At 46.5% G+C, this 143,038-nt stretch overlaps 4 protein-coding genes across 13 annotated transcripts in view; 1 reads left to right on the plus strand and 3 right to left on the minus strand.

Annotated features, from left to right (window-relative positions):
* Positions 1-31,698, minus strand: part of Colq (collagen like tail subunit of asymmetric acetylcholinesterase) — a 51,457-nt gene extending 19,759 nt beyond the window's left edge. Inside the window, exons 1-9 of one of the 2 annotated variants that reach the window (XM_055612211.1) lie at positions 31,549-31,698; positions 6,748-6,860; positions 6,044-6,142; positions 4,700-4,744; positions 4,346-4,372; positions 2,765-2,836; positions 1,164-1,226; positions 733-759; positions 64-108 (exon numbers count right to left, since the gene is read on the minus strand). In XM_055612211.1, the coding sequence (XP_055468186.1) occupies positions 64-108; positions 733-759; positions 1,164-1,226; positions 2,765-2,836; positions 4,346-4,372; positions 4,700-4,744; positions 6,044-6,142; positions 6,748-6,860; positions 31,549-31,654 (597 nt within the window). In that variant the 5' untranslated portion in view covers positions 31,655-31,698. The remainder of the gene's footprint in view (positions 1-63; positions 109-732; positions 760-1,163; positions 1,227-2,764; positions 2,837-4,345; positions 4,373-4,699; positions 4,745-6,043; positions 6,143-6,747; positions 6,861-31,548) is intronic. The other variant, XM_055612212.1, reaches the window with a different exon arrangement.
* Positions 31,699-38,658: 6,960 nt separating this feature from the next.
* Hacl1 (2-hydroxyacyl-CoA lyase 1) lies at positions 38,659-82,068 on the minus strand. Of its 6 annotated transcripts, none has more exons than XR_008720714.1 (18): positions 81,798-82,068; positions 81,501-81,605; positions 77,224-77,264; positions 75,610-75,690; positions 73,472-73,544; positions 69,876-69,953; positions 68,970-69,064; positions 65,706-65,818; positions 65,079-65,214; positions 63,184-63,289; positions 61,851-61,934; positions 60,546-60,647; positions 58,200-58,354; positions 57,104-57,262; positions 55,994-56,101; positions 54,889-55,075; positions 43,816-44,221; positions 38,659-40,585 (listed from the first exon to the last, which is right to left on the minus strand). XR_008720714.1 is itself a non-coding variant. In XM_055612218.1 (17 exons), exons 1-17 carry the CDS (start codon positions 81,885-81,887, stop codon positions 44,204-44,206), a joined length of 1,731 nt encoding a protein of 576 aa, XP_055468193.1. In that variant the 5' UTR covers positions 81,888-82,068; the 3' UTR covers positions 43,798-44,203. The 6 variants fall into 6 exon arrangements, 4 of the variants coding, with proteins under 4 accessions (XP_055468193.1, XP_055468194.1, XP_055468192.1 ...); XR_008720713.1 differs by lacking the exon at positions 38,659-40,585 and adding an exon at positions 43,080-43,185; XM_055612218.1 differs by lacking the exon at positions 38,659-40,585 and having other exon boundaries at positions 43,798-44,221.
* Positions 82,055-113,675, plus strand: Btd (biotinidase). 2 transcript variants are annotated; one of them, XM_055612222.1, is made up of 4 exons: positions 82,055-82,134; positions 107,211-107,472; positions 110,889-111,038; positions 112,098-113,675. In XM_055612222.1, the coding sequence occupies exons 2-4, from the start codon at positions 107,227-107,229 to the stop codon at positions 113,262-113,264; spliced, it is 1,563 nt and encodes a 520-aa protein (XP_055468197.1). In that variant the 5' UTR covers positions 82,055-82,134; positions 107,211-107,226; the 3' UTR covers positions 113,265-113,675. The 2 variants fall into 2 exon arrangements, with proteins under 2 accessions (XP_055468197.1, XP_055468198.1); XM_055612223.1 differs by lacking the exon at positions 82,055-82,134 and having other exon boundaries at positions 107,200-107,472.
* Positions 113,676-137,432: 23,757 nt separating this feature from the next.
* The window catches only part of Ankrd28 (ankyrin repeat domain 28), a 90,938-nt gene continuing 85,332 nt past the window's right edge, over positions 137,433-143,038 (minus strand). For all 3 annotated transcript variants that reach the window (XM_055612215.1, XM_055612214.1, XM_055612216.1), the window contains one exon: positions 137,433-140,989. In XM_055612215.1, coding sequence (XP_055468190.1) covers positions 140,703-140,989 — 287 coding nt within the window. In that variant the 3' untranslated portion in view covers positions 137,433-140,702. The remainder of the gene's footprint in view (positions 140,990-143,038) is intronic.

The raw sequence follows: 143,038 nt of genomic DNA on the forward strand, positions 1-143,038 counted from the left end.
TGGGGGAGGGGAAGGAGCTGCCACTTCTATTGCAGCATTCCCCTTGCACATATTTGCCGTTACCTTTTCTCCTTTGGGACCCAAGTCACCCTTTTCACCTCTGGATCCCTAGGAGGAAACCAGAAGACAGAGTCAATGCTCTACCACTGCCCTTGTGTTGGGGGTTGCTATTGGAGCATTTCAAATGGAAAAAGTCCTTAGGCCAACTTCCTCACTTTTGCAACGCTCTGGGCTCAGCTAACGGGCAGCGTGTAAAGCAAAGAAATGCTCTCTGTTTAGACCCTTGAAACCTCGTAATGTTAGTCAATAAAAGGAAATTCAATAGGAAGTTCAGGGCTTCAGAGCCTCTCCTCACGCAGGACCTGTATTGCAGGTGCTGGCTGGTATTTGTTTTGACAGGTGAGAACGCTTGGCTAGAAAGAGGACAAATCCTCTTCTTCAGCACCCCTGTGCTGGCTGACCAAACCCCTCCCCTCCCTGCCAGCTAGCTTTTGCTCTCCTTCTTGGGTGGAGCATGGGCCTCACTAGAGTCCCTCCTTACCAGAACTGTCCTACCTCAGGAGGCTCCTCACTTCTCCCTCAGCCCCCACCCCATGAAGGACAGAGGAATAGCTAGGAATGATAGCCTCAGCTGATGACTGAAGAGAGGGCTGAGTCTGTCTTCCACCCACCACCAACTCCAGAGCTGTGTCCAGAGCAGGATCTGGGATGCCACAAGAGACGAGCACTGACCTTTTCCCCTCTGGATCCAGGGAAGCCCTAAAAGAAAGCAGGCAGATGTTTATAATTGGGCCCTAAGACAGCTAGGGGTGCGGTAAGAATGGGGACCCCCTGAATGCGGTGCTGAGGCTCAGCACTGCAGTGCATTGTGAGTTCTATGGGAACATGAAGATGTCTGAGAGCTTGTGTTTAAACCAGGTCTAAAAAGCAACATGGCCTTCCTCAGCCCCCAAATGCCTAATCGAGAGGTATAACCTTGATAGCCAAAGAGAACAGGAACAAAATTCCCATGTCCCCACAGCCCAGGGCGTGGTGTTTCCCCCAAGGGCTGGCTCACCAGCAGGCCCAGTGCCCCAGCGCTGCCCTCCCCATCTGTGTAGACAGCTCAGCTCCTTAGTGTTAGCGAGGAGGACTGGAAACGTCCGTCTGGACCACAAACTGACCTTAGAGCCCATCGGTCCTCTTGACCCTGGCAAGCCCATCATACCCAGGTCACCCTTTTCTCCCTGTGGCAATTAGAAGATGGAAAAGAAGACCCTTATCGACATTTCTTGGTGGAATAGAAACGGGAGTTGTGAGCAAAACTAGGGTGAAACCAGGGTATTGGGACTGGATTGCAGACTTGAGGTTCCATAGGCCCCTCTTCCCAGAGCCCTACTGTCCACCTTTCCCTGTGGTCACTGAGCTCCAACAGAACAAGAATGCCCAAGGTGGAACAGATCGCCAAACTAAATACTCACTAAGTTGCTGTAAACGGTGATGTTTGCTCTTTTCCTGGAAAGGGTTGTGAGAGGCCAGGGGAGACAGCGTGAGGGCCTCAGAAGACTATAACACCTATAGATTCTTTGCCTGCTTTGTTCTTGCACAGGGAGGGCCTCAGACATCTCATTACACTCTCACCCTCAATCTGAAGCCAAGTAGAGGGAAGGTCAGCCTCTGGGCATAGACACCAGAGGAAGGTGGTTAACGCTAGGGTGGACTCCATTGTTCCTCAGAATAAGTGTAAGTGTTCTCTGTATTACACAACTGCATGCCACCTCTAATTAGCAAAATATAAAGTAAACTATATGTTGGTTGGGGGCATCAATTTGTGGGGCTTTGTTGTTGGTGTTTGTGGCAGAATCTCACTGTAGCTCAGGCTCACCTGGAACTTCCTTTGTAGCCCAGGCTGGCCTCTAACTCAGTGATCCTATCTCAGCCTTGCAAGTACTAGTTTTGTAAGTATGAGCCACCACGCCTGGCCATGCAGTGAACTGAAAATAGCCTGCCTGTATTTATGTGCCCCATGCACATGCCCAGTAAGCACAGGGGCCAGAGGAGGGCATTGTGTGCCCTGGAACTGGGGTTACAGGTGGTTTTAAGCCACAATGAGGGTGTTGGGAACTGAACACAAGTCCTCTGCAAGAGCAACAAGTGCTCTCAACTGTGGGCCATCTCTCCAGCCCGGGATACAGTGGGTTAGGAGAAATCTTGGGACTTTTGTGTTACCAACACAGCCAGTAAGGCGGAGCAGAGAGGATATTCGCTTGCCTTGCCCTGGCTTCTGCTGGCCAAATTCCCAAGTCATTACTGTGCTACCCTGTGGTGGGCAGCAAGAACACAAACCAAAGAAAGATGGGCTGTGTTTGCTTTGCACACTCTCTCTGAGGAGGAGGTGATCCCTGCTCAGTGTAGCATCTGCCAATACGCCTCCACTTTCCACCTGCCAGATCAGCATGACTGGGGAGGACTCCCCAGACCCGAGGTCCCTTTGGGTCATCTCAGAGAAGCCAAAGTTGAGCACACTGAGTCTCAGGACGAAGGGGAAGCAGGGGCTCCAGGAAAAGAAAGGGACAGCTCCCACTTCTCCACAGGAGCAGAGCCACAGTGCTGACCAGGGTCCACAGGCCACATGAAGGAGAAGCACATGGGGTCTGGGAGCCACCTTCCAGCTATTTCCCTCCTAAGCAAGTGACGCGCCTGACTGCTGGCCCAGGACCCGGGGTGGTCATACTCCCCCTCATTTTCTGATACTACATGAGCCCCAGACACATTCAGTACTTACCCTGGGACCTTCAGGGCCTGGCCAGCCAACGGGCCCGGGCATGCCAGGAACACCTGGGGGTCCAGGTCTGCCCTTCAAAGACCAAGAACAAAAGTCAAGACACCTCGCTATGCTTTGCTCCAGCCAAGAATTTCTGGGGTTGTGATAAAAGTATGAAGCCACCAAACATAGGTCCCTGTGCCTTCATTCTTACCCTACAAAGAATGAGGGCTTTAAAAACCATGTCAAACAAATATAAGTAAGACTTTTTTTACTAACTATATTACCAAACAAGGTTTTATTTTACTTTAAAAAAAAATAGAGGACAGTGGACAGAGGGATTCTAAACTTCTTGGTTTTTCAATTTTCAGTACCTCTATTCAGTGTACCCACCAGCCCTTGCTTCCTGTGCATTCTCCACAAGGTTGTTCTGGCTATGAGCTGGGACTGTGTAGGGAGCAGCAGCAGATGCTATTGGAACTCCCTCACGGGCATTTTGCCTGCTTGCTGCACCATCCCTCAGGGGCTACACTGTCGGCTTCTATAAAAGCCTGTAATCGTGAAGTTCACTGTGGGGCACAAAAGCCTCCCAGTCACTTATGAACCTCCCAGCCAACATCCTCCATCTCTTGCCATCAAGAAGTCAAGGAAGAACAGGTTATCCTCACACCTAAGTTCATGCTGCTAGAGTTGGACTTGCCCTTATGCACACTTCTCTTCTCTTTACAGCTTCCTCCTGACAGTGTTCCTTCATAATTCATCCACTCTACATATCTCTGCTCCTGAGAACCCCATCTCAACTAAGGGTTATAGACGAGGGGATGTGTCGTGAGCTCCACACTCAGTGGCTCACCTCACAGTTAGCACGGGACTCAAACGGCCCAGCCGAGAGCTCAGAGGTGCCAGATGCTGGCTGCTGGCGTGTACACTCCACGTCTGCCTTCCATGCTCATGGCAGACATTACTAATCAACAGAGACCCTGATGCTTCTCAGTGTGGGGCCACAACGGGATTCTGTCCAGGCCAGCATTCAACACAGTCACTGAGTTGTGGCTGGCCTCCTTATTTGTACTTTGCTAAAGTCTGTGTATGGTTTCTGTTAATAATACAGCCCCTGGCATCTTTTAGGCTGGGTTTGTTCTTCCTTCATCACACTCAAAACCTAGAACTTCAGTACCAGCACCCACTGACTACAGCAATATTGCCTGCTGGGTTGTTTTTTTTTTTTTTTTTTCTCTCTCTGACATTAATGATGGCATACGGCTGGTTCACTAAGAGCCACTGTAATTTCCAAAGCAAAGGCATTTGTTCCTGTCTGTGCAAGAACTTTATTCCAGTTTAATCAAGTAGGTGATGAAGGTCATGTTGTGTCACTGGTTGGGGGGCTTGGAGAGTTCCCTGCTGGGTGTCAGGATGAGGCTGGAGAAGTGTGGTCAGGCCCAGCAGCCTCTGGAAGATGTTGGCCAGACACCTAGCAGCCGCAGGCTACAGCTCTTAACCAAAGGCAAGCATGCTGATGTCATCAGCGGGGTGCTAGTGGCCACCGAACACACTCACACGTGCGTGCAGCACACGTGCCTGACAGAACAGCATGGGTCATACCTTCCTTCCTGGGCGGCCAAGATCCCCCTGCGCATAGAGAAGACAGATAGACAAAGGTTGTTTGAAAGAGAAGTTCTCGAATCAGAAAACTTGGTAGGGCTGAGGACTGGGCATGGCTGTGGCTTGGTCAGTCAGCTGGTCAGCTGACCAGTTACAGCATCCTTGCCTTGCCAGTGGTCCAAAGCAGGACACACCAATAGCACCCCCTGCTACAGCTGCAGCCATTCATGGGGGAGCCCTCCTCATCTGCTAAGACAGAATGAGCACATGTTTTGCCATATTCTCAGTGGCACTCCCAGAAAGCAAGCTGTCACTACCAAGGCCCGGTGGTACTGAGAAAGCAGTGGCTCATACCTTTTCTCCCTTTGGTCCTGTCTTGCCAGGAAGTCCAGGTGGACCCTACACAATGGAGATAAGAGGTGAAGAAAGCATATACCCAACCAAGGGGAGACTGCGGGGGAGGGCCTGTGGTGGAGGCCTGCAGCACTGGCTCTTTGCAGAGCAGGTGGACTCTCGGTGTGGGGGCTCCAGGGACCCTCCCTCTGGGACCTCTCAGCCCTGCAGCCCCTTCTCCCCACTGTTCCTCTTCCTCCCGCACTTTTTTGTTTCTCCGCAGTTTCAGGCATGGCAGTTGCCACTCTCTGCTCCTTCCCAGAAGCCTTCCGTGTTTGACAAGTGAAGAAACCCCAGTGCTGAGCCCAAGCAATCTTGGAGCTCATTATGTAGTGAGTTACAGTCCAGTCTCAAACTCGTAGTAATCCTCCTTTCTCAGCATCCTCTGAGTGCTGGAATTTGAGCACCTGTCGGTGAATATCTGTCACCGTGCTTGGCTGAGAAAAGCATCTCTAGGGAGGCGGCATGAAAACCAACCTCTGAGCCATTAGGAGGAGCTAGAAAGAACTTCATCAGAGGGGCCCTAGAGTGCACCAGCCAAGCCTGAGGCAAGTTTGGTGTGTGTGAGGAAGAGAGGCAGACATTGTAGCTAAAATGAAGGCAGAGGGTATGCGAGCTGACGGAGCAGTCCAAGCCAGAGTCCGCTCATGGGACTTTGTCTTCCAAGTCAGAGAGTTTGGCCTTTTTAACACTAGGAAACCACAAGAGGCTCACATAGCTGAGTGGTGATGGCTGTGCCTTCTGCCTAGGCCTCAGGGCCTATGTGTTCCTTGTCTCCTCTTTCTCCTCCACACGGAGAACCCAGAGTCTCCGAGCAGTTGGAAAAGCCCTCATGGCAGCACCCAAGCCTGGCATGGGGGTCTCTGGAAACCCCCATGAAAGAACTAGGAAGTTCTTTCCAATGGCTTGCTCCTTCCTCACTCTTTTCTTTTACCTTGGGTGGGGGCTGCTTGTGTTCCAGAGCCCAGGACAGCGGGTAACTGGTCTCTCTGACCGCCACTTTCCTGAACTGAGCACAAGCCCTTCTAGGTCACAGGTGGGGTGAATGGTCACGTTTGTAGTTGGTGACAGTGACAACAGCCATTACCATAAGCACCCTGTGGGACCCTCAAATCTATCATGGCAGGGGCTGCATGGTTCAGGCAAGATTCAGCCAGAGTCTCCTGGGGCTCTGCAGCTGGAGAGAAGCTACAGGAGGAAAACCAGACACACAGCACACCTCAGGGCCAGGCACTGTGAGGCTCTGCCCATTGTGCATCTTTGTCTACAGGAAGGCACAGGAGGAGCCTGGAAGGGTGCACCTACCTGGGGCCCGGGGGGCCCAGGAGAGCCGAGGGAGCCTTGAATGCAAGGGGATGGCGAGGCCTCTAGTTCCAGAAGATTCTTCATGTCTGGGGAGAGAAGCTTCAGAGAAAAGCAGCAATGGGTTAGAGGCCTCTCTCTGGATTCGGCTAGGCTCTATCTCTACGCAATGGGACCCTTTGGGCTCTTTTATTGTTATAGTTGTTGTTTTTTTGTTTTTTTTTTTTAAACAGACAATAAGTTATTAGAGACTGTAGTCACCCTAACGTCTCATATCTAACCGACTTTTGAAACCTGTCATCTAACCTCTCTCTACCCTGCTTCTTCGTTTCTGTCCTCCACATTCCATTTTTGTCTTCCCTTCTTCCATCCTTGTCCCCACCCCAGGGATTTCAAGAATACTTAATTTAAGAAAGGAAATGGGGATTTCTGTATCTGATCAGCTGGTGGGAGCTCGGAAACTACGAATGCACCTTAGTCTTTTCCTAAAGATAAAGTGTTTTGCTACATCCAGACAAGAAAAAACTTCCACCTCCACCGACTGAAGAAGGCAGGGGAACATAACTGTGGCGAAATTGGCAGAATTGGCACAATGCCCAATCTAGGCCTCTCTCCAATGACATTCTGAGGTGGCCATGCTGAACCGGGTACGGGGCTGACGTGGAGGAGTCTGGAGATTTTTATTCACCCAAGTCCAGGGTACTCACCGGGCTCCGGCTGCCCCTGGAGAATGGCGGCGGAAACAGCGGGGGTGGCGGGGGCATCAGAAGGCAGCATGCTTTGTGGCCGCCCCGCTTCTTCTGATCCAGGCCAGGGAGGGCTGTTCAGAGAAAACTGCTACTCCTTAGCACGGGGCTAGGGTGATGGCCGGCGTCGTGCCCACCACGCCCAAGGAACACTCACATGGTCACCTGAGATCTGAGCAGGCCCCGCCTGTTGCTTCAGGGCAACAGAGACACACACAGACCCTCTCTTGCCTCTGCTGAGTGGAGATGGCACAGACACTGAGGTGTGCATCCTTTTCTCCTTCAGAGACTACCTCTGTAGGCCTGGCAAGGAATGCAAAGTTTAGACAGACCCACCATGGCCCCACGGCTAGGCAGAAGGTGGTGATGGTGAAGCAGGGGGAAGCTATTTACACAGAGAGGTGACCAGGGCCGGAAGTAGCGTTGACGCCAAGGTACTCAGAGCCAAGGTTTGAAACAGACTCTATCCTTTCACGCTTGCATGCTCCATCTCACTAGAGAGTTCCACTTAAATGTCCCAGTGTGCAGGTGTGAGGCCGTGAACGGCCACTGGGCTTCTCTTTGCACGGAGTCTTTTCTAAGTTTGGCTTTAGTCTGCAGTCCGGGTGAAAGCAGGCACAGAGACTCAGATCCCACATTACAGCACAGGGTGAGCAGACTCCAGACAACAGTGCCTAGAGCTGGTAAAACCTGCCGGCAGCAGAGGCCATCAAACGCCAGCGTCTGTGTGCTCACACACCACTGGGTCTCGTGCCAGGGATGCATCGGGAGGATGTCTGTATTTTATGCAAATTGAACCTCGAAATGTGAATTCCTACGTTTGTCTTCTCTTACTCAACACAGCGCTGGAGGGAGTGGGACAGGCTGCCGTTTACAGTCCTCACAGAGTTCTGCTGTGTGGCTAGGACCATACTACTTATCCATGCGCACTGGGCTCACGTCAAGGCTCACACACCAGAGCGGCTACAACGAAAAGGACAGGTGACAAACGTGGCAAGGCGGTAGGACAGCCAAAACTGTCATCATATACTCGCAGGTGGGAACGGAGGCCGCTACCTTCCTTCAAAAATTGCTTTGTGTTTTCTTTCCTTCTTCTCCCCCCCCCCCCCCCCGACAAGAGAGGGATTCTCTGTGTAGCCTTGGCTCCTTGGCCTCGAACTCACAGAGACCTGCCTCCCTGAGCGCTGGGATTAAAGGCATGTGCCACCATGCCTGGCTGCTTGGTGTTTTCCTTTAAAGCTAAACATAGACACACACTACAGCTCAGCAATTCCGCTTCTAGGAATTTACCAGTAGAAAGGGCAGGTGCACGAGAATGTTTGTAGCGGCGACAGCCATTAAAGCCAGATTTTTTGGTTCCTAGTTTGGGCCTCAGATTTCTGGTACCTCTACCTTCCTCTCTTCCTGGAATCTCTGACCTCACAGAGCAAGCTTTGGTGGCCTCCCTGTGCCTCTCAGCCCCGAGCTCCATGTTGAATGTCATCACCAGGAAGCTTTCCTTCACCTCCAGGCCAAGCTTTGGGGACCTTGCTATGCTTTTCTCTCTGTTTGTCCCTGTGTTCGTGCTTCTCCATGGGCTCAAACTGTTTCCTTCTTCCTGTGCTTCCTTGGAGTTGGGGGAAGGGACCAGATTTCCTCCCCAGGGTCTAACAGTATGTGTTAGACACTAGACCTCTAGAAATGGTTTTTGAATTAACAATTTAGTGACAAATGCTGACTATAATCAAGGCACCGTTTGTGTGGTTCATATATATGAGCATGCCAAGTCTTTGTGGGAACCTGGGCCAAGCACCACGACCACTACCATCATTGGGCCACTAAGATGGCCCAGTGGGTAAAGGCATTTGCTGCCAAGCCTGATGATCTGAGTTCAATCCCTATAACCCCCAGGGTGGAAGGGGAGACCTGACTGCCGACACTACCATTGTCCTTTCCACTTCACTCAGCTAACCAAGCCAGTAAGTTGAACAATTTGCTTAAGGTCACACAGCTACAGTGGAACCTATACTTACACTCAGGCAGGCTGGTTCCAGAGCTTTCTCTTTGAACACTGACTCCTGATGGGTAAAAATGAAACTAGGACCCACGAAGGAGGCAGGGGCCTCCACAGCACTATTTGAGACCATTGTACCAATGCCTTCCAACCAAAGACTATCCAGATCACATCCAAAGAAGAACTAAATTGGGTTTGTTGGCTCATGGCAAGAAGGGAAAACACACACAAGAAGAACCAGGGGCACAAAGAGAAACTTATTGTAGGATTCCAGGTCCTTGCAGATTTGTGGAGGAGACTGTGAGAGGCAAAGTCCAGCTTCGCCTTGGAGCAACCACCCAGAAGAACAGGCTGTTCTATGGTCAGTTGGCTCAAGTCTTCGGCGGAAGAGGAATGGAGCAACCCAAAAGCTGATTGGCTAAGAAGCAGTCACGGTCAAGGATGAGAATAGTCATTTCGTGGCGGGGTAGCCTTGGCTTTTGCCTGTGTTTAGTTCTGACTGGGGGATGTTCTTGCTTTTGTCCTGATCCATCAGGGTCACAGAGCCTGCTGTCTGAGGCTGAAGTCTGCGGACTTATACGCGGTAGGGGATACCCCCCACACTGGGCCGGGCAGCTCCAGCATGGTGGTCACTGTTCTCCCTTCCTTCCCTGTAAGTTTTAATTTATGTGTGTGCATGTTTTGCTTGCATGCATGTTTCTGCATGGTGTGCATGAAGTGTCGGAGACAGCCAGAAGGGGGCACCTCCGGGAGCTGAGGTAACAGCCTCCATGTGAGTGCTGGGATTTGAAGCCTAGTCTTCTGGAAGAGCAGCCAGTGCCATCTCCCTAGGCCCTACCATCCTCTTTCTTGGTGGAAAGTGATTGTTATGTTTTCAAACTTTACTCTATCACCATCTCTTTGCCAGTAATTGAGAAGCCAGGAGTGAACAACTTCAGCTTTTCCACCTTGGGCTAGCGGAGAGGGTGGCAGGTATGCCCAGCCACAGAGCCTGTTTGGGGTCTCTCCAGATTCAGTTGCCCATTGTCTCTCCCGTGCCTCACTAGACGGCAAATATCCAAAGCTACAGCTCTTTAAAGGGCCCCTCCCTGAAAGACCACCTGGGGCCGAGTGGGTCACATGGCTAATCTGCACCATCACCATTGTTTTTCCAGTCCGTATATGGCCTCCAGTGTGGCCTGCCCGGCACCCTGAGAGCTACCCTGAAGAAAGCTGTTGGGTCTCCCAAGGCAATCACTCCTCTCACTTCTTCCTGGAAACTAGAGCAGCCATCATCTTTGGTGAACATAAATTACCAGCTGCTTTTGCTGCCGAAGCGTCTTTTACCCATCCCTCCCTCTCTCCCCCTTGACCTACTTCATCCCAGCAGGTGGAGGCCTTCCTTTTCTGCCTCTCCCCCAACCCCAGGAGCTGTTTGTTTTTAGCATAGTCTGGTTTATTTACAGCTCATGCCAGCACTGAGTATTTCCATCAGGTGGATGAGTTTGGGAGCAGCTTCCCCCTCCCCCCTTCACTCTTTCTGTGGGCTAAGCCAGGGCTTCGCACGTCTATTTTGGTGCTGTGCGTCCTGTGAGTCTCTTCCAGGCCTGTGCTGTCTTGCTGGAAGAGTACCTAAGCTCAGGGTCCAACCTGGAAGAGCCCCAGAAGGCTCCATTATAATGGAGACTGGTGTGTGTGTGCAGTCCGTGGCGCCCGTTGTGGCCAGGTGCACCACGTGCATGGCTCAGCCCCAGGCAGCTGCCCTGGCAATGTCAGCTATCAAGGTGCTCCAGGACCACCCGTCCTCACTTAAACATACCAGTGTCATGTTATCTGTGTTTATTGTGCTGCTAGACCATAGCCATTGCCTAATGAAGGTTTGGGCAAGGGTTTGGGGTTTTCCCCCTCATTGCAAAGGAGCTTTTTCTCTGCCTCGATTTGAGAAACTGAGGTATGCTCTTGGAAAGCGAGCCACACCTGGAAATACGGGACCTTGCAGCTAAGAGTGTGAGTCTGGAATACCTGTGGCCACTCGATACACCACACTCGCTTTCTCAACCCAAGGACTCAGTTTCCTCATCTGTACCACGAAGAGTTTGGCCCATAGCGCCTCCAAAGACAGTTTTAAAGATAAGTATGACACCAGGATCATCAGTGGGTCTGTCTTCATTTCCCTACATGTAAGAGAAGCCTTCCAACAGGTCACAAGACAGCCGTTCCTATGCCAACCTCCTATGCCAAGCAGCACCCCTCCTGGAAAACCAGTGTGGCATTAAAAGCCAGCAAAAGAAGCAGCCATGGAAGATGGCATCCTGCCTTGGCAGATTAAAAAATGCCATATGCTGGTGGTGCTGCACCTGCCTGTGCATAGAATTCAAGTTTCTGTCTCTCTCCCACCTGCTGGACTAGTGCTAGACGGAAACCCCAGAGGAAGTGAGAAGGTGAAAGGCGCATGTTTCAGTGTCACCGGGTGCATCCACACTGGGCTGGAAGGCACAAGAGTGGGAACCACACACCAGCTGACCGCAGTTTCCCCAAAGTTGTCCACAATTCACAGTTCACGAGAAGCCCGCCTTCTAGGACTTTTCCTCAACCCCAGGCACACACCATATAGCCTACAAAAAGCAAGTTCTGATCCTAAAGGGGAAAGCATTTAGAAAGTCTTTGAAAGGCCATGGTGGAAGTTTTCACCCGAGCAGGCGTAGGCACCAAGTGAGGACACAGCTGCAAAGAAAGTGGGTGGCTGCTGTCTTTGAGCCACATCACCTAAGCCAGTTGGCCTGGGATGATGGCGAACATCCCAGCCACTGAATGCCAGGGGGAGTCGTGGACCACAGAGCATGGTTCTACTTCAAAGTCAGGGGACAGCAGCTGCCAGCCACCCTAGAGTCAAGGTCACAAGAGGGACAGCAAACAAATTCACACACATGGGCTTGTATGCAAGGCCCCTCCTGACTCCATCACACCCCTTCACATAGCAATCTTAACACTGGCTAAAGAATTTCAAATTTAAATACTGCTGATGCTCCCAGGACAAGCCTGCTTTCCAAGTCTTCTTTAAAAAAAAAAATAATGCATGCATATTCTCTCCTCTCTCTCTCTCTCACTCGCTCTCTCTCTAACACACACATACACACACACACACACACACACACACACACACACACACACACACTTACCCAAGTAGCCAGCTGAGTGACAGAGAAGCCCTGAAATGGTGAGAAGTAGGTGAGTGAAGCTGAATGATGGGCCCGTCATCGTGTGGCAAAGCCCAAGGCAGACTGGCCTGGGAACACAAGCTGGAGACAGGCTGAGATTTGTCACGCCCCCAAGTGCTGCCGGCGCCTGGCCTGCTTGGCATTTGTGGTGGGAGTTGGCCAATCCCTGCTTTGATATTGCTTCTGTCCCAGATGCCCGGCTTTCAGGGGCCAGTCCTGAGCACCAGGGTGCAGGGATGGGGGGGTAGCCCTGCTCTAGCTGCTCACCGATGCTTCTGTAGAGCAGAGCAGTCTGTCCAAGCAGAAGACATAGTGTCCTCTGCTTGGGAGAGGATGTGAGGTTGGGAGCTCCAGGCAATGATCATCATACACCACAAGAAGGAAACAGAACAGTCTGTCAAGCAGGTGGCTTTTCGTTTGCCTCAAAACTGCCTCATCAGTACTGCTCTGGCATGCTTCAGCGTTGCAGCCCACAGACACTCTGCCCTCCTCCGCTTCAGGGATGACCTGCGTGGCTCAGTGTTTGCTGTATCTGGCAAGGTGCACTCAAGTCACACTCAAAATCACAAAACACAAACTCTACATATATGTATTCTATATATGTGGGTGTGTACGTATGTATCCATGTATGCATGTATGTATGTGTGTAGCTATGTAGTCTTCTACACACACACACACACACACACACACACACACACACACCATATACATGTATATGTATTTCCGAAGACCATGAGGGTTGAACCCAGACCTCATGCATGTTCAGCATTCGGTCTACCATTGAACTACATCCCCAATCTCGAACCTTTTTTTACAGGAACCTTGTCCATAAAATAATAAAGTGGACTGACACTTTCGTGTGTACCGGAGCTCGAACATATATAATAATCTCAGTCACGAAAGATAAAGTTACTGGTGCTTAGTGATCAGCACTCATTTGAGCAGCTTCGTGACAAGCTTTGTAACCAGAGCAGCAAACTTCCTCTACAAAGGGCTGGTAATTAAATGTTCCAGGATTTATGGGTGGCACGGTCTCTGCGGCAAAGAACTTTGCCGTTGTACATAAAAGCAGTCATGGACAATCTCCAAAGATGAACGAGACCAGGTTCTGATAAAACTCTATGGAAATGGGAGGCACGCTGGATTTGGCCCTCAGGCGTAGTCCGCCAACTCCAGCACTCATGCCATCAAAGGAAAGGATGGCGACTGCATCCGTTCGTCGTATGCTCCGTTCGCTAGCAGCATGGAGAGAGGGCCATGGATGTAGCTGTACGTTGACTAGACTTGGTTTCTGAGCTCAGGAACGTGCTGCTTAATACCACAGAAACAGTACTGATCCCAGCATCAAGGGGACATCGCTGAAGTTCGGGGATTGCCACTTACTAGCCTCTGAGCAAGATTCTCCAAGTCTCAGCCTTCTCACCTGTGAAATGGGTGTTGTAGCATAAGCCACTTTGCTACTCAGCTGGGAGGATTAGAGCCAAGGCTTTTGGCATTTCTGGCACACAAGAGAGCTCTTTTTCAACCTATTTTATTGGGTAACTTGGTCAGGGTGAAAGAGAGGAGTCTAAGGAGGGAATTACAGGAGGGATAGATGGAGAGAGAATGAAATGAGCAGTCAGAATAGGCTTCCTGGAAGAGGTGGCATTCGAGATGAGCCTTAAAAGCACAGTTTTCTTGAACAAAGTGGGGAGGAGGAAAAGAGGGAAGGCTTGGGCTCGGCTCCTCTGGGGACTAGGTCTAAGACATCAGAGCAAGGAGCATCAAGAACAGGGAACATTCCGTTCAGAGGCCCAACAGTTGAATAGCATCATCTGCTTCCTCTTCCCCAGCTCCCCTATGTGGTCATGGCGCCCGTGATGTTTTGAAAGAGCAAGGCCCTTTAGGCTCATCTGTTTGAATATTCGGTCCCCAATTGATGGACTGGTTTGGGAAGGACTAGGGTCATTTTTGTTGGAGGGGTTTGTCACTGGGAGTCTGGGGGAGAGGCTTTGAGGTTTCAAAAGACTTTCACGATTCCCAGTGTGTTCTCTTCTGCCTCTCTCTGCTGTTCCTTGCTACCTTTGTTCTACCATCATGGATCTAACCCTCTGTAGCCACAGACAATGAAATGCTTTCTTCTATAAGTTGCCTTGGTCATGGCGTTTCGTCCGTCGCAGTAATAGAAAACTAACTAACACAGTTCCACTGTTGCCCCTCTTCCTCCTCCTCCCCAAGCCTCCTCTTCCTCTTTTTTGGAGAGTTCCCATTCTCTATCCTGTCCTACACTAGGACTCACTGCAGTTTAGGATATCAGTTTAGAGTAGTCCTTTGTCCTGTGCTCCCTGGTGCTGGGGTTACAGGCATGTGACACCACATCTGATCAGAGCTTCATTCTTTTCCCAGCATCATGTCACAAGTCCTTGGATAATTTGCCATTTTCACAGTAAAACCATTATTTTTTCTTTATTTTTTTTAACCATGTAGCATCAAAATTTTATTTAAAAAAGGCTTTATTCATTTTTATTTTATGTACGAGTGTTTTGCCTGCATATAATTATGTGCGCCACGTGTGAGCTTGGTACACTCAGAGGTAAGAAGAGGCCTCAGACCGCCTAGAATTGGAGCCACAGAGGGTTGTGAGCCACCATGTGGGTGCGGGGAATAGAACCTGGGTCCTCTGGAAGAGCAACGTGTGCTTTTGACTGCTGAGCTGTTAACATCAACATCAAACTTTCCTTTAAAAGGTTTACACCTGTAACCAGGGCTACCGGCTCCCACCATCCCTGGGTCCTGGCCAACTCTGAGTTTCTGTCTGCTCCTAATGACAGGCTGCGAGTCTGTGGTCTGCATCTTTCTGCGTACATGTCCTCTGCCTCTCTTTTCTGTCTTATTCTACCCTACCCTGCTCTCTGTCCTCTGTCCTCCCAGGCACCAACAGTTGCATTTTCTTCAGTCAGACGCCTATGCAAATTCTCTACCTTTCAGCTGCTCCCCCATCTCCCAGGCACCTGGGACCTGGGATCCCCAGTCCACCTCCCTGGCAGGAAATAGCTGTTTGCATGTGGGTGACTTATCGCCCCTGCCCTCCCCCCACATGAAAGGGCATCTGCCCTCTGCCCGGTAAGCTCTGAGCTCTCTCCAGCTTCGCTCTACAGAGGCTGTGCTTTCTGGATGTGGAGACCCTCCCTAGGGCCCTGGATAGCTAGAGGCACACCCCTGCTCCCTGGCATTGTCTTGTCCTTAGTGTCACTCCAATGCCTAGGCCCAGGCCCAGCTTACTGCTGAGGAGCTGCCTGTGAAGCCACACTCATAATCAGTTTCTGGACCATCCTGCCGCTGTCAACAGGTGTCACATTCACAGTGCTCTGTCTGAATTGTGGCTCTGCGACTTATCAACCAGGCCAGAAGACCACTTCTGGATCATTGCCTCCCTGGGCACCGTGCCAGGCCTTCCAGGCCCCACTGCAGCACAGGGGCCTGTAATTGCAGATCACAGCCCAAATGGATTCTGTTGCAGCTCCAGTCTCCCCTGGCTCACCTACCACTGCTGCACAGATAGACGTCTGTGTGGCCAAGCTAGTTCCAGCACCCAACCCTGGGACTCAGAGTTCTCCTAGGAGGCAAAGGTGAACAACTATGATCCTGCAATCCCAGGGCTCCAGGGTATCCAGGTCAGTATGGGCTACATAATGAAACTCTGTTTCAAAAATTCAAGGAAAAGAGTCACAAAGTGGTTCTATGAGTTAAGGCACTTGTCACCAACCCTGACAACTTAAGTTTAGTCCCAGGGCCCCAAATGGTGGAAAGAGGAAAGCAATCCCTGCAAGCTGACCTTTGCTCTCTAGATGCATGAGCATGCATCTGTGCACAGACACACACACACACACACACACACACACACACACACACACACATCTTCAGAAGTCTCCAAGTTTGGGAGCAGAGCTCAGGATCCCACCAGTCCTGTTGTCCCATCTCCAGACCTCAGTGGGTAGCTTCAAGAAGCCTATTGGCAAAGACTTCCCCTTCCCCTTGACCACACTTTGGACAGAGCTCGCTGACTCCTTCTCTTGACAATACTCCAGCTTTGAGTCTGGGCTTCGGCATTCATTGCTACAGTTGTAGCTGCCTTCCTCATCCCCAGCTAATCAGTCTAAAGGAATTTCTCATTCTTCAGCAGATCAAGTCCTCATTTCCACCCTTGACATTGAATGGCTCTGGGCTGCTTTTGACAAGATCCTGTGAGTTGGTGTTACCAGAATCCCCGTACCCTGGTCTCTCTTTAGTACTTTTCCATCCACTTTCCCGACTGGCTCCTTGGCTGTGAGTCCCTGCTTGTCCTCGTACTCGAGCTGCTCTAGACCTTTACTCACCTCTGGGCTAGCCTTAACTTCAATGGCAACGGTCCTGAGTTCTATTAAATATTGTCTCCAGATCCACTGCTTCGTTGTCTCGGGACAGTCCTACTGAGCATTCTCCTGGTGTCCACAAACATTCCTTAAACGCCTATGCATGCTAGGCCTTTTGCACACTAAAATAATTGTGACGCTGGGTTAACACTTTGCACATGTTCAGACATTAGTCCTCTTGGCTAACCACCTTCATTTTGTGAGGGAGAAAATGACTTTTGGTGAACCCGTGTTAACAGGTCGGGGCTACACAGCTAGAATTGACTTGGAAACGAAGTCCATAAGGAATTTTACATAGCCCTGTGACCGAGCTGGCCTTCCACAGCCACCTCAGCCAGGCTCGGGGGCAGCTCAAGTGCCTCCAGCCATCTGCACTCTCCCTGTTCTCGCTGCTTCAGTGGAGCCGGCAGCTTCTCTCCATTCTGATCACTCTGTAACCAGCTGGCCACCCCCCCTCCCAGCTTCTGTCTATCCATCTCAGAACTGTCTGGGAGCTGGAGCTGAACAGAGAAGGTTGACCTGAAGGTTGACGTTTCTCTCGAGGATGTGCTCACCAGAGCTGCCCCTGGGAACTGGGTGTGTGACTTTTCTTGCCAATAGTTCTGAGCGCGGGGGATTCCACCCCGGAGTCAGGATGACGGAAACACAGTGAGGAAAGGACCCCCAGCCTGAGTGCCAGCCTGGAGATGAGTCATCCCCTACCAGGGGTACTGAACTCTAAGTGGAATTCTTTTTTCTTTAGACAAGGTCTATGTAGCAGCGGCTGATCTGGAACTCACTGTGTAGAACAGACTGATAACACAGTGCCCGGTACCAACCAGAGAATGGGCACCCAGAGAAGCCAGAACTGGGCTGGAGTCAAAACTGGGCTGGAGGTATGGCTATTTGCCAATATTAGGGACCTGTCTGCTTTTACTTTACTTTTAGTTAGTGCATAAAATATAGGCGTTATTTGATCACATTTTCACTCAATGTCACTATTCCTTGCTCTGACTTGCCCCTTCTTCCTCCATTCTGTCACTGCCCCCAAAACCCCCTTTTGCATTCACACCATGTAATTATGTATGTACATTTAAATCTACATTCTACATACAAAAAAAACATGAATATATTCTTTTTCTCCCCTCATGAACTTCTATTGTTTCCCTCTCCCTAGTCTCTTTCAATTCCTTTCTTTCCCTTCATAGATCACCTTCTACTTTTATGATATATATATATATACATACATATATATGTGTGTGTACATTATATATAATTATGTTATATATAATTATATATAACATATGTAATTATATATGTAAGTATATAATTATATATAACATATGTTATATATAATTGTATATATAACATAATTATATATAATCATATACATGATTATTATATTTATATTTAGATAATAAAAAATCCCACCTTTCTTTTTTTGGAAGTTTTTACTATTTATCTTATTTATGTGCATATGTGTGCCCATGTGCCATGGCATGTATATGGAGGTCAGAGACAACTCATAGGAACCGGTTCTCTCCTTCTACCATGTGGGCCACAGGCACTGAACTCGGGAAATCACACTTGGTAGCACCTTCCTTTACCTGCTGAGTCCATCTCCCCGTCCCCAAGCCTCTCTTTGTAATGAAGCCTTACGGTTACTCACCTTTGGGCAGACATCTAGGCTGCCTTCCTGACTCTCTAGTCACAGCCAGAGCTCAACTCAATGTGCCAGCTGGTAAGCTTTATCAAATACATACACCTTCTCGGGGCTACCCTTTAAAGTGGTCAGGGTTTTCAGGTCACTTTACAATCTGCCAAAATAATTAACAAGAAGACAGATGGAAGCCAGGCACAGTGGCACACTCCTGTAATCCTAGAACTCTGGGAGGCAGAGGAAAGTGGATCTCTGTGAGTTTGAGTCCAGCCTGATCTACAAAGTTGAGTCCAGGACAGCCAAGACTACAGAGAGAAAAACCCTGCCTCAAAAACAAGCAAACAAACAAAGATGGATGGAAGAACAGACATGGCCAAGCGCTGCCTGAGGAATCAGGGAAGTGGTTTCCTATTGAGCTATGTACGGAGACATCTCAGACCAGGTGGCTTCATTAACACGCACTCATTCATCAGAGTTCTGATCAGCAGAAATCCAAAGTCAACATGTTGAAGGCTTAGATTCCCCTGTGCCCTCCCTCACTGGCTCATGGGCAACTGGGTGCCATCTTGCTATGTCCCTTCATACCTCTCCTCTGTGCCTGTGTCCCTGGTCTCTTTTGTACGTCCAAACCTATTTTTTTTTTAATAAGGCCAGAAGGAATTAGGATTTACCCCAAGGCCTTGTTTAACTCAGTTGCTTCTTTAAAGACCCTCCTTGCCCTCAGCAGTCCCATTCTGAGGTTCTGGGGGCTGTGCAGAATCTCGAGGGGGGCACCATTTAGCCCAGAGCAGTGAGCTGAATATTGATGGCTCCTGAACAATTCTTTTCACAATTCCTTTTGAATTTTTTGAAATAATTTATAATAATAAAATGAGAAATTGAAAATCTTTAAGCAAGCAACTTAGAACTACAAGATATGGGTTGAGGCAGGTCAGCCCTGTGCTTCTGTTGACCAGTCTGGATGTCAGTACTTTTGGGAGTTTGCAGCCACTCATCATGAAGACAAGACACCCACCCCCTGTAGAGACATAGAGACACCTTGAGAGAGAGCCACCTCCTGGTTGTCATGATTTTATCCAAGCCACGTATCAATAGTGCCTCTTTCAGCCACAAGAACAAAAGAAAACAAACCCATCCCCCTTTCCTTCCGCAAGGGAATTGCTTTGTATCTTATCTAAAGGAGGGCATCTGCTTCTTTGAGTTCATGTTCTAATTTGACCAAATGGCCTGTGGTGGACGCAGAGGGAGGAGGAGACAATGTCATTAGGAGACCAGGGAGCATCAGGAAGCCTCCTCGAGGCTGGATGAGCCTCAGCTCAGAATTGGATTACAGCAGCCAGCATCAATCAGCAGGCACTATTAAATCTTCTGTTGGGCTTGACAGTGAAGGCCAAGTTTGTGGAATTATTCAGGAAATCTGGCCACAGGTCAGCTGCCCTGGGCCTGCAGGGTGAGTTATTTCCAACACCTGCTGACAGCTGTGGCTGGGTGGAAAGACCCTGAGTTTCCATGCCTTCATTTTTCCACAATGATACTTCGCTACGGAAAAAAAAAAAAAATGAAATACAAAACTCTGTGTCTCACTTAATGCCTTCCCCTAAATGACCTTTCTATATCACTTGTTGTGTGAGTTGTCCAGGGTCCCATGACAAATGGGAAGGAGAGAAGCTGGGTTCCTGGGAGTCCTTGGCTGCTCAAGGAACAGACAAGTATCTGCCAGCTCACATGAATCCCTGTGTTCCAGAATTTGGGGGACCCAGGGTTGCCCCTTTGGACTCTATTGAACAACAAAGCTTCAAGGCAGCCGAGTTGCCAAGCTAAGCCTGAAGCTCTTTCTAACGTTGTAATTGCAGAACTCTTCCTGCTTAGCTTCCTAAGGGCTGAGATCACTGCTGTGTGTCACCATGTCCAGCCCTCTCAGCTCCTGCACACATATCCAAGAGGTTATTCTGTGTCCGTCTTCTGTAGGAGGCCCGGGGGTCTTTGTGCTCACAGTAAGCACTAGGAGGACCTGGAACGTTGAACACACAAGGCTGTGCCTCCAGAAGAAGAAATGTATAGCCTGTTATCTCTCCAGGAAGCCACGAGCAGACGTGTCTGCTAGCCTGGTGACCTGTGCACTATCTGTGTGGCTGAGGCCACACTGGATCCTCCCCCAGACCCTTAGCATAAGCCAGTTTTTTTCAGTCAACGTACAGCACCCATCTTTACGCACCTTACAAGGAGCTTCGATGTAGCCACGTCCAATCTGTATTTAGCTGATTTTGTTCCTCTAAGAGATTTATGTCTGCTTTGTGGTGCACTCGGGACTGAGTCAGTTAACACCGGGATACGTTTTCATTAAATTGTGCTGTGCTTAAATATATCTAAATATATCTAAATATATTAAATATATCTAAAGCACTCAGGGTCAGACTCCAGAAGTTTGAGCCGACGCAGCTACTGAGTGATGTCGAAGTGAACCTGCCCCCTTTCCTCCCACGGATTGTCGCTCTGCTGCCGGGGTGGTGGTAGAGAGCCTATGCTCTACCACTATGCACCTGCATTCTTTTATACAGCTTCATGGTCCTTCTTCACTTGGAAAAAGCAGAATTTTGCTCACCCTGATCCTTTTGATGTACAATCAGATGACTTGCAGACATTCAGCACTCACCCCATGCTTCTTTATATGTAGTGTGTGACAGAGAATTTCCAGAAACAGAAGTGCCGGGCAGGGGGAGTGTTCTCCGTGTGCCACCTGTTTTACTCCACGGAGCCGACTCTCCCCCCCAGGAGCAGGGGGTGCTGTAGCTGTGAGAGGTGAGACGGAGATCTGGTGTGGTCTTCATTTGCATTTCCCATATAGTAGATGACACCAAGGACAGCACGCACTGCAGAGCCCTAATACTTTCTTCAGGGGCTGCTGGGGTTAATTCTTTTTTCTCATCGGTAAGGAGAGTAGTGCCCATTATGAATACTCTTCCTCCTCCTCTTCTTCCGTTCTTTTCTCCCAGCTTGTTTAGGCCTCAAACATATTTTTTTAGTGGAGTAGAATTTAATGTAGAACTCTTTTCTGGATTTTGCTCTACCCTACCACCACTTAAGGAAAAAGAATCTCCAGGAACTATCTCTGACATGATCTCAGTGGCTGGCTCTTTGTCTTCCCCTGACCCCCGCCCCCCACCAAGGGAGGAGCAGCCTGACTAGGCCACAGAGGACATTTCAGCCAGTCCTGATTAGACCTGATAAACTAGGGTCAGATGGAAGGGGAGAAGGACCTCCCTATCAGTGGTCTTAGAGAGAGGCAGGGAAGGTGGGGTTGGGAGGGAATGAGGGAGGGAGCTACAGCTGGGATACAAAGTAAATAAACTGTAATTAATATAAAAATTAAAACTAAAAAAGAATCTAAGACAAAAAAGAAAAAAGAATCTCCCTTTGTTTTAATAATCTTATAGTTCCTATTTTATATTTAAAATATATTTATACTTGTATTTTATATTTAACTAGTTTGCAATTATAGTCTAAGATGTAAGTCTGTTTACTTTTTTCACAGGGCATTTTTTTCTTTTTATTAATTTTTAACTTAGTATACAAAACAATAGGTTTTGTTATATTTGGTTTATTTTATCATATGTGCCTCCCATTAGCATTTTATGTCCCCCTTCTTCTCACTGGTCTTTCTTCTCCCAGATAGGCCTCCTGCTTAGTCTCATGTGTGCATGTGTGTGTGTGTTCCATACACAAGAGAACAGAAGACACATTTTGTACCCTAAAACAGAAAACAGAAGCCTGTTTCTAAAAGCTTGGTCAAAGCCCGTGGCTGGGAGGGCTCTCTTAGTGGGGAGGCTTGTACTGCTGGTGTTCTGCTAACTGCTCGCAGCAAACTGCTTTAAATGTTTGTGTTAACCTCCACAGAACTGGTGACGCTGCCTTCTGTAGTGGTTAATGAAGAGACTCAAAACTTGTCAAAGTGCTGAGAATAAGTGACTATGGCTGTTCAGCCATAAATGGGCCGTTCACACCCACACTCAGCCACAAGCCTCAGGGAAAATCATGGGAGAGGGGGGCAGAAACCAGGTAAGAGGGGGTGGATGGGATGCTGTGAAACCGACCTCGCTGTGGCCCTCATGAACTCACTGTGGTTGTGGTATCCTGCACAAAATCAAACCACATCCACATAGAGACTGCATGAGAGACAGAGGATGTTCTGTCTTTCTTCCTTATTTCCCTCGTGTTCCCCTCTCCGTTTAGGTATTTCCTCCCTCCATGTAGGTTCCTTCCTGTTTTCACATATACAAACATACATGTATAATAAGTGTTTTTACGATTATACATATTCTAACGGGTATTAGCACTGTGTTATGAGCAGGGTCTAGAGTCCTTGTGTGAGAGAAACATGATAATTACCTGAATCTAGTTTATTTTGTTCAACATGATCTCCAGTTGCAGGCACTTTCCTGAAAAATGGCCTGGTTTCATCCTTTACAACTAAAGAAAACTGCAGTGTGCTTACATGCCACCTTTTCCTTATTCTTTTGTCTGTGATGGACACATAGCCAGCTTCCGTATTTTGGCTTCTGTGACTACTGCTATAATAAACACAGGCGTGTGGGTGTCTCTAAAGAGTGCTGATGTGGAGTCCTTTCGGGTGGGCTCAGGAATGCAGGGTGCAACTGGGCCATATAGCGTCTCTCTCTCCAGTTTTCTCAGGAACCTCCACACTGGGTTCCACAATGGCTTCACTAGGTTTGCATTCCCATCATCAGTGTGGAGGGCTCCTCCCCTTCCGAATCCGGGACGGCATTTACTGTTGCTTGCTTCCTCTTCCTTTTTGGTTTTTTTGAAGTAAGGTCTCAGTGTATAGCCCAAACTGGCCTCAAACTCATGGTAGTCCTCCTGTCTCAGCCTTCCAGGGATGGCCGCCACACCCAGCTTCTTATATTGATGACAGCCAATCTGACTGGGGTGAAAGAATCAAAGTAGCTTTGACTTTCGTGTCCCTGATGATTAAGAATGTTGATCAGGCTTTCATATATTCATTGGCCATTCTTGCTTTTTCTGAGAACTGTGTCAGTTCATTCATGGGGCCTGACTTTCTTCTTGAGCCTATAGACACCCCAGTAGTGAGGGAGCTTGTCACCCAGACCAGTGTGCCTCCCTCAATGTCTCCCTAGCCTCTTCGTCTCTTCAAACACTAACTCTCCATGTTGAGAATTTGGTTTCTGTCTGACCATGGAGAATTTGGAAGCTTCCAGGAACCACCATGAGGTCTATCTCAGTAAAGATGGTGGTGAACAGGAAGTTGGCCCTGTGTGGGCACAAAGTGGCAAACCAACCAAATTCAACCTCTCTGGACAATGAGACCCTGCAGTCCCCTCGTCTACGCGGCAGGTTCTCAGGGAGGGTCACAGCAGCAGCGCGCTCCAGTTGAGGGCAGGGCTCTGTAAGCAGGACGGCTGCTGTCACCGCCCCCCGCCCCGCCTCCCCGTGTCACTGAAGTTAGAAAGGCCATCCTGAAGCAAGAGTCCGAGAGGTAAGTCCCTGAAGCAGGAGGACAGCTGCTGGGGTTTTCCCAACCCCTTCAGAGGAGAGCAGCTGGACGGTGAGCAGAGGAGGGCCGGAAGGGGAGGGGCCTGGACGGCTCATTCACGCTTCCCTCCTTCCTCTTTTCAGTCCTTGCCCCAGATGGTTGGCTGGGTGACCACACCAGCTTCCCTCAGCTGTCCCAAGCTCTCAAGTGTGCAACACCCCCATGTTTTCATTGGTTGCCATGGGGAGATAAGTATGGGTTTGAATGGAGAGTTCCTTGGGGCTCAGAGATGGAAGGGTGCCAGGTATATTTTTAAAGGCGTCAGGGGAAGCCCGTCACCAGGGCAGGAGATCCTTTTCCCTGAGTGGCCCAGCATCTTCCTTCTTTAGGGCCTGGTTTACAAATGAAAAGCGCTACACAGAAAGCTGAATTTCCTCCTTGAATTCACTAAGTGCTTTAAGCAAAAAGTTATTTAGGTTTTTGGGGTTCAGTGCAATGAACTGTAGGGTAAATAACTTTGCTGTGTGTATACACACAGTGAGATCTGGAAACAATGTCAAAAATGTGTGTATCTATATCACAGGTTATGTGACAGGCACCCTTCAAAGCTCTGTAGTGTTTAGAATGAGCCCCCCCCCCCCAATCCTGACAGTGTATTTGTGGGTTAGGTACCTTTAGCCTGATGGATGGCAATTTGCCTAAGGTCCCAAAGCTATGCGAAACAGAAATCTTGATCCCAGGGAGCAGAGTGCTAGAAGTGTTCCTCTTGATGCCACTGGAGAGGCTTCTGCGGCAATTTGGGGAGAAAGATTGGCCCCAAGACTTGGCTCGTAACGATCTCAGATCCCTGTCTTCCTGGGGTTCCCAGTAGTGTTGAAATCCAGCCACCCATGTGGTGAGCAGTTCAGGAAAACACCCCATGTGGACTAACCCAGAGTTTCCCTTTCTCCATTGCAACCACATTTCTGTTGCTTCGTTTAATCGGATAGCATTTAAACAAAGCAGAAGAGAAACGGGGCTCACTGAACGGCCCCTGTCACTGTCTGGGCTGTGGTAAACGCTACCTTCTGGGGGAAAGGAGGCCTTGTGGGTACAGCTGAGATATTTAAAGTGAGGAGACACTCCTGGGCTATCTGATGGTCCCTAAATGTAATCGCAACTGTTCTTTCGAGAGAGAGGCAGGGGCTGGAGGGGGATGCTGGGACTCCACATTAGGGGGCTTGCCTACCATGTACGAGCCCCTGGGTTTACACCGCAGCACCACAAACAAGCACAGCGTCCCGAGAAAGGCGATTTGAGAAGGAAGGCAGCATGAAGCAGCCAGTAGCATGGCTTCACGTGATTATGGAAAAGAAGGCTGGAACCAAAGCATCTGAGAAACACAGCTTAGATCTAGAAAAGGTGAGGGAACTAAGACTTCCTTGGGCGCTTGGCCTCCACCCAGTGAAAATTATTTTAGTCTTGGGACCTCTAGAACTGTAAGAGAATAGAGGTGTCCTATGCCAGTGTTGGAGATGATTCATGTCCACAGGAAGCTAATGGAGTGACCCCGCAGTGAGCTGGAGCAGGGGTTTTCAAAATGGGGACCATGAGCCTGCCGCGAGGCAGCACAAGAGGCGTGGCGGTGATGCGGAAGCTCGGGCGCATGCTCGCACCCTCAGGGTCAGGGCCTCCTGGGTGGGTCCCAGGGACCTGTATTTTAGCGAGTCCCTCACTGACTCTGACGCTGGCTATAGTGCAATGGTTGGCTAAGGCTAACCCTTCCAATCACCAGGAGAACTCGAAATGCTGCCCGAGCTAGGTGGTTCTTGCTGGACTGGAACCCACGCTGTGGTACGGGGTTATGCGGCTGTGGAGTGCTGCCCTCCAGTTCAGTTCTGCAGAACTTTGGAAACTAGAAAGACATGCTGAGACTGCAAAGGGAGGGAAAGCCAGCAGGGCTTTTGAGTCACATGCCCAGGGGAGCCCGAAGAGGCAGATATAATTAGAAGAGTGAAGCAGGTGTGAGGCAGGAGGATATGGAGACACTGGATGAGGGGGAGCAGGCCCCAAGCACAGTCAACATGTCATCCCCAAAGGAGGGATCAGGACAATCACAACAGTCGGCAGTCCAAGGAATGTGTTTTTAAGAAATGCCAGAAATAGATTCAAATATAAAACCATCTACTTTTTAAGCGTTGGCAATTAAAGCAATTTAACCTTCAACCCCCTGCTCTTTCCATGGTCCAAAGCATGCAGGCAGTGACCATCAGGACAGCTAGGACAAGTTCTCACAGTCACCTGTGGGTCGGATAACTGTGTCTGTGTGCTGCAACCCGCTTGCAGGCACATGGCTGGCTCTTATTAAAACTTAGCTGAATGAATGAATTCTCCCAGAGTGCCTCTGTAAGACAGAGACCGCTCTGCCCCTTTTAAAGACAAGAACTTGGGGCTCACCCCAGTGACATGAACTCCCATTACCATCCAGTTCATAACCATGACAGTCAGAGCTCAAACACAGGACCCCTTACTGCGGGGGGGGGGGGGGGGGGGGGGGGGATGCTGTAAAGATCACGAGCTTCCGTAGCTGTCAAGGGCTCTATAATAGAGAGGTTCAGGGGACATTGGTAACAGTCATAGGTAGTACCCATGCGCATCAGGAGCACTTAAGGAAGGCCAGTCACCAGCATCTCGTGTGTCACATGGAAGCCAGAGGCACTCTGTCTCCAAAAAGAGCCATGCTGCTTTTGTGTGATTATGCATTGGAGGAAGGCAGGCCTGGGTATGCTGAAAGGTAGCGAGATGGGGTGGAGAGGTAGGTCAGGACAGCCCACTCCCATACCACCTCTCCTTTTAGAGAGAAGGGGAGTGGGGAGGCCCCTGCTGCTATAAAGACTTGGGATGGCAGATGCCTGAGACCCCCTACAGAGCCCTGGATCTTAAGAACCCTCTCTGATTTTATTATACAGAGGAAATATGGGGAGCTAAATGAGAGGAGATGGCTTGCAAGTGCATTATGGGACATTAAACAATAGCTGATCAGCATCAGACACAAATAAATGACCCATGATCTAGTGCCAAGAATCTGGATGTTCCCCAAATGGTGGTCTGGCTGGCTTCCAGGCAGCAGAGTAGGTAGCTGGGCATCATATAGGCCACAGAATGCAGCAGCGGAGGATTCCAGCACCCAAACAGCATCACATCCTTCCATGTGCCCTTACTCTACTGCACTAGATTTGTGTCTTCTCTCTGATCTGGATTCTGAAATTTGGACCCACAAATGCCCTGGAGAGTTTCTGCCTACCTTCCTGCCTGCCTGGGAAATCCTTTGGAAGAGGAGCATATGTCCATATAGGCAGAGGGTAGGATGGCTTACAGGCCCGAAAAAGTTTATGGAAGTCGTCTTGGTCACAGAGAGATCCCATCCTCCAAAGTACCCTGACTCACTCTGATTTTACGTTGCCACTAAGATAGAAGTACCAGAGAGGTAAATCAGTGTCTGAGCAAGTCATGCACACGTTTATAAAACAATGCCAGGCTGAACAGGGAGGCACGTGTCTGTAATCCTAGCATTTGGGAGACAAGACTACCACAGGAGGGTGGTGACGCTTCGGCCACTCTGACCTACATAGTGAGTTCAAGGCCGAGTGGGCACTAGAAGGAAGTAAAACACCACCACCAACAATAACAGACTAAATCAGTATTCAGTTGTTTGTAGGAACTCTGGGTACTGACAACCTGAGGATGAGGTAGGAGGGAATGGACAGCGAGGAATACAGAGGACAGAGTCCAAGGACGGAGGACAGCCTTGCAGTGCTGAGAAGGCCCCTTGCACGTTTCCTGGCCACAAGCGCATTTGGTCTACATTGATAAAGGCCCTCGACTTAAAGCAGACTCTAGTCTCCAGAGCTCCCACAACCCAGCTGTGTGGCCTTGGGCAGGTTACTTAACTAACCTCTCTGTACCTAGGTATCTTTTTCGAAGAAGTAAGAGTGCTGCCCCATCCCCACCATGGGTGTGTGATTATTACAAACATCTTCTATGAGGTCTGGTCCTCCGGAAGTATTGCCTATGGGCCTGATGCTTTACCCTTCGGGGAGCCACAACCGTGGAGCTCCGTCTGTAAGCGGACACTCGCACCAAGTCAGTCCATACACCCAGACAGAGCCCAGCCAGGGTCAGCCCATCCCACACCAGATGAGGTGACCCCTAGGGAACCCATGAAACAAGAACTCCAGCCATAAACGATTCTAGTTTTAAGATTTGGAGCAAAGTTTATTACCCCAGCAAATGGCTAACACAACACACCCCAGGCTCCTGGCATTTTTAACAAAAGTTGTTCTGAGTTATATCTGTCACTTACCTGCCTTTGGAAGCTAAATGGAGGGAACCCCGTTCTTTAGTGTTCCCTGGACCATCTGTGATTACCCTGTTCCTGTACAGCAGTCAATGTCACCCTCAGGGGCCATATGCCTCATCCCCCTCAACCAATCTTTGTGGTCTCAAAATCATGCCCCAGTTCTTTACTGTTTTTCCCCCCGCCCTGTTTTTTAGCCCCTGTAGCCTCCAACTCGAGCTTCTCCTGCTTTGCCAGAGTGCTGGGATCACAGCTGTGCGCCATCACACTCAACACCTACCACTAAGCCTGATGAACTGAGTTCCATCCCTGACCTCACACGGTGGGAGGAGAGAACCACCAACTCCTATAACCTGTCCTCTGACCACGTGCACCCTGACCATGACACAGCGACGAGTAAAAATGTAACCAAAATATCTGCCTGTGGTTGTCATTGCATCCACCGTGAACAGCGTGTGTGCCTGCGAGAATGATGTTCAAAGACTGGGGTGAGAGCCGAGACAGCCCGAGGGAGCCGTGTGTCAAACACCCGAACTGGAGTGGTAGGACTGTGTCATAGCTTTGGCCTCTGGTGCGTTCCGCTCCCTGCCTGGTTCTCCTCTCCCCCCAGCAGTGGAGGCTGTCAGGTAATGCACACCTGATTCAGAGAGTTGGGGCTATTTGGCAGTTCAGTAGCGGGGTCCTTCCTGAAGAGAGGGTACTACCCCTTACACACACACACACACACACACACACACACACACACACACAGGAGGGCAGGCGCTTCCTGCAGGCCTGTGAGAGATGTTCTGCCAGCACAGTCCTGGAGGGTGCCGATGAAGCCAGCACTTCAGCACAGCCCCCTAAAACACAGGCTGCACCCTGCCCGCCTCTGTGAAACGCTGAAGGACCTTACACACCGTCAGGCACACAGCAGACTCTCCTAAGGTCCAGTGAGCCAAAAGAAAGTGTTTTCCTGGGGGCTGTTTCGGCTTCTATACTGCTTACCTTCTTCGGGACACAGAGAATGTCAGATCAAGTCAGACTGCTCTAAGTCTTCTGAAAGGACCCCAGTCACCCCGGGTCAGGGAACTGTTTGATTACAAGTCCTGAATTAACTTCAGGGCGGTGCTTTGGGAAGCTACGGCGGGCATGTAAATGAGGGGATTGAAGGGAAGGGATCGCCGCAGGAGACAGCAGATAATTGTGCTGAACTAGTAACAATTTCTCTGGTTGACGCCGTTGTTTGGCCGAATGTCTGCTGCCTACATTCTCAATCACAAGATCCAGGGTTAGCAACGCATCTCGAGAGCCTGCGGGGCTAAGGGTGTAGCTCTGTGGTAGGGGGCTCACATGGCTTGTGCCAGGCCCTGGGTTCAATCCCAGCACCGTGGAAATGAAAAGGGAGGAAAGAGAATGGGAAAAGAAAGAAAATGGAAAAGGAAAGGAGGAATGGGGGAAAGAGAGAGGGCGGGGAAGATGAGCCTACACATGATGGGCAGGTTAGTCTGTGCCCCCCTCGGCCCCTGTGCCGCTCAGGTTGATCCCGTGGTCTGCATTAAGGAGCTTCACACTCTTAGACCTCTGCTTTGGGTTGGTTTTGGCCAGTAGGAGGCTCTGCCAATAGGTGGTTGGGGTGGGAGGAGAGAGAGGTAGGAGGCCTCCCTACTGTGACTTCACTTACACTTGCCAGCCCCTCCTGCAGGAGACCACAGCTCCTGGGATCTAGTTCCCCTACTTCCTCCTCCTGCCCTCTCAAGGCCAGGATGGGAAAGTCTTCCTTCAGTCACAAATCCCTGTCTCTTGACACTGCAGGTGTAGACCCCACTCCCCTGAAAGTGAGCCCTTCCTTCCTTCCTTCCTTCCTTCCTTCCTTCCTTCCTTCCTTCCTTCCTTCCTTCCTTTCTTCCTTCCTTCCTTCCTGTCTTTACACTGGAATTGTCTAAGCTGCTTCCTGTCAAAACCCTTCTCTAAGACATGTGTACACTGTGTGGGTCCTCTCTAAGTAAGCAGCTCAGAGAAATTACAGATTCTTTTCTGTCTAGCCTTATGAAGACCTTAGCGAACTTAATTTTACATAAATTAGATAATTTTAAAATGTGAATGGTCCCTGCACCTTCTTTCACTCAACAGGTACTTACTGAGCATCTACAGATCCAGCGCTATCTGACCCTGGAAATATCTATAGTTAACGGAAGCACAAAATGACACCCCATTGTGCTTGGAGTCTAGACCCAACTGTCTCCCGGAAGTCAGACAGCTCATCAGAGGCCAGGCTGAAACAAGAGAAGCAACTTTCCCTAATTCCCAAGTCCTTAGCAGATTCTCAAAGAAATCTATAACCCAAATATAACACAGAAACAAACACTAGGTCAGACCAAAATTAGCTACCAAGTCCTCTTGGGATTTTTGAAGAATGGTCTCACTATGTAACCCAGGCCGGTCTTGAACACAGCACCCTTCTGCCTCAGCTTCCCAAGAGCAATCACAGGCAGGGTGTCTGCACACTCTGCTATCAAACTTCTCAGTGGATCAGAAGATAATGATCTGCAGACTAGATGAGCTTGCAAGAGATGCGCTGCCATGCGCTCCTGATGGGACAACCACCTGCTTTGTCTGCCTCCCAGCCCCCGCCCCCACCCCAGGGTTCTCTTGGACCCTTTCCTTCTCTCTTCCCTGCTTCTTCAGTTTCTCACACTTTTATAATTAGCCTCACAGCAATCTCCCCACCGTTCCCTTCGGGCCTGCAGTTTGGCAGCAAAGCTAGACCACGAGCTGTTTTTATGAATGGAGAGAGGCCGGGGGTGGGTCCAGAGGAAACAGGCATCGACACAGACTATGGTGCTTAGAAAATAAGGTGTGGCTAAAAGGGCTTTGCAGCCGTGGCTGAGATGAATGGAGGAGGCTGGGAGGACACGAGCAGCCCTCCCTGGAGGGTCTGCTTCTTCCTCCGGTCCACTGGAGAGACTCGAATTTCCTCAGAAAGGTTTGAAAAGGCTATGCCAGTAACCCAATACTTCCCCTGTACCAGGTCAGGCAGGACAAGGACAGCAGTCTGGTGCCTGCGGAAAGGGTTGCCTGGCTGGCCCACCAAGCAAGGCCCTTCCCTAAATCTCCCAGTCTCTCACTCTGCAAGACACATCTGGCTCCAGGCCCACTGACCCCCTGGAAACCCTCACCCTTCCCAGCTTCTCTAGATGGGTTGTCAGCGCTGAAGGGAAGAAGGCCTGGCTGAGGAGACAGCAAGGCAGCAAAGGGTGTGCTGACAGGCAGGAAGGACCCTTTGCCCTTCATCAAGGTTGACAGGGAAATATTTGCTCCGGCATCCTGAGGTAAGCCCCACTAGGAGGAGGTCAGAGGTAGATTTACAGAAACACCTGGGAGTCATTTCTCTAGAACTTGTACTTCTCCATCCCCACCTCCCAATTTCCTGATCAAAATGAATCATGCAGCAAATGGGCAGCAGAGATAGGGACAGAGAAGCAACCGTTTCCAGTCTGGCTTTGAGCAGCTGAGTAGCAACGGTTGGAGCAAGGACAGATGGGCTTTCCGAGACAAGCTCGGGTGACAGGAAGCACCCTGGGGGGAACATCAGCCTTCCTCTGCTAAGAGCAGAATGGCAAAAATACCAGGACATACTGCAAGACAACCTTGATTCCACCCCCTCCCACTCCTTCCCCGCCAGACGGAAGCCAGGAAAGTCGTGGTCATCAGTTACCTGCTGAGATTGGGACCACACTGTTGATGAAAGTCGGCTGCGACGCGATGGAGCGGAAGAAGAGTTGGAGATAAATTCCCAGAGTCATTGGATTCAGAACAACCATGTTGGCCAAGTCTGGTAAATATCACAGTTAGAGGGCAAGGCTGCTGGGGGCCTCTCTTAGCTCAGCTTTGTCCTGACTGCGCTTGGCCTCTCTCTCTCTCTCTCTCTCTGCCTGCCTCCCTCCTTGCCTCCCTCCCTCTCTTCCTCCCTCCCTCTTCTTTCCCCATGCCTTTATCTAGAAAGAATGCCAACCATTTCCCATTAAACCTTCTCCGTACTACCCTCGGTTATATTTATCTCTGGGTCAAATGCCCACATTAAAATTAAGATGTCAGAATTCACTCTCTCTCTCTCTCTCTCTCTTTTTTTTTTTTTTTTTTTGAGTGGCTACTGAAGAGATGAGAAAGAGGGCAGCCAAGCCCCCAGAGCTTATCTGCGGCCATGCTTAAGGGCAGATGGGTTTCCTACTCCATTCCCCACCACCAGCGACACACTTGAAACATAGGTGTCCTGCCTTAGGGCTAACCAAGTCTCCTGGCACAAACTACTTTCCAGGAGGACAAGCTGCTGGCCTAGGGCAGTCTTACCCACCAGTAACAAATGCAAGCCGAGCTGGGACTTTGTGCTTGGGGAACTTGCATTTCCAAACAGCTGTCACTATGAAAAGATCCCCACCCCCACCCCCCAGAAACTGCCACCCTTCAACCTCATGCAGAGCAAAAGCACAGCCGATGAGAACTGTAACAGGACAGAAAAGTGAACCAACCATCCACTATCACACTGTACCTGGAGCAACAGCATCATCAACTTAATCTTGGTTAGACAAACCAACCTTCTTGAAACAGAAGTAATTGCAGGGGCTAGAGAGATGTCTCAGCAGCTAAGAGCATGTTCGTGAAAAAAGACTCAGAGTTTAGGTTCAGCACCTGCGCTATGAGCTCCCAACTGCCTGTGACTCTAACTCCAGGGTCTGATTGATGCCCCTGGTCTCCCAGGGTACCTGTACTCATGTGCACATACCCCGCCCCCATACACATAATTTAAAAAATAAACAAGATTAAAAAAAAAAACAACATAAATACATTACAGGTTTATAAAGACGTTCACAGTGATCTTTAGAGTTAAAACAATTCAGTACCAATCCATAGAGTTGTTCAATTTGCTTTATTTACGTAATACACTCGTTGTGAAGGTTTCTTCAGATGCAGTGAGCACTGACCCTCATCTTGGGCAAGACAGACCGTGGCTGGAGCGGAGTGTGATGCCACTCTACAGTTCAGAGCCATACTTAGCCTTGACTCAGCTCTAAGTGGCAGGAAACAAATTGTTTGACCGCCTGTATGCCTTAGCTGTGTCATCCAAGAGACAGAGGTCCCTTGATAGGGGTGTTCGAAAGGCTAAAGGAGGTAATGTGGGATGAATGCTATTCAAATTTAGAGACGGTACAAATGAAGTCCAAATAGGTGTGGTAGGAGAAATGCAAAGATGCCCACCCAAATACCTCACATCTCCACGTGTGCATGTCACTCAGGAACCAAAAAGGATGCAAAGATAGCCAACTGGTATAATTGATGACAAAAAGCCAGTGCAGTCAATGGCTGTCCTTTGGAGACCCACAGAAACATGCCTGCAAGCCTCCAGTATTCAAGGAATTCTTAGGAAATCTCCATTTTCCTGTGTATTTTATGAGCCTCTTTCTTATGATAGCCCACCTATCCAAGGAAGAAATGGTTTCTTCTTCAGACCCTCCCAGAAAGACTGACTTGCAGAATCTAGGGATCAAGGCTGTCCAAAGGAAGTCACCTGGCTTTAGAGAGAGGCTCACATGAATAAAGCCAGCCAGGGCTGCCTCTTAAGGGGTTTTAGGCGGGGATGTCAGCTGGAGGATAATCCCTGTTAAACACGGTGCCACCTTACTGAGAAACAGGGGGAGCAGCCAGCCACCCGGTGGGCTAGGTTCAAGAATATTCATTGTTCATGTGACTGAAAACATGGAGGCGGTGGTCCATGGAATGCAGTCATTAAAAAGAACATAGGACGGACTATGTCAATGGCAGACACTTGCCTAGCATGTATGAGGCCCTGGGCTTGAGCTCCCTGCACAGAACAAGTTCAAAAGTCTTTGTAACAAGTGGTGCTGGGAAAATGGAACTTCAACTTACAAAACGGAAATGAAGATTAACCCTTACCTTGCCCCACTTGTAAGAATTAGCTCAGGAGCCGGAGAAATGGCTCAGCATGTTCTTGCTGTGTGAAGCATGAGGACTATAGTGTGCCTCTTCCGCCCGTATGTAAAAGCCAGACAGGGTGGCACACACCTTAACCACACTGCCAGCAGTGGCGGGCCCCAGGCCAGCCCTGCCCGGCCAGCTTAGCTGAAGCCATGAGATCCAGGTTCAGTGAGAGGCTCTAGAAAAATGCAGATGGGAACCTAACTGAGAAAGACGTTCGGTGTCGACCTCTATCCTCCACACTCACTCACTCACACACGCACGCACCTGTGTGCGCCCTGCCGCCTCCACCAGGCACATGCACTCGCACACAAGGAACACACACAATAAATGAACAAATATAATAAAAACAATTAGTTCAAGCTGGACATTCCTATGATCACAGCTCTTGGGAGGCTGTGACAGGAGGGTCACAGCAAGACTTATCTTAAAATATCAATTCAAAATAAACCATAGACCAAAATATAGACGCTAAAGCCATTGACGGTGTAAATCTTATTCAATTACTTTCCTAGTTGCTGTGACAAATACCTGACAAAATCAGCTTCAGGAAGGTTTTTTTTCTGGCTCACAGTTTGCGGGCACAATTCACATTGGCAAAGGCACACAGCAGGAGTGTGAGGCAGCTGGTCACAAGACATCAGTGGTCACATGACACCAGCTGGTCACATGACACCAGCTGGTGGACCGTACACTATCAACCAAGTTGGGTCTTCCCTCCTCAGTTAAACCTCTCTGGAATTACTCACAGACTCGCTCAGAGGTGTAGCTTTTAGTTGATTCTAAATCCCATCAAATTAACAGTTAAGATCAACCAGCCACGCCAAGACATTGAATTCTGATGTCAGAAGCATAAGTCATACATAACCACAGACAAAAGACATGTTTCAGCCATGAGATGGCTAAGTGGGTAAGGTCTCTCGCCAGCCAGCCTGACGACCTGAGGCTGACTCCCAGGACCCACAGGTTGTTCTCTTACCACACTCACGCGGGCACATACACTCACACACGTGGACATACTCACACGTGCACACAGACTCAAATGCACATACACTCACACGCGTACACACATACATGCATACACACACACACACACACACACACACACACACACACGCATACAAAATAAATAGACAAACGCGTAAGTATTTTTCCGAAGGCAGCTCAGCCCTGCGTCCTGGTGTGAAAGGCTGACAGCAGACTGCTGTGGACTGTCACAGGAATGCAGTGGGGCATCTTACTCTCCTCTCCCTGCCGCACGTTCTTCTCATCCGTCCGCCAACTTCTGAGCAGTCAGGTAAACCTCAGTATTTATATATGCAAATAGAAAATCCACAGTGTCTGGATCGTGCTGGAGACTTTCTTATTTAATCTTCTTAAATGTCATGTAAATTTTTACAATTTTTTGTCTGTTTTTCGACACAGGGTTTCTCTGTGTAGCCTTTGCTGTCCTGGAACTCACAGAGATCAACCTGCCTCTGCCTCTCAAGTGCTGGGATTCAAAGGTGTACATCACCAGGCATTTTTTTTCTTTTAGATTTATTTTATTGTGTGAGGGTGAGTGTTTTGCCTGAATGTGTGTCTGTGTGCCACTTACATGCCTGGTGCCAAAGGAAGTAGAGAGCTTTTATGATGGCACTGGGAATCAAACCCAGGTCCTTTGCAAGAAAACCAAGTGCTCGTAACCACAAAATTTTAACTTTCATTTTAAACAATGCAAGGATTAAATTCTATACAACTTAGAAGTAATGAAGAAAAATAAATGGCATTTCTCCTGTATGTTCCAAGTCCAAATCCTTTGCCCACATGTCATAGGGACAGACAGCATTATTGATTGTTCTGGCAAATAAACATAGCTCTGAGGCTGGTCTTTCTGGCCCAGAATTAATAGTGGTTCAATTCCTCAGAGGTCCCAGTCACCTCTGTCAGTGCATCAGCAGGAGAGAGAGAGAGAGAGAGAGAGAGAGAGAGAGAGAGAGAGAGAATAGAGCAGCTCCGGTCCATCTGGTAATATACTCCCATTAGTCTGTCTGGACTGCAAGGGGCAGACTATGACAGACAGACAGGGCAGCTTTCCAGGAACAGGTCTCTCTTAGAGGTCTGGAGGTAGGATGTTGAAGGCCCAGGCAAGGGCAGATACAGCTGGTTTCCTGGGTCATGAATGTTTGTCTTCTTGCTGTTGGAGGAAAGTCCAACCGTGTTTTCAAATGCTGATTTCAACACCTTAAGATCTGGTTACCACCCTGCTATGGGTATCATTATAATGTTGAACCATGTAATGGTGATGATAAGGAATGTTCCCCAATTATTCCTGATTGACCGAATAAATGCCTACAAATCTGGGCAGGGCAGAGTAGGTAGGTGTGGCCAAAGTTCTCCGGCTTTGAGGAGAGGAGGCTCTTGGGAAGGAGACAGGTACCGGAAGAGGAAGGAGGCAGAGCCACCGTGGGTTAGAGTTGAGAGAAGCACATGGCTGGATCGGCATGGAGGGAGGAAGCGACCCAGATGAGACAAGAAGCAAGCCTTTATGGGTGGGAGGTAGTCCAGGTAGAAATTATTAGAACAATTGGCCTGGGATGGGGGCTTGGGAGGCAAAGATTGCTTACGAGGTAACATATGCCTTGCCCTGGGTAAGAGAACACTATTCTAAAATCTATCAGTGTCTGTGTCTTTTATTGATTATAATATCGGGTTAGATAATACCGCTTAGTAATTATAGGGCTAATGATAAACATTATAATAGACCATACTTTCAAACTGGCAACATCTTGCTGTGTTCCCAATGAGCAGGAGTCGGGGCTCTCCCCAAGACTCTATCTTAAACTGGTCATCACGCTGGTCCCGTTTGTGATGGCTCAATCCTTACTGCTAATCATCAGCCCAAGGTTCCCATCTCCGAACATGGTCACCTTGGGTGTCAGTTTCCATATCTGAATTTGAAGGGGACAGAAATCTTCAGTCTATAGCAGTAGTTAAATATGTTTTAACTATTTGTTAAACTATGTTTTAACTACATGTTAACTATATGTTTTAACTACCTCTTTGAGCAGAAGTCCCAGCAGCAGGAGTAGAGCACTAAGTTGTGTAGAGAGGGAGTCCCACTAGACTTTTCAGCAAATATTTCACAAGAATTTTTTCAGAACAGAGAATACAATGGCATATTTAGATACTAGAACCAAACCAAACCAAATCCACTAGAAATACCACACCCAGTAAAACTATCTCCAGATCTGGAAGATAAACAGAGAAGAAATTGAGGCATTTTGTCACAACCAGAATAGCCTTCAGGGGAAATGCTTACAGGGCTCCTGCTGCAGAGCAGAAATTCAGGACCTGAGAATCACTCAGTGGGTTCAGGTCAAGCTCTTGTATGTGTGAGCTCCAGTCTTGTGGTTCCGGTTCTCCTAAGGCAAGGCATGGGAGCAGACTGGAGGTCCTCTGATGTGGGGAGGGCGGGCAGAGCTAGCCTGCACACAGAAGCCAGGGTTTCACTGCCTGAACAGGGTGAAGGGAGAACACTGACTCCCAAATGCTGCCCCTGCCCTCCACATGCTCCTTCTCCACAGCACCAAATTCTTCTTATAAAGTTAATCATTAGAGACAAAAGTATAAGCCAGGCATGGTGGTGCACACCTTTTATCCCAGCATTCTGGAGGCAGAGGCAGGCAGAGCTCCAAGTTTGAGGCAAGCCTGGTCTACAGAGGGAGTTCCAGGACAGCCAGGGCTACACAGAGCGACCCTGTCTCAAAAAAACAAAACAAAAAAGGAAAGAAAAATAAAAGTATAATAACAGTATTTATTTTAAAATGATGACACAAACACAACAGATATTATATGAAAGAGATTGATTGGACAGAGGTGGAGAGATAGAGAAGAAAAGGAAAAAAAGAGGCATGGTGGGGGCCCCAGGAAAGAAAGGGAGGCAGAGAGAGCAAGAGAGGAGAGGGAGAGAGGAAGATGAGAGAGGGACAAAGTGGAGGGTTGGTCCTTTTATAGCTTGTGCATGCACAGCTGAACCACACCTGCCACACACACCTGGTGGATGACACATGATGACATCATAGGTTACTAGGCAACCCAGAAGCTGGCTGCCTATATGCTAACAATAACTACCATAATGAACAGTGCACAAGCACACACACATATACTTTACTAGATGAACTAACACACAAAATATAAAGTGAAGAGAAAATATGTAATAAGAAAATAAGAGAAAAAAAAAAACAACAATAAAAATACAAGGCTGGGCATAGCAGCACATACCTTTAGTACCAGCACTTGGGAGGCAGAGGCAAGTGGATCTCTGAGTTCCAGGCCAGCTAGGGCTACGTACTGAGACCCTATCTAAAAATTAATTTTAAAAAATTAGAACTAAAAGTACCAAAAACATTGAAATGGAAAGAACTCTGCCAAACTTCCTTTATGCACTACTTTGGCAGTACTCACACTAAAACACACACAAACTATAGATCAATATTTTTTATGAACACAGACACAAAACTTCTTAATAAAACGGTAGCAAGCTGAATGCAATAATAGCACATCAAAAAGATCATACTCCAAGTCCGATTAGAAGGAAAATAACACACACACACACACACACACACACACACACACACGCACGCACGCACACACACAGCCAATATCAGAAAGCTGAAAGCATTTCTTCTAAGATCTAGAATATGGCAAGGATAGCCACTCTCACTGCTCTTATTTAATAAAGTATTGGAAATTTTAACAAGAGCAATTAATCAAGAGAAACACATGGCATCCAAATTGGAAAGGAAGAAGTTTAATTATCCATGTTTGCAGATGACATGATTCTATCCATAGAAAGAACCAAGTACACAATTAAAAAAAACAAACAGTGGTCTTAAAAGCATTTTTAGATATTTAGCAACACCAGAGGTTATAATGGCAACATATAAAAACAGTAATAGTTTATGTACAAATAATGAACCCTATACAGAGAAATTCAATAATTCTCATTTGCAATATCCATGTAAAAGTTTATGAATAAACTTACCAAGGAAATTTAAAAATTCTACAATGAAAATTACAAAACACTGATGGAAAAAAGTATAGCGAGCATGCCCAGAAGAAATGGAACAATATGCTCTAGTTTGCAAATAGGAAAAATCAGTACTATGAAAATCACCATACTATAGGTATAATCTATAGTTACAATGCAATTCTCATCAACATACCAACAACTTTCTTCACAGAAATGCAAAACAATTCCTGGTTAATTTGGAACCATTAAAAAAAATGAATAGCCAACATAATTTTAAGCAGAGCCAAAAATAAAGGAGGAAGGGAGGAAAAAAAAAAAACTAGAGACAAAGGGCTACGGTGATAGCTCAGTGGCAGGGCACTGCTCAGCATGCCTGAGGTCCTAGGCTTAGTCCCTAGCACTGTCAGAAAAGCAAACAAACAAGAAACCACTGTCTTGCTGGGCCTTGGTGGCACACACCTTTAATCCCAGTGTTTGGGAGGGAGAGGCAGGCAGATCTCTCAGTTTGAGGCCAGCCTGGTCTACAGAGGGAGTTCTAGGACAGCCAGGGCTACGCAGAGAAACCCTGTCTCAAAAAAAGAAAAGAAAAGAAAGGAAAGAAAAAAGGAAAAAAGAAACCACTGTCTTGAGAACTTGGATGTGTCACAATATCTAATTTCAAAATATAATGCAAAGCTATAATAACCAAGCCAGCATGATAATAGTATAAACACACACACACAGGACAATGAAACAGAATAGAGGACCAGAGAATAATCCTCATCCACACAGATGGCTTATCTTTCCCAAAGGCACCAAGAACATCTAAGAAAAGACAGTCACGTCGTGGAATGGTGCTGGCAAAACTGCACCTTCGGAAGTTGAAACTAGATTTTGTCCTCTAGTGATAGGACACAGGGATCAGCCACAAATGGCTCACAGGCCTAATCTTAAACCTGAAACCAAACTTACTGTAAGGAAACATAAGGGGAACACACATGGGTGAGCCCACCCTGAGACCCGCAGTCTGCATGCACCCCTAGATAAATGGCGACCACCACCAAATCAAACTTGCTTACAACGTTATGAGACGTTTGTGTGTTTTGTTTTTGTAAATCGATTGGGCAGGTCTTGAATATGAACTTGCTAGATGACAATGTCATGTTGCAATGTCAAAAGGCTGCATGAGGCCAGCTGTAGGCAATGATAATTTAGGTAGGACCAGAGGTACAGTTAATGGGATTATGTCAGACTATGTCATATACAAGAAGCTCCTGCACAGCAAAGGAAATCGTCAGCTGAGCCAAGAGACGACCTACAAAATTGGAGAGTATATTTGAAAATTATTCATCTTATAAGAGATGATGGCCAGAATTCATGAAGAACTCAAAAGATGGATGCCAAAAAAAAAATCAAAATTAGGCTAAAAACTAGGTACATCTCAAAAGAAGGCATATGAAAAGGTCTAGCAAGTACATGAAGGAAACGCCCAGTTTTGTAATCATCAGAGGAATGCGATTCAGAACCACAGTGAGATATGCTGTCCCCTCAGCTGCCTCCATCTTCATGAGATAAGCTACATCTACCTTCTGTGGCCCATCACAATGGGTCTGGGGGCTCTCCTCCCAGCCATTGGGGTGCAGGTTTACACAGGGTCCCAGGACTTGCACGTTGGGGAGGATTAGGGGGCTTTGGGAGGACAAGGCGACGCTGGGTGAAGACCTCATGCTGCAGCTGTTTTGGGGTTACTGTGCTCCTCATCCATGCTCTGTAAGGAAGTCCAAAAAATGGTGTTAGGATCTTATTTCACTTTTCTTTAGGACCTTGTGGGGAGGGGCAAGCATTGCTCATCACTAGGGAAGGAAGTGTAGCCACAGATATTCTCTCTCCCATACTGAAGGGCCATTGCCGGGGCCTGGGGAGAGAGCTTAGTTGGGAAAGTGCTTGTAGCACAAGCAGGATCCAAGTTTGATTTCCAACACTTGCATAAGAAGCCAGGCACAGTGGCACGTGTGTGTGATCACAGCACTGGTCAGGAGGGGTCACTGGCTCCCCAGGCAGAACAGCCTAATCAGCTGGCCGCAGGTCCCAGTGGGAGACTTACCTCAGGAACCAACATGTAGAGCTGGGTGGACTCAGCGAGGGAAGTTCTCACTCTGCAGTCATGGAGACATGAGTGAGATCCCCCAAGCCCACATAAAGATGGGCAGTGCAGCCCTAACAGCACCGCTCCCCTCCGCTCCTGGGGATGGAGAATGGAAGATCTCTGGGAGTTTGCTTACTAGCCGGTCTAGCCAAATGACAAACTCCGAGTTCAGTGAAGAGACCGTCTCAAAAACCATGGTGGACTTCCATAGGGGAAAACACCCAAAGTTGTTCTCTGGCCCCTGTGTACACTTGTGTGTATGAGTGCACACACATATGTGTACCACATACACACAGGCTGCTAGCATAAAAAAAAAAGACAGAATACTAGTAATAGCGAGACTTGGGAGATAAAATTATAGCCTTCTAGCCAAGGCTGGTGCACGTGCCTTAAATCCCAGCAGAGGCAGATGGATCTCTATGAGTTGGAGGCCAGCCTGGTCTACAAGGAAACTTTCAGGACAGCCAGGGCTATGCAGAAAAACCCTGTCTCAAAAAAATCCAAAAAAAAGTATAACCTTCTATAACTTACATGAATAATTCATATGTGTGTGTGTGTGTTTGTGTGTACATGTGTATGCACAGGACGTATTTGAATGCTATAAAAAAGAACGATACCCTATTATAACACCACAATGCTCAATTATGCCATTGAAATTCTCTATCATGGCATCACAAATGTGAATTGTGATGGGCAGATGCTCCACTGTACCATCACTGCATTAAATTATGACACCACAATTCACCTTTCTGCTGTCACAGTGTTGCACTGTGTTATCAAAGGGCTCCACTTTGCCATGACAGGTAGCATTGTGATGTCATAATGCTCCCTTTGCCATCACTGTCCCACTGTGTCGGCACAATGAGTACCATGATGCCTCAATTGTGACACCCTATACATTGTGATGGCCAAATGGTGCATTGTAACATTACAAAGGAACATTCTGATATTCATGGCCAAATGGGGTACTGTGGTGTCACAACAGAACACTGATTGAACACTACAGCATTATCATGGCTCAGTAGTGTTGGGTTTGGTCTGGTGCTGTACACTCAATTGCTAAATTACTGGCCCCTAAGACCTGGTTGCAGTTGAGAGTACATCCTTATATAAACCAGTCTTTGTTGCGTACACTTTGCTCTACCTAACTTAAAGTTAATTGGTTGATAAAGATGCTGAAGCCTATAACTGGGCAGAAGAGAAGTAGGAGGAGCTTAGGTTCTCAGACTTGGCGTGGGGCTGGGGGGCAGATGAGGACCACAAGACAAGAAGGGAGACAGAGGTAGATGAGGAAGCTGGAGAGAAGGAAGTCGCCATGGGGCAGTATGGACCATGAGCACATGGCCATGGGGGCTGGGCTGATGGAACAGAAGCAGCCCAGGCAGGAACAGCTATGGCAAGTAACTTAGAGTGGGTAGCTGGGAAGTAGCAAAATAGCTTAGAGGGTTGATATCTGCCCAGTTATGGTGCCTTGATGCTTTTGTTAATCTAAAAGGTCTCTGTCTTGATTATTTGGAAACTAGCTGGGGTAGAGAAGCCCTCTAGAGTCTAATATCCCTTCCACTACACAATAGAGGATTATATTAATGTCACAATAAGGCATTTGGTAGTCATAATGGAACATCACAAAGGTGCAACCTGGCCAATGGTACATTGTAAAGACATAATTCAGCACTGGGATGAAACAATGGAACATTCTGATGGCAGAGAAGAGAGGATAGTGATGTGATACCACAATTCACATTCTGATGACACAATGGTGAATTCTGACATCACAATTCAATATAGTGATGGAACAATGGAACACTGAATCATTGCAATTTACACTTGTCAGATCACAATGGATAGTGTGATGTCATAATTGCATATTTTAATGTCACAGTGGGACACAGTGGAGCATTCTGGTATCACCATGGGGCCGGACAAAATGGAGAATATTGATGTCACATTCACACTATGATAGAAAACAGTGCAGCAAATGTATCCCCCAAGGGCAGGATGGTATGTATACTGCCTTATCTTCTCTGAGATCATCCTCACGGAGGGAAGAAATAGGGAGAGGAAAGGAGCTAAGTTTCATAAATTGCTGGGACAAAAATACTGGAGAAAAACAATTTAGGAAAGAAGAATTTATTTGGTTCATGATTTCAAGTTTCAACCCTTAGTTGGATGGGATGTGAAGCAGAATGTGAAGGCAGCAGGCGCTGTGGTACCCTGTTTACCTGATGATGGCAAAGGAAAAAGGAAAGGGAAGGACAGAGAGAGGAAGAGGAGGGAGAGAGAAAAAGAGAGATCTTTCAAGTCCATATTCATTTTTTTTTCAGCTAGGTCCCATCTCCTAGGTTCTACCACCTTCCAATAAAACTATCAAATTATGAATCCACCAATGCCTTAACCCACAAAACCAGAGCCATCTGATCTGATCACTTCCCTAAAGGCTCACCCCTGAGCACTGCATTGGAAACCAAGCCTTGGACATATGGGCCTTTTTGGAGGGCACTTCATTGTCAGTCATAACACTAAGATAGTCTAAGCATTTAAAAGTGACTTGAGTTTTGGCTTAGGTGTAGAGTACTGGCTGCTCTTCCAGAGAATCTATGTTCCCAGTACACACATGTTGGCTCACAACCATCCGTTATTCCAGTTCCAAGGGATCCAATGCCCTTGTATTAGTCAGGGTTCTCTAAAGGATACGAACTGATAGAATGAACATACACACACACAAAAAAAAAATATATATATATATATAGTTAAATATTGAAATATATTATATACTTAATATATTTAATATATAAATCATATATATATAATCACATATATATATATATGTGGGATTTATTAGAGTGACTTACAATCTGTGGTCCAATCAGTCAGACAATGGACATCTCCCGACAGAAAGGCCAAGAACATGTTGGTTGTTCAGTCCACAGGACTGGATGCCTCTGCGGTTCCAGTCTAGTGCTGGAGTCCCAGGGAAGTCTTAGAGAACTGCTGCTGGTCTTCAGCTTGTTGGAATCCCAAGGAAGTGGGTCCTAACCCAGAATAGGAATGTCTCAGTGACAGGGTAGATGCACTTTCCAGGAAGAGTGAGGGCAAGCAGGCAAAATGGCTTCTGTCTTAGTTTTCTGTTGCTGTGATAAAACACCATGACTGAGCAACATATGAAAGAAAGCTTTTAATTTGGCTCATGTTTCAGAGGGCTGGAGTCCTTGATGGTGTAGAGAAGGAACAGTTGAGAGTTCACGTCTTAATCCACAACTGGAAGGCAGAGAGAGAGAGAACATTGGGAATCACATGAGTCTTTTGAAACCTTAAAAGCCCACCCCCAGTAACACACCTCCTCCAACAAGGCCACACCTCCTAATCCTTCCCCAGTAGTTCTACCAACTGGAACCAAGCATTCAAATATATGGGCCAATGAGGGCCTCCCCGAGAATCAGCCACACATATGCATAAAGGCAAAACTCCCATATACATAAAGCAAGATGGAAGTGAGCCATGCTTTCTTCAAGGTCATTGTGTCCCGTGATTAGAAGCGGAAGCTTTGAAACTACCTTCCGCTTGTTTTTTTTCCTCGTTTTTATTTATTATTTATTATCTTCCACTTGTTTTTAAACTGTGGTGGACACTGGATACTTGGGGGTGGGGGTTAACCAGTGTGGCTATGTGGGTCCCACCTGACAGATTCCAATATGATCAAGATTATCTGAACCCCCCCGGGTTGGTTTCAGTGCTAACGTGGGCTGCAGACTCCACTCCTCACACATGAAAGGACACAGCCCCACACTAGCAAATGGCTTGCCAAACATCCATTCATCGACTGCAGCCAATTTTCTCTGATGTGCCCTAATAGGAAGGAGCTGTGGCATGGATAATAGCAACCAACAAATAATTTAAAACTAATTTCTACTTGGTTTGGGAATGCAGCATGTGACTTCCTGGCTGCCGACTGGCCTGGCTAATTCAGTTTGGCTCAGATGAATGGGCCTTTACTGAGCTAACAATACAGCTGAGCCTTATGCTGAGGTGTGGAAGGAAGCCTGCCAAATGAAATGTGGCCTCCCCAGACTGTCAGACACACAATCACCATATGTTGTGGGGACTTTGCTTACCAAAAGGTTCCACAATGAGCCAAAGATGAACTTCTCCTGACCCTTTACTCTGTGGGTTGGGGTCCAGCATGTGAACAGAGGTCGGAGGGTGTGTATGTGTGTGTGTGCGCACGCTTCATTTGCTGCTAAGCATTTTTGTGAGCGGTATATACACCATACAACTCTACATTCAGTTTCCTTATTACCTTCCCTAGAGAGAAGAGGAAGCTGAGGTTCAGAGAGGTTGAAGCAGAGCCAGGATGGACAGGCTCATTATAGCAAAGTCTTTCCCCCCCTGAGATACCATCTGGTTTAAATGGACAGGGGCAGACAGATTTGGGTCTGACCCTTGAATCTGTCTTGCCAAATGAGCTCTGCCTCCCAGGTTTTCCTCTCAGTGTAAAGTCAGTGGCAAGCAGACCTCACGAATATGCTGGGGGCAGCCAAGAGACTCCTTCCAACCATGGAGGCACCACTGAAGCAAGAGCCCCAACTGCCACTCAGAAATTGGCCATGAATGTTTTTACTGAGGTCTTCCAGGGATTGTATTATTTCCCCACCAATGAGTCCAGTAAGGTGGCCCCATTCCTGAGACACATGTGGACTTCTCTGGGAGAAGCTGTGTTCCATCTTCTTGGCTTGCTGAAGCATGGATGCCTCCTCTCTTCCTTTTCCCTGGGATCTAATCTAAACCATCATCTTATGGTTCAGGACTTTTCAAAAGTTCCTCTGCATTATCACTGGCCTCTCAAGAGGATGGGTAGAGTCTCATTCCCAAGAAGAGCTAAAGACGCCTTCCCTATTGCCTACGGATGCACCATTGCCTTAGTTTAACAGCCCCAATCTCTTCAACGGCCACGCTTTCGACCCTAATATCACATGGGCTTCTCTTCTGGGAAAACTGTCTAACTTTTCAGCTACCTCTTTTGCTCTTGTCTTATTATAAACTTGGCTAAAAGCCTCCAGCAATAATTAAGCAACAGCCTCGATTCTGGGAATTTCCTGTTTAACTAGTTTATTTTAAAAAATAATTCAGCCTCAAAATCTGGAGCATGGACATTTTTTTCTTAACTAGAATTTCACATGAGAAGCCTCTACTTGAATTCCCAAGAGGGTCCTTATGAGCACTCTCCTGTTCATGTTTTCATCAGCATTCTAGTCTCCTGACTGAAGTGAGACATCACTTTTTGGATCAGCATTGCTGCGCTCATCTTCGTGCTTCAACCCTTGACTTTGCAGAGAGAGAAAGACACGTTCCAGAGAACTTCTTGGGGCAATGCACCTTAGTCTTGAGGCTTTGGATGACTTCTGCCGATTCATGTTGCTTCTTGGTATTGGCCTTTGGACTGGACTGCTGGTATCCTGACCACTGAGTTTGGTAATCCCCATCAACTCTTATTAGCAGGAAGTAGATAAAAGAGGTCTACAGCCCTTTTCTCTACTAATCTCCTCTCTAACATTGGGAGGGTAGCGGGTAGGGATGGGATGGGTTGGAAGGGAGGTAAAGGTGTTTAAGAACCGTAAGTAAAGTAGGTTTGGTGAAAAATCTAAGCCCACACCTGATCTCCGACCAGGGCCCCGTTGTAGCCTTTTAAACCTCTTCTGGATGCTTCTCCACATTTATTATTCAAACCAGTTAAAAAAACAAAACATAGAAACCACATGGTCAGGAGGTTACAGCAATGGACTCATTTCTCACAATCAATTTTCTGAGTTAGTCTTTTGTCACTGTGACCAACAACTTAGAGGAGGAAAGTTTTTGGTTCATGGTTTCAGTCCATGGCTGGTTGTCGCCACTGCTTTCAGGCCCACTGTAGGACAGAAACATCATGGAGGAAGGATGTGGTCAGGGAAAGCAGCTCACCTCATGGCATCAGGGAACAGAACAGAGAAGATACCCACCCATGCCAACAGACTCTCCTCTTTCACTTAAACTCCTAAGGGATTTCAAAATTGCGTTTATTTGTGTGTGCACACACAGCGTGCATGCTACAGTGTGTGTGTGGTCAGAGGGCAACCTGAAGGAGTTAGTTGTCTCCTCCAGCCTGGGTCTGAGGGATCAGACGGAAGTCATCCGTGTGGTAGAAGTGCCTCTACACGCTGAGCCATTGCTCTTTATTCATCCCAGCCTGTCAGAGACACGGTTTCTCCGTGTAGCCTTGGCTGTCCTGGACTTGCTTTGTAGCCCAGGCTGGCCTCAAACTCACAGAGATCCACCTGCTTCTGCCTCTCTGAGTGCTGGGATTACCGGCTTTTCTCCCCTTCTTTAATTCTCTGAAAATTATCACTCACACACATAACAAAAATGTTTGTTTGTTTGTTTGTACTAAACATTTACTCATTTTTTGCTAAACATGTCTTAGTCATCCTTCACTCCAATGAGGTTGACAAAGTTGATCATCACAGTTAACATGTAAAAACAACTGAGTACAAATAATCACAGAAGACCGTGAGAGAGGAACACGGGGTGGCAGGGTAAGGCAGGTGGAGGAGAGGATTTGGAGCGTGGAGGCAGGTATGTTGTGATGGGCTATTTTTTTTTTTTTTTTATAAATGTCACAGGTATAAAATCTAGGCTACAGCCCTCAAGTGTGAAAGAAATATTATTGTCAGCACCTGGACATAAAACTTCAACTCTCTTTTGCCAAGATAGAAATGTAAACTTCAATTGATTTGGGGCCTCACCTGCCCCAGCCTCTGGCCCTAGCACTGTTGGGTTACTTAATACCCAGGCATGAGGGTGGGCTTCTGGTCCTTTGGTGGGTGCTGTAAGTCCTCCAGAGTCTCTTCCTTCCCAGGACAGCCATACTCTACTGCTGTTTGCCAGGTGTAAGCTGGAGGAGTCACCACGGAGCTGACCAAACAGGAGCGAGAGGGTGCAGGTCTAGACGATAAGGGAGGTGTCCTGGGTCACAGGCACCACACACAGGGGCGGGGGAGTTAACCTTCCAGGAGTATTGTAGGTTTCAGATGCACAGAGCGCAGCAGGGGCACTGGGGGAGGAGGCTTCAGAACTGTGGGGTAAAAACAAGCGGTGGCGTACAACACGCTGCAGCAAGAAGAGCAGGGGCAAAGCTGAGCTGGGGTGAGACCACACCTGGCTTCCTGGCTCGCCCTTGACCGGGAGTGGGAGGCTGTCATCAGGAACATTCGGGGATCAAGAGAACAAGCCTCAGGAGAAAAAAACACATGACCGGAGCTTAACCACACCACAGAGCTCGCTCCAGTGACCATAGGGAAGAAATGATGGCTCTTGCCACCTCCGCAGCATAGCTGTCTCTATGCTAAGGGTCAAACTCGTGCGCAGTCCTTTTGCGCTGGGGAGCTGGCATTTCTACGTGCTCCCTTCTTTGCCCCCTAACTGGAGGGTCAGTGCACCATCTGAATTTGCGGTGCATTCGTCGACCCTTTCCCCCTTCCTGGACAGAAAGGCCTTGAGGGGCAGGGAAGATGGAAGATTGTTCTGTGGAGTCCTCTGAATCCACGGTGGTCTCTTGCTGCTCCTCCTCCAGGTGGAGCCTGGAGGCCAGCAGTTGCTCTCTTCCACATCACTCATTTTAGCTTAGCAGCAGCAAACAGCACAAGCAACAACGAGGCGGCTCAGCCTTCACTGGCTTGCACTCAGCTCGCCACAACCGTCAGGACAGGTTTCTCAGGCTTTCTGCCAATCCCTCCGCTGGAATTTAACTAGTTTCTAGACTTCTTAATACATCGCTTCCTACAACAATACTCTCTTTGGTCTAAGTCTGCATTTATCTCAGGCCTTCATGGCAGTGCAGTATTTCCCCACTGTCCCTCTTTAAAATCACCCAGCAAAATCACCTCCCAGGAGGTGGAGGCAAAGGGATTCTGAGTTTGAAGCCGGCCAGGGCTGAGTTCCAGGCCAGCTTGGCAAATGGCAAGGTCTTGCCAAAGGAGGGGTGAACGGGGGTAGCAGGGGAGGTTATCATTTTCACGTCTGATTTCTTTTTCCTTTGGTGTTCCAAGTGCTTTCCTTGTAATGGACTCTTCCCTAAAAGGGGTGTGTTGGGGGGAACTGTTTTTACTATGAGTTTTCGAACAGCTCTTATTTAGCGACCCCCTGAAGACATGGTGGCCCATTTTCCTGTAAGTACCCACTGTATCTGGGAGGGAGAACCACCTACCTCAAAAGAAAAGCACTGTGGCTCCCTCTGAATCAATCACTAGTGTTCCACCTAGTGTTCCCTGATAAGAGCTCACCTTCCCCAGGGACAGTATGTCCAGCTAAGGTTAGCTTTTGAACTTCCCAAATAACCCCATAAAATAGGACAGAACACATCAGTAGAGGAACTAACCTGAGAAATCACTTCCCATTGCTCTCTGAGTTTTTCTAAACTGAGAAAAGCCACTGAGTTATTACAGGGGTGCTGTAAGCATGGATGTTATTCAACTACAGGATGAAAATATTTAAGACTTTGTTCTATGTAGCTCTGGCTGACCTGGAACTTACTGTATAGACCAGGCTTGCCTCAAACTCAGAGAGATCTGCCTGCCTTTGCTTCTCTGAGTGCTGGGATTAAAGAGGTGTGCTATCATGCCCAGCATGATTTATGATTTTGAGTATCAACAGATTGATATTAAAGGAGTTTGTTCTTGAGACAAAGAGTCTCACTGTTTAGCTTGGGCCAACCTCAAACTTGATTCTCATGTCCCATCGTCCTGAGTCCTGGGATTACAGGTGCACACAACTCAATATTTTATCCTTCTAGGAAGTAACCCCTGTGGTAGGGCTAACTGCAAGGCCGTTTTACAAAATAAGCTAGTTGTGGATGATCAGTTAAAGTGATCTTGGACTAATCTGGTTTTTATACATCTGGACTGACCTCTGCTGGCCAGACCATTAATCAGCCAAAAAAAAATTTTTTTTCCCTTTACTTGAGATAACAGGGTTAGAAAAGGGGACATTTACCCTAACTGTGTCTAGCTGGATTTATACAGTTCAACTTAAGAATATTAAGGCCTCCACGTCGTCTTGTGTCAAGCTTTGTGTTACGTTTGGCTGTCGGGCAGGCACCCATGGGCAGAGGAGATTAATGAGGTTTGGTGGCCACCCAGGCCAGACGCACCCCTGTCTGTTTCCTCCCATGCAGCCCAAGCTCTCTACACTACACTCAAAAGTACAAAACCAGTTGGGTTGGGGGCCTGTCAGAAGCTAGTCAAATGCCCACTACAAATATCTCCTGGTTCCCATCGAAAGCTAGAGATTCCCTACTCCAAGGTGGGCTCTTGTGCTCCAACTTAGCCATTACAGACAAATCTAGTGCAATGTATAGAAGCTGAATTTTAATATACTCTTGTGCTGCGATTCATAAAAAACTAAAATAACAGATATGTCCGTTTCTAATATTTTAGTTCTATTTATTCATTTTTAAAAATATCTGATGTGAGTACCTGCATTTATCTATGTGTACAATGTGCATTCCTGGTTCCTGGGAGGCCAGAAGAGGGCGCTGGGCCCCTTGGAGCTGGAGTTGTAGACACTTGTGAGCCTCCACATGGGTGCTGGGAACTGGACCTAGGACCTCTGCAAGAGCAGCAAACACTGAGCCGTCTCTCCACCCCTGATTTCTAACATTTTAAAATACAGTTCTGATTTTTTTTAAGTGCTTACTTTTAGCTGGGGAGATAGCTCAGTGGTAAACTGTTTGTTTAGCAGGTACAAAGTTCTAGATTCAATTCCCAGCAAACACAAAAACTTTTCACATTTTTGTTGTCGTTGCTGTGTGTTTATTGATTGATTTTTCGAGACGGGGTTTCTCTGTGTAGCTCTTGCTGTCCTTCAATTTGCTCTGTAGATGAGGCAGGCCTCAAATTCAGAGATCTGCCTGTCTCTGTGTCCAGAGTGCTGGAATTAGAGTTGTGTGGGTGCCACCACTGCCTGGCTGACTTTTAATATTTTCTAAGGGACAAAAATGATATAAACATACTTCCATCACACAGTTGCATTAAAACCGTGAAGCACAGGTTAAAATCTTGAAATCCCAGGCTATATTGTTTGTGTACCCCCTCCCCCACGCCATATCTGTAGAAGCACCAGTTTGGTTACATTGCCTTATTGGGCACAATTACTTCTTTAAAAAAAAACAAAAAACAACAACAAAAAAAAAAAACATTATTTTCTATGTGAGTGGATACAGTGCATGTATGTGAGTGTGTGTGTGTGCTACAGCCATGTGTAGTGGTCAGAGAACAACTTTACACAGTCGTTTCTCTCCTTCTACATATATGTAGGTTCGAGAAGTCAGATTCTGCTTACGTTTGTAAGGCAAGTGTTCTCATGCTGTGAACCACTTGCCTGATTTCTTTCTGCCCTTTAACTATTTATTTATTTATTGGTAGTGCTGAGGATATTTATTGGTAGTGCTGAGGATAGTAGGCCCAGGGCTTGGTGTGTCAGGCAAGCAGTCTCCTTGAGCCACATCTGCAGCCTGGCTCTTTTCTGAGACAGTCACTCCACTATGCAGCCCAGGCTCACTCTGAACTCTCAGTGTAAGCCAGGCTGGTGAAAGAAATTTTTTCACTTCCTTACAATCTTGAGGTCCCACTATCATTACGTGGTCTGCCAATGACCAAAACGTCCTTAAACAGCACATGACTAGACGGCACAGATACCCGCGTGTATAGACTCACGCGGCAGCTAATCTCCAGTGGCTAGCTGGGAGGTGGTGTGACTTCTCTGGCTCAGTCAGTCCTGTCCAGGAAAAGCTCTCAGCTCACCAGCTACAGGACAAGTTCCACTACGATAGAGACTAGAACCGCCAAAGACAAATCCGAAACAGACTGAGCCCACAGCTCCGACATCTCTCTCTGTTACGCCACTTTTGCACCTTTCACGTCTTTCTCCAGAAGGTGTTTTTAAAAGATAAAGCTTTTCACATGGGAAATGATTTACATACAAGGAAACTGACATGTAACTTGGCAGTTAGACACTACAATGCTATTATGTGGAAGAATACTGTGAGTCAATCTCTATTCCTCGACAAAATTCCTGAGGAAATCAATCTGAAAGAAAGAAATACTGATTTTGGTTCATGACTTTCAAGCTTTATTTTACTTTAAATTATGTGTGTATGCATGTGTACATGTGTGGGGGGCTATGCATGTGAGTGCCCACGGAAGCAGAAGGCATCAAATCCCCCTGGAGTCCCTGGAGTTGCAATCACAGGCGGTTGTGGTTGTGAGCTACCCAGTGTGGCTGAGAACTGGACTCACATCTGCTGAAGGAGTAGTCTGTGCTCTCACCCGCGGAATCGTCTCTCCAGCCCTGCTCACGTGAAGGTTTCAGTCCACGGTCCTTCGTCCTTTTGTGTTTGGGCCTGGAGTCTATCATGCCAGGGAGTCATGAAAGGACTTGCCCACCTCATGAGACCTGGGAGGCAGGGGTTGAGGAGTGGCTGCACCAAAGGTCCTAATTCTCTGTGACCTCTTTCCACCATCCAACAGTGCCAATGAGACAGTGATCAAGCCTTTAACATGTAAAGACTTTGGGACAATTTAAGATCCAAAATCATGGGGCTGGAGAGATGGCTCAGCAGTTAAGAGCACCGGATGCTCTTCCAGAGGACCTGGGTTCAATTCCCAGTACCCACATGGCAGCTCACAACTGTCTAGTTCTAGGGGATCTAACACCCTCACACACATGTACAAGCAGGCAGAACACCAATGTAAATTTAAAAAAAAAAATCCAAAATCATAACAAATAATGTCTGTTTTTTAATCAAATTCTTTACTACATAATTTAAATTTTATTTTTAAATACAATTTTAGCATTGTGGTAATTTTGCTATGGAAAATAAGTTCTACCTTGCAGGAAAGAGAAAATTCCTCAAAACTATTAACTAATTTATTCACATGTTAGAACGGGTGAGCCAGTGAAAATCCTAGAAGAAGAAGAAGAAGAAGAAAAAAAAAAAAAGACAGCAGTCAGGAGAAACAATTGCACTGCCAGGCATTTGTGGCATGCACCTTTTATCCCAGCAATTGGGAGGCAGAGGCTCTGAGCTTGAGGACAGCCTGGTCTACAAAGTGAGCTCCAGGACAGCCAAGGCTACACAGAGAAACCCTGTCTCAAAAATAAAATAATAATAATAATTTGTATTACACTATATCCTCACTGTAATTGCTTTAAAATCTGGAAGAACTATACAACAGTGGTAAATAGGTTTGTGTTTGGTTTAGTCAAAATGAGCTAAAAATGAGTTAGTGAGACCTGCTGACTAACAGGCCCTCCCCACTTGGCCTAGACACAGGTTATCATAGAAGGTGGGAAGCAGCCAGCCACTGTGAGTCAACCACAAACAGTGATAGACAAACATTCAAGACAAAAATAATACCTTGGAAATGAAAATGTCAGAATTCTACTGGAATGGAAATAAAAACGTTAAAGTATTTAATATAAGGATAATCCTACAGTTACAAATGACATTCACAGGGAAACTGTAGACAGATGTTGAAGCAGATCTTTAAAAGGATCTTTAGAAAGATTCCTGCCAAGCTACTTCCCTACTTGCTGTATGTTCATCTGCGTGGCCAGCAGGTTCTGTTCTCAGCGTCCTTTCTCTTGTCTCTAAGGAAATTCTGAAGTCTTTTGTGTCGACTCTCGCACAAGCAGAATTTCAGCAGAACTCTTTATATATGACAGTTTCCAAATTAGTTGTTGTGTATTTTACTGATTGTTCAGATATCTGCTCATCTGTACCCTATCTTTCTCGAGGAAGAAGCTGACAGTAGATCTGAGCCTATGAACCAAGTGAGATGGACGAGAAAGATGGCTCCGTGGGTAAAGCGCTTGCTGTGCAAGCAGAAGGATGGGAGTCCAGACTCCAGGCACCCACATAAACGCAGAGGTGGGGCGGCAGAGGTGAGATCCCTCTGGGCTCTGAGTATAGGAAGAGGGCCTGGCTCAGAGAATTAAAAAGTGAAGCGCTGTCGAGGAAGACGTCTGGCCATGTGCTCACTGTGCACACAGGCACCCACATACGTGAATACACGCACACCACCACATCCAGACACACGTGCTGGGGTGGGGGAGGGACGGAGTGGGGAAAGGGAGAGAAGGGATGAGTATTTGAGTAGATCTTCTGCTCTGAAGAGTGGCTGATTTGCAGAGTGGAGTCACGAAGGGCAGGTATTAGGAACATGCACGCGGAAGGACCAGAGTACACAAAGGAAGAATGAAAACCAGCTTACTCTGAGGAGGGAAGGGTGATTTGCGCGGCATACTATTTGCCGTCCATTTCCCTGTTGTAGCTACTGCATTACTATGCATTTGAGGTTACAGTAACTAAGTGGAATGCGACTGCCCAGGTCCATGGACTGCAGTCTCATCCTGACTGTTCCCTCAGCAGTTTGTTTTCTTTCAGTTCCTCAAACGCAGCCTGCTCCCTCCTGACACAGAGCCCTGTACAGCTTTCCGTCTCCTGGGTGCTAACTCATCGTCCTGATGTCAGCTGAAGCACTACTTCCAAGGAGTCTCCCTATAACCACAGTCTGTTTATTCACTTATGCTTGCTAAGAGCATCAACCCCGACCCCTCCGGTCACTCACCTTGCTCGGTCATGTCGTGCCGAGTTGTGACGTACCCCGCTGTCCACTGCCCCTGCTGAACTCTAAGCTCTGTGGTGTGAGGACTAGCCTGGTTTTGCTCACTTGTTACTCTAAACAAGCACACATAGCAATACCTCAACAAATACTTGTTGAACAAGCAAACGAAACTGCCAAAAACAAGAAACAAACTTGGAAGGAACTCTGGATCATGGAAGGGGTCCCGAGAGACTATGCATTTCTTGCTTTCTGCTCAGTAACTGAACTTACCTGGGCCTTCCGCGTACTCTGTGGTTCGATCATGATGTTGATGAGACAGGGTCTGCTTGTGTCTTGCAGGGCCTGCCTCAAGGAGTTTTGGAGCTCTTCTGGTGTTTGTACAAAATACCCTTTGCCTCCAAATGCAGTCATGACTTGCTCATAATGGGAGTTTGGCAAGAGACATACTGGAGGGACACTGAAAAGCAAGTTGCTAAGTCAATAAAATTAAAATCTTTAAGTTTCTTGAAGAAAGTAAATCTCCAAGATTATCTGCAAAACAATTTAAGCTGACCCACAGGGCATATTTTTCCCCAGACCAGCTCTATATAACAGCAGCACATAACACACGTGTAATTTTCCCCGACATCCCTTCATTCATCTGAGCATTTTCATGCCTCCTTGGTGAGCGAGCTGACTTCCAGGTCTTTTATTACTGAAAAAACCGGCAGCTCTAGCTGCCAACGACAACACCCTAACAGTTAATGCAACAATAACTGAAGGTGTTGGCCGGCTCTTGCTTGTTTCCCTTTGTCTGTTTCCAGACAGGGTCTATATAACCAGGCGTGACCTGGAACCTGCTGTGTAGATCAGGCTGATCTTGAACTCTCAAGAGATCTGCCCATCCCTGCCTCCTGAGCATTGGGATTAAAGGCATGCACCACCATGCCTGGCTGTGGATAGATTAAAAAAAAAAAAAACAAAAACCAACAAGTTCTTTTTCCCTTTAAAGCACAAACAAGCAAACAAGCACAAAGCCTGTGAACCACTCTAGTACATCCCCTGTTAAGATGGGCAGGTTCTTATGTACACTTGTGAGTTTTGTTCCCCGAGAGGCCTTGACTAATACGACATCGACATCTTCCCTAGTGTGGTGGAAGCAGCAGCACAGCTATGACCCAAGTGTAGACATCACAGATCCTGATCTGAGTGAGCCCTGACTAGAAGCCATCAAGGACAGCTATATAGAAAGGAACCATGAAGAGTTGGCTTCTGCCCTTTAAAGGGCCTGCCAACCAACCACGCTTCTAGTACGGAAGCATATTCTATACCGCAAACTCTAGAAGACAAACTAAGTACCTGACATAAGGTGACCATACACTGTTGAGTTACTCACGTTGTAGCAGCTTCTTGAAAATTTGACATTTTTTCCCAGGTGTCAGCATCCAAACCTTGGTAAATTCCATTATTGTTTACTACCAAGAGTATGATGGGCAAATTGTACCTAAAGTGAAAGTAAACTATGAAGAGATCATTCCTTCTAAAGCAATTTATTTTCTTAAAACTGACATTTTTACTTTAAAATAGATGTTTTCTAGAAGAGTTTTTCAATAGAGGGAAAAATCAGCATTTATTATCCTAATAAAAAAAAAATAACCAAACCATTGACAGAAACATCACAGTTGTGGACTGTTATTCAAGACTAGGGCTGGTAGTCTTCTTAGCTACGGCCCTTGGGTGAAAAACTTTTTCAGCTGGTTACAAGAAGAATACCTTTTCTGAGAAACACCCATCTGGATGCTGTGAGAGACACAGCCAACCAATACCTAATCTGCATCTATAATCGAAAACAGCACGGCCTGATCAGCAAAGAAAAAGAGCATCCAACAAGCAAACAGCATAGCAAAGGTAAAACAAAGCTGAAAAAGAAGGTAGGCTTTCTTTTCTAAACATATACATAATTTATGAGGGCTGTGGGAATGACAGAACTGTGTAACATGAACGTGGTGACTATCTGTGCTAGACGGGAAACGTCACCCTCTAAAAGGCTAACTTCTCTCTATACATCATCTTTTTGGCTTATGTCAATTAGCTGTCAATACAGACCTAACAGGCCACACTGTTCTCTTAATACACTGGCTCATGTAGCCCAGGCTGACCTTGAACTTGTTATGCTGTAATCCCAAGTGCTGGGACCTCAGAGTACATTGACAAACCTGGTTTTCCCCTTGATCTTGACAGTTTTACATACCAAAGCTTTGAAAGTCTCAAAACATGATTCATAAAACCCTAAGACCCCAAAGCAGAAGAGTTTCAGTGTAGCTTGAATACAGCTGTAAGGGCCAGTGGAGACCTTGTGCTGTTATGGTGGGAGTTTCCACAGGAGAACTTATACTAGCAACCCCAGGACAAAGTGCTGTTCCAGGACACCTGCTGGTGAAGCAGCTGGACCCTGCAAGTCTCCATTTTCATGAGAATGAGATGCTATGATTTATGGCTGTTTTACCTGCAGATGGTTTCCACTTCCATGCCTGAAAATCCAAAGGCACTGTCTCCTTCCACACAGATGACCCGCTGTCCAGGACTTCTATCTTTAGCCACCATAGCAGCTGCAATAGCAAATCCCAAACCGACTCCCATTGTTCCAAAAGACCCAGCATCGAGCCTGTGAGAAACAAAGCTAAAATCAAACTCTCCTATAAATGGCATACAGTGTGCATTTAACACAAGCCTTTCAGTCTATATTTATGTGGTTTATAAAAACAATTAACAATTTTTCTTAAATGTAAAAATTTTGAAACATACGGAACTAATTTGTCAAGGATAAACAGCATGAAAAAAAAAGCCACTCATCTGATTGGGTGACTGTAAATATACTCTTAGAACATTGAATATTCAAGTTATCACATTATACCAAGGACTATGAAGCATTAAAACTATATAATCCGGGCTGGAGAAATGGCTTAGAGGTTAAGAGCACTGACTGTTCTTCCAAAGGTCTTGAGTTCAATTCCCAGCAACCACATGGTGGCTTATAACCATCTCTAATGATATCTAGTACCCTCTTCTGGCATGAAGGCAGAAAGCTGTATAAATAATAAATAAATCTTAAAAAAAAAACCCTATATAATCCTAGCACTCAGGCAAGCAGATCACTTTATGTAGGCCAGCCTGGTCTACAGAACAAGTTCTAGGAAAGAGAGAAACACTGTCTTGAAGAACAAACAACAACAAAAAAGAATATACTTATATGGGGATGGAGAGATGGCTCAGAGGTTAGGAGTACTTGTTGCTCTTGCAGAAGACCTGAGTTGGATTCCTAGTACCCAGGTGGAAGCTGTTGTAACAGCCTGTAACTCCAGTTCCAGCAGATCCAAAAGCCTTTTTCTTATCTCTAAGGGCACCAGGCAGGCATGTGGTGTACATACATACACAGGCAAATCACTTATACACATAAAGTAAATAAATCTAAAGAAAATTAAAACACACTTGAGAAATATGTTCCTATATACTAGACATGTACAGTTCTCAAATATTTTTCTTAATCAGCATTACTGTGGTTTCAAATTAAGCACAATGTCATTTCTTCCTTGGAGTCTTACCTGTGACGAGGAAGATAGTTCTGAAGCACAGTTCGTCCAATGTCCATGGTGTTTGCTCCCTCACTTACTATAAAACAGTTTTTGGGCAGCTGTTCTTGAACATGGTAGAACACTGTGTAATAGTTCATAGGGAGGGATTTTTTGGAAGCTAGCTCCTAGAACAATAGAGGTGAGTAAACACTAAATTATATTGGGACATAATGAAAATCGCCAACGCCAATAAGCTATTATCAAAGTTACTGGGGAAGAATACCAACAGTAAGCTAGAAGAGTCCCAAGTGGCTACACAGTGGCTACTCTTTGCTCTGTGAGCAACGTGCCTACAGTCCCAGCTTGGGACACAATGTGTAAGCTGGTGAATCCCTCATGTCCTAGAAGTCGTATACAAAAGATGGCTGAGCAACACCAGGCTAAACAAAACAGGACAGTCTTTCTTGTGCACTCTTAGAAAAACATTGCCTATGTATTTTTTCAGAATATTTTTATCTAAAATATGACCCTAAATTTAAAACTAACATGTTAGGATTACAGAAGATCTGAAAATCTGGCTCTTCTTTCACACACGGTAAAGCAGCTGTGTCTTCAGACAGCCATATGCCCACTGGCGCGCAGAGGAGCCCCTGGGTTTCCTCAGTGCCAGGCTGCCTGGTCCCAGCACACCTCACCTGTGTTGCCCTGCTGTGCTAGGGTTATACCAAGGCACACAGCAGACTCTGCACACCCTAGAGCAGACAGAGGAGCTCGCCGAGGGGGTCCTGAGGTACTGAGAAAACAGAGCCGAGACTGGCTCCTGACAGTAGTCATGGTCACTCACTAAGATTTCCCTGACCGGCGGAGTTAGGCGCATCAATCCTGCTATGATGTTTGGCTCTGTGAGGCAGACAAATTAGGGGGCAAAAGTGCCTAACTCAAACTTCAAATGTATCATCCCATCAGGAGGAAATCCCAGGTCTCCGGGCTGGAGAGATGGCTCACTGGTAGAGGGCACTTGTTGCTCTTACAGAGAACCCAGGCTGGGGTCCATGCACACTCATCTAGGTCACAACTGTCCACAACTCCAGTTCCATCTGACCCTGGCGCACATGGTGCACACACACATGCAGACAAACACTCAGTACAAAAAACAAAATAAGTACTTAAAAAGGAGAAACCTGGGGACTGGAGAGATGGCTAGCGGTTGAGAGCACTCACTGGCTGCTCTTCCAGAGGACCAGGGTTCAATCCCCAGCACCCACCTGGCAGCTCACAAATGTCTGTACCTCCAGTTCCAGGGGATCCGACAGCCTCACACAGGTAAGTATGTGAGCAAAATGCCAGTGCACATAAAATAAAACTAAATTAAAAAAGGAGGAAACCCTGGTGTAGACTGAATACCGAGCCCAGCTGAGCCAACACACACACGAATACACAAAACACTAAAAGAAAAGAAAAACAACCCAGAATCCCATCTGACAATCAAGGGGAAAATACTGTATGTATAATGACTTTGAACAGAAAACACCAAACACTGCAAGACTGACTCATTGCAGTAAGGATGAGTGGTGACTTCAAAACTCATGACAACCTCCAAACCCTTCACTAGGAAGCAGAGCCGTGAGGCCAGGTGTGAAAGAAAGCTGTGAGAATTCTGAGTGGTGAGACAAAAGTAAATGGCAGTGTGTTTGTGCGTGTGTGTGTGTGTGAGAAGCAGTGGACTATACGCTGATCACACTGCCCACTTTGAAGAAGGAACTCTCACATGCCTTGAAGGAAGGCTATCTTAAGGGCAGATAACCATACCCTCACCTGCCCTGGGATATAACTGTGCTACTCTGCACCAAAATGAACTGGTAACTTTCCAAGGTCAGATCGCCTTTCTTCTACTGCTTCCCAGCAGCTGGGGAACCACAGCCCTGTGAATGCTGTGCTGCAGGAGTGTGCAGTCTCGGTCAGGGTGGAGCGCACAGTGGCGGCAGCACGTGCACCATGTGTATGGGCATGCACACACTCTTTTCTTAGCTACTTACATAGCTGAAACTTCGACATCTTTTACCTCTGTGTAACAGCCCTGGCTGTGCTGGACTCCCTCTGTACACCAGGCCGGTCTCAAACTCAGATCCGCCTGCCTCTGCCTCCTGAGTGCTGGAATTACAGCTGCAACACTGCTCCCGGAGCCACAACCATTCTTTGTTAGCTCTTACCTCACTTTCTGGTTTGTGGGCCTTGTGGGAGCTGTGCCCCAGCATTCTTTTTGATCCCTAAGCTTACAGAGAACAGTGCTTCCTAAGACCGTCTACGCCTGTTGTGGAAGGACTAAGCAAAGCACCAAGCAAAAGGGATCCTGAATTTCCACTGGCCCCACATTACCTGGGACACAGCTTCATTACTCTTCATTTTCTCCCTCAGCATCTTCCACCACTTGCTGTCCATGGGGTACTGCCATGGGGTTTTATCAAACTGTTCTAAAAGCTAAAAAACAAAAACAAAATAAAAACTTTCCTTTTTGAAAATAAACTTGAGTCATAGTAACTTAAAATTGAATTCTGGTGCATCAGTCTGCGGGAGACCCTGGGCTCAGATCCTTTAGCTTTTTGGTCTCCTTGTGGAGATGGGGCTGATTGGCAGCTCAGTCTTCATGTGGATCTCCGAGTGAGGGGAGCAGGGGCTGCCTCTATCATGAACCCAGTTGACTGCTTTCTGATCACTGGCCCCTGGTGTTGCAGTCTTGCCAGGCCATGGAGGAAGAGGATCCAGGCAGTCCTGGTGAGACTTAACAAGCTATGGACAGATGGCAATAGTGGAGAACTCCCCCTTCAGTGGACTAGGGGAAGGGAATGAAGGAAGAGGGAGGGAACGTGGGACTGGGGGAGTTGAGGGACAAAGCTTCAGTCAGGATATATAATGAATAACTTGTGAAGAAAAAAAAAATTTTAAAAATTGAATTCTGGTTTGAATGACCATAAAAATCTTCTTAAAGCAGGTAGAGGACACACTGCCCTGCCCTTCACAGTGCTCACACACTGGCTCCTCTTCCTGCAGTGAGCAACAAACAGGTGCGGATCAGTGGGGAGCACGGTGAGCCACACGGCAGACAAGGGCTGAAAAGTGAGTGCACTTGTGACAGGGCCTGCACCGGCATCTCAGTGCTGTGCACTCCAGATAACATACAAGATCGAGTGGTGACTGTGACCACATACCTCCCACCACGACGAAATGTATACATTATCTATAAAGAGGAAGCTGGGCAAGTCACTGATTATAGTTTGAAGAGTAACATCTCTTTTATTACCTGAAAAAAAATACTGTTAGGTCCCCCCAACCCCCCCCCCCCCCCCCCCCCCCCGTGTAAGTCAAGCTTAAGTCCTTTAAAATCTATATTGCAATTTTTCTCAGCTAGCTGAATTCTGTCTAACTGAATTCTGGTTTGAATGACCTTAAATCTTTATGATGTTAAATCACCTTTCTAAAATGAGTAACTTCCACAAATATGAACCATACACAAAGAGCTGAATTTACCAAGTTCAAAAGCTGCAATTAGAGTTAGTTTTCATCATAAAGCTGGTTTAAAATTGATGTTACTAGACAGGCCACCAAGTGCTTCAAGACTAACCTTATCCAGAACTGACTGAGGGACTAATGCCCAGAAACTAAAACCCATAGAAAGGTTCCCACCTGTTTACAAACAGCATTTACGTCTCCCAGCAAAGTCACAGAAGGCCTTACATTATTCCCCAGTTCTTCTGCGCAGATGTCAATCTAAAAAAAGAGAAAGGTCTGAAGAACAAGCCATGTTTGAGCTCTTCTGTTTTGAACAAACTTACTTTACATTTTATTTGTGTGTGTATTTTGCCAGCACATATGTGTATGTATTACACGTGTGCCTGGTACCCAGAGAGGACAGAAGAGGGCATCAAATACTCTGGGACTGGAGTAACGGGTCACTGTGAGCTGCCGTGTGAGTACTGGGAACTGAACCCAGGTCCTCTGGAAGAGCAGCCAGCTCTCCAGACCACTGTGTTTGTGCTCAAAAACCTTTAAGAAGGGCTGCTGTGAGCCGGGCATTGAGGTGCACGCCTTTAATTCCACCACTCAGGGAGGCAGAGGCAGGAGGATTGACGTGAGTTCAAGGCCAGCCTGGTCTCCAAACTGAGTCCAGGACAGCCAGGGCTACACAGAGAAACCCTCCGTCTTGAAAACAAAAACAAAAATGAAAAAGCCACCAATAAGAAACAAAACCAGGCTGTTGAGATAAAGCACCTCCAGCAGCACCCTACAGGCCGTCTTCTGGCCCTCGGGACCTGTGATGACATGCCAGTGCGCATACACACGTGCACACACGCACACACTAAATAAATATAATTAATACAACAAGCAATGGTGTTCAAACAAAGCTTTAAGAAGGCCTGACGAGGCTTCAGAAGTTAGGAGCCACAGCTGGTCCTCCAGAGGACCTCGCTTCACTCCCCAGCACCCACATGGAGGCTCACAAGCACCAGGAACCAGAGTTCCAGGGACCCGATGCCCTATTCTGTCCTCAGGGCACTGGGAGCATGCAATGTAGAGTCACAAGGAGAGGTTAGAGTGCTTTCCAGACATTCAGTTTAATGGCAGCTGAAAGCAGAGTCATTTAGAGATTTCCAGAGGCTGACAGTTTTAGCATCTTAAAAAAGAATCTACCCCCCTACCAAGGCTGAGGGTGTCACTCCAATCCACCACCCTCCTCAACCCCTCTTTCTCTATCTTTAAATACACTGTAACTCTGAAGAGGCGAATTATGCTTCTCAAACTGTTTGAAACTTGACTTTGAACATTTCTCTGGTTAGAATTACTACAAGATGCTTTGTAGGCTTGAAAAGTACCTGTAATTATGTTAGATCATTTGTAAGATCTATTTTTGTATGAAGACAAAAGGTTCTTTACAAAAGCCCAAAGAAGACAGAGCTTACAGTGGCTGAGTGGGAGGACTGAAAAGCACGGAGCACATCTGCAGGCCCCCTCGGAGTACCTGAATAAACTTCACATCTGCCTGATATCTTGGAGGCAGTCCAAAATGCAATATCCAGTTTAGTCTCGCTCCAAAGAGCACAATCACATCAGCAGCCTGCAGAGCCCTATTGGGAAAAAAAAAAAAAAAAACAATTTAACAATTTTTCAATTTTTTTTTAAATTTGAATTGTTCTAAACTTCTTAAAATACTTTCAAAGTCTAAATAATTTGGAGCTTTTAGAGTAAATCTGACCTCTCAGACTAAAGTAGGTTTTGGGAGGCTGGAAAGGCGGCTCACTGGGCACTATGCTTGCTGTGCGAACATGAGACCCTGAGTTTGTATCCCCACCACAGAGGGGCTGCCTGCCGTGCACACCCCTAAGCTGAGCACTGGGGGAGGAGGGATCCCAGAAGCCAGGTGCTGAGGCTGTGCTCAAGACCAATCGAGAAAGTGACTGAGAAGAAGCCGAAGGTCACCTTTGCCATCCAGGGGTGCAAGTGTGTACCCCACCCCCACACATACCACATCACACCTACACATGCACATAGGACACATGTGTTGTTACTTTGTTTTGAAGATAGGGTACTGTCTTTTTAACTGAAGCTGGTCTTAAACTTGTGATCCTCTCCCCTCCGCCTCCCACATGCTGGGGTTACAGCTGAGCAACACTATGCCTGGTGTGTTTTTGTTTTCAGGTGTGGCCGGGATAGAACCAGGACTTCACGCCTGAAAGGCAAGCACTCCACTGAGCCGCACCCCAGACTCCCAGCTCCTACACCTGCATCTGAATGCATACTTCACCGAAGTCTAGGAGCAGCACCGTTCAGATTCCAGAATTGCATTCTTTTTTTAAAGACATAGTCTTATGTAGCCCAGGTTGGCCTCAAATTCCTATGTAGATGGATGACTTTGAACTTCTGATTCTTTCATCTGCCTCCTCAGGGGTGGGATTGACATGTGTCACCATGTCTGAGTTATGTAGTGTAGGACTTCATGCCTGCTAAGTAAGCACTCTAACTGAGCTACATCCTCGACCTGGAATTGCTTCTAAAATACACTAGGCATTTTCACCAAATGTCCAAATAATTCAGAGCAGGCTGTGTTTTCACAAATTTTCAGAAACTTGATCATCTACGTTTGGGTCATCTGCTTTGTGAATTCCAAGCAGTCTACAGATGGTACTGTGAATACATCACTCTGTAGGTACCAGAAGGCAGACGCTGTGTTAGCGGGATTCCAACTGAAGATTTTACAAATACAGAAAAAACGGAAATTGGGTAAGAGCCCAACAACTTCCTCTCCTCAATGAAGCTCATCAACACACGCCCATTCATGGCTCCCCAGCACTCTGCACCCTTCACCTCTCCTCCTTCCATTTCTTCCCAAAAGCCCATCTACATACACTTATTCCAGACCCAGCTACTACCCTGTTCCCTCCCTCCCTTTCTTTCCTCTCACATTTCTTTTCCCTTCTTCCTTCCATTGAAGCAGATCAGCAGTCACCCCCAGCCTCTAATGGTTTTCCTTCCCAACTACATTCCTTCTCTTTCCCATCCCTCTCTTCTTCTTCCATTATGAGACAGGGTTTCACTATGCTGGCCAACCATAACCTCCTGACTCAGCCTCCAAGGAATCCAAGCATGTGCCACTGCACCTAGCTAAGAGAAGTCTTGAAAGTAGCCAGAGATAATGAGACACTATGTTTAGGAGAACTGTGATACAAATAACTGAAGGTGTTCTTCTAAAACCACAAAAGCAAGAACAAAATCAATAGTATCTTTAAAAGCTGAAAAGTTCAAAAACAGGTATGTTTAAAATTACATGAGCCTTTTACAGTTCCTCACTCAATTCATCAAGGTCACAAAAATATTAATCCAGTGTAAAATCTGGCTAAAGCCTGCAATGCCACTCACCTGGATCTGGCTGCACCTACACAATTCGGATGATTGTCAGGGACAACACCCTTCCCCATAGGGGTGGGCAAAAACGGCAAATTGCACTGCTCCACCAGCCTCCTGATACTGTCCTCTGCATGGGAGTAAGCAGCACCTACAAGAAATGCAAACCATTGGATGGTTCAGTTACACTTAGCACGGGGGCCTCAAATACTTCCTATGAATTTGCTTCCAGGTCCCCAAACTCTCCTTCTACATAAACATCAGCTTGAAAACAAAATGAATGGTAACAGCTATCCTGAAGAACTTCCTCTAAACAAAACCTGCATTTTGTATTTCCTGTGGCTGTCACTTTCCTGCTTTATGCTCTAGGCCTACTAAAATACTATCTACAATTCCCTGAGCACAAGTGGGTAGGGATGACCTTTGCCCTGAAGGACAAAGACTGCACTTTCATGAATTGCTCTACATTACCAGTAAACAAACCTCTTCTGCAGTCTACTGTGCAGGATGCATGAGTTTCTAAAGCTCTGCAGATCTTTCTAGAGTCTCTACAACGCTTTGGCTGTAACACAGAACAGTGAAGGCAGTGTCTGAGGAGAAGCAGCCTTCCCAACGTCTGTGAGTGGAGAGCTCTCAGCTCACCTTTCCCGATGATGAGCAGGGGTCGCTCGGCATTCCTCAGAACAGAGGCTGCCGTACACACGGCCGAGGTTTCTGCCATGCTAACAGGAGGTGGCATGCAGCACTCCTTGTACCTGGAGAGAAAAATGATGTTATAATAATTACAAGAGGCTAGGGGCTGGGAGGTGGCTCAGCAAGCAAAGGCACTCGCCACTGAGCCTGATGAGCTGAAGACCAGAGTTCACTCCCTGGACTGGTGGGCGGAGAGAGCTGATTCCAGCAAACTGTCCTCTGACCACTAGACCCTGCATATGCACACCAACACGTACCTGCTTTAGGCTGAGAGTGGCAGCGCATACCTCTAATCCTAATACTCTGGAGGCAGAGGCAGACAGATCTCTGTGAGTTTGAGGCCAGCCAGGTCTACACAGTGAGTTCTAAGACAGCCATATATAATGTTGGAGCTAGAGAGACAACTCAGTGGTTGAGAGCACTGGCTGCTATTCCAGAGGCTGAGTTCAACTCCCAGCACCCACATGGTTGTTCACCATCATCTATATTGGGATCTGATGCCCTCTTCTGGAGTGCAGGCACACATGCAGACAGAGCACTCACATGCATAGAATAAGTAAATCTTTAAAACCAAAAAGGCTAATTTTAAAACTTTTACTGTAAAAATTTCAAATTTTACGGATAATGCATTCTATATACCTGGCCCGGCATGGTGCTGCACACCTTTAATTTCAGCACTCAGGAGGCAGATGAAGGCAGATCTCTGTGAGTTTGAGGCCAACCTGGTCTATATAGGTAGCTCCAGGTCAGGATGGGATACATAGACGCTATCTTTAAAAACTTCCATAAGCTCAATGTGGAGTTCAATGAGAGCACCATCTCCCCACATCTGTATCACTGGTACACGCGCATGCACACACAGCCTCTCCCCACACTGAATCTTTTCACAGTCACTGCAGGAATCAGACCTTTTATTCTTTTTTTTTTTTTTGGTTTTTCAAGACAGGGTTTCTCGGTGTAGCCTTAGCTGTCCTGGACTCACTTTGTTGACCAGGCTGGTCTTGAACTCACAGCGATCCGCCTACTTCTGCCTCCCTGAGTGCTGGGATTACAGGCGTTCACCACTGTGCCCAGCTGGACCTTCTATTCTCAAAAGCTTGAAAATGCAGCTCTAAAAGATAAGGACCTGCTTTTATACAACTATCAAGTCCTAATGACACCTAGCAAACCAAGAGTTATTTCTTAACATCAGCTAATGGTCAGTCAACCAGGTAGTTCATTGCCAGGAAGTCTGGGTCAATGGCACCACTGCAGGAACAGTACATCAGAAAACGGTAGGAGTTAAAACAGAAATAAACTGATATGTAATACTATATACCATTTATTCTCATTTGATTTTCTTTTTAACTTTATTTTTTTCACAATTTATTCATTATATATCCCGATTGAAGCCCCCTCCCTCAACTCCTCCCAGTCCCACCCTCCTTCCCTCGTCTCCCATCCCCTTTAGCTAGTCTCATTTGATTTTCAAAACAAGGTAAGGTATTACTACTATCTCATTTGCACCAAGTTCCACATGGCACATGGCAAGATGCACTGCACCAGTATTCTGTCACCTAGGTCCTGGCTGCTTTAACCTCACCATTCCCAATTCCACTCACTACTAAGCTGAAATTACACTAGTAAAGTAAAATTAGTAAGGCACCACAGCAGGCCTTACAAAAAGAACTACTAAATAGTTAAGTATTTTTGAATAACAGGTCCTCACTATGACAGGTCACTTATTCTCACAAATAAAAACTGGGATCTATATTATCCAAATATCTGAACATACAATAAAATAGGCCATCAACCTCTAAACGAAGGTTACAGATTTTTAACTTACCTAAGGCTCACTGTCCTCCATTCCTTAGTATTATTTTGATTGTCATATTCAGATAATAGGTCTCCTTGTGTCTGAATTCTCAAAGATAGAAATTACCCCAGTACACTAGACATAATGACCTCCGTCTGTAGCCATTACAGAACCATTTCCATAATAACAAGGTCCACAAAAGTTGCATTTAAGACTAACTTTAAGACAATGAAACATGAGTGGCATGCTGATGCATGCCCTTAATCCCAGTCCTTGCGAGGCAGAGGCACATGGACCTCTATAAGTTTGAGGCCACCTGGTCTACACAGTAAGTTCCAGGACAGCCAAGGCTTTGCAGTGAGACACTGTCTCAAAATACACTGCCCCACACATACACACACTTAAAACCAGGAAGCATGTCACGATGGTCAATAAATAAACTATAACAAGAATGCAACATACATAATCTGTATGAAGGCTCGGGACAGTAGTGCTCACCTGTAATCCCAGCACTTGAAAATGAAGGCAGAGGATTGAGAGTTTGAAACCAGCCTGGACTCTACAATGAGACCCAGTCTCAAACACCCCTCAATCTAAAAGTCAACATGTTGACTAAGCATGCATGATAAAAAGGCCAGGTAGTAAATGTTAAAACTGTCAGTCCTTAGAATTAAAAGATTTCTTTTGGGCTGGAGGAAAGGCGCAGTGGTCAAGAGCACCTCCTGCTCCTCCAGGACCTGATCTGTGTTCCCAGCACCCAACTGCCTGTAATTTCAGCCCCTAGCCTCCACAGACCCCGCACACTGTGGCGTGCAGTGACACACACACACACACACACTCACACTCATAAATAAGATAAAAGAATTATTTCTACATAGCTGGATTTTTCTAAAAATGTCAGAGAAGGGAAAGCATATTTTATCCCTAAGACTAAAGAAATAGCACTGAGGGAACTGATGGACTACAGCAGCATCTTTATCAAGGGGAACGATATCACGGCGACTTTTGTATTTTTTCCAGAAACACACTTGAGAACATTAACGTTATGGAGATAGCTTCTAATGCTGAGTCCTAGCAAGTTTTTAACAGTCCTCCACCTCATCCCTCGGCTTATGCTAAGATGCCCATCAGTAACCCATACATTCACATAGATACAGATCTGGGGTTACTGGGTGGAAAACTTCAAATGAGGAATTCAGAAAGTTCCACGAATTAGATTTAGTAATCAAATCCACAGGCAGTTACTAAGTAATACCTTTTTAATGAAGAGAACTAAGCCTTTGGCTAGGATTCAGTTTGGTTTCAAAATCATCAAAAAATATTGAGACACTTGGAAATTAACTGATGAACTTCTAGATAAATTCCTTTCGAAAAGTATGACAATACAAAATTAAGGAAGACCTGTGAATAATCCTTACTTTATAGAAGCCACATTCTCCTGGAGGGTCACGAGATCTGCAGGAATGTCAACGTAGCAAGCACCCGGGCGGCCGTAGATGCTGCTCCTCACTGCCTGTGTTTATCACAAACAGAAGGTTTTTAATATCTCAATTATCACATTATTCTTAAATTAATTTAAAAGTCTAAAATGAGCACTGATTTGTCTTGAGGTATTCTTAGTTGGAGAAAAGTTGTAATTAAAATTGAAATTAACTATATTTTGAAAGATACTTTCATGTAAAAGGGGCAGGGATCCTGAAGGGCTTTGAAATGTACTGTTACACTTGCAGAGCTCCCATGAGGCTCTGCTTGCTATTTATACTGAATATAGACTTCTACCCACTTAATCATTGGGCAGAGTTCTCAGAAACCGTGATAATGTGTGTCAAATCAATCCTGTAACTCATGGTTTGAAAATAGCTAAAATAACATTTCACATGAAACTCTTGCTATCTAACAATTTACCGCATGCTATTTAATAAACTAAAAGATGATTTTTTTTTTTTTTTTTGGAGAAAGATGATCTTACATGCAGCAGCTCTGATATTTTTGCAAATGCTGAAGAGATTACTGCCCAGGGGCTTATTATACATTTGTCATTACTTTGCTTTAATTAAAAAGAATAATTTAAGAAAGTAATTTACAGAACTTTTTTCCGAAAATAACTTTCTTTACCTCTGTTTCAATAATTAAACGTAATGGCAGTGAACATTAGAACGTAAACAGCTTTTTGACATTGTTATTTTTCAGTCTGGGTATGCTTCTATCTTTCCAGTAAGAACAGAAACAGCGGTGCTGGTGTGTGGCTCTGAAGGAGAGCGTGTGCTCGGCGAGTACAAGGCGCTGGGTCCCACACCCAGAAGAGCTTTTCAGTGACACTGTACCTTCTCAATTACGAAAGGAATACGCTCTATGCTGCTTGGCCGGGCAGAGAACTTGCTGTATAATCTGCAAGCTTCAACCTATGCAGAACATGAAAATCATTTGAGTTCAGCTCACAATCATACTGCTCACTTAAAGGAAGACAATGTTTACGTCATTGCTTCTTATTACATTTACAGGCAAGATTTGAAAAGTGCCTTTTGCTTTTGTGGGTTTTTTGTTTTTTGTTTTTTTTTTTTTGAGATCATCTCAAAAAACATTCAGATCACAATCAAATTTCTTCCTCAGGATGATTCTAGAAACAATTCAAAACAACACACTATTTCCATTTCTCAGGTTGGCAAAAATGAAGGTAACACCCAGCACGTGCCACATGCCACAACCTAGGAGGCCAGGCGCTCGTTAACTGCTGGAGAGTGCACACAGAAGGGAAGCCAACAGACCTTTCACCCAGTATAAACGAGCAGCATGAACCAGCGGGTGCCCTCGAGGACTATGTAGTCATACGCTTGGGCTACTGTGCTGTTGCTGTGCTGCCAGGAACATGGCAGCTGAGAGCCCTCTGCCTCTGCACTGTCTAGGGTACTCTGAGAAATGTGGAGAAGCTTCCTTCTCAGACCCTTCAGTATGAAGTCTATGGAAAGACGACAGCCCCAGTCACACAGGCTTGCCAGAACCAAGGCCACCCTTCTTATGTTCATGTCCTCCAGCTTTAATAACTTCCAATATGAAAAGGACATTCGGTTTTTAAGTCAAACTGTGTTTTAATTTTTATTTTAATCTAATGCACTGTTATTATTTTTAGGAAAATATACTTTAACAGTTGGCATTAATGCCATGCTACCTGCTTCCCATCAATATAATTCTTATGGTAACTTCAATTTTTCTTTAAAAATGTTTATACTCATTTATTTCCTCTCTATATGTGGTGGTCTCCATGAAATTGGCCCCCATAGGCCCATAGGGAGTGGCACAGTTAGGAGGTGTGGCCTAGTTAGAGGAAGTGTGTCATAGGGAGTGGGCTTTGATATGTCAGAGGCTCAAGCCAGGCCCAGTGTAACTTTCTTTTCCTGCTGCCTGAGGATCCAGATTAAAACTCTCAGCTCCCCCTCTAGCTCCACGTCTGCCTGCATGTCGCCAGGCTTCCCGCCATGACGATCATGGACTAAACCTCTGAACTGAGGCAGCCCCGGTTAAATGCTTTCCTTTACAAGAGTTTCCCAGGTCATGGTGTTCTTCACAGCAATAGATACCTTAACTATACGTGTATGTGGAGTGAAGAGATGATAAGACAAACTGTGAGAACTGAGCCTCCTTCTACCATGTGGGTTCTGAGCACTAAAGCCAGGCTGTCGGGCTTGATGGCAAGTGCCCTTCCTCACTGTGCTATCCTGCCTACCCAAAATTTTTGTTTTGCTTTGAGATGGGGTCTTGCTAGCCTAAGATAGTATCAAATTGATGATCTTCCGGCCTCAGCCTCCTAACTGTTGGGAATACTGGTGTGTGCCACCGCACCCATGTCTGTTTCTAAATTTCCTCTCAATTACTTACCAATTCTATTTTTCTGGGTATATGAGCACCATTTAAACACTGTTGTTACTCTACACTTAACCAATAAAACTTTGTTTTTCAAGACTCTAAAGACATAATTTTCCCATTAAGTTATATGAAAGTGTAGTATTTTTCAGTAGTTTATTATATAAAATTTCATATGAAACCTTGGGTATGGCTCAGTTGTAGAGAATCTGCCTAGCATGTGTAGCTCCAATGCATTCATGTTAAGTGTCACTCACTCTCCCGTATTTGTATTCAGTAACTATTTTTTTATTTATTTAATTCTGTGTATACAAGTGTTTTGCTGCATATATGTATGTGCACCATGTATGTGTCTGGTGCCTGTGAAGATCAGAAAAGAACGTCAGACCCCCTGGAACTAAAGTCTTGGATGGCTGTGAGTCCACTGTGTGGGTGCTGGGAACCAAACCCGGGCCCTCTGCAAGTACAAGTGCTCTTAACTGCTGAACCATCTCTTCAGCTCTCTGCAAATTATTTTTGAAGCTGCAACATTTTGTTGACAAATTTATTTTTTTCAACTTTTCAAGTACTTTCTTTTCTCCTAAAATAAAAATAAATGTATACCAAGTCTAATAATTTTAAAAAGAAATTTTTTCTTTTAACTATTTCTGCAAAGGAGAAGGATATATCTGCAGGCCATTTCAATTCATACATCTTTCTTACTATGTGGAGGACTTTGCAATTTCAGATTAAAAATCAGGTCACTTTTGGAGGGACTAGAGAGGAGGCTCAAGGCAAACAGCACTCACTGCTCTTCCAGAGGACCTGAGTTTGGTTCCTAGCACTCGTCAGGTAGGTCACAGCCCTCTGTAACTCCAGCTCCAGGGGTCTGACATCTCTGGTCTCCATGGGCACCTGGACTTAAATGCACATACTCATATGCACAAACCTACACACACACATACACACACGTACACGTAATTAGCAATAATAAAACAGATCTGTTTTAGGGACTAGAGAGATGGCTCAGTGGCTAAGAGCACTCGTTGCTCTTCCAGAGGACCCAGATTAGATTCTTATCACCCACAGGGTAGAATGCAGCCACCTGTGACTCAGTTTCAGGGGATCTGACGCCCCCTTCTGGCCTTCACAAGCACTATACTTGTGGCAAAGTACCGATATAAATAAATAAAATGAAAAAGTTTAAATCGTGTCACTGCTGAGATACTTCTTTAGATCTTTTTGATTCTGTCCATGTGTTTGTGCATTTGAGTGCAGTGCCCAGAGGAGCCAGAGGGGGGCGTCAGATGCACTCGCACCTCTGCCAGAACAGCTTAACCGCTGACCCGTCTCTCCAGCCCCTAAGCCTTCTCTTAACACAACCTGACACAGTCTTGCTCAGGAAATAACCTTGCACACTTGTTGCAATTTTTCCTTTTTGTTGTTTCCACTTTATAGATTAAAAACTTTTAATTACACTGATATAGATATGTTATATATGCAGTGTCATGTAGAGGTCAGAGAACAGCTTGTGGAAATCGGTCTCTCTCTTATCACGTGTGTTCAGGCTTGGAGATAAGTGTCTTTACCCCCTTTATCTTGCCTGCAATACAGATTTATTTTATTTTTTTACATATTTTATAAATTGTGTTTGTGCTAATTAGGTGTTTTGGGGTTTTGTTTTGTTTTGTTTTGCCAACTTGGCATAAGCTAGAGTTATTTGGAAAGAAGACTCTCAATTGAGAAAATACCTCAGTCAGATTTCCTATAGGCAAGTCTATAGGGCATTTTCTTCATTAATAATGGATTTGGGTGAGCCCAGCCTACACTCCCCTGGGCCCCGTCACCCTGGGCAGGTGGTCCTGAACTGGATAAGAAAGCAGGCTGAGTAAGCCAATACGCCGTAAGGAGCAGGGCCTCTGCATCAGTCTCGGCCTGACTTTCCCGGATGAGGAAATAAACCCTTTCCTCCCTAAGCTGCTTTTAGTCGTAGTGTTTCATCACAGCAACAGAAACCCCACCTGAGATACTGTTTTTGCTTTCAGTGGTACTTAATTGTTGCTTGGATGCTAGGGGCGGATACCTGAGGAAACTCCTGGAAGGCACCCATTGTTTCTTGATTTCTTTCAGAAGAACCACCAATCACAATCAAGGGCCTGATATAAGAATAAAAAAAACATTATTACAAATGAGAATATATAAAACATTCAACAGTGTCCAATGTACAACAAACAGTAGTTGTGGGTGATTCGAGAGAGAACAGACACACAGAGAAAACCACATCTTCCTTGAAAAACCGGACATTAAAAAAAATGTAAGAGCCAATCTGATGTGAGAAATACTGTCCCCAAATTCACAAATATGGATAATGGAAAGCAGCGGTTCTCAACCTGTGCCTTGTGACCCCTTTGGCAAACCTTTATCTTCAAAAATATTTACATTACAATTCATAACAGTAGCAAAATTACAGTTATGAAGTAGCAATAAAATGATTGTTATGCTTGGGGTGTCCACAACACGAGGAACTGTATTACGGAGCTGAAGGGTTATGAAGGTTGAAAAATACTGATGTAGATAGCAAATGCTTTTTCTTACAGCGCTCCACCGTCCCAGATGCTTACTCTTCCAAGTGTAATGACACAAAATGAATTTTATGCCTGTAGTATTTATTTCCGAGATGGAGAGAAGATGTTTTATATTTCCTAAGGAAATCTAAGGAAATGGCAAAATGAGTGGTAGTTCTCAATTTTATTTCTCAAAGAAATACTCATTTGAAGGCCAGGTGAGATGGCTTGTGGGTAAGTGCACTTGTTATCAATCCTGCTGGGGTGAGTTTGGCCCGGAAGGAAAGAACCTCTGGATTGTCCTGTTACCTCAACATGCCAGGTCACTTGCGTGCACACATGCACACAAAATATTAAAAAAAAAAAAAAAAAAGGAAAAAGAAAGGAAGGAAGGAGGGAGGGAAGGAAGAAATAAAGAAAGAAACTGTGAAAAGGATGGAAACATTCTTCATATTAAAAAAAGATTACATATGTTCTGAGTTGGTTAGAACAAAATCCCCTTCACCCTGCTATTACTGGTAAAGTAGCTGAGAAAAGGCTAAAGGTAAGAATGAAGAATAAGCATTAAATAGCTTATACTGCAAATTTTAACAAACATAAGAATATAAGTGTTTTACTACCCAGGCAGAGCACGATGAAGAATATACAGTTCTACATACTAAGCTAGGGTGAGAATAAACAACAGCTCTTAGCTACGTGTGGCCTACAAACCTATAATCCTAAATACCCAGGACTGAGGTAGGGGATCACAAAGTTCAAGGCCTGGTTGGGTTCAGGGAGTTCAAAGCCTCCTTAATGATATTCTCATTCTCTCTCTTTGTTTCTCTCTCTCTCTCTCTCTCTCTCACACACACACACACACACACACATACACACACTTTACATGCCTTTAATCCCAGTACTTAGGAGGCAGAGGCAGGCAGAACTCAAGGCCAGCCTGGTCTATAGAACAAGTTCCAGGACAGCCAGGGATACACAGAGAAGCCCCGTCTAGAAAAAAGGAGGAACAGAAAGAGGAAGAGGAAGTATCGGTAGTAGTAGTAAGTAGAAGTAGTACTAGGTAGTAGTACTAAGTAGAAATAGCAGTAAGTAGGAATAAGTAGCAGAATTATTCTAGACCAGCCTGGCCTATACAGCATGGTGAGGCCCCTGGTTCAATAATTAACAAATGTAAAAAGTACTTCATTTAAAACTACATGCATGCTCACATATACAAACACAGACACAGACTGAAACCGAAATGTTAACTGTTTCTCTCTTAGTAAAGGAGTTAATATTGTTTTTTCTTCTTGGCATTGAATGTATTTAGAGGATACTTTTGATGTCAAGCAAATTAACACTCATCATATTACAGTTACTTTTTTATGTTCCGTGAAAGTACCCCAAATCTACTCTCCCCGGAAAATTTCTAATATTCAGAACCAAAGTATTGACTATTGTCCTCGTGCTGCACATTGCTCAGGTTTGCGCCCTTTGCCCCACCTCCCGACCTCCAGCCCACTTCCCAGTATGAAGTTAAGTACCTTCTACTCTGTTTCTAAGTGTTGCCAAGTGGATTTTTGCTTTCCCCAACTCCTTCCACCCTAGAGCAGTTTTCCTTGGTTAAATTATGCAAAGGTACATTAAGAAATGTTTTTAACAAGGATGGTTTAATTACCAGCAATTCACGTTTGCATTTGCCATGCCACCCAAGGCGTGGATGAGACCCGGGCCAGAAACAGCAAGGCATACTCCTGGCCTAGAAGCAGGGCAGAGATTAGCAGCAGCAGATGAAACTTAAACAGCTGTAAAAGAAGAGGGCCAGGTGCCCGCTACCTCTGGTTGGAACAGACCAACTACCAATTCACATTATGTTAGGGTTTCCATGGAAACTTCTCAGTGGCCAAAGGAAAGACGTGTAGGTCTTTACAATAATTGGTAAACATCAGAAAAATCTTAATTAAAAAAGAGTGACATTAAGTTTCTTTTAAAACATAATGTACACTTTTACTTTCACATCGTATTTCACGAAACTTCCTATTTGGCTCTAATTACAGTTGAGTTAGAACAAGTTAACTGATTACAGAAGTAAATTTTGATGGGCCACATTTATTTTCTAGAAATTTTACAAATTTTCTTAACAAACAAATATAATGTACTATATCTTTGTGAGGAAAAATGATTCTAAATGTCTGGTTTTCCTCCAAATCTTTCTGAATTCTTTCTCTTGACGTAGCTTCCTGAGCCTCAAGCACTCGGTAATAAAGTATCCCTGTAGAGTTTAGCTTGGCACTTTACATTTGTAGCTTAAGAATCTTTCAGACTCAAACACAGTTTCCAGCAGAGAGTAAACTCTAGAACAGTCCCACCTCCCAGAATGCTTACAGTAGTCGTCATATTCCCTGTGGGGTTTGACATGACATGGACCCCACACACAGTCACTGAATACTTAACAATGTGGCCACTACAAATGAGAAGCCCTAGTGAGAATGTTACTTGTTTTGAATTAAATGTAAATAGCTACCCATTCCTAATGCTACAATACTAGACAGTACAGCTCTAAGGTTTTCAAAACAAAAACTTCAAAATTAACTTTTAGCTTGTGAAAATAATCATTGTTCCAGAGTCAATTAAAGCATCAATGACTGTAATTTAAATGCTTTCTAGGGTCAACCAAAAGATTAAACCATTGCTTACATGTGACATGCTCAAAGTAACAGAAGTAGTTCAGAGGCCAGTTTAGATGACCTAACTTTCCTCAGGCTCAAATTCAGAAGGTTCCCATTAAAAAGGAAGGATTGTTATAGCCTGCTTTTCTACCTTTCTTAGTATTTAATCACTAACTTCAATTTTAGAAAAAAAAAAAAAAAACTTACTAAAGCTTATATAAGTAGCAAAAAAGTATGGTACAAATTTTATCAGAGGTCTAAACTCTACCTAGAAAATATGTGAATGTAGAAAAAAGAAGAACATATGAAAAAAATTAACAGCTGTGAAATTATAACAATTTCAGTTTTTTTCCTTATATATTTTCTAGGTTTTCTAAAAGGGTTGTAAAAAGCATTACTTTTTAATAAAAATGAGGGGTAATTAGCTAACACAAGTAGACTGAAATATGCTCTAGCACCTTCATTCTGGAACTGAGACTTTTGTATGAAGTGGCCTGGGGAAGTTCTCATTTCTTATTAATCCTGTCTTCTGTAATCTTTTCAAGACAACTAAGCGTTCAGTTGAAACATATATTTCTACCCCAAACTCTCAATTTATTAAAATGAAGCCGGCTTTAGTTTACCTGCCCGTCAGGTATCCAACCGCAGAGGCAGCATAACAAGCCTACAAAGAAAGGACAGCCGGACTCAATGAGAGACATACTGGGTATAAATACAAGAAAGTCCATTATTAAAAGAGAATTTGAGCTGGGCATGGTGGGACACGCCTTTAATTCTAGCACATGGGAGGCAGAGGCATGCAGATCTCTGAGTTTGAGGCCAGCCTGGTTCCAGAAAAGCCAGGTCTAAACAGAGAAACTGTCTCAGACAGACAGAGAGAGAGAGAGAGAGAGAGAGAGAGAGAGAATTTACATAGTAAAGGATTTAATGTACTCATTTTTTATGAGCTGTGATAACCAGAAATTTCAAGGACTGGCTTAAGCATCTAGGTATCTAAATTTTAGTTTTTCAAGAAACTGTCATTACTATCTATGCTATTCATCTTACAACTGCTTAAGTATCTTTCAAATCAGTAGGAATGTCCTCTTTCTTATTGATCATGTATCTCTTTTCACTCCTCTCTGAAGGGCTAGGCTATTCCATTAGAGCCTGGTCTCACTACTCAGGCTGGCCTTCAATGTGTATGTAGCCTGTGATGATTCACACATCAGCCTTTCAAGTCCTGGCCGCTTTGATTTTTGTTTGTTTGTTTTGTTTTTCTCGGTATTGTTTCCTATTTCACTAATTTCTGCTTATGCATTAATTATTTAACTTCTTTCCTTGAGTTTGATTTGCTTTTCCTTTCCTAGTATCTTGAAAAATAAGATTGGTTTTAAATCTTTGCTAACAGATTTACTTCAACTATTTCATCTAAAAAGTATTTTAGCTATATCTTATGAATTATATTTGATAGTCATCATTTCATTATCATTTATTAAAAGTATTTTCTATTTCCCACTGTGATTTCTTCAATCCGTTTGCACATTAGGGTCTGTAATGATATCTGTACTTCCATTCCTCATCTGTGTTTTCTCTCTTATCCCTGATCAGTGTGCCTTGACGTTTTCGGATACTTATATGGACCTGTGAATGCTGCTTCCTCTTAAATGTGACCCTTTAGTTGTCTTCCTGTTACTGAGGTCACTTCCACATGGTCAGGTTACATATGGCTTACTGAGTGTTTTTAATTCCTACCAAGCAATCTGGAGAAACTTTCTTTGTGGCCAACATGGTTTTTGTTTGTTTTGTTTTGAGACAAGCTCTCACTCTGCTGGCCTTGACTGTGGCCCAGGCTGGCCCTGATTGTACCGGAAGCCTCTTAAGCCTCGTGAGCTCTGGGATACACTTGGAGGTCACCATGCCTGGACACTTTTCACTGAGTGTACACTTCATCCAGGTTATAAGGAAGACAGAAGCACTAGGTTAAAGACAGGTGCCCAGCAAAAAACGCTGAGTGCATTTAAAAATTATTCTTTGTCTAAACATGATAGTATTACTTGTCTTATCTTTAAAAATAATAGCAAATTGCATAAAATGTTTGCCAAAATTAGTATACTTATTTATATATATATATATATATATATATATATATATATATATATATATATTGAGAGTAACTGTCCATTTACAGCAATAAAATACAAAACATATACAAAAAGCATGCTTCTCTGGCATATGCCAAAAGTGGAGAAATAACAAATTTTTGTTGTTGTTTAGTTTGGTTTTGTTGCTGCTGTTGTTTTCAGACATAGGGTTTCTCTTTGTAGCTTTGGCTGTCCTAGAACTCACTCAGTAAAGCAGGCTAGCCCTGAACTCAGAGATCCACCTGCCTCTACCTCCAGGGTGCTGTGATTGAAGGCATGCACCAAATGACAAACTTTATTACCATTAAAAACAAAACAAAACAGAAAAGGCCTCTGCTTTCCTATCAAATCACACCCCCTCCCAAAGTATACACAGTTCTCAAGATGCTAAAGTCTGGAGTCAAAGGGCTCTGATTTTGATCCCAGTCCCCTACATTCTACTGTGTGACTTTGACAAATTACTCTGCACACTGACTTCATCATCTATAAAATCACTGTAATTCAGAGCACTGCTATGAGGATGAAATCAGTGATCTCAGACATGTAAAATACTTAGAATACAGTTAACTTCTTGACAATCTGCCTACTTTCTGGCCACATAAGTGTCTTGACTACTCTAGGAGCTGATGAATAATCAAGCAATACCCAAGCATACCTTTCCCTTTAGCACAAACATGCTCTTGAATTCTTCTGATCCATTTCACATACTCCTTTGAACAACCCATCATTAAACCCATCATCTTCCCTCCTAAACTGTTCTCCTCTCTTCAACCTCAGTGAGTAGAATTATCAATCAGTGATACGAGCCCCTAACCTAGAAATTATCTCTACAAGAGCTAGCCTTTTCCTTCCTCATGGGTAATGCCTACTCTTTCTTCATCTTTTGTGGGGATGCTTTCTCAGAAGACTTCTTTGTCTTTTTATTTAAATCTGTTGTTGCTCTACTAAGGAAATCAGAGCACCAGACATTTTGGGCAGTACCACTGAAATATAACCCGAACCCTTAGGGCCTCATCTGACTAGTCTGGCTCCAAACCTGAGATCTTCTGTTTCTCCTGAGTAGATACAGGGATTAGAGTTGTGTGCTGTGGATTTTCCATAACCATCCTCTGGCCTACCTATCCACCCTCACAGCTCGCCATGCCTCTAAGCTATACGGATGCAGCATGACCAGACAGTACCTCTTTGAGCAATCTTTCCTGCCGCAACAAAGAGAACCAGTTACCTCCTCCACACTACTATTCCTTCTATCCATTTCTTTTGTGAGGACCATTATTCTAGACTGTCTCTTTGTGTCTTAGCCCCACTTTCCCCGACTAATCAACTTGGAGTTTAACTGGAAACCTCATTTCTTCTTCAAGTCCCTCTCTTACACAACACAGGGCAAGCATATAGAACATACTCAGCATGTGTGTAATGCATGAAAAGGAAAGGGGAGGCAGACATACTGCCTCTAGAAAAGTAGTAAAATGCAGATCAACACTTATACTTTCTCATGCAGGTCAAACTGAAAGGTAGGTATACAGCTCAGCGGCAGAGCTCTTGCTTAATACGCACAAGGTCCTGGGTTCAATTCCCAGCTCTGAAAAAAAGAGGGGTAGAGAGGGGGATAAAAGTGTAAGGCTCACAAATCCAAGTTTTCATATTAAAAACACTCCCTCTACTCTTCAAACCTTGTCGGTAAGTGTCTTTCAGTTAGTAAACAATATAGTGAACGGCTATATCACGCAAAGACCTCGATCAAGTCAGCACTGGGAGGCACAAGAACAAATGAAATGCAACTGCACTGGAACTTGCAGCTGATGGAGAGAAAAGGTGGCAAGAGGGCACAAGAGCAGAGATCAAGGGCAGCCGTGGAGTGAAAACAGGACTCTGCCTCAGGTGGGCGGACACTATTACAAAATAGACTCTTGTTCTTGCCTAGGTATGAGTGCTTACAAATGTGGGGGGGGGGGGCGCACGTGTGCATGCGTGCGCCATCATGTGTGTGCCCAGGGAGGCCAGAAGAAGCCATTAGATCCTCTGGAGCTGGATCTAAGGTTGTGAGCCACCATGTAGGTTGTCAGAAACAAAATCACGGTCCCTAAAAAAGCAACAAGTGCTGTTAACTGCTGAGCTATTTCTCCAGGGCCAATTCTTGATTCTTTAAATACTTGTGTGTGTGTGTGTGTCCAGGGCAGAGGACAACATACGTCAGTCTATCTCCTTCATTCTTCCACGTGCGTCCAGGAGATTACACTCAGTTATCAGGCTTTGTAGCACCAGATTCATGATATTTCTGCGGGTATTGCTGAGAGAGGAAACACTACAAGTGGGTGTATAAAATGTCTGTTTTGCTTTTCCTACTTCCAGATAGGTCCCTGAAAGGGTTGGGGCATAACGCGGAGGGAAAGCACTGGACTGGGATTTGAGAGTCCTGAGTTCCAAGGATGGCATTACCATCGCTAATATCTTTCACCTTATGTAGCGTGAGTCCTGGCCTTCAGGCGTTTCTCCCACATCTCTCTGAGCTCTAGAACTCTCAGCCTTCCGGTCCTAACATGTGGACGCGGTAGAGCACACTACAGTAGAAGGCAGTGAGCACAGATCCTGAACTCAGAATGTCTGAGTTCAAAAGTCACCACCCATGACTCACGTGGGGGCACGTCTGATTTACTCTTTCTGCACCTCACTTTCTTGTGAAGTAGGATCAACAGCGGTGCGTGCAACGCTTGAGGAGTGATGGGCCGCCGTGCGCAGCGTATAGTTGCCATTCGGGTACCTGTGTCCACACTCACCGCTTGCTCGTTCCTCATCCCGATGTACTTGATGCCCAGTTCCTGGGCAGCAAGGGCGATTTCGGTCACGGGGATGCCTATGACTCCGAAAATGTACTCCACATCCTGGGGGGGAACAGAGGCATAAAAGCGGGTCACCAGGTGGCCCAGCCTTCCAGCCCCCCCCCCCCCAGGAGGTCCAAAGGAAGAACCACAGCACCCGCCCCCAACTCCTGGCCCTCCGTCTCCATGGCAACGCGTGCCCCCTCCCCGCGCCCGCTTCCGTAGAGCCTTTCGCTCCCGAGGGCTCCACCGTACTTGCGTCTTCAGGGCCTGGGCGATGACTTTAGCACCAGACACCTGCTCCCCGCTTCCGTCGCCAGCCTCTGCCGAGTTACTTCCCGACATCTTCCACCCCGAGTTACTTCAAGACTCTCTCACAGCCCCGAGCTCCACCAGCCCACCAAGCCTCCGAGCAGCCGCCCGCAGCCGGCGACTCCCGCTTCTGACTGACAGGAGGGCAGCCAACCGGTTTAAGCGAAGGGGCGAAGAGGCGGGACTAGGAGGCAGTCCCCGCGGAGGCGGCGATGTAGGCACGCCCACTCTCCAGCCGCTCCTTCCCCGACGAGCCCGAGGCCGCCGCCCGGGCCCACAGGTGAGACACCAGCCTCTGAGGCCGCCTGCCGTGCTTCCCTTCTGCGGTGCGGCCTCGGAGCAACCCGGCCCGAGCGCACCTCGAGGCTCGAGGCCGACCCTGCGGGGAGGGGGCGTGGCCCCCGCGCGCGTCTCCGCCCCGGGGCTTTAGCTCATCGGGGGAGGCTGCGCAAAGGCTTCTGGGACGCGGCTATCTTAGAGTCTGCAGTTTCAAAAAAAAAAAAAAAAAAAAAAAAAATGGCCTTTGGGTCGTGTTGTCTTGCTTCTGTGCCCTCTGGTTTCATAACCTTGTGGTTTTTGCACGCTACAGCATGTGCACCTTACGTAAGTCTGCGAGCAGAGGTGTTTTCTTTATCATAGATGATACCGTGCGTGCTCGTACCAAGAAAATGCTCTGGGCAGAGCATTTTTAACGTCACAGCTGTCCTGTTGTTTGCTATATTTTGATGTTATTCCAGTTGGGTATCACAAAGGTCTGTTAGAGCCATAAGCTAATAATTAATGTGTGATTGCTTAACTTTTACCAAAGTAATAGTGTTGGTTGTTTTCGACTTACAGGCTCAAGGGTAGCCATGTTTAATTCTGACAGTGTCCGCTGTATAGTCAGTTCATGGCTGCTTTCATCTATTCCTTTCTCAAAACAATCACCGGAAGAACTCTATGAAGTGCAAACCAAACTCTGATTGGAACAAATCACTGTAATTCAGATTAAGTGAGTTTTGTTTTTTTAAAGGATCAGCCTTTAACTCGGCAGTTTTGACCTTTAGCCGAGAGAAAAATCGCTGAACTGGTTCTTGCCTTCACCTTGCAGTTCAAGGTTCAGCATCACGTGCTTCCTTTGCCTGCAGTCATTCATTGGAAGTGGTGCAGGTGCTTCCTCCCAGGCCAAGAGTCATTTCTGCGCCATCCAGCTGCAATGGAAGGATCCCAGGAGCTGTGATTTATACAAAGTCCTCTGTGGAGTTTGAACATGTTAATCATGTTCTCTGTTATTTTCATTGGCATTGTGCTTGGAATTTTATTTGTTGGTGGTATTTTGTTGTTGAAGTTTGGCATTGCAGAGCCAGATATGGTGGTTTACACCTTTAATCCCAGTACTTGGGAGGCAGAGGAACATGGATCTCTGTGAGTTTGAGGCCGGCCTGGAATCTTCGTGAGTTTCAGGACAGATAGGCTATGTAGAGAGAACATGTCTCAAAAAAGGAAGGAAGAACGAAAGAAGGAAATAGAAAAAGGCTTTGACATTTATTACTCAAAGGAAAAAGAAATCTTTTTTTTTAAGTACTAGTAACTGAACCTAGGACCTGTGCATATCAGTCAAGTACTGTCCCACTGAACTGTATCTCCAGCCCTAAATTTTACCTTTCTTAAACAACGGAAGCCTAGGGGGTTAGAAAGATGGCTCAGTGGTTAAGAGTGGTAGCTGCTCTTCCAGAGGACCTGAGTTCCATTTCCAGCACCCACATGGTGTCTTACAACCATCTGTAATTCTATTCCAAGGAAAGTGGCCTCTTCTGGCCTCTGGGGGTACCAGGCACACACATAGCACACAGACGTACATGCAGGCTAAACAGCCATGCACATGAAGTAAAATAATGATAAAAAGTAAAGAAAGGCAGTATTGGTAGCATGCTTTCCAAAGAGCAAATCCAGTCTTCAGAGTCCACGGAGTGGCTGTTTAGAGATCTAGGTTTGAGATTATGAGGGGTGGCTTGACAACTTTCTTCAAGTGGGTGAAGATAACATCTAGGTAACCGGGTGATTTGGTAAGAGTTGTACTCAGGTGTGGTGGCGCTTGCCCATAATACCTGTATTCAAGAGTCCGAGGCAGGAGGATCACAAGTTTAAGTCCAGGGTGGGCCACAGAGAGAGACACTGTCTCAACAAGTTGCAGTATTAGACTTAGAGAAGATTAACTTTCAAAAGAAGGCAGCTTCTAAAGGCGTGGCTGCATAGACCCCCAAACTGTGGTTTTTATCTCAGTCATTCGTACTTAGGTACCCTTGTGCTCATTTTTGAGCACCGTCCTGGCTGTGAAAAAATAGTCCATGCTTTACCAAAATGTGTGCTTGGTTATGAAATAACCAACAAATCAGAGCTATGTGTTAGTCTACATTTTGCTGTGACAAATACCGTACTAAAAGCATGTCAGGGGAGGAAAAAGTTTATTTTTTCTTATACTTCCAAGTCACAGACCATCCTTGAGGGATGTTTGTCAGGGTAGGAGCCGTAGGGAACCGATTTGTTGGCTCGCTCTCTGGCTTTCTTCCAGACTCGTGCTTAACTAGCTTTCTCTTACAGCCCAGGACCATCAGCCTCATGGGCTAGGCCCCTCCTCCACTGATTAATATTTGTCTTGATTCATCCCTCACAGAGGTGCCTACAGACCAACATGGTTAAGGACAGTTACTTTATGGAGACTCATTCCTCTGGTGACTCTAGGCTGTGTCAGGTTGTAGAATGGCTAAAAAATGAACGTGGCTGACAATAAGAGAAAATGAAAACTGAGTGCATATCTTCTTCTTTTCTGAGATGGGGACTAAACCCTCCATCTTGTGCATGCTAGGCGCTACTATACCACTAAGCCCTGCTCTGAGTTTTTTATATTAAGAGAGGGTTTTACTAAGTTGTCCAGATAGGCCTTGAACTTTTGATCTTCCTGGCTCAACCTTTTGAGTAGCTGAGATTATAGAGCTATGCCACCTGCAAACAAAAAACCAGAAACAAAAATTAAAAGAAAATCTATATAAAGCAGTATTTTTTTTTTTTTCAAAATAGGGTTTCTCAGTGTAGCCCTAGCTGTCCTGGAACTCACTCAGTAGTCCAGGCTGGCCCAGAGCTCACAGAGATTCGCTTGCCTCTGCCTCCTAAGTGCTAGTATTAAAAGCATGTGCTACCGCTACCTGGCTACAAAGCACCAATTTTAAAAACACCACTTAAGCTATACTGCAGGAAATGTGCTATAGGAAACACGTCATTAGAGACAGAAAAGGTGAAAAATAATGTAATAAAATGATTGGTTGAGTGAAACAGGTTTAAGTTGATTTTGTTTGCTTCTCATTAAATTTATGAACTGCATAGTAGCAAAGCTTAGGGATACAGTCAAAGGAGGAAAAAACAATGGGCAACAGCTTTATAATCTGGAGCTATCAGGGACATCTTAGTAATAACTCAATACTCAAAGCTCCCAGTGCCTGTCTGTTGAAAGGCTCTGAGCACTTTTCCCCGTACCCTCTGACCTAGAGAAAGCTGGATTCCTGCCCACAGCCTGAACTTTGCTTAGCAGTTTAATGCACCCACGAACTAGCACTGAAGCAGGGAGCAGTATGGGAAGAAAACAGAAAGGATGTGATTTTCCTGCGTTATCTGTTTTTTTTTTTTTTTCTTTTTAAAGTAAAGTTGAGAGAGTTTAACATTAGCAATAACTACCACAGTGATTTTCTTTGCTGTATATAACAGAGTGACACCTCCATGTGTGGTATGAGGACATAATAGCTTAGCAACATAGTGTTTCTCCGTGGAATAAAACTGCAAGGTTCCCAGGGTGTGGCATTGAACTGGGGACTTTTATCATGAAAGACTTAAGCCCATAAACTTGTTTCTTCATCGTGATCTCTGAGTTCCATGCGCGCGTGTCCCTGCCTGACTGTATCTCCCTTCCCATCCCATAGCGGGAGCCATTACTTTGACTTTAATGTGTATAGTACCTTCATTACCCACTCTTTAAGGGGTCTCAATCCACTTTCTGTTGTAAGAGAACACATGATTCTAGGTATTATTGATTTACTCTTTGGTGCTGGGGAGGCCATCGCCCTACCTCTGAACTGCAGCCCTGTTCTTTCCCCCAGCTTTTTATTGTGAAACAGGGTCTGTGAACTGCCCAGCCTGACCTTGAACTGGTGATCCTTTGGCTTTAATGTCCCAACCAGCTGGGGATTATGGAGTCTGCTTTACCAACCCAGCCAATGCTAAGTAATTTATAAAGATGCTTATTTTTGCTCACTGTTGTAGCAGCTCAGAAGTCTAAGAGCCTGTTGCTAGCATCTGTTTTTGGTGAGGACATCAGAGCAGAAAGACAAGAGAGAGAAACAGAAGGCCAAGCTAGAAATGGCTAGCTGATCCCTAAACCGAAAGCATTCATGAGGATGGATGACTTGGACGCCTCCCATTAGAGCCACCTTTCAGCATGGCTGTATTGAGGGTTCTAAGGCATGATTTAGGGGAACACTTTAAAACAGTCGCAGACATTTAGGTTACTTACCTTTTCAGGGTATGGATACTGTACTCTGAACATTTTTGTATGTTTCACACCCGTGTGAGAGTTTCTATGTCAAGTTATTCTCCAAAGTCAAAAGACCTTCCGTTCACATCAATGCCCTCTTCTCTGTCAATTGGAAACTTAGTGCTTTTGTTTGTTTTTGTTTTTGTCATTCTAGCCAGGCATGGTAGTGCACACCTGTAGTTCTAACACTGGGAGATAGAGCAGAAGGATAAGGAGTTCAAGGTCATCCTCAGCTACCTACTGAGTTCAATGCTAGCCTGAGCTACAAGGTATCCTGTCTGAACATAGGTAGATAGGTAGGTAGGTAGGTATAGGTAGATAGATAGATAGATAGATAGATAGATAGATAGATAGATAGATAGAGATAGATAGATAATACCAGGGAGCAAGGAAGGCTAGTAAGGGAGAATATGGTTGAAATGCATTATGTATGTATGTAAAATCTCATAATAAACCCATTGTTACATATAATTAGCACACACTAACAAAACGTTAAAATAAAATTATAATTCTCTTTGCCAGTTTGACGGATTTGAAGTGACTTCTCGTTTCCAAACATACTCTGACTATGAATGAAGCAGAGTCATGAGGGCTCTTCACCTGTCAGTTAACGGCTCATATATTTTGCCCATTTTTCTTTTTTACAGGATTGCTTATCTTTTTCTTACTGGTTTATAGACATCTTTTATATGTCCTGAATGCAAAATGACTTGTCCTTTACCTTTGTTTACAGTTGTTTGTGAGAAAAAAGAATTCCCAACCTGCCCCAGGCTGATCTCAAACTAGAGGCCTGCCCGCCGTTACTGCTGCAATGCTATTTTCACAATTATTTGTGACAACTGTCTTCTATTATGTGTGATTTTTTGGATCTTGTTTTATAAATGGCCCCTAATTTGAGGTTATTAAGCTTTTTCTGTGTCTAGTCTATATTCTCTTTTGTATTTGATTTTTTTTTTTTTTTGGCCTTGTTTGATTCACTGAGCTTTGAACTTGGTATCCTTATGCCTTAGCCTCCTAAGTGCTGGCATCATAGGTGTGTACCATTATGCCAAGATCATTCTTCATACTTAAGTCTCTAGCCTACCTGGTGACCTGGACCAGCAAGTCCTTCTTTAGTGACAGGCCCCTGAGGTCCAGGGATGAGGGAAAAAAATACATTACAGCCATGTTGTGGGTGATTAATATTTACTGTTGATTTATCTTTTAGTTAAGCAGCAGTTATTCCTAAACCATCTGTATACCCAAATCACCACACAGAGACTAGGATGTATTTAATTGACCTAGAGCACAGTGCTGGGCAGTGTACTCCATCCTAAACCTCCAAGCCCGCATAGTTTCCTGCCATTCTGATTCCACCTGTTACACTTGCTTTTAGTCACATTTTAGGTCCAGTTCATTCCTCCTTACGGTTCCAAGTCCTCTCATGCCGACCTCTGCTCCTCCTCTCTTGCTTCCCACCCCTCCCCTCCGGACCAGGGTGTCCCACCCTATTCTCTCCATTGCACAGCACTGGCTGGATGCTTAATTAACAATATAGAGAACAAATGGTGGATGTTTACACAAAACGTGAGACAGGGGACGCTTAGAATAAGCATCACAATGCAGTGTCCTTTTTGAAACCAGATAGTGGGGGAGAGAAATCAGCATTTGAATGAACAAGGGTACAATCCACAAGAATATTATACCAACACAGCTGGAGAGATGGCTCAGCAGATAAGAGCACTGGCTATTCCTCCAGAGGAACCAGGCTCAATTTCCCGCACCCACATGGCAGCTCACAACTGTCTGTAACTCCTGTAGCGGGGCATCCGACACCCTCACACAGACATGCGTGCAGGCAAAACACCAATGCACATAAAATAAAAAGAAATAACTTATTTGAAAAGAAATACATTATCATCTCTTCATTTTACAGGGTGAGATGAGGCAGAGGTAGCAGAAAGCTGTCATACAAGGCGACGGTGTCAGCAGGAAGCCAGGAAAGCGGGGTTGCACAAAGGGAACACAAGATAGCGCAAGAGTGTCGTAGTCAGAGCGCACACAGCAGTGTTAGGACTGATAACTCCACTTTCTTCAGGGGAAAAGCCATGTTCCCAGGAACCAAAACCCTCACTCCTTCTAGCCCCAGACCAGATCTTGCCAAGAGTGTCCGTGGGCAAGGACACAGAACCTGCATTCTCTTTGCCTTTCATAAGGGCCTCTGAGAAAGCCTTGGACTAGCCTGGCTCCCAACAGCCAGGAAATACACACACACACACACACACACACACACTGGGGTGGGAGTAGGGGAAGGAACCAGCGCATTTGTCATTTCTATATAATATCTTTATCAATTAGGTTTGCTTGGACATCTATCCACCCCAAATTTAGTGGTAAAAAGACTGCCATCTCTTTAACATGTCTGTGAGCCTGGTTCTGCTGCCTCATTCCCGTGGTCGCTTGCTTTTCACCTGGATCACCCTTCTTACACTGGCAGTTGGCCAACAGGGTTGCACTCTGGTCACCTGGCACACCTGCCACTGAAACTCGCACCTCCCTCATCTTCACAGGCTGTAGACTGGAAGGAGACCCATTGTGTAAGCCTTTGTATGTTCCGTAATGTCCCTTAGACACAGCAAGTCGCATGGCTGAACTTAGACTAGACTCTGAGTTAAATTACACTATGAGTGAATAGAGAGGGAACTAATTGATTGCTTTTTATAATAGTCAGTTTATCGTAATAGTTGTTGAAGCACCACTTGTAACAGTTCATTCTTATTCCGATAATATACAATGTCACTTTAGATACATATCAAGGTTTATACACGTATTACTTTTCTCTTGCTCTAATAAAATACCATAACAAAACGTAACATCAAAAAGAAAGAGTGTGTTTTGGTTTACAGTTCCAAGGGGTAGAAGCCATGGCAGGGAGGGCACGGCAGCGCAGGCATGCTTCCTCTGCAAAGACTCCACCTCCTAAAGGTACCATTAACCTCCCCAAACAGTGCCATCAACAGGGGCCAAGTGTGCACACACATGAGGTACATTTCAAATTCAAATCAAGTGTGTGTGGGGGGGGGGGAAGTTTAGTATAAACATACTCAACATTTTTAAATATAAAATTCAGATCTAATTGGGCTTTTTTCTCCCCACTGAGACAGGGTTTCTCTATGTAGCCTTGGCTGTCCGGGGCTCGCTTTGTAGACAAGGCTGGCCTGGAACCCACAGAGACCCACCTGCCTCTATCTCCCTGAGTGCTGGGATTACAGGCATGAGCCACCAAGCCCGGTTTAAGTGGCCTTCTTATATCTGGCAAAACCATGATTTTATTCAAGATGGTTCATTGGCCAGCCTCCCTTGTAACTGGGAGAGGTTGCCAGGCAGAGCTTTGGGAACAATGTCAGTGGTCCTGGGCAGTACCTTCCTACTTGTGCACCACACAGTGCCTGGAGTGAGAGCTGCCATCTCGCCACCACAAGGTAATCCTGCAGATGGAAGACACGTGCAAGGACAGTGAGGCCCTTACAATCCCTGAAGTCTCTCACAAGAGACACGTTCTTCTATGTCCCGGGCTGCTTCCAGGAGCAGTGGGGTGCTCTGCTCCTTCATACATTCCTCCAGAAACCACCTGGGCCCATTTAGAGATTGGAAGATGGGGGGGGGAGGGGGAATGGTGGGACCCTGACAGGATGGAGGTAGTGGTTGTTTCATAACTATTTCTTCTGTGGTTGTCGCCTTAGCTCAGTTTTTTCTCTTTATCTGTAGTTTTAGTGATGTTAGTGTTGATGTGTGTGTGTGTGCATGAGAGAGAGACAGGGACAGAGGGAGAGAGAATTGTGTGCCTCTGTTTTTTCTGGGGCTAGCTCAGGCTACTCTGGAACTCGGTACCTAGCAGCCCATGCAAATGCTGAACTCACTGCAGTTGCCCTGCCTCAGCCTACCAAGTACTGGCAATGTGTTTGTTTGTTTGTTTGTTTGTTTGTTTGTTTTGGGGTTTTGGTTTTGTCTGAGACAGGGTTTCTCTGTGTGCAGGCCTGGCTGTCCTGTAGACACTGTGTAGACCAGACTGGCCCAGAACTCACAGAGATCTGCCTGCCTCTGCCTCCCCAGTGCTGGGATTAGAGGCGTGCCCCATCACTACCCGGTGATGTTTTCTAGGAGAATCCTCATTTTAGCTAAGTTTTTTCATTATTTTCACTTTTTGTACTTATTTCGTCTGTGTTATTGGTTATTTTTGCATTTCTCAATTTTCTCCGTGATTAGGTTAGCTGATAATGTTCTATTTCCTTTTCTTTTCATCACAGAACTTTATTCTCAATTTCCATTTTCTCACTGAATTTCCACATTTATTTCCTGCTGTCTGCTTCCGTTAGCGCTACACTGCTGCTTCCCATTCTTGGGACCCTTGGCTGTTTTCTCAGTTCTGCACTGCCAAGTTTGCAACATTTGCATGCTGTTCTATAAACGGAATCCTCGTGTTTATTTTATAGCTGAGGCTCCTGCCTTAGTCTTTCCATCCACTTCCTGCTCAGCAGAACTTTAGCTTCAACATATTTTCTCTTTTCAAGAAAGGCTGATGAAACTAATGAGACCAATAGTCCTAAGTTCTTACGTTTTCAAACTCCTTATCAGTCACTTTTACAGTTCGACCAAATCTTAACATCCTGTAACAGTTCTAAGTCAGAGTTTCTTTTTTAGAAATGAATCTGTAGGCTTTTGCTAACATTGATGTTATTATGATAGTGTGAGAACAGCCTGAATGTTGGCCCTTAAAAATGTCTTTTTTCAGGGCTGGAGCGATGGCTCAGTGGCTAAGAGTACTTGCAGCTCTTGCAGAGGTGTGGGAGGCTGATCTAATGCCAATTACTGGCCCTCAAGATCTGGTTACTGACAGCTGCCACACCCATCCTTGTTTGTGTAAACCTGCCTAAAACATTATACCTGATTGGTTCATTAAATGGCCCATACCTGGGCAGGGCAGAATAGGGAGGCATGGCCAAGGTTCCTGGGCTTCAGAGAGAATCACAAGAAACAGATGGATGGGAAGAGAGGAAGGAGGACACCACAATGAGTTAGTGTGGACAAAAAAGCATGTGAGCCGGGAGTAAGGACTCCAGTAATGGCATGAAAAGGCCCAGATGAAGAACATAAGTAAGAACCGTGGGGTTATGGATGAAAGGTAGTCCAGGTAGAGAGCATTAAGTTGGATGGCATTGGATGGGGGCTGGGAGATGGATGGTGAAGATATTGAGATGACAGGGTGTGAGTGAAATATCTGCCCGGCCCAAGGTAAATAAGGCGATTATAAAATCTAACAGTATCTGTGTCTTATTATTTGTGATAGTGGATTAAGTAATACCATCGTGATAATCTTAGGCTAATGATAATAAACATTATATAGCCCAACACTCTTTTTTGAATTTACTACGACGCAGAGGACCTAGGTTTGCTGGTCAGCACTCACGTGGTGGCTTATGACCTTCTGTAACCCCAGTTCCAGGGGACCTGACACCCTCCTTTGGCCTGTGTGCACACTCCACATACATGATGCATAAACATACATCTAGGCAAAATACCCAAACACATACAATTAAATGCATAAGTCCTTGTGAAAAATTGTCTTTAGCTAGGTGTAGTGGTCCTGTAGTCCTAGCAGGAGGATTTTGAGGCAGAAGGATCATGGGTTTGAGGCCAGCCCAGGCTACAAAGAGACACCTTGTCTCAGAAAACAAACCGAACAAAAATGCCTTTGATCTTTTGATTTAGCCCTCAAATGACTCTTCATCCCAGGAAACACTTTCCTAGGCATAGTCTTCCTTTCTTGAGCTGTCTTTCTGGTCATTCGGATCTGCTTGTGTTCCTGGAGAACATTCTTCAGTTACATCCTTAAACATTTGTTCTGACCTGTTATGCAGTATTTATTGTACTAAAAATTGTCTTAGTACCAACTAGACAGCTTTACATAAAGTTCATTCACCATCTGGAAGTCTCTGTGGGTCGGAGTCTGGGCGTGGCTTAGGACCTGTTTTGGATCTCACTCTCCCTGCTGAGGGAAGGTGTCATCCAGGTTCCTAATGCTGTTTGAAGAATGACTTTCTCGAAGCTTTAGGACTCAGGAGGACTTGCGTGTGTAAGGACAGCAGGAGTGTGTCACTTTTAAAGCGGCTGGCTTCTTTTAAAGGCCTGTAGACTAGGTACATCTCTTTGGATGAGCAGAATTGACTGGCGTGGGATTTCTAGTGCACTGTGAAATCCCTCGAGTTTCGTCCGTTGTTGGCTAGGAGCAAAACGTCACTTCCACATGCACGGGAGGAAAAGAGGCTTGCTTATACAGGGGGTCCCTGGTGGTGTGCCCACCACACCAGTCCACTTGCTTTCCCTCCCGGCTCTCCTGTAACCCTTTCATTGGAGCTCATCTAGCTGTTGCCCCTTCTCTAGGCTCCCTTTTAGGTCTTTATTCCCATCCATGCTGCTTTTTCTAATTCTTGACCACCTCTATCATGTACTTTATTTAGAGTATCATCTAGTTCCTTTGACTGTTTCTGTATTTGCCTTAAATGTGTTGGAGGGGATCGCACAAGCCACATCTGGAGGCCAGAGGTGGACATTAGGTGTATCAGGTGTCTTCCTCTATTGCTGGCCAGAATCTCTCACCTGGAACAGATTCAGCTAGACTGGCTAGCCAGGAAACACCTGGAGCTGGCCTGTCTCCACCCTCGGACCACGCAGGGGTCCGAGATGCACATCAACACTCTGGACACTTGTGTGGACGGTGGGGTTTGAACTTGGGTCCTCATGCTGTGCACAGCCACTTTACCCACGGGGCTATTTCTCTAGCTTTACTTTTCTTCATATTTGTTCCTGCTTCTTTTTAATCCCTGTCAGGTGACATTTCAGTTTTGTTTTCCTTCCCTTGCCCTTTCTTCCTCAGCCTATTCTTCCTTCCCTTTCTCCTCCTTCTCCTCTTCCTTTTAATGCTTTTATTTCTCATCTATTTTGTGCTGGTCTTTTAATATAAAATTAGCAGTTGTTACTTTCTTTTCATTCTTGGCAGTGTTTACTTGCAGTTTTTGTATGGCAATTTTCTGGTGAGCAACCTCCAATTTATTTTCTTAAACTGTTTTTCAAAACAGCCTCAACTTTTTGTCTACTGGTTTCCAAGTGAGCGGCTCCGTGCTGTGCTGTTTGGGTTTGTTTGGAGAAATTTATGTGGGAAGTAAACAAGGCTGTGTGTTTGATAGTTACCTTCTCTCAGCACTTGGAAGATATCTCACTCCTTTCTCCGATATTGAAACGCCTGCTAGTGTTCAGATCACCATAAAAAAAAAATCACTGTATCATTTTTTTTTCAAATGAAAAGATGATGTAGGGCAAGGGCAGCGGGTGCCAGGCACGTGTGTGGAGGTTCTGAGAGCGGCGCCCTGAGGTTGGCTCACTCCTTCCGTCACTAACTGGGATTTGTGAAGTGAACTCAGGTTGCCACAGCTTTGCCCACTGAGCCATCGCGACGATCCAAAATAACTGTATCTTTAAAGATCATTGTTTTCCCGTGCTTCCTTCTGCATCTTCTTCTTAAAATCTTCAGGGAGCCATGGGTTTGTAATACTGTGTCTAGCTGTGAGGTTCTTCTTCCTTGTCCTGAATTTATTACTTCTGCCTTCCATTATTGAACTTGGGGCCCTTATTCCTGTGTGTGTCACTTTCTCTATTTACTGCTTCTTAGGAGTATTGTGGGATGTCATACAGATTTTCCCTGTCTCCCATCCTCTTTCTTTGTTGCTGTCATTTTTATGCTATATATATATTTTTTTTTTAATTTAAAGATTAAAAAAAATTATTTAATAGGTATTTTGCCTGAATATGTCTGTGTACCACATGCGTGCAGTACCCAAGGAGGTCAGAAGAGGGCATGAGATCCTCTGAAACTGGAGTGACAGGTGGTTAGCAGCCGCGTGGGTGGAAACCCGGGTCCCAGGGAGCAGCAAGTGCTCTTAACCTCGGAGCATCATTCCAGCCCCTCTGTGCTGTTCTAGGCGTTATTTGTTAGCGGCTCTAATCCTCATAGTTTAGACACCTCTCCATCTGACTGACGTAACAGTATCCCACTCTTCGATCCACTGAGAACTACTCTAGTTGTCATCAATGGATTTAGCAGTTTTCGCTTGTGTTACAATCATCTGAATTTGTTAGGGTCCCATTTTGCCATGTTCTTTTTACTCCCTTGAGTAATAATTTCTTTGTGTGTTTTGTAATTGTGAACACTTTGTTGGCTCTAATTGTGGGGCTGTCCTGAGTGGCCTGGGTGAAGAGTCCTAGAGAGGGGTTATGGGCTGGCTTTTCTAGGCCTCTGAGGACTGTGAACATCTTCAGCACTTCCTGCCCTTTTATCTTGTTACCTGGGTCGTGTGTATGGTCCGAATTTGGATTTCAAACTCAACGTAAACAAAAGCTATGGGTACCACACTCTCTGGAGTTTACTGAAACTTATTAACAAGGAGAGTCCAGCGATGAGGGGCTGGAGGCGTGACATTTCCACACGGTCCAGCGCTGGCAGCCTGGAGGCCGAGAACATGGGTCCCTCCACCGCACCTCCTCACACTGCCTACCCCAGGGAAAGGGTTGCCTAGCTGACTAAGCATTGCTCTGTCGTACTGACTGACTTTGTTTCCTGGTGGCCAGAATCCCAAGGTCAAGCTGCCTTTAGAGGGTGGGTAAGGGAACAAGCTCTCTCTGCTTCTCACAGGTCACAGCACTGGTCTGTCGGTTCCCAGTGTACTACGGGAGTCAGCGTCCTTATGGAAACCGCTTCTCAGAGCATTCTGGTCTGGTGCTTCACCATTGTCTCTTTTTACTTTGCAGTTCTGGGGTCAGAAATGGGTTAATTCTCAGGGATTATACTGGGGGACACTTTCCTCTTCTCCTGGGGTGGTGGGGTGCTGGTGGTTTTATTTTCCCACTCAGAGCCTGCGATGAGAGAGTTTCAAGGTCCAGGCAGTTAGTTGTCTAGGCAAGCAGGTGTTTGTGTTTTCCGTCCTTTCAGTGAGGGAATTATTCCTCTACATTAAGCCTTCTCCTCTACATGCACAGATCTCACAGCAACCCTGAGATTCTTTTCCTACGCTGTGTTTGACAAAAACTAAACTTCGCTGGGCATGGTGGCACACGCCTATAATTCCAGCAGTCGGGGACCTGGAGGCAGGCAGATCTCTGTGAGTTCGAGACCAGCCTGGTCTACAAAGTGAGTGCAGGACTTCCAAGGCTACACAGAGAAACCCTGTCTCAAAACAAAACAAAACAAAACAAAAAAAAAAACCCACAACAACAACAACAAAAAACAAAAAGTCTAAACTTCTTAGATGTCAAGACTGGGAAATGTCCCAATCCTACCTCACCATTCTGGTCTCTAATTTCTAACTTATTTTCTATTTAAAATACTTTATTTTTAAGAGCATCTTTAGGCCCACAGTAAAATGGACAGAAAGCAGTTACCCTGCACCCATTGTCCTGACTCATGAACAACCTGTATCATCATCAACATCCCAGACCTCAGCATAGTTGTAGTTTGGCACAGTTGATGAGCCTGCACTGACCCATCCTCCTCCTCCAAAGCCTGTAGTTTACACTAGGGTTTGCCCTGCCCATAGTGTCTTTTGGTAATGGGTGCAGTGGTTATGGATACTTTCCTTTGGCAAGCCAGCAGTCTGCCAGACCTGGGCTCAGGCACACATAGTGGTGAGCGAGGCTGCTCTCCATCCACGAGACGCTGGCTGCCAGTCTCTGCTGGGATCCACAGGTGACAGGGCTCACTTGTCAGCAGAGGGCAGGTCCACTGCCCACCCCGTGGGTCCCTGCTGGCCAAGCGTAGCTGTCAGGTGTTCAGCCCTGCTTTTCCAGCCGTGTGGTACTTCTGTGATAAAAACACCACAGCTGAAGCAATGTATAGAGGAGTTAGTTTGGCTTACATTAAAGAGCCCATCATGGTGGGGTAACATGGAAGCAGGACACCTGCAGTGGGAGGCTGAGCGAGCCAGTCTTCATTCACAGAGACAAAGCAGGGAAAGCAAACAGGAAGTCCCCTGAGACGGTGACCTCTCAAAGGTCCACCACCTCACAGTGGCGTATTTCCTTCATCAAGGTTGCACCACCTCTCCAGACAGCGAAACCAACCGGGAAACAAGGATACAGATATCCAAGCCGAATTCTCAGTCATGGCTTTGAATCCCACCCTGCTCCCTTTCCTTTTGTAAGGTACCCTATTCCTGTGTTTACGTCCTTGTCAGTGCCCCGCCGTCTGTGTTTCAGCGTTTCCTTTCTGAGGTTTTGTTGTTGCTCGTTTGTTTGTTTTCAGACAGTCTTGCTGTATGTGTTTGCCTGATACTGACAATCCTCCCTTTCCTGGCTTCTTGAGTCCATATGTTTGAAGCTTCTGTTGCCAGATAAGGATGAGAGATTGTCTCCCCAGCCATCTCTATTCTAGTAATGAGCTTCTAACAGATCTCTGTCAGCAGTTTTTTGTTTTTGATCAATTTCATCACTTTCAGTACTTTATTAGACTGTCCCTCTTGCTTATATTACCCGTTTCCCTAGTGTCTATTCTTCCGCAGCGGAGCCCTCAGCATAGTTGTAGTTCGAAAGCGCTGTTCTGACATCTGCATCTCTTCCAGCTTTGGTGTTGACTTTGTAGCATTCTTGTCATTTCTGCTGTTGCTGAGCGATGACAGTAGTGCTGGCAAAGCAGGCACAGTACCCAGGCGTGTAGTAATGAGCTGTTGCTGTCGGAAGCCCACCAGAGAAGACCACTCAGTCAGTCTGGCGCCAACGGAAAGGCTTTGTTCCAGCCGGCTGGACGACACTCAGGTGTTCAGGACCCAAGCGCAGTGACAAGTGTTTGGAGTACCAGGTTTTTGAAGGCCGAAACCACAAGGTGGTATCTCCCTCAGTGGTTGCAAGGGGAGGTTTTGCGCTAGCAAACAGTTTAACAGAAGATAAGATAAATGTGGGGAGGCGTCCACACACAGGCAGTTTAACAGAAGCTAATGTACACTATCTGGGGCATCTTGAGCTGGGTTCCTAGAAGAGCGTTGGGGAGTTTGTCACAGGGCTTACCGTCGGGGAGATCAAATCTGAAGTGGCCTCAGCAAGAATACAGGGTGGAGGGTCCTCTGCACTGTCTCGCCCTGTCACAATCCGAAGAGCAGAGCGGCGTCCTCGAAGTTGACAGTAGAGCTAAGTCTTGGACTGTCTGTATCCTTGTCCCTTTGACCTTGTATTGAGGACTTCACCTGTGCTACTCAGGCTCTCCCACCGGGTGAGGTGGGGTGGCTTGGAAGCTTGAGAGGGCTGGAGTCAGCACTCCTCTTCCTCCAGGTCAGTGAGATGCAGATAAAACCTGCCAAGATAAGCTCTGATAAAGTGGTTTCTTCTCAGGGTGGGGCTGCTCCAGAACAGAACCTCTGGCTGCTCTCCCCCTGGCCCTCGGGAAGGAAGGGGTCTCTAATCATTACTGTGAAAATCGGAGCCACAATCACACTGACTCCTGGGTCTGACCATCTCAGCCTCCAACACCCAGCCTCCTGCAAGCCTCAGTTCCGGGTTCAGCTTCCTGCCAGGTTCTGAGGGTCGGGGTTTCTGCTCCTCGGCCTCTCTGGTAAGGTATGGTTCTCCACATCTGCCCATATGTTAATGTACAGCCGGGCAGTGCTCAGCTTCGGGACCTCAGTTCTCTGCCATGGCTGAGGGGAGACCCTGCTGCCCAATTTGTCCAGCTCTTGTTAGGATACGAGCTATGGTATCTGTTCTTCCTGTGGCCAAACTAAAAACTGGAACTCTTTGCTATTTTTTAAGTGGTTTTGATTTATTAGAAAAACATTGTAACACTTAAGAAAACATTTTGTTTTGTAAGACAGATTTTCCCTGTGTAGCCTTGGCCGTCCTGGACTCTCTTTGTAGACCAGCTTGGCCTCGAACTCACAGACATCCGCCTGCCTCTGCCTCCCTGAGTGCTGGGATTACAGGCGTGTGCCACCATACTTGACTCAGAAAACAATTTTTGAAAAGATAAGCTCTTTGACATAACCAGGCTGGCCTCAAAATCGTGGTGACCCACCTGCCTCTGCCTGCCCAGAGCTGGAGTTAGAAGTATGCACCAACAGGGCCAGCTAAGAAGACATTTTAAGTGACCCCAGCACAGGAAGCAGAGGCAGGAGGATTACTGCAAGTTCAAGGCTAGCCCCATCTATATGGTGAGCACATGTCTCAAAACAAAACCAAACCACAAAACATTGTGGGTTGCCATGAAACAACCTGCCTGCGTTCACTCTCTTTTCCAGTCTTTGCTGGTGTGCACACATGCTTTAATCAGCGGTTATCACAGCAGCCACAGGCAGCTTCCTGTTGTAACTCATGCTAAGCATAGTTCATTATCGGGGTCTTCTTTAAAGCTTCTTCCTTCCTTCCTTCCTTCCTTCCTCTCTCTCTCTCTCTCTCTCTCTCTCTCTCTTTGTGTTTGGTTTTTTGAGACAGGGTTTCTTTGTGTAGCCTTGACCGTCCTGGACTGTACATTCCTACTGTTTATTGTCCTGCTTATCACTTTCCTCTGTTGACATGATCTCCAGGATCAGCCAAGGCAGTTCATTAAACACTGAGCACTTTACATTAAGCTTTATTTTCAACTTACAGGTGAAGGAAGGAAAGCTTAGGTCTGTCTGTCTGTCTATCTGTCTGTCTATCTATCTATCTATCTATCTATCTATCTATCTATCTATCTATCTTGCTTTGTTTGAGACAGGGTTTCTCTGTGTAGCCTTGGCTGTCCTGGACTCCCTTTGTAGACCAGGCTGGCCTCACCTGCCTCTGCCTCCCTGCGTGCTGGCATTAAAGGCATGCGCCACCACGCCTGGCTGAAAGCTTAGTTTTATAACCTTATTATACTAAAGGATCAGCTGGCTTTAAACTTCTGTATACTGAAACTTGAAAGCATGTTTTGTTTACGTTCACGGATGCTGTGCGTCCAGCACCCTCAGACTTCATCTGAACGACGTCCTGATGATGACTCAGCGTAGACTCTCAGGCTTGTTTATACCAGAAAGATATCACCACCATCACTTTGCTTGCTTGCTTTAATTTTTTTTATAAACTTAAAATTTGGGAAGGTACCAGTTTGAATTTTTGTTTTGTAGGTAAGTTCAAAGGCTTTTGAAGTGTTTGTTTATTGTTCACTTTCTTGTGAAAATCTGTTCTCCATTGTCTATTTAAAGTGCTGTCTTTTTTCTTCCTTTCTTTCTTTGCTTTTTTGTTTTTTTCAAGACAGGGTCTCTCTACATAGACCCGGCTATCTTGTAGGCCAGGCTGGCCTCAAACTCACAAAGATCCACCTGCCTCCTAGTGCTGGGATTAAAGGTGCGTATCACCACCGCTTGGCCTTTTGTGCTGTCTTGATGTCTATATTTTGCATACAGATTTTTGTCAGTCTGTTCTACAATCATTTTAGCTTTTGTTAAATTTTACAATCATTTAACATTTGTCCCAAATATCTGATGTTCATTTCCAATTTATGACATATTAAATCCAAATTAGGAGTGGTTTGTTTGTAGGTGTCATGAAGTGTTTGCGCTCATTTCCAAATTGTTATTTATTCTCCCAGGTTCGCTGATTCAGGCAACCTTTCCTCTATTTTTTTTTTTTTTTCTTTTTTAGTCTGGCATAAAAAGACTGTGTGGGCTTTTGGGAAGATGGTGTGGGTGAAATCCTGACTGCCACTTAAGTCCTCTTCTAGCTAAAGGGTAACCTTCCTCCAACCCAGGAGCTAGAATGCCTTCCTCTGCTCTGTAGTTAATGCTAAACAGTGTAGAGTCTACCACTTTCATGGAAGAGACTGAAACCTCCCTTCTCAGCCATATCCCCAGCACCTCGGCATGCCCCAGGTCTGGAGGGCGTGGGCTCAAGCTTGGTAAAGCAGCAGGATTTGAGAGAACCAGCCGCACGCCTGTCCTGCTGAGAGTCTGGAAGCACAGGACGGTGGGACTTGTATTGGGACCTACATGCAGCTGGAGCTGAGTTGGGACCTTTGCTACAGAAAGAGAAGCTACCCACGAAATTACTGACATAACCAAATCAGACCAGACAAAAATGCTTGGTGCCTCTCAGGCACAGGTGCAGATTCTCATTCGTTTCTTCACGGCTCTGTGTTGCTCTGGTGAGAAGATCTGCTGACCGGATCAATAGGCCAGGGCGATGGGGCTGTCATTTTTATCACGCTCTAACCGAACCCCACCAACCTGTCTCAGGGTGGTGTGCCTATGTCCACACCGTGCTGCATCCTATGTCATGTGCCTCCTCCCCCCGATGTAGGAACTGGTAGCATCGGCAGCCATGGTTTTCTCTGTCCCTCTCCTGCTGAACCTAGTTATCCCCAGGATGTACCCCCTCGCCTCTGCGTAGAAGGGGCCTCTGCGTGTTAACCTGTGGGACTCTTGCTTTGGCTTTTGTTGTTTTGTCTCGGTCACACTTCCTGCCATCGCTTAGGTAGTGTTTCTTAAAGACTGCCCTGTGAAGGACTGTCATTTTGATGCGAGCGACAGGGTTCTTTGGCCCTGCTTCCTGTTGCCTGCTTCCACCGAGTCTTCTATTCCTCACTCCTGAGAACTGGCAGACAAAAGCACAAGGTGACAGGACTGACTGTCGCAGATGTGTGGCTCTGTCCGCCACACGTCAGAGTTGTGGTGTCTGTTGTCCACTGGGAGACGGGGTACCCAGCACGCAGCTAATGGGAAATGTCAGCCCCCAGGTTGCCTATCTGCTGAGTTCATCTTCGCCGAAGGATGACAGGGGACTCAAGCCCCAGTGTTGCAGCCTTCCGGTGATTCAGAGGGTGGTTCCCATGACTTTAATTTTAACTGGCTCAACAGGAAAATAGGGTTGAAAGTTCCATACACTCTCCCAAAACAATTCCTTATTGATGCCTGTTGAGACTCAATTCAAATAATTTTAAGACAAATGCTCAATATATTTCCCGGCTCTCAGACTAGGTTATTCTCTTGCCAGGCCGTCTGAATAGAGGGGCTCACACACACTATCCCTGGCACCTTAGAGGATTCAGTGATGGCTCTTGGAAGCTGCAGGCATTACAGAAGAGCGAACAGCCGGAGGTGCCCACTGCCCTTCTGGGCCAAGACTGCGGCAGCACAGAGGCTGCCTGTGTGGCCTCTCCTTGCGGCCATGGCCAGCTTTGGGCTGTCTTCCTCCTCACTCCATTTGCCCTCTCCATCCAGGGTGTTTCTTGATTTTCCTGTGGACTCTGATCTGCTCATGAAAAGTCCATTATATTTTTGTAGAATGGGGTTGGACGATTTTTCAGAGAATTCACGCTGTCCTGCTGCCTGTTAAGCCCTTTTTGAATGAGTGAAAACAGCAAAGGTTGGTTATCTAAGGTGTTCTCGGCCTGGCTAAGATGAGCACCAAATCTGCTCTCTGGTTGACCTTGTTTCGCTTCTGTGGCTGCTCTGAGCCACCCTGACCCAAAGTAACTCAGGGCAGGGAGGGGTTTGTCTCGCTTTCAGTTCCGAGTCACAGTGCATTGTGGCTGAGAGGTCACGGAGGGCCTCACACCCACAATCTAGAGCTGAGGGGGGAGTGCATGGACATCGCCAGCTTGGCTGCTACTGCCTTGCTCCTGGCAGACTACTGGCGGCCTCTGCCTGCACACACATGGCCGCAGGCCAGCCTCACCTAGGTAATCCCTCATTGAGCTCTCTTCCCAGGTGGCGATGGGTGTGTCCCAGCACTCTGGCCTAGGCCAAACTGTTGGAGTACGCTCTCATCACCGGTTAGCATATAGATACTTGCCTGTTGCTGGTGGAAACGCTTTGTAATCTGTCCACATTCTACCAGGCCTAAGGAAAAGCACCTGAGAAATAAAGATGATGGTTCTGACTCCTGGCTTAGGAAGACCGAGTCTTAAGGCAATCAGCTGTATCAGGTTTTCTTTTTCATTATGAAGTGGATAGGTGAGATATTAGAAGAGAGAAGGGAGGGGAAAGAGAAAAACAAAGCCCTTTGCTACTGCCGGAGTCAAACACCCACTGGTGTTATTCTTGGTTCGTCCACCAGGTGGCAGTCACACCTGCAAAATCAGTCAGCTGGGCGCCCCCCCACCCTCCACCCCATACAATAGTGCACACAAAGACCCCAAGATTTTAATTCAAATGGAATGAGCAAAAAAAGCTAAGGGGTTTCATTAACTGCAGGAAGACACAGGGCCTGCACATGCTGGCCCAATGCTGGCTCACAGAGCTACCCCCTTAGTCCTGAAGGTTCTATTTAAACTGTGAAGGTCTTCCCCATTCGAGAGAAAGACAACGCTCAAGTTAACACGTCACGATTGTTGGAGCTCTGTTTTAAGATAAGTCGTTCTAGCTAGTGGTGCAGAGCTCGGCCCCTGTCCAAGGCACAGTGCAGTTACTTCTGCCTGACACCCTTAAAGGGAAAAAGCGAAGCCACAGTTGACCAGCGCTCCTCAGAGGACTTGACCCTTTCTTGATTCTTCCCTGTGGGCTCAGCGACGAATTCCCCATCGTCACTGGCTGTCACACCGTGTTCATTTACACTTGACCTTTTCGGCTGGCTTGCGGGCTGTTGTCCAGATTCAGCCATGGCTGTCTCACACTAGAAAGGCCAAGAATCAGTGAACTGTTGAGTGCACAGGGCTGGAAGTCTCTGCAGTCCTAACCCGAGGATTCCTGGACTGTTGCTGATTTTCAGTTTACACTGTTCTGAAGAAGGTGGATTTAACACCATCAGCAACAGGATAGACGGACTGGCCAGTTAGAGTGGGGCAAAAGGCAGTTTCTGTGTCCATTTCTGTGGGCCAGCACCAGCAGGTGGGGCCCAAACAGAGGGCAGATCTTCCTGGCCCAAATGTCCTGTTGAAGAAAATCCCTCCAAGGGGTGTCTAGTAGCTTGGGCTTTGGTTGGTTCCAGATGTAGTCAAGTTGACAACCGAGATTAGTCAGCTTCACCCACGAGGAGGACATCTCCTTACATCATGTTTAATTTCCAGATGGCAGCAGTAAGCAGGTCATAATTCTGCCGAACACCTCTAATGAGGTGGACGTCAGTCGAGTGACTAGACACTGCTCTTCTGGCTGTGCTTCCGCTGGCCGCCATGTCCCACCCGCCCCACTGCCGCCACTCCTTCCCGCCAGCCTCCCGTGCTCCAGCAGTTGCTCGCTTCTCCTGTCATGCTTTGAGTGAGGAGGCATGCCCCTATCTCAGGCCCTCCGCATGGACGCTGCTCTTCCTCCTCCTGACCTCATATGCCTTGTCACACCCACCTCTGGCCGAGCCTTTCTTAGACTCAGCGTCTCCCTTCCTTCCCCGAACTGTAAAAGACTGTACCCACCTCGCTGCCGGTTTCTCCTTGCTGTCTGACGTATTGATTGTATTATGTCCGGCCTCCTGTGCATTCAGGGATGAGCTCCAAGAGGCCCTGTTGGCTCGTTGCTGCATTCCACGCCTGGGCCTGGGCTAGTTGACTAGTATATGAAGTGAGTGTCTTCCTAGAAGTGGCGTACCTCAGAGCTGGGCCCTGCCTCAGAGCAGAGCATCCCACAGGAGCAGGCACGGCGTCTCTACAGCTGTGTAGTAGCCCAGGCCCAGCTACAGTTCAGTCTCCCTCATGTCCTTCAGTGAAAGGACTAGGTTACCACCAGGTTAGGCCAGACATTTACTTCTAGTTGTTTTGTTTAGGGTCAAGGTCCTGACCATTTACAAAAATGGGTTTCCAAGAACTCCTTGGCTCCAGAGCCCCTGTCCCAGGGATCCATGTGTCCCAGTGTACCTGGTCATGAGCTTATGGTCATGAGCCAGCACCTAGAAATTGCCTCATCTCCTATCTAAAAGTGCTGGCCCCTGTAGTCCTTCCTTCCTTCCTTCCCTCCCGCCTTCTTTCTGTCCCTTCGTCCCTCCCCTCCCCCCATTCCCTGACACAAGCTGGCCTTGGACTCCCTGTTTAGGTAGGGATAACCTTGAATTTCCGTTTTGGTTTTTGATGTGGTATATGTGGATTTGTGTGTCCAGATATGTGTGTCTTGGTGGCCAGAGGTCAACATCAGGAATCTTCCGCTATCATTCTCTCCTTTTTTCTTCTGTTTGTGAGGCAGGGCTTCTCACTGGGCCTGGGTTCAGTGGCTAGACTAGCTGACTGGAGCGTCCCCAGGACCTGCCTGTCTCCACCCTACGAAGTGCCGTGTGCATGTGCCACCATGCCCAGCTTTTACGAGAATGCTGGGCATCAGAATTTAGATCTCCTTTACTTGCCAATCCATCTCCCAGAGCTACGACCTTGAACTAATGATTTTCCTGCTTCCACTCCCCGGGTGTTGGAATTATAGCCATGTACCACCAGGCTTGATTTTTGCAGTGCTGGGATCAAAGCCAGGGCTGTGTGTATGCTAGGCAAACACTCCGTCCGCTGAGCCACGCTCCTAGTCCCCAGGCCTGTCACTTTAAGGCTGAGCTGCTGCCGAGCCCTTCAGTGTCCTTGCTCAGCTTTGTTGGGTTGTTCCTGAGACTGTGTGTGATGCCAAGTGCGGAGGGAAAGCCAGCCTCACAGCGTCAGTGCAAATGTCTCCTGCTTCACCATTGTTTGGGAAGGACAAACTCTTGCAGCTATTTTTATTATAATTACTCAGTCTCTCCCACCTCATTAAGCCTGAATCTTTCAAGCGTGAATACCTGGTTAAGCGTGCAGCTTCTAATTATTGATCTACCTTTGTTCACACACACACACACACACACACACACACACACACACACGAGTGATTGCCATCTAGAGCTTTTCTACTGGACACCTGCAAGTAATACAAATTTTATTTTTTGAAAATAGAAAGGAATGTGGTGTCCTGCTGGTTCTGCAGTTTCCTTGTTTTGCTGGATGACATGTTCTCAGAGTTATATGTTCTGTGTCCCCAGGCTGGGCTTAGGCTCGGTGGCAGGGCTGTAGGCTGGCTCAGTGAGGGCCTGGGTTCCAGCCTGTCCCCAGGCACACACACAGGCCTGTGTGCCCTCATCTGTTGTTCTGATACTATAAATGCTCCTCCTAGCCCAGAAGTCCCGACTCGCCATCACCAGGGCCTGGCCGCCTGTGTCTCTATCTCAGCCTCAGTTTCCACCTTTCAAGAGGCCATGGACTTGGACTTTAAACGTGTTATCACTATGACTGTGACCTCACCCAAGCTACCGAATTATCATCCTTTCAAAATGGAATACAAAGTAGATTTTTGAGTCATCTAAAATTATTCCTTGGTGCCTTTAGAGACAAAGTTCCAATAAGAAAGCTTATCAATTATACTTTTGTTTCCATTCCAAAACTCATGACTGCTCCCTCAAAGGCCTCTTGTTCTTACCACAGAACATTGCTTACAGTGCCCAGATGAGTGGCGGCAAACTCTGGTCTCTGTATGGTACATTTATTCCCTGAGAAAACAAGTAGCAGTTTGAGATGGGGTAGGCGTGGAAGGGAGAAGGCTTCTCCCAGAGGAGCTTTTGCTGATGAAGGATTCTGACTGAGGATCCCTAGGTTGATTCTGTTGCTGAAATAATTACAGCTTGTTTCTGGAACTTTTAACCAAATAATACACAGAACTGGTAGCCTATGGAGTTTGTTTGGGAACACAGACATAAGTGTCCTGAGTCGAGGTTTGGGCAGATGTTATTTTTGGATGTTATTTTGGATGGATTGCCATTTTCTTCTCAAAAAACAGCAGTGGGATTCCTTGGTTTGTCAATGTTACCTTGGTATAGAAACCAGGATTCTTGGCCGGTTGTCAGCCCCTGTCTGTCTCCAGAGGGCAGCTGCCTGGCAGTGTACACTGCCAGATCAATTTCCGTGCCAGAGGAGGGCCTTCAGCGGGAGGCCAGGGTGGTTTTCAGAACCGAGTTGATCCTAGCGCTGCAAAAACCAGGCATGGTGGTGCCTAGCTGTAATCGCAGTCAGTGGCACAGACAATTATGGGGAGTAAACGTTTCTGTTTTAAAGGTGGGAGGAGGGGGATACAGAATTGTGATTCACTTGTGTCTAGTTTCTTATGGTAAGTTGAGTCTACTCACTACAAAACCTCCAGTTTTCCAGAAAGCTCCATGCCATCACTGTGAGAAGGATTTCATTTCCAAACCGGTTTGTTTTTAAGCAAGTGATTTGGAGTGGCTGACAGCAGAAAGCAGCGGAGAGGCTCACTCAGGTTCAAGGTGAAAGCCGTGCTGGGTTCTGACAGGGAGACTTCTGCGTGGCTGCCTTGTGAGTGACACAGCAGACGCTAGGATTGCAGACTTGGCTGAAAGACTGCAGAATGTCGGCTAGGAAGCCGCCCTGCCTTCGGGAGCCTCAGGGCCATCATGGCTGCCCTAGCGGGCTGCCCTGTAACGCTGAGTAGGCAAGGTCGGGCAGAGAGCGTCAACTACACCGCGCGCAGAATTGTGTCAAAAATTCGGCACAGTCGCTGCCGTGCAGTGTAGGCGCCTGGCTAGCGAGACTGCAGGCTTCCTGCACGCCACGTACGAAAGCCGAGGCAAACACCGACCCTGTTTTGGAAATGTTCTGAGGCCAGTCTATTAACACAGCGAGCCGTTTGCAATGCAGCTCTGCGTGTCTGCAGAGAAACACACGGGCTTTTATTAGGGACAGGAAACAAACTCTGTGAGCCGCAGCATCGCTGCGGGCGAGTGTAATTGCCAGGATTAATAAGTCACAGCTGCGAGAGTTCAGTCCTTGGCAGCCTTCCTTATTCAGCTCCTCTCCCCTTGCCGGTTCGTTCCAGATTTACGGTCTGCAGCATGTCTGAAGCCCGCACTGCGCCTGCTCGCTTCCTCCTCCTCCTCGGCTGTTCTGTGCTTGCGCTGGGCGTCGCCTGGGGCTCTCCGGAGCAACACGAGGCCGAGTACTACGTGGCTGCTGTGTACGAGCACCGGCCGATGCTAAGCCCAAATCCACTGGAGCTCAGCAGCCGCCAGGAGGCCCTGGAGCTCATGAAGCAGAACCTCGACGTCTATGAACAGCAAGTGATGGCTGCAGCCCAGAAGGCAAGAGCAGCTTTCTGGTCCTGACCCGGGTTCAGGACGCATAGAGTCAGCTGCTTTGAGCGAGGAAAAACCCCAGGCTCCCAGGGTCCTCCTGAGAAATGGGGGGTCAGCTGGCGGCATCTTGTTTCTCACCGCAGCTCGTTAAGTCAGGCCCCGGCCCCGGCCCCCAGAGTCAGAAGCGGCAGGGTCTTCCCTGGGGAATGTTCTGCCCAAGTTGGAGAAGCCCTGCCTAGGTCACTGACTCATGTCCCCGTGCCTGGGACTCAATGGTGAACTGTAAACAAGGCCCGATTTGGGGCTGGTGCTGTAGCCAACTCGTCCAGAACAGGGGAGGTCTGGTCAGTGGGAATTTTCAAAGTCCGCCCTCCCCCACCCTGGCATGGGGGATTCTGATATTCTGCAAAAACAACAACAACAACTTGAGAACCACTGAGCGCAGTGGACGCCATGTTCTGAGAGGCACCCAAAGCCTCTGGGAACTTTTAAGTGCCTCAGAATTGCTGCTGCATCCAGATGGGGAGCCCCTGGTCCAGACAGAACAGACCCCAGACCCACACCTTCCTGAGGGCTTCGAGCTTGGCTGTCTCTCCTCTTCTGCCAGCCAGGAAGGGTGGGGTGGAGGAGAGGCTCCCCTGGGACAGAGCCGGAAGTGCTGCTTTCCTCAGAAGCTGTGGGGCTAGGCAGCCTGGAGCCCAGGGAGTCTGAGCCCTCTCCCTGGCGGTGAGGCCACCAAGCGCTGCTGTGCAAGGGAGCCAAAGTCCTCTGCTGCTGGTGTGGACCTGGCCCTGCCATGGGGCCCCTCAGCTCCCCCACCCCCGCGCACACACCTCATGGCGGGAAAGGGCACGGCTACCACTTCCTGGTGCATCTTAAAATCCTGGGTTAGTTATCGTCCAACACTCCTGATGGACGGGAAGCCTCTCCTGACCCAACCCCGGCTCCTCAGACACACACACACACACACACACACACACACACACACACCCCGTGAGCTCAGAACACACTTTCCCAGGTTCGGGGCAACTGTGGGAAGGCTTTCACCGTAGTTCTGACCTTCCATGTTGTGCACAGTCGGGGACAGTGTTGTCGGCCAGTTTCCTCAGGAAAAGATTCAGCTTCTAGTCCCTTTCAGGGCCTCCTCCTCGCTTAGAAGTGCGGGCCCCAAATCCAGATGTTGTTCCCAGTACACTTCTGGCAGTGACATCACGCTGCACTTCCAGGTGTGTAAAGGGACCCCGCTCCTTTCCCCACAGAGCCCTGTGCAGTCAGCAAGCCTTCCCACCTGAGCTGCTCGCCCGTCCACCCGATGGGCTATCCAGGGCTCTCTCCTGGCACCCATAACATCCATGCATTTGATACTTATCCCATCCGTGTCGCTGCTGAGGTCGGTGGAAAACAGCCCAGCCGCACCTTCAGGCCGCCGCCCAGCCTGACCCGGTCAAGGGCAGGCCGCGGTGGAGGTCTGATGGCGCAGCGCCACCTCCCACCTGCAGCCTTGCCTCTTCCGGCTTCTCCATCTGTCCGCCGACTACCGGGCCCCCTGCCTGGAGCTCGCCCGCGGCTCCGGGAGTCGTGCCAGCTGCTCCGGGGTTGATTTTGTGCTGTCGGTGCCTCGACCCCTCCGCTGTGCTCACGGGCATCGGTTTTCCATCACATCAACTGAGAGCAGGAGCTCCTCACAGGCTGATCGCAGCACTGCTCCCAGGCCCAGGGGGAAGATGGCCTTCCCTGTGCAGCGCTAGGGCTGGCGACCTTCGTTCCTCAAAAGCTCTTGACCTCCTTAGGCCCGTCAGAGCACTGCTCACATGATGTAGTCAGGGTAGGCACAGCTGAGATGGGGAACTCCATAAGATACCCTTCAAGGTTTGTTTTTTTGCTGAATAGAGGAAAACCTCTCTCTACATAGTTTTCAAAGAGTTGAAAGTGTGACTCATGCGAATACAGAATGAACAGTTTCTACTTAAGTCATTCTTAGATAATGGTGGGAACCTGAGGGGTGGGAATGTTGCCAGTCAGCCAGCGCTGGCCGGGGACCGTGCTGCTAGCCAGAGAACTGGCTACTGTTCTGAAACGGGCTCTGGGCCGTTGGCGAGGCTCTGAGCTCCGGCTCCTCCACCTCCACCTCCCGGGGCTGACCCAAAGAGCAGAGCCCATCAGTGGCACACTGCAGGCAGTCAGATCACCTGACTGAAGCCAGCCTGCTAGTCTGGAAGGGCTCGCGGTCTCCATGTAGACTGCTTTCCGGGTTTGTGATCAGTTGTTTGCACAGTCACTTCCGAGTGTACATTGCCATTTCCACTCACGAATGCCACTGTCACTCTGCCCTGGGCAGCCATGCTGGTTTGCCCATATATAAACACTGCTCTTTAACCCAGTGTTCTCACTGCGAAATCCACGCTATTCTCAGGAAATGACCAGGGAATCACCTAAAGGCCCGCGCAACAGCCAGGGGCGTGACCACAGCCTGCAGACAGCTGCTGCATCTTTTCGTTTATTTATCTTTATCACAGAGGTTGGATTCAGATGCTCAGGAGGAGGAATGGTGCTGTCTTACATATGAGGCGGCCGTTACAGGCGGAATTTCTCAATGTTCTCGTCGAGAAAGTCACATGACGGAGAAAGGGACCTAGTATTAGAGGATGTGAGAGAGAGAGAGAGAGAGAGAGAGAGAGCACAGAACTGGAGAGCCCCGAGAAGGAGATGCTAAGGGAGAGCTGAGGGCTGTCTTGTCTGTTTCTCCCTGCCTTGCTGTGAGTGCCACGGGGAGCCCGGGGTGGGGAGAGGCCTGTGGAGCAGCTGGAGCCCCTGAAGGGCGTCTCTAAGCTCCCTGGTGGAGGCTTTGTGTACAGCTCACTTGCCACTCACCCCTGGCTCCCAGAGTCCCAACTGTGCCGACTCGGTGGCATCAACTTTTACACAAATACCGCAGCAGGGTCCCCCACATTCCAGTCAGCCGTTCTGTGGGCGGGTCCCCACGTCAGGGTCTTTGCAGAAGTTCCCGACTGACTTAGATGTGGGTGAATGGCTGGAAGCCGCTAGACAGAAGATGTCCCACCCGTGAACAGGACCGGTACTCTAAGCGCCTCACAAGTGGCCCAGCGCTGACTGTGCAGCGAGAGTGCAGCCGAGCTGTGAGCTCGGTGAGCTCTGTGAGCCTTCAGCAGAGCTGCTCACTGCTCCCTCTATCCCGGCATGCTCATGGTCCCTCCTAGAGGACACGGAGACTGAGGCCGCTGTCCTGGGCTGGGTGGTCGTCTGAGGACGGAGAGCGAGCCTTCCTTCTGAGCTGAGAGTCAGCCATCATCTTTAAGCCGAGCCAGTGAGCTGGCTCATGTTTGGCAGTGAAGGACTGGTCCTCCCTCCCCCACGGCGCTCCCCTTCCCTCATGGGATTCTCCTCTGTCTTTCTGCTTGCAGGGTGCACAGATTATAGTGTTCCCAGAAGATGGCATCCATGGATTCAACTTCACAAGAACATCCATTTACCCGTTCTTGGACTTCATGCCATCTCCCAAGCTGGTCAGGTGGAACCCGTGTTTGGAGCCGTTTCGGTTCAATGACACAGAGGTGGGTGAGGAGCCCAGCAGGCTGAGCAGGACCAGGTCCATGGCCAAAAGCCACGGCATGCTGCCTGAGGATCCAAACTGCCACACCTGAACTTCCCAGGCCTCTTGCTGATGTGCTTAGTCTTTTCAGTGGTGAATTACACTAGAGTCACATGAGTTGAAACATTTTAACAAGTCAAGTTTTAAAAAAAGAAAAAAACAGGCGACTCTAAAAGCTCACCTCCATCTCTGTCTGGCCCTCCACTCTAGAGGCTTCCAGCAACAATTGCTATGCCTCCTTTTCTCCCCCCTCCACCAGCATACTGCCTAGGAGGAGACGTGCTCCCTTCTTTCTATCTCTTACTATTTTAAGCACGGTTTCAGTGAATAGCCTGTGTATACATTTTTATAAACATCTTCAAGTTCTCCTATAAAACTCCTGGAGAATTTTCTCAAGGCTACACATACACACACACACTATATATACACATAATTTCTAAATACCAAATTTAGAAATTAAAAGCTGATTCTCTCACTTTGCGTCTCCAGTACTCGCATATGAGCCTGTTTCCTCCTGCCCCTGGGTCAACACAAGATGGAATGCTCCCTTGAGGCCTTGCTATTCTTTTTCTGTTGTTGTTGTTTTAAGATTTATTTATTTATTTATTTATTTATTTATTTATTTATTTATTTATTTATTTATTATCTATACAGCATTCAGCTTGCACACAGATCTCACTATAGATGGTTATGAGCCACCATGTGGTTGCTGGGAATTGAACTAGGGACTTTTTGAAGAACAGCGAGTGTTCTTAACCTCTGAGCCATCTCTCTAGCCTCCAAGCTCTTGCTGTTCTAACAAAGGTGAAAAGTATGTGACTTTATTTTGCGTTTTCATCACTGTTGAGTCTAAGCATTGTTCCAAGTGCTTCTTATATCTGTCCTGTGAGTCCCCTGTTTTTACCCTTCGCATGTTCTCTGAAGCTTGTATATTAAAGACACAATACAGGAATGTTTCTATTAAAACTCTGAGCCAAAAGGCAGGATTTAAAATCGCTTATTTTATTTGTTACCCACCCAGGTCCTCCAGCGCCTGAGCTGTATGGCCATCAGGGGAGACATGTTCCTAGTGGCCAACCTTGGAACCAAGCAGCCTTGCTTTACCAGCGACCCGGCGTGCCCACACGATGGGAGATACCAGTTTAACACAAATGTAGTGTTCAGTAACAACGGAACCCTTGTTGGCCGCTACCGTAAGCACAATCTGTACTTTGAGGCAGCCTTCGATACCCCTGCTGACGTGGACCTCGTCACCTTTGACACCCCGTTTGCTGGCAAGTTCGGCGTGTTCACCTGCTTTGACATCCTGTTCTTTGACCCGGCGGTCCGACTCCTCAGAGACTCTGAGGTGAAGCACATTGTATACCCCACGGCCTGGATGAACCAGCTGCCTCTTCTGGCAGCCATCGAAATCCAGAAAGCATTTGCCACTGCCTTCGGTGTCAGCGTCCTGGCAGCTAACATTCACCACCCGACTCTGGGGATGACTGGCAGTGGCATACACACCCCCCTGAAGTCCTTCTGGTACCATGACATGGACAGCCCCAAAGGCCACCTTATAACTGCCCAGGTAGCCACAAACCCACCCGGCCTCGCTGGGAATACAACTAGTGAAATGGACCCATCCCACCGGAAGTTCTTAAAACTCCTGTCCGGTGACCCGTACTGTGAGAAGGATGCCCAGGAAGTGCACTGTGAGGAGGCCGCCCCGTGGACCGGGAACGCACCGCCCACCTTCCACTCGGAGATGATGTATGACAATTTCACCCTGGTGCCCGTCTGGGGAAAGGAGGGCTATCTGCGGGTGTGCTCCAGCAGCCTCTGCTGTCACCTCCTGTTCGAGAGGCCCACCCTGTCCAAAGAGCTGTACGCCCTGGCTGTCTTTGACGGACCCCACACCGTGCACGGCACCTACTACATCCAAGTCTGCGCCCTGGTCAAGTGTGGGGGCCTTGGCTTTGACACTTGTGGGCAGGAGCTCACAGAAGCCCAAGGCTTATTCGACTTTCACCTGTGGGGGAACTTCAGCACCTCCTATATCTTTCCTTTGTTTCTCACTTCCGGGATGACTCTAGACAGCCCTGACCAGCTTGGGTGGGAGAGTGACCACTATTTCTTGAGGAAGAGTGGACTGTCCTCTGGCCTGGTGACAGCAGCTCTCTATGGGCGGTTGTATGAGAGGAACTAGGACAATTGTGTGGCCAGTGGGCTGGGCTCCGCCAGTTTCCTCTCCACAGGCCACAGATCCTGAGCGCTGGGACCGTCTCTGCCCAGACGGTGAAAAGGCACATCTGAAGCATTTGATCCCACCCTGGGAACTGCAAGAAGGTGGGAGAGGCAACTCCTTTTTCCTCTCTACATAATGACCGAGACATTTTCTGCTATTTTCTATTCACATTATCCTTTTTCAAGCCACACCTTCCCACTACACAATTGGTTTTAAATGCGAAGCCAAAAAATAAACATCAGTTGCTATTTTCTCAATCCACAGAGTGCTGGATGTTGCTGTTTTCCCGCTGTTGATGTAGTGAGACCTGTCAGTGTTCCCCAAGCCTCAGACGCTTTCTGTGGCACACGACAGCCTCCCAGAGCAACAACTGTGTGAAGGGCTGCTGTGGTGACTGGCCCTGTTCTGCTCAATGGGAGCTCTGCCCAGATGAGTGGCAATGCCAGAGCCACCCGCAGAGTCAGGAATGTACCCTAGACACAGCTCTTCAAAATAGAAGATGGGCTTTTCTCACATCTGCCTTGCTGTCAGGAGAGGCGTGTGTGGGTGGCCTCGGAAAAACCGGAAGAGGGTGGTGCTGGGGAGATGGTGAGGGTTGGAAAATGTTAAGCAAGGCGAGGCTAGGAAGACGTGAGTAATGGAACTATTCTGTCCAAGGCATCTCGGCCAGGGATTCCAGAGACTTTACCAAATCGGTATAGCTTTGCCCAACTGTGTGAGATACAGTGACTGGTCTAGTTAAATTTGTACCCAGTAGGTCTCCCCTGTGCGGAGAGGCCAGGTGCCCTCTACAGCGAGCCTGTGGGAGCCGCCTCGTCAGCCTGCTGCAGTCACACACTTCCGCTTAGCCCAGCAGAAGGAGGTGTTTGCCCACAGAAGCACGGAACAAGGGCTCCACACTAGAAACTGAGGAACATGCTCAGTACAGTACACATCGTGAGCATGCGCACACACACACACACACACACACACACACACTTTTAAGGGTGTTAAATAGCAACAGCATTTATGAGGCAAATTTTATATCCTGGATTCCAGTGGACAGCTCTTACAAGTGTGAGCTCAGCATTCACCGTCGCAGCACGGGCCTGGGCAGCGGGTTTAAGCCTTTTGGTGCTGTTTCATCCCGGGGCAAGCACAGGCCAAAAGGGAAAGGCCCCCAGTGGCCCCAGCCCCAGCTGACTCACTGTTTGCAAAGGCTTAGGGTGAGTCAAGTCTTGAGGAAATGAGCAACCCAGAATCCCTCAGGAAGTCCTGGGATTCCTGTGCCCTGGAGAGTCCCTCGGGATGCTGTCCCACCAGATGACAGTGCCTGCCTGCCCTCCCAGCGCACACCTTGCCCAGAGGTGGGGCCTGGCAGGCTGGATGTCGCTGCAGGTGTGGCTGTCCACAGTCAGTGCTGTTTTCCTGGCTCCAAACCTAGAACGACAGAAAGCCTCTTGAACATGCATTTCACTGCTTCATGCCATGATGACCCAAACCAGCACGATAAGCAGGTACAGAAAGGCTCGTCCTGAATGCCGACCGCCACATCCACTCCTCCCGGGAAGTGGCATCCTGGGCACCTGTCAGGTCGGCATTTGTCCCTACTGACTGGCGCCCAGACCGCCAACGACAATTCCGAATGAGTTGCTAGTCCAGACAGAAGGGCAACGACAAATGAATGGTGACAGAACAAAAGGACTCTTATACTGAAAGAACTTGCCAGATGGCAGAACAAAGGGAAGGATGGGAAAATGAATGAAACCAACACTTCAGGAGGAAAGTATGCTCATGACTAACGATTGTGCTATGCTTTGTTAACTATGATCCTGAAGTTCAGGAAGCAAATGGCATTTCTGACCACAGTTCGGAGGCAGGAAGCCAAGTGTATTTTTGGTGGCGGCAGACTTGGGAGAAGTGGCTTAGTCTGTGTGGGCTCTTCGGTAGGTGCAGCTGTGCCTGGCTGTGGGTTTTCTCACAAAGGAAGTTAAGGCACAGTGAGATATGTTCACACTGAGCTTAACATCTGTACCCCAAAGAAGGAAAAAAAACCACCCCAACAGTCTTCCTGAAGACTGGCCCAGTTCCAGTCTACCACCACAGGGGCAGACATGCCCAATGCTGCCACCGAAGAAAACCCGCCTATGGACTCCTTCATGGGTGAAACAGCGTGGACTGTGTTAGTTCATGGTGGCTGTGTAAAAAAAACGGCCACAAACTTAATAACTTTCCAATAAATGCCAAATGGATTTTACGCTCTGGTAAGAAGTCTTAACTCAGCTGCCAAAGTATTAGCAAAGACCAGGACTTTGCTGGGGGGATCAGGGAGCCACCCCTTGGCTGAAGTGCACTGGCCCAGGGCAGGCAGAAGGCCCGAGACTGGCCAGCCAGATTGCCTGCTGTCATGGGAAGTGGCCTGGTGCAAAAAAGTGGCCTGGTGTGTGTGTGTGTGTGTGTGTGTGTGTGTGTGTGTGTGTGTGTGTTGGCAGCAGTGAGCCCCCACTCCCACTGAAGTTTAGAACCGCCTAAATGACTCACGACAAACATGACTTTTCAATATCCAGCATTCAGGGTCTGTATATGGCAGGATAAAGTCCCAGCTGTTAAAAATGTACACAAGCCTCAGCGGCACATACCTGTAATCCTAACACTCAGGAGGCTGAGGCAGGAGGATCAAAAGACTGAGGCCTGCCTGGGCTACCTCGAGAGATCTTGTCTCAAAAAACACACAAACATAAACCTACAAAAATGTGTCTAAACAGTGCTGGGGGCGGAGCTCGACATCCCCCGAGGACCGCTGCTGGGCCAGAGGATAGGCCTGTGCGCTGCCTTCAGGCTTTTCCTCAATGCCAGCGTGAGCTGCCTAATCCCACATGATAAACTGTCCCAAGCAGGTCTCAGCTCATTCTTTATCCCAAGGACCCCTATCTGCTGCCCTGGAGTCCTTGTCACGTCTCACTAAGCTACACGCAAAGGCTCTACTTTCCTCACAGCAGAGACAGCGCGCGTATCCATCCGCACCTTAAGTGTCTCATCGGATCTGTATGTCTGGCGAAGCCCAGGGTTGTAAAGTATCCTGAATAATGGCTGGAAGATGACGTTGTAAGCAGTGTGCTTTGAAGATCAGCTGCAATGGGAAGGCTCTGATTCTTGAAGAGTTGTTGCTGCAGCAACAGATAGTTTTCAACTCAGAACATAACAGTAAAAATAAAAAATAAAAATAGAGCCCATGTAAGTTAGGGCTATTACAGACTGGTATGGAGTCACATTACAAGAGATCATTTTCCTAGAGACAGCTCATTACCTCGGTTCAGGTAAATATCAGGTGTACACACGCCACACACCCTCACTGCTGAAGAGGCGGGGCAATGGGCCCCCTGCTTTTAATTCCCCACACTTGGGTGGCTGAGGCAGGCAGATCTCTGAGTTCCGGGCCACCCTGGTCTACACAGCAATTGCAGGCCAGCCAGGGCTGTGTATATGATGAGACCCTGTCTCAAACAAAACAAACACAGTAACAGTGCTGGGCGCACAGTGCAACATTCCCAGAACAACAGGAACAACAGAACAACCAAACAAACCGAACAACAGAAGCAACAAAAAATTGGCGACGGTTAGTACATTTCCACAGAGTGTATTTCCACAAATGTCTAAGCCACCGTTTCCAGTCCCCTCTATTCTTCTGGAACTTGGCCGGTCCTGATCAGGGCAGTGTCTGCTCCTTGCTTTAGCTCTGGAAAGGACTCTAAGCTGGATTACGCACAGCGACACCACTTCTGTCTCTTGAGGCTTACTCTTGGGAACCCAAAAAGCCACTCTGAGAAAATGCAGGCCATATGTGCAGGCTCCCAGGCTCACGGGCTGAGGGAATGGGGGCCCCAGCCTCAGCCCTGATCAGCTTGTAGCCCCAGCAAACACTGCTGCTCCTGAGAAACAGAGCCCATAGCCGCAGAGAGCCGTGGCAGCTAAAGCTGAGGGGCAAGCCGTCTCCACTTTGCCAGGCCTAAGCTGCACACCTGTCAGGCAAAATAAGTGACTATTATTTGGAGCCTCAGTTCTGGGATGGCTTGTTCTTCAGTAGGAGCTTTCACTGGTGAACCACAAGGTTTGGGATGCTTAAAAAAAGACTGTTTGGGACAGTCGTTAAAAAATGAAAAGTATAAAAGGCCAATGAGGACATATTAGCAGCTACCATCTGTGTGCCCCGTTGGCTGTGGGGAATTGTGGGTCTCTGTGTGCCCCGTGGGCTGTGGAAGATTGTGGGTCTCTGCATAACAGTGGCATGTTAAGCTGGGGAGTGACATGGCCATTTGAAGTGATTCCCCTGGCGGGCTGCTGAGTTCCAGAAGCTCTGTCTCCTTCTAAGTCATGCATACCTCAGGAGCAGCTAGTGGGATCGCCAAAGCAAAGTAACAGTAAAACAGTCCTTCTAGGAAATGGAACAACTGCTAGAACTTTGAATAAGGAACAATTTAAGGGGGCAGAGAGGGAAGGGGGTGAAGGGAGGGAGGGAAGGAGGAAAGGAGGAAGGGAAGAAGAGAAGAAGAGAAGGAGGGAGAGAGAGAGGAGAGGAGAGAGAGAGAAAGTAAGAGAGGGAGAGAGAGAATTTGAGTTCCTCGGAGTTCCTCATTCTAACTTTAATAGTCTTTATTTGCCGTCCTTTGCCTGGCTGGCTTTGAACTCCAATTCTGCTTTTCCCTCTCCAGTGCTGGGACTGCAAGCTTGCTCCACTGTCGGATCACAGAGCCTGTAGCTGTCCTTGCTCCACCCCCTTCCCAGCTTGTAGCAGCAAGGTGGGTGTGAGGTCCTGTCAGCCTCTGTCCTCCTCAGATGTGCGGCGTCACAGCTCCTTTGTTCTCAGGGATTTGGAGGGAAGGCTCTTCTCTCTCTTCAAGCCCCCATTGTGGTGCCCACCGATATGACGGTCTAAGTCTCTTCTACTGCCTGTCCACCCCAGGCCCCATCATGGCCCCTGTGATTGTCAAGCTCTCTCCCTTAATGAAGCTCATTCTGAAGGCTAATTTAGTGTTAGTTTCTTTCCACGAATCTGCGTTTCCCTCTTCCGCTGTTAACAGTCACCAAATCCACCCTGTTTGTTTTGGTGTGGGGGTGTGGGTGGGGCACATACCCCATGGTGGGCTGTGGAGGTCGGAGCAGGAGTTGGGTCTCCTTTCCACCATGCAGCTTCTGGGGACTGAACTCGGGTTGTTAGACTTGGAGACCAGTGCCTTCTGAGCCATATCCCTGGCCCAAGTTTTTGTTTGTTTGTTTTACATTGGGACCACAGCTTCCCCTCCCTCCTTTCCTCCCAGTGGCCCCCCAACCCCATCCAATCCTCCCCTGCAGGCCTCCCATGGATATCAACCAGCCATGACACATCAAGTTGCAGTAAAGCTAGGCACCTCCTCTCCTATGAAGGCAGGACAAGGCAACCCAGTAGGAGGATAGGGTCCCAACGGCAGGCAGCAGAGTCAGAGACACACTGTTCCCACTGTTAGGATTCCCACATGAAGGCCAAACTACACAACCATAACATATGTGTGGAGGGCCTACGTCAGTCCCATGCAGGCTCCCTGGTTGGCAGTTCAGTCTCTCTGAGCCCCTGTGGGTCCACGTTGGTTGGTTCTATAGGTTTTCATCTGGCCCCTATAATCCTTCCTCTCTGCAGGATTCCCTGTGCTCCACCTAATGTTTGGCTGTGGCTCTCAGCATGTTTTCAGCGGTTTTTGGCCACAATTCCTGCTCCACCCTTACGCCAGCACATCTTGCAGGCAGGACAAAATGTAGGTCGAAGGTTCTGTGGCTGGGTTGCTGTCCTTACCCCTTGACTGGAAGTCTTGCCTGGTTACAGGAGACAGCCAGTTCTCCTGGTCGCAGGAGGCCGCATATCCCCCAAGACTAGGAGTCTTAGCTAGGGTCACCTTCATAGATTCCTGGAGGTTTCCATTGCTCTAGGCTTCTAGCTTGTCCCAGAGATCCCCCAACACCCCCCCCATTCCAGTTGTCTCTCCCAGTACTTTCTCCCTCCATCCTCTCCCAGCCTGATCCCTCCTGTTCCCATCCCTGCTCCCCCATCTGGGTCCCTCCCCCACATCACCCTCGATGTCTATTTTTTTCCCCTTCACAGTGAGATTCATGCACCCCCCCTTGAGCCCTCCTTGTGCTTATCTTCTCTGGGTCTGTGAACTGTAGTTATCCTGCACTTTATGACTAATCTCCACGGTTTGTCTTTCTGGGTCTGGGTTACCCTACTCAGACGATCTTTTCTACTTCCATCCATTCGCTAGCAAATCTCACAGTGTAATTGTTTTTAATAGTTGAGTAGTGGTCCACTGTATCAATGTACCAGGTTTTCCTTCTCAACCATTCTTGGTTGAGGAACATCCAAGTCGTTTCCAGTTTCTGGCTATTACAAATAAAGCTGCTGTTTGAGCAAGTGCTATTGTGGTATGGTGGAGCATCTTTTGGTATATGCCCAGGAGTGGTATACCTGGGTCTTGAGGTAGATCGATTCCAATTTTCTGAGACACTGCCATACTAATTCCCACAGTGGCTGTACAAGTTTGCACTCCCACCAGCAATGGAGGAGGGTTCCTCTTGCTCAACATCCTCGACAGCAAATGTTTTTGATCTTAGCCATTCTGACAGGTGTAAGATGGAATCTCAGAATCATCTTGATTTGTGTTTCCCTGACGGCTAAGGACTTTGAACATTTCTTTAAGTGCTTCTCAGCCATTAGGGATTCTTCTGTTGAAAATTCTGTTTAGACCTATACCCAATTTTAATTGGATTATTTAATTGGATTTAAATTTAATCAGATTATTTGGTTTGTTGATGTCTAGTTTCTTGGGTTCTTTATATATTTTGAATATCAGCCCTCTGTTAGGTTGTGGAATTGGTGAAGATCTTTTCCCATTCTGTAGACTGCCATTTTGTCCTTTTAACAGTGTCCTTTGCCTTACGGAAGCTTTTAAGTTTCATGAGGTCCCATTTATTAATTGTTGATTTTAGTGCCTGCACTATGGTGTTCTGTTCAGGAAGCTGTCTCCTCTACCCATGTATTCAAGGCTATTCCCCAATTTCTCTTGTGTCAAGTTCAGTGTATCTGGTTTTATGTTGTGGTCTTTGATACATTTGGATTTGAGTTTTGAACAGGGTGATAAATATGGATTTATTTGCATCTCTACATGGTGGGAGCATTCCAGGAGGCAGGCAGATCTCCATGATTTTGAGGCCAGCTTGGTCTACAAAGCGAGTCCAGGGCAGCCAAGGACATAGAGAAACCCTGTCTTGAAACAAACAAAAATTAATAATAATAAAGATTAGATCCAAATAAGGGAAGTTTCCAAATGAAAGGCAGGACACAAGGAAGTGACACAGAAAAATAGTAATGCAGATGATAAAGAAAGCATATTCCCTGCGTGGAGACAGCTTAACAAACCAGCTGAAGGACAGTTCATCCATCTGTCAGGCTGGAAAACATTGATGCTGAAATGGACTGTTGCTGAAGGACAGATGATCAGGACTGCAATTATGAACAATCATCGCATCAGTGGCTGAGGACGTTTGAACTGTTGTTTGTGGGATTGATAATTGTAAAAGTTAAACTGTGTACAATTTTTAGCTTAAACAGAAAGGGAGAAGTTTTAGAGCAATTTTAATTAAGAGCATGGCTGTTCTGGCAAGAGATCACATCCAAAGACCTTCTAGGTCTTTGTAATCCAGCTGGAATACAAAGACACCTTTAATCCCAGGAGACAGAGGCAAGCAGATAGATCTCTGAGCTCAAGGCCAGCCTGGTATAGGGAAAGTTTCAGGAAAAAAAAAACAAAAACAAAAACAAACAACAACAACAACAAAAAACCTTAGGTCCAGGTGTGGTTGGTATAAGCCTTTAATCCCAAACAATAAAGGTAAAGTTTGTAGAGGCAACAATGTTTGAAAGTGATGTCAAGCTGAGTGGCAGAATCAGTGATGAATCAGAGAAAGGCTTGACAGAATAGGTTATGCCCAGCTCCCAGGAGAAGGGAGGTAAGGGAGGCTACTTAAGGGGCATAAGAGAAAAGGGGACGTTTTCCTGGGACAGTAACAGACAGGTTTCAGCGAGAGAACTCAGGTGAAGAAATAATGAGCTAGAGAATGAGAAAGAACCAGGAGATTAGAAAAGACTGCTGGAGTTAGTTTGAGGCCAACCAGAGCAACTCAGAGAGAAAAGCCAGATTGGGTAAGTTGGCTAGGTGTTTTTCCTGCATGTATGTCTGTGTCAGATGCCCTAGAACTGGAGTTAGAGACAGTTGCAAGCTGCCGTGTGGGTGCTGGGAATTGAACCCAGGTTCTCTGGAAGAGCAACCAGTGCTCTTAACCACCGAGCCATCTCTCCAGCCCTTCTATGATTTTGTTAAAAATATTTTCTGGGCCTTTGAATTGGGAATCTTTTCCTTTTTCTTTTCCTATTATTCTTAGGTTTGGGTTTTTTTTTGTTTTTGTTTTTGTTTTTGTTTTTTTCATAGTGTCCTAGAATTCCTGGATGTTTGTGTCAGGAACTTTTTAGATTTAATATTTTCTTTGATCCATGTATCAACTTCTTCTTTCATATTTTCTATGCCTGAGATTCTCTCTTCCATCTCTTATATTCTGCTGGTGATGTTTGTATCTGTGGCTTCTGTTTGCTTACCTAGATTTTGCATTTCCAGGATTCCCTCATTTGTGTTTTCTTTATTGCTTCTATTTCCATTTTCAGGTCTTGAACAGTTTTATTTACTACTTTCACCTGTGTGTTTGTATTTTCCTGGATTTCTTCAAGGGATTCATTCATTTCCTCTTTAAAGGCCTTTTTCTTCTTCATAAGATTGGATTTTTCTTGTGCTTTAACTGTGTTGGAATACCCAGGGATTGTCGTGATAAGATAGCTGGGCTCTGTTGGTGCCAGATTGCCCTGACTGTTGTTAATTGTGTTCTTATGATGGCCTCTACTCATCTGGGCCTTTGCTTATTATAACTTCGGTACTGTTTTTTGAGTTTATCTTTATTTGATAGATGGTTTTTGTATGGTTTCCCCCTGGTTTCTGTTTCCTCTCTGGTCTTCTGGCTTGAGTGGCCTGGGGTTCTGGTGACCAGGGAGTCTTCAGGTCCAGTAGGGTGTCTCCATTGGGGCTTTTGTGGACTGTGCGACCTATTGATTTTGGGTGCCAATATTGCCTCTGAGGTTGCGAGTACCTGTGTGACCTCTGGGGTTCTGGGTCCCTGCTTGGTCTCTGGGGTTCCTAATGTGGAGTGACCCCAAGTAAAGCAGAAATGTTCACTGACATCATGAGCCCAAATATGGGGCCCCAGGGATATGGTGTGTTGGGGGCTGTTGGGCAGGCTTTCAGTAGTGTTAGCAAGCAGTGGCTGTGTCTTACCTGGGTCCCTAGTACCAGTGTGGCCTCCCATAAAACAGAAGTCTTATGCTGGAGTTGTGGGTGGGAATGTGGAGCCCAGAGGAGGGGGTAGAGTTAGGGGTTGTTGGGCAGGCTTTAAGGAGTGTTAGGGAGCAGTGAAGTCTGAGTTCTTAAAGCGTTATCAGATACATCAAAACCAAGAAACAGAACCAAAGCTGCAACCCCGAGTTTCCTGCAACCATTAAAAGAACAAAGAAGGTTGTGTCATCTGGGGCAAATGGAGCTGAACCGTGCCAAGAGTTTGACGTATGCAGGAGGCAAATGACTGTCATGATGGACTATGAACAAAGATGTCCTTGTGTAAGAACCAATGGTCTGGCATTGTAAATGAACTGAGAAAGTGTGAGAATTTTTTTTTTTTTTTTGTAGTAACTATGCAATGAGAGCCTTACTTTCTACAAGCCCTGATTATTCTATCTCAGATCTTTCCAAGGAATGGCTAATGTATGTTGAGCATGTAATATGGACATGTGTAAATATAGATTCATTCCTAAAAAAGGAATATGAAAAGTTAAATGACACACCAGATTTTAAGAGACCTGTTTGGGGAATCAAGATGAAGTCTGGTGTTTTACAGAATTGCTGTGTGGCATTGGATACACGTCTTTCCCCCTCTGGGCCGAAGATTCCTGTCTCTGAGGTGGGGAGATCATGCCAGTGCCTTCAGACACCCCATTCTTCGGAACAGTCAACAGGAGTAAGCAGCATCTCCAGGACAGGCTCATAGAATGCCTTGTAAACAAAAACAAGGACCTACTTTGGCATCTGAATCATGTGTCCCCAGGCTGGAGGCTGCCTCATTCATCTGTTTAGTAAGTTTAGATTCTCACAACCAGTATTATCATTTCCTGATGATAGAAGGAAGTACTCTGAACCATCATTGCTTGAAACAACCATTGCCTTAAGTTGGGAGGGGGGGGCTATAGAAGTCGCTGGGGGTGGAAGCTGCTTCAAAGGCAATTTCTCCACACCCACATCCAGGCAGTCCAGGCACGTGGTGGGGAAACAGGAAGACTCAAGGAGCACCCCCCTGCTTTGCCACAGTGTGCTACACTGTGCCAAGCTGATCTCAGGGCAGCTGGGACTTCCAACTTAACCTTTCTGGGTTCTTGGAGTCAGGAAAAGGGAGCCCCCTTTAATGTTATTTTAACCAAATGGCTTATTGTGTGTGTGTACACAGCCTACATATGGAGGCCAGAGGACCATGTATGCGAGTTGTTTCTCTTTTTTTCCACTGTCAGACTCCTAGGGCTCAAACTCAGGTTGTCAAACCAGGAGGACAGCACCTTTACTGCCTGGGCCACTTCATTGCCTCTATCTATGTTTGTATGTGTGCGTCCATGCTTGTTTGTTTTTGTTTTTAATTTCAGTACTAGAAATGAGACCCAGGACTTCATAAAGGCTGGTATTTATTTTCTCTTATGCTTGTGTGTATGAACACAGCCAAATATGTGTCCCGGTGACTACGTGTGGTCAGAGGACAACATTTTAGAAGCTGGTTATCGCTTTCTGCTGTGGGACCTGGAGATCAATCTCAGTGACGAGAGCCTTGACTGGCTGAGTCATCTTGCTGACCCTGTTTTCTTGTTTTTGTCTTGTTTTGCTCTGTTTTCAGGGGAGAGACAGGGTTTCCTATAGCTCAAGCTGGCCTCAAGTTCACTATTCGGATTCCTTAAGGTTGGGCCAGAAATAGGTAGAGCGACTCATCGGCCTCGCGTGGGTTGTGTTACTCTGGCTTCTTCCCACGGTCAAATGGAGGAAGCAGCAGGAGCCGGGCAGAAGCTGGTGAAGGAACCTGCGGCCATCTCCAGCCTGCCTCGGGGGGGCAGTTAGAGAGTCGGCAGATTTGATTTACTGAGAGTTCGCTAGTGTGGCAGATGTTATAGATAATCTGATGTTTTCACTCTAGAAGATATTTTTTTAAATTCAGTTTTATTTACGTGTGTGTGTGCATGTGTGTGTGTGCGCGCACACTCATGAAGGTGCTCAGAGGCCAGAAAAGGGTCTAGATCCCCTGAAGCTGGAGTTAAAAGCAGTTCATAGCCATCTAACAGGGCTGTTGAAAGCCAAACTCAGGTTCTCTGGAAGAGCAAGCACCCTTACCACCGAGCCATCTCTCTAGCCCAAGGCAGATATTTTTACTAAGTTATTTCACAGCAGAGGAAATAAGAGGCAAACGACCACCAGGTCATGTGTGAGCAAGATTTTGAAATTGGCTGGTCTGTGCATGAGAAATTACTGAATTGACTAAGGTATGTGTTTTCATAAATTTATGAATAGCAATGTCAAGGCAAGCCTGCGCACACTTCAGGAGAGAGCCTCTCCCTGGTCGGGCAATATCCTGTCTAGCTCGGACGGTCCCAGAGGCTGTTTTGTGGCAGGCACAGATCATGCCTGCGGGTGAGGGAAGCGCTGCTTGAGGCTATCTCCAAAGTGGTCCAGCAGTTCTCTCTCTGGGCATGAAGCTTACGAACAAGATGGAAGTCTCCAGGCAGCCAAAGAATACCAGGAACCTAAGACATAACCAGTATGGAGAGAAAGCAGGTCATAGTGAACAGAGGTGTCACTGTGTGCTTGTCCATGGCCTGTACGTAGACAAGCAACGGTGCATCTAGCAAAGGGCTGGTCCACCCAGAATGTGGCCCTTTCAACAGCTCTTCTCCAGTCAATGAAGGGGTCCACCCCCCCCCCCACCTCTTCCCTGACGCCACACGCACCACACAGAGAAACAATAGCGTCTGGGAATGAAAGTGCCTGGCATTAAAAAGTCTATATTGCCAGGCCAGGATGCACAGGCTCTCAGCCCACAGCCTGACGTGCTCTTGTCCACACCCTGGCAAACAACCGCTCCTCCCCATTTGCTAGATACCCGGATCATAGCCTTTGGAAGTTGCAGCCACACCAGGCCGGCAGCGCCTACCTCAGAAGGCAGCACCGCCGGCCTCAGGGAGCTCAGCCGCTGCAGCTTTCCTAAGTAGCTCGGCAAGATGCCAGTGCTGGGTTCTGGGGACTGGGACCTGCACTGTGGTCGGCGCCAATACAATTTACACCACTGCAAAAAGGTTAAGGGGCAAAACCCTTCATTTACACACACACACACACACACACACACACACACACACGCACGCATGCACACTGAGTCAGCCTGGAAGAGCTCTCCTGGGCTACCATGGTGCTCCAGTAGGCCAGGTCTTTAAGGACAGCTTCTGAGAATTCTAAGGCAGAACCATTCTGGGAAGGAAGGCATTTGGCCCAAGGTTTCCTGAGTGCGTTGTCACACAGAAGAAACTGATAACCGGGGTCACTGAGGCTGGCCTGGTTAGTTATGTATTTGCTTTGAAGCCCCTCAGGCTCCACCATCCCTAGTTCCTTTAGTCAGACTCTTGCACAATCACCTGTTTGGCTCTGCAGAGGACCCAGACTAAGGCAGTAGATTTTGATGACTTTTGAGTGACTGGGACGACTTGTATTCCCGGAAAGATCACACCTTTGTGAGGGGACAGAACGTCACGGCGGTAAGGCCTTTTGCAAGCTGCTGCCTTCCAGGAGTTCCTCCCTGCGCCAGACTATGTCCCGGTCTTCTGGACATACCCTTCCTGCTGGTTTTTCATGATTTCTTTTTGTTGTCTTTTGTTGTTTGGAGGGAGGGTTTCTCTGTGAAGCTCCAGATGTCCTGGAACTTGCTCTGTAGACCAGGCAGGCCCTGAACTCGAGATCCGCCTGCCCCTGCCCTCCGAAGGCTGGGATTAAAAGCATGCGCCACCACCACCTGGCCCGTGATTTCTTAACAAAAACAAGGAGCCCTCAAGCAACAGCAGCCAGAGAGATAAAAGAAGAGAAGTTTTCATTTTACAAACAAAGCTAAAAAGCCACTTGAACTTCAGAGAAGTTAAATTACTGGTTTGAAAGTCTCTGAGTTCAGATTCAAGGCTCGTTGCCTTATTTAAGCCTTCCCGTGAAAGCCAGCCTTCGCATGCGCTCTCTTTAATTGGCACCACACTCCTCGCAGAGAAGTGGCTTCACATCACCGCTGACACACATCACTATTTTTGCCTCTCAGCCGAGAAACAAAGGTAAGGGAAACTGGAGAGGTGGCCCGGTCAGGAGGCCACACCGTCACCGCCACTGGCAAAGGTGACCCGCTGAGGCCCCTCGTCACAGACTTCAACTCTAAGCCCTGCCACTCATGATGGAATGCTGGTTCAGGAATTCAACCTTCCTCTTGTCTAAACCCCGGGCCAGATCTGGTTCCAGTCTTGTTATTCATGACTTGGGACACACAGAGAGCACAACTGCCCATGTATCTAGTCCCTCAATGGAACACCTAGACTCCATGAAGCACCAAACGTACCTACTCAAAGAGTGTCTGTCTAAACGCTCTTTATGGTCCACGTGGACACGGACATTTACGACAAGTGTTTAAAGTAAAAATTATAAACATGCTATGTCTAAAAAAGACTTGCGCTGGATAAAGGCAAGGCCAGTTCGGTGCTTTGCGGTCTCCCAGCAGTCAGATTGGGCGGCGCTTCATACCGTCAGGGCAGGTCTGCTGCCGCAAACACCCCACGCTCGGCTCCCCCAACCCAGCTTCTGCAACCACTGATCTTGCTGTCTCTCTAATCTTTCTTTCTTTCTCCAAAAGAATATTTTGGACTCAGGGGATGTGCAGACTGACCTAGTCACCTGAATTTGTGTGTTGTGTGTGGTGCACGCGTGTTCGCATCCAGGGGTGTGTGGTGTGTATGTGTGTGTGTGTGTGTGTGTGTGTGTGTGTGCGCGTGTGCGCGCGCACGTGTACAGGTGCATGCATTTTATGTATGAAGGTGCCAGTGGTTATTAAGTGCACTCGGCTTCTCTCTACTTAATGTTTTGTGACAGGATCTCTGGCTGAACCTAGAGCTCACGGCTTGGGCTAGCCTGGCTGGCCAGCCAGCTCCAGGAATCCTCCTATTTCTGCTTTCCCGGTTTTGGGATTAGAGGCATAAAGGTCCTTGGAATCTGAACTCAGGTTGCATGGCAAGCACTTTCTCCCAGCGCCATCTCCCCAGCTCCGTGGTAGGTCATTTCTTTTTAGCTTTGAGTGGCACTGGATGTACTAGCACACCCGGTCTTTTCCTGCCAAAACCCATCCTGGTTGCTTCAAAGTCTTGGCAACCGTGTATGCTACAAACATTCTCGGGCAGGCCTTTGTGTGGTCATACATTTCCAGCTCCTTGGGTGAATACCAAAGAGCCCAGTTGCTGAATCATGTGGTAATATGTCTTAGGTTTTGAGACAGGGTCTTTCTGTGTAGCCCTGGTTGGCCTGGGGCTGGTCTTGAATTCACAGGTACCCACCTGCCTCTGCCTCCCTCTGTGCTGGGGGGACTACGTAATGTTTTGGTTTTGTAAGAAACAGCCGAAGTGCTTTTCCAAGTGGCCGAAACGTTTTGAATTCCCACGAGGAATGGACGGCGTTCCCGCTCCTCAGCAGCCTCGGCCACACCAGGCTCTCGGGCCCCACCAGGCTACTCGGTGCAGTGGTTCGTGTGCTTTTGGTGGCAGTGATGTAGAGTATCTTCCCCATCTTCTGTCCCGTTATCCATGCGGGACACAGTCTAAGACCTCAGGGGACACCTGCAACCTTACAGTACCAGACTTTCTATGTCTTTCTATCTGTATATGTATGATAAAATTTAACTTGTAAATCTTAGCAAGAGATTAAAAACCAATAATAGAAGTTATAAAATAGAACGGGACCACTCAAACTGCCTTACTCCACGGTAACTCTGCGCAAACTCAGCAAATGGTTTCTTTCGTTAGAAAGTCAAGCCAGTTTCACCTTCTGGCTGCAGGAAGCCCTGGATGACGTGTCCACGGCGTGCCTGGATTTCCCAGAGCCCTACTCTTGAGCTTGGGGCCATTATCAGGAACAGTAGGGTGAGCTGGACACCAGTGCTGAGACTCCGCAGCGATCGCCTGATAGCCAGGACAGCTAAGTGATGAGCGCGCTCCGGCGTGTCCTGCGGGCACAGGCATGATCTACGTCCCTGGTGGAGGAGGAGGAGGAGGAGGAGGAGGAGGAGGAGGAGCTGTTTTACCACAGTGTTCAGAGCGGTGCACAACTGCAGGACTCGAGGACCGCTTACTTCTGGATTTTGACATTTAAATTTTCTGCTCTGCAGCGAAACCACAAATAAGGAGCAAGATTGTTTATCTGCTTGAAAGAGATGTTTGGCAAGGTCTGTGGGCTGTTTTCCACAAAGGCTTATTATGGATTTTTTTTTTTTAATTAAGATTCTATTTTCCCAATTCAGAGCCTTAGCAATCTCTCTTTTCTGAGGTTTTTAATTTTTATTATTTTTTACATTTTATTGATTTTTTGGGGCTCTCACATCATGTACCCCGATTATGCTCGTCTCCCAGTCCTCCCACATTGACCTCCCTCACCTGTGACCTTCTGGTAAAAAAAGAAAAAGAAACAAGTGAATTTCGTGTTGTCTATATACTCATGGAGCATGGACAAACTTCTAGTGGCCAGTTCCCCAAGGGAAGGTGAATTTTTCTCTACCAGACGGCACAACTGTGGAGAGCAGTGAGGTAGCTGTAGAGAAGACAGGACGCCTCTCCCAAGCCCATGCCACTGCTGGCGCTTCTATATGGCTGCCGGAAGGATCTGGGCCAGCCCATGCCACCACCAGGCAGCTGCTGGAAGGGTCTCCCGTGCACCAGCACCTGGCGGCTGGAAAGGGGAGGGGCCAGCTTTCCCGTACCCACAGACATCACCATGGCTTCATTCGGCAGCCCAGACCATGAACAGACATCTGCATGGACTTCAGGGGGGCAATGCGGGTCACAGACATCAACACAGCCCTGGTTTTTTCAGGACCATTGAACCACTTCCAGCCTTCAGCGGTTGCATGGACCACGGACTTCAACATGGCCTCAGACGGCTACACATGCCACTCACAGTCAGAGGGCCTCCAGAGGCAGGAAAGCCCAGGGACATTACCGAGGCATCAGTCAGTGGCATAGACAGCAAACAGGCTCCCTCCCTCCCGTCCTTCCTTCCTGGGGCAGCAGCGTGGACCACAGACATTAACATGGCCTCCAGTGGCATCATGGACCACAGTGGTCCTTAGAGGATGCCCAATCCTAAAAAAATGAGTGAACCTTTCCTCATCTCTGGCCTCCGTCGTTGCCCAGAACCAGGGCGATCTTGTGGCCGGGCAGCAGGTTCGGGGGCTGAGTCTGTGTCTGCATAAGCTCCAGGACGCTGTACTTGACGCTGTCAAGCCTACATTCTGTTTTTCTATTCCTAGTTCTCCATCACGTGCATATCCATCAAACTGGTGTCTGCTGCCTGTGCAGCGAGGGTGGGGCCGCCTGTTTCATGATTTTTTTAAGTCATCTGTATATTTTGGACAGCACTCCTTTATCTGTTATGCTTTTGTTGGTATTTTATTCTAGCCTACAGCTTGTCTTTCATTCTCGTACAGTCAACTTTTGCAAAGCAGAATTTTAAATTTTTATTGAAGTCTTTCGTTTTAGATCGTGCCTTTCATGTTGTAGCTAAAGTCAAACCCCAGCTCACTGAGGTTTTACCGGTGGCGTCTTCTGAGTTTTATATCCAGATCTGCAATCCAATTCTGAACTAGGTTCCAAGAAGTGTGTACCACTTGTGCCTAGGCTGCCTTGCAGTAAATGTCCATGAATCGCAGCCCTTGGCTTTCTTCGGCTCTTTATATCCCTGTAGCTCGGCTTTCCAAGCTTAACTAGCAACGCTGTGACTCCTATGCCTGCACTGTTCCACTCCTTCCCCCAGTGTGTACTCTGTAGCTAGTCTACAGTTTACTACAGCTTTATGTTATGCTATGAAGTCAGCTCCTGTCGGCTCCTTTTTTTCTCCAGTATTCCAGGAGACTTTCTGGACTTTTCCCTATATTCAAACTCTAGAATCTGTTTGCCTATAAATAATCTGGCCGGAATCTTCATGTGGGCTGTATTGACTCTATAAATAAAGGGAAGGTATCTGATATCTTCACAATATTGAAGTTTATACATGTTTATACATTGATGATGTATAAACATGAAATATTGTTCCAGTTTTTTTAAAAAAAAACTTTGTTAGTTTTATAAACTCACCTCATGTAGCTTGAACACATTTCTTTTTGTGTTTTTTCACAAACTGTGTTTCAATTTGTTTTAAGAAGTCAGTCTATTTAATCTAGGTTATGAAATCTCTGTATAAAAGTTGCTCCTGGAAACTCATTACTCATGTCCATGAGCTCTGTAATCATCTTCTGATTGTGCCCCCCCGCCCCCCACCCAAGGTTTGATAAAAACTTCTATCAGTCTTTGCCAGGCACCAGTTGTTGATTTCCTGCCTTGCTAATGAAATTACTTTCCATTTCATTGATTCCTAGATTTTTGTTGTTTTGTTTCGGAAGACAGGGTTTATCAGTGTATCCCTGCTTGTCCTGGAACTCTGTAAGTCAGGCTGGCCTCAAACTCACTAAGCTCCATCTGCCTCTGCTGGGATTAAAGACCTGTGCCATCACCTTTCTCAGTCATTTTAAACTTAACTTGCATGAGTTTTCCAGTCTCCCAAGGTGGATGTGCGCACGGCTCACCTCAGTCCTTTTCTAGCATAGACAAGTCAATGTCAGGTACTTTACACGTAACACCGTGTAGCAACACCAACATTTCCTGTTCCGTCCTGTCCTTCTCTTCCCATTGTTTTAAAAGTACACTATCTTCTTTGGTCTGTTTGGTTTTATATGCGTTAACTTTCAAGTCTTTTCAGTTGCATTGACTTCTAACAATACTGTCTGTCCAAAAGCAGACTCCATGTATCTTCTGCTGTTTCCCATCTGAGGGATGGTTCTATACTCCAGATTACAGTCTGTTTGGTGAAAGCTCCATGTGATTTCAGATGATTGTGTATTTTGCTGTTGTGAAGCATTCTGCAGAAGTTGTCCCCTATTGCAGTTTTTGACAATGCTGTTGAGATCAGCTCCGACTGCTGAGTTTCCACCTGCTAGTCCCCCATTACTGGTTAACTGGTAGGAGAATCTTCAAGTATAAAGTGAATTCATCAACTTTAATTTTTTCATCATTGGTTCTGATACCCTACTGATAAGTGCCAAAGAATGATAGATTTTTTTTTCATGTTTTTATTATTTGGGAATTTCACATCACAAACCTTGAACATACTCACTTCCCAGTCCTCCCTACCCTGGTGACCCCGCCTCCAGAAAAAAAGGTGGAAAAAAACCTCTAAGTCCAATTTGTGTTGCCCATATACTCACTCTTGAAGCACAGTCAAACTCCTGCTGGCCAGCTCCTTAAAGGAAACTGAGTCCTTCCTCATCTACACCCCCACCAGAAGCCATCAACAGTGGAGAGCTACATTTCAGCATCCTTATCACAAATTTTAAGAATTCTTTTGGATGGCTTTCTGTTTAGGCTGTTACTTTCGTTGGTCTGTGCTGAAGCCCGGAGCCATGTTGCTGTTTGTGGACAGTGCTGTCACTAAGCGCCATGTCCGGGTCCAGAGTCCTACTGAAGCCAGGGGCCGTGTGGATGTCTGTGGTCTGTGCTGCTGCCTGAAGAGCAGGAATTTTAACATCGGGCAAGAACAGGAATGGTGGCTTTGAAAGAGCATTAGCTTTGCTGTCTAGTGGTTGCCAGGCTGGACCAGGAATGTGGGCCATTAGTTTCTAAGCTACTACAGAATTAGAGAGTGAGGGGTACAACCGGGCAAAGGCTGGGGCATTTGCTGTTCTTATAGTCAGGGCTTTTTTCTAAACTCATACTCTGGAGGTCGCTGGCAGCCATCTAATCCAATTTGGGAAATTCAGTTCTGACAGTTTGCTAGTTTACCATTGCTTCTGTGAGGCAAATACCAAACTGCTTCTTCAGCCATTTTCATCATCATCACCTGGCAGAAGCCTTTTTTATTAACTGAGGTTTCCTGACTGTATTTGACAGTCATAATTTCTCTATACTGACTGACTAGATTTCTGAATGTGGTAACAGGGACGCAGGTTGCCAAAATAGGGCTTGTTTGGCAAATCCTCACATTTTCTGGATAGATGCACACAACCATTACCCTTTTGGTGCAGATGTCTTTGCTGGGCCTGGCATCAGTGTGCACATCTGGAGTCTCCATACTTCGTGGTACATGTCTGGAGCTCAGGTGGGCATGCTTCTTGAAGCTCACTCCAAGAGTGTGCTAATAAATACAGTGGTGTATTCTCTGGTCAGCACCTCCTTGATGGAGAACAGCCCTTCTTTTTCTCACCAGCATCCTCGCTGGGGTCATAGAACGCAAGCAACAGAGCAGTTCTCCTAAGCCAGTGGTGGGAAGCTGCTGTGTCCTCTCAGCTCAGCTGGTAAGGCATGTGGCTAGGGTATGGATAAGGCTGGAAGCTACCTTGCTCATCCAAGCCCCTCACATGTCTGGCCTGGACACTCCTATGGCCCTGGCCATCCTTCTTCCTAGGGATTAGGGACTTTTAGTGAAGCACAGGCTGCCAGCTTGGGCACACTGCTCCATCGGTAGCACAGCCCTGGGGAAGAATGGAGATGGAGTCCTAAACCCAGACTCGCAGGACCAAAGTTTGGCTTCAGATGTCCGACATCATGAAGCTGCAGGCAACTACACGATTTTTCCTGCATGCTCTTTTAACACTCATGGCTGCTCAGCTGAAAGGAGGCCCCTCTCCTCCAGAAGCACCTTTGCCTTGAACTATCTTCATTCATCCACTTGGATCTTGCTTGGCAACTCCCGTTTTAAGGCTTCGCTATCACAACCACAAGGAACTTTTCTTTCATGTATGTTGTGCCTCAGTGACCAGAATGTGAGCTCACACCAGGCTACCAAGGCAGCAGAAGTTACCTGCAAGTTTTCCAGTCCATACGAAATGGGCATTCTGGCCGTCTCTGTTAGGCCACAGCCTAGCGGTCACAGTGCCTGCTGCTACTTTTGAGAACCAACGTCCCCTGTTTTCTAAGTGTTCCTTATTTGTATAAAGCTCATGCTTTAGAAAGCAGTGCTTCTCCAATTCAAGTGTTGTGCCATCTTTAAGGCTATCTGGAGGCAAAGCCAGTTAGATGCTGGCATTCAAAGAGGGCTCACATTCGACAAACTAGCTCAAAAGAAAATTGAAGGGCTGGGTATGGGGCTCTGTGGGTTTGCCTAGTGTATCTGAGGCCTTGAGTTCAATCCACAGTACAGCTCAAACAAACAAAAATCAAAACAATTCAACAAAACAAAGGACAAAAGGCTCCTGGGTGAACCTGTGACACGCTGTGGTTGGTGCTGCCAGGTTCGCTCAGTGTCTTCATCTTTTCTGCTCCCACAAGTTTGAATATCCTTACTTACTCAGCACTTTTTACTTATTATTGTCACTTTTTACCAGAAATATCTGTGTAATCCTCAGTGTGTAAAAAAGCAACCTTCACGTCCTCACACACCAGCATTCAGTCAGCAAGTAATTATCTGGATTTTTCTTTCCTGTCTCTGATCAAGGCATAAGCATTCCGAGGGCAAGGACTTCACCTGGTCCCAGTAGTTCCATTATTTAAGAGCATGCTTTCTGTTAGGCCTTAAACCCTGGACGAATGGCTGGGTGCCTACCTAGCAATCAAAGCAGACCCGACAGGTTCTTTCCGATTCCTGAGCCCCTGCCTACATTTTCAGGGCCATTCTGGCTGGCATAGCCCGGCCTCTGCCCCAAACTCCTCCAACCCAGAGTGGGCCGCCCATCCCTATATAAACCAATCACTTCGGTTACCTGGTCCCATCTCCTGGCTGGCAGCTGCTCTTCCCTCCCCACCCCTCACATGATTTGGGGTCATGTCCGCTCTGGGCTCTCCCATACGTCCCTGCCTCTACCTATGCTCTTCCTTTTATCTACAAGAAAATCTATCCTCCACCTACCTAGGAGCAGTCATGTCCTTTCCTTTTTACTTCTGTTTTTCATTCACTTTCAACATACCATGTGCTTAGAAAATGTTGAGTCAGGTGGTGGTGCACTTGGCAGGCAGAGGCAGGTGGATCTGATTTCCAGGCCAGCCTGGACTACAAAGAAAGTTCTAGGACAGCCAGGGCTACATGGAAACTCCATCTCCAAAAACAAACCAACCAACCAAAAAAACAACTCTACCCCCAAAAAACCTTATTCACAAATAGGTAAAACTCTTTTACCTAACCTTTCAACAGTCTTATGAATATAATATATCACACCAAATTTATTTCAAAGATTCTCTGTACCAGTCAAAAATAATAAAATGGGCCAGGCAATGGTGGCACATGCCTTTAATCACAGTACTAGGGGAGACAGAGGCACATGGATCTATGAGTTCAAGGCCAGCCTGATCTATGGACTAAGTTTCAAGACAGCCAAGGCTATACAGAGAAACCCTGTCTCGAAAACAACTCCCCCCCCAAAAAAAAAACCCAAAACAAAATAAAAAGCCAACTAATACCACCATCAAAAACAAAACAAAAAGACTTAAATCATTATTAAAGTTTTGTTTTAAAATCTAGCTAAAACAGCAGAAAGAAATAGAATCTATCATCTACAATTAATGTTAGAAGGCATTTTTCTTTCTAAAAACAAAACAAAACGCAGTAGTCAAATTGCAAGTGTGAGAGAGAGTACAGCAGGATGGGGACACAGCAGCGCTGAAGGACGGAGAGCTGGCGGCACACAGCCTGTCCATCACCATCTTCTCTGATTTTTAGAGGCAGCCACTATCCAAGCTTTATCGCCTCCCTTCAGTCTGGCATCTGCTTTGGAGAAGGCTGAGCACAGCGAGGCATGAGACACAAGCTCTTCTGGGAGCTGTGGTGGGCAGAGGTTGGCTTCCTATCTTTGGAAAAGAGTAGATTCAACAGTATCAACTCCTCTGAACGTCCCCAAGCTCTCCAGCCCCCAGACCACCCACACTAGAAGGGGACCGAGAACTGACCATGACAGCAGTACACTCCCGCGATCGAAGCACTCAGAAGATGGAAGCAAGAGGTTACAAGTTTGATGTCAATTTAGGCTACACAGCAAGACCCCGTCTCAAAAGGAACAAACAAACAGGAGAGGGAAGCACAGAAACGAGGAGGAGGAGCAGGCATGAAATAGACTTCCAAGTGCAACCAATTAGCTGGCACATCACCTCAGGACTATGTGAACTGCTCCCAAGCCATCCTCCCCCATCCTAGAGAGGCGGGTTTGCCATGCCACTTGCTAAACCCAGCGGAGTGGCAGCAGGTGTGACGGACGGAGTACAAATTATGTCAGTTGTGGTCACAATTCCTCCCAGGCTCATAAAAACTTTCCACGTAACTTCTTGTATTTCAACCCAGGCTCAGGGAGCACAGATAAACAGATGGAGAGCAGCTCCTAAGAGGTGGCCAAGCCCCTGTGAAGGCCCCAGGCTCGAAGCAGTCACTCCACAAGCCTGTGTCAGCCAACCTACAAAGAAAGGTGTGAGGGTTATTTTGAGCTAGTAAAATATAGGGTGCTAAAGATGGCAACAGGAACTGAGGTGAGCAGATGGCAGGCTTTCTGGTTCCACTCCAGCCCAAGGGTGAACGACACTCCACTCTCCCGTACCTCTCCACACCCAGGGCCTCGGCTTCGCTGCAAGTAGCATGTGTTCAGTATCCTTGCCGCCACGATTGTTTATTCTACAAATAGTGATCTATGAGAATAAAACTGAAGGGAATTTAACAATTTTGAAGTCAGGATAAGAACCAGACAGCCAGCAAACATGTTAGAAACTGAAGGGCTAACGGGCAGAAGAGGACTGACTGCACTTGAATCCCGGCTTTAAAAGTTAAGACTGTGGCTAAAAGTTACTTTATCTGCTTCCACATGTTAAATGCTACTGATAGTGCTTACCTCATAGGCAGTCATGGGGATTAAGAGATAACATGTTTCAAGCATTTCTGTCTTTGCCTGGTAGGTGATAAATGCTCTACTGGCCTTTTCTATTATTGTTTACCTGCAGAGATGACTTCAAGAAAGATTATCGCCCCCCTTTATCTGTTGCCCAACCAGCTATTCAAACATACCTGTTTTTATGCTTGCTATCTAAGCTCCATATAATTGCCTACAGTCTCTTTTCAGAGTCATGAATGCTAAGTGCTGAAGAGCACTGTGCCCCATACTGCCCTCTTCCAAGTGCCTGAGACCCACTGGCTCTGCTCTCGAACCTAGGAAATCTTTTACTCAGTCCTTCTTCACCTGCCCACAGACTTGTTTCTCAATGCCCAGCCTCAGTGTCACCTTCTCCACAAAGCTCATTCGCTTTCTCTCTCTCTCTCTCTCTCGTTCTTGCCTTCCTTGGCAGTTTATCTTGCTACACCATCTCATTATGAAACTCTTAGCTGTTAAAGGATCCCGCCACCAACCATTCTGCCCACTGCTACCCCCAGGTACAAAGCAGGTAAGGAATAAATACTTGTTAATACATTTGAAAGATTCATTTAGGTAAGTTCAAAAGTCTAAAATAAGTTTACTAAAAAGCCACTGAAAATTTCAGGGTAAAACCCACAGCTGGGCATAGAAGCACATACCTGTAATCCCAGCACTTGGAGGTGGAGGAAGAACAAGCTGGAATTTATTCTGGCTGTATTGAGACCCAGAAACAAAAACCTGCCATAAGTTAACACATTTTAAAGGGAAAAATTCTGTATATGTAAAAGAAGAAAGACACTTCAATTTTTGCATTAAAATTTATTTCATTTAAAAGATCCAATATATGAAGCCAAATTAACCCCAAATTTACAGCTACATTTAGAGATCTCCTGAACTATAAATGGCACTGTTCGAGGTCACCTATCATCACTATTTCCCCAAAGTTGTTTTTGAGCAAAATATGGTATTACTGTAATACACATCTCAGATGTCATCTTTCACGCACACGTTAAAGCTCATGGGCTTTTCCCTTGTGGGTGAGGATAAAAACACAACAGAACCAGGTCCAGGGCTTTTCCCCCACTGGGTGTGTGTAACTATAAAGTAACTCATGGCGCTGTGCTTTGCTCCTGTATTTACTCTGAATACTGGTGCTGGCCAACACTTTCTGGGACAGGACTTCAGAACTTCCCTCTTCCAGCACACACCAAAACCCGTGGGACAAACTATCACAAAGCAAAGGAACGGCTTTCCCAGCTGGCTGATAATAGCACAAACCACCTCCCAATGTTTTCAGTTATGGCATCATTTACATAAAATGATGCAGTATCTGTGGTCTCTACAGACACATGAGGATAAATTAAAAGATGAGTTTGTTACTTTATAGCTACACCTTGGATCTCAATAGATGTGGAGACAATGTGTCTAATGAGTCCTTCTGGAAATCACTTCAGCAAAAGGAGTCAACAGCCTGTGAAAGAAGTCATGGCAGAGGGTGGAAGATTCATCCTTCCAACACTCTTGGAGGACAGAGCTGGGCCCAAGGACAGAAGTTACCGGGAGGGAGGCTTCCACTCCATTAAGGAGACCTTCCTAACAGAGCTGCTCAACAATGGACTGCTCGTGAGGTAGTCACTGGAAGTGTTCAAGGTGGAAAGACAACCTTGGAGAAGGGACTCCTGCATTTGTTAAGAGGTTAGACTGGATGAACCTCAGGTCTCTTTCAATTCTGAGATTCTAGAAAATTCCCTCAGGGAATTCAGAAGAGAATTCCTAAAAGGAAAGAGAAAGCACACATATGGTATACTTTTAGAATCCTCTTGAGTTTTCTTTTTTAAAAGGTACAATAGAAAATGTAGTCTACGGTCTTTAAAATGCATATTTACCCTTCTACCACTATTAATCAGGAAGGGTTCATTATGACTTTATATTATAAAGAAAAGATGGAGATTATATTTATAATTTTGTAAATATTTTAGAAAAAATGCTTAAAATCTAGTAGTCAATGCCCTAGAAACTTTATAGATTTTTAAGTAATATGCACAGATACAAATACATTATTCATTAAATACAACTCACATCTGTGTTTTATTATACTCTAAAATATACAGGAATCTTGATGTACTGAAAGAGTGCAAGTAAATACAGTATTCAAGCAGTCACTATTTCTATGTACATGCTCATTAATTCTTCAAAAAACCCACAAAATTATCAAATAGATCAAAATACTGTTCTGTGTTTTCACACTTTATATTCAGAAAAACCAGCTGATAATTTACAATGTCATAAAGGTCCAGTTTCACAATACAAAAAGGTTAAGATGAAACTGAGTATCGTTTGTTGCAATGGATGGAACTTTACTCAGCTCTAGTGAGACCTCCCGTGTGAACTCATTCTACCGGGAAAGTGACACTTAAGAGTAAACACCGAAGCACAGACGAGTGTTATTTAAAAGCCTCATGTCAGCCTCTTCTCTACTACCTGAAAGGCCGTCTTCAGTTGGGCAGGCGATCTCTCTCCGACAGTGACAAGCTGCACATGTGCTCTAGATCTGAGTAGAACCTAAAGCCTGTAGGATTTTAACTCTTGCCCAATACAGAAATGCCTTCCGAGTAACCTGATTCTGTTTGTTACGACTCATCATCAAAAACAAACCTCAATACTTCTGAAAATGGAGTCAAATGGTTTCATGTTGACTTTTATGAAGAAAATATCTGAAGCCAGGTGTTGGTGGCACACACCTTTAACCCCAGCACTCAGAGAGATAAAGGCAGGTGGATCCCTGTGAGTTCAAGACCAGCCTGTTCTATAGAGTGAGTTCCAGGATAGCCAGGACTACACAGAAAGATCCTGTTTTTTTTTAAAAAAAAAAAAAAAAGAAAGAAAGAAAAGAAAAGAAAAAAAGAAAGAGCTGAATGCCTTACAGTACTGTACTAAACCATGAGAGAAAGCAGATGTATTTTTACATTGTTTTCTTTTACATAAAAATGTTGAAAATTCCAGTTTGTATAGAATTCACAACTAGCTTTAGATAATGTCTTGTAACAAGAGTCTTTAAACATTTTTTTATTTTGATTCTTGCTTGGCAAAGTTAAGATTAAAATAAATAACAGTAAAAGCGCTCCAGCGCAAACGCAGAGACCCCAAGTCACCTAAAAGTGATGAACGTGTGCTCCCCAAGTAGAGTCTCAGACAGCCCCACTCCCCAGAGCCACTACATTACAATAGGGAATAATCCGTTTTTAATTCCATAAACAATTTCCTTCACGGCATCCCTTAAACAAAAATAGTTCAATTTAAAACCAAACCACTCAAAAGTGGGCAACAGCCCTGACCTAATCTATATCTCTGTCACAAGTACTTTTACCCACACTGCACCTAGTCATCTGGTCTTGAATTCTATAAAAACTGTAATTTAAGATCTTTTATATAAAAATGTAAAAATACATCTGCTTCTTCTTATGGTTTAATACAGTACTGAAAGGCTTTCAGATGTTTTCTTAATAAAAATCAACATCAAACCAAATCTCAGCTTTATTTTCAGAAGTATTGAAGTTTGCTTTAGAAGCTGTCTCATTCCACCTATTTCCATTTCCACAAAATGGAGTTCTAATAAAAAAATCTGTACGTTATTTGGTCCATGGCAATTTGGTGTGTAACATAATGCCTATTATATGAAACTTTTATTGCATTTAAATTTAGCTCTAATTTTATGGGTAAATTTTAACCTAGTGTTTTTATCTCTTCTTTAACAGCAGTGTTGCCCACATAAGCAGGTCAGGGAGCAGTGTCCCAATTTCTGGCACTGCAAAGCCAATTAAAACAGTCCCACAAAGCAACTGACATCAATGTGTTTTCCACTGGTCAAGTCATTATTAAGATTCTAGAAGTTCCTTTTGCAAAACTTGCCTTTAAGATTCTTCTTCCTAATGTCATCACAATACTTCTATTTGTTCACTGCGTGATCTTTCTTCAGGTTGAATCTGTGTCTGAGTAAGAAAAGTGCTTTTTTCCTGAAAAAGCTGGTTTGAAGTTTCAGTGTCAGAGCTTCCGTAGAGGCCCAGGCTCAGCCTTTCAGTAGGTCTCAGAATCAGAGTCGTTGAGCTCGTCCACATCAGTGTACAAGTACTCCTGTTCCCCACCAATGTTGTTGAAACTGCAATAGGAGCTAGGTTCATTCCTCATGATAGGCAAGGCTTCAAAGCTAACTGTTTTTGAGGTGTTGGTATAACGGTTAATGGCATTGAATGTCAGGGATGACAACGGACTACTTGATGAGACAGGCATCATGGTGGCCAAAATGAGAGCCAGGCAGTCAGCCACATCCTTATTGGGAGCACAGGCCAAAGCTGGGGTATAACCTAGAATTGAATTTAAAATTTAAAAATTAGTAACACACAAGCCATAAAGCACAAGACAGCAATTCTAAAGGCCTTCAGCTTTACACATAGATCCTATGGCTGATAACAAATTCTTTAGGCAGACTGATACACAACTTTCTAGTAAGCAGAAAGAGACACAATCATAAAAATGTTGGGGTACAAGGAGAAGTTTCCTACTAAATAACAGAAGAGGAAACTAGAGCCTCCCAATGGATACTTTGCCCAACATCTCACAACTCACACATATTCAAACCAACACAGAGAATACAGGGCATTCTTAGAGAAATGAAAAACCCCAATAAACACACATTAGCCAGTTTAAGACAAGCGAGTCACAGCTTACCATAAATTCAGACTTGTTTAAGTCAACTTTTATATGCCGAGCATCTAGATGTATAATTATACGAATTAAACATTAAGGAGATGCTCACTAACTACATACCAAATGAATGAGAGTAGGCAAACTTTTCTTGATGTGTCTGTCAGTCAGCCTCAGGTGAAGACTATGGTTGGGGAGATGGCTCAGTAGGTAAAGTACCGTGTAGGCACAGGAACTTAGGTTCAATCCTAGCTCCCATGTAAACAAACCAGGCACAGTGGTATGCACTTACAATTTTACTGCTAAAAAGATAAATTCCTAGGACCTCTTGGGTAGACACATCCATGTAAGAAAATGATAAACTAAACTAAATGTTAAAAGCCCAAACCTAAGATAAGTATTTTCTTTTATTTTAGCAGAAATCCTTCCTCAGACATAAAGTGCCCCAGCACCAAGCATCGATGGGAAGGCCACGGGGAAAGCATGTAACACCTCGGCAAAGAACTAGCCTCTGGATGGAGTGGGAGAGAAGATGGTGTAAGTAACAGTGTGATGGCAAGCTTCAATTATTCCATGTGACGGTTTGGTTTTTATTTGTTTTAAGCCATGTGGGCTCAAAAGGTGCCAATGCCACAGATGTCTTGAAATTTTAATCTGCAGCTTTATTTACTGTTGCATTGTTTTTCATATTACTATGTTTATATTTTACATGTGAATTTTAAAGGACATAATTTGTTTTTAATGTAGAATGATTTATTACAAACCAAATATTGATAAAGCCACCAGCCAGAAGAAACAGAAAGAGACTATTACCACAAGTACTACAGGGCTTTTCCTCCTTCACAGTGGTAACTACCACCCTGACCTTTTCTTGTGATGACTATTTCCTTGTTGTGTAGTTTTTGTTGGTTTGTTGTTTTGTTTTGTTTCCAAGACAGGGTTTCTCTGTGTAGCTCTGGCTGTCCTGGAACCACTGAGATCCACTTGCCTCTGCCCTCCTGAGTGCTGTTACTTAGTTTTTGAACCAAATATAAGCGGAAGCATATAGCATATGTATTTTTAAATCTGACTTCTAATACTGTCACAGGCAACTATAGTAAGATAATTTTTGCTGCTGTGCAGTATTTCACTATATGATCATACCACAATATATATATATATATATATATTTTTTTAACTACTGGGCATTTGGCTATTTCTACCTTTTCCTATTTTCATCATGATCATTATTAAGTATTATTAGCCTTCATGATTAAATTTAAAAATTTCCCTTGTAAAATTACCATTTTGTTAACTATCAAAGGGAACAACTAGCTGACTACTCTGAAGGACTGGCAGAAATGACTGGAGAATGAACATGATTTAATTCAATTACTTCCTCAAAATGCCTGAGTGAATTCTTTATTCTCACATGTCTTTCGAAGGTTCTTTTGAAAATGTGAAGGTGCCAGCTGTTGTTACCCTGAGGCTGGCAAACTTAGAAGCCCAGCCATTAGCGAGCAGAGCGCCCTGAGTGAGTGGGACCGCGTCTCTCAGCAGTTCGTGTAGAAAGAACAGGACTGCAAACAGAAGCCTCTCTTCTATAGAGGTTGGTGGGGCTACATAATGAGTATGTAACAGTTCTGTCTTCTTCAGAAAACCCATCTCGGCACCTCTAACCCCTTCTTGGGCGTGAACAAAGGCACAGAATATGCTGGCCCTTCATCCTG

This window comes from Psammomys obesus, unplaced genomic scaffold, assembly GCF_907164565.1.
Source record: "Psammomys obesus unplaced genomic scaffold, mPsaObe1.curated_primary_1811, whole genome shotgun sequence".
NCBI classification, from domain to species: Eukaryota; Metazoa; Chordata; class Mammalia; order Rodentia; family Muridae; genus Psammomys; species Psammomys obesus.

Bases quoted from the DNA above. Each gene is read 5' to 3' on its own strand.
- Hacl1 (XM_055612217.1), bottom strand. From the start codon at position 81,887: ATGTCGGGAAGTAACTCGGCAGAGGCTGGCGACGGAAGCGGGGAGCAG. The intron at 60,648-61,850 runs GTGGGAACCTTT...TTTGTTTTTTAG, and splicing joins TAAATGCTGTTTGTAAACAG to CTTTTAGAACAGTTTGATAA. The intron at 58,355-60,545 runs GTAATGTGGGGC...CTATTGTTCTAG, and splicing joins GTAATGAAGCTGTGTCCCAG to GAGCTAGCTTCCAAAAAATC.
- Btd (XM_055612222.1), top strand. From the start codon at position 107,227: ATGTCTGAAGCCCGCACTGCGCCTGCTCGCTTCCTCCTCCTCCTCGGC. The intron at 107,473-110,888 runs GCAAGAGCAGCT...TTCTGCTTGCAG, and splicing joins TGATGGCTGCAGCCCAGAAG to GGTGCACAGATTATAGTGTT. The intron at 111,039-112,097 runs GTGGGTGAGGAG...TTACCCACCCAG, and splicing joins TTCGGTTCAATGACACAGAG to GTCCTCCAGCGCCTGAGCTG.